Below are 144,179 nucleotides of genomic sequence, written 5' to 3'. Positions count from 1 at the left end.
GAGAAGAGACGGGCACACGTCGGCCGGCCTTCCCAAGGATGCTTCCTTAAAGAGGACCAGAACTAACACAGAAAACCCAGCTCCAAACGTTAATTTCATTTTATTTTTCTGCTACATCTTCATACATTTCTATATAAATGAATAGGAGGAAAGAACATCTCCTAGGTGAGTAAGCGAGAAAATCCCAGAGCAGTCTCCCGCCACCTCCAGGTTACCACTGTGCCCTAGTCAGTCAGCATCTCTTCAGATCATCAAATTATGCTGTTTCCTTATTTTCTTTCACCTGATAATGAGATTGGAATGAACGGTCAACTTATCATTTTCATCATCCAGACAACAAGTTTAATTCAACAAGTGTCATTCATTAAACTATACAACAGAGGATGAAAGAAATAAATTCTCATGCCCACGAAAAAAAAACCCTAAATTAACCATATTTAGCCCAACTGACTCTTAAATTACAGCCTACTAACTAAAAGCTCATCAATCCTAGAAATCCTGGAAATCGAAAGATAGATAGATAGATGTTAGATATAAAAGATATATACATATATACACACATGTTACATAAAATAAACATACAGGTGTGTGTGTGTGTGTGTATCTCATTGGTAGCTTTTTTTTTTTAAACATCTTTATTAGAGTATAATTGCTTTACAATGATGTGTTAGTTTCTGCTGTATAACAAAGTGAATCAGTTATACGTATACATATATCCCCATATCTCCTCCCTCTTGTGTCTCCCTCCCACCCTCTCTATCCCACCCCTCTAGGTGGACACAAAGCACCGAGCTGATCTCCCTGTGCTATGCGGCTGCTTTGCACTAGCTATCTATTTTACATTTGGTAGTGTATATATGTCATCGGTAGCTTTTTATCTTGGAGGGAGCTCAAAATAGTCCGTGAAGGAGAAGAAAATATTTCCTGTCTAGCACCATTAACAACTGCATTAGCATAAAAATGCCTGGGGTGACACATTTTATAGATGCATAAGAAGTGGGAAACGATGGTGTTTAGAAGGTCAAGAGACAGAGAAATGTTATGGGTTCTGACAATGAAATAACTAGGGAGCGCGTGCATCCCCGCGGGGCACTCTTAGATGCCTCATGAAATGAAACAGTCTGGAGGGACCAGGAGAGACAAGCTAGTGTGGCCACGCCACCAGGTACAGGACAACCACATGAGCATCACTCCTTCCTGCCACCCTCTGGCCAGAGGGACAGACAGCCCTGTCCCTCTCTGTGCCTAATAATTGCAAATCTGTTGCATACCCATTCCAACGTTCCATTCTCTGACAAGAGGAAGGTTTTATCCCCATCAAAATCTCTTTTGCTCTAATTAAATCCCACTTCTCTGGGCTCATTTTCCTTTGGAAACACCCTCGAAGTCTGTCTCCTCCTCAGAGCATTCCAGTGCTGTCAAACGCAGCACAGCCCCAAAGGACCAGTTCCTCCTTGGCTCTCCTTGTCCAGCCCCTGGAGAGACAGTGACACACAGGACACAATTGCTGACCACAGGGACATCGTCATCCACAAGGAGGTGGCAAATTTCTCACTTGTCCAGAATTCCCTGGTTTCTTGAACAACTAGAGGGTGGCTTCTAAACGTTTAAGGGAAAACCTGCCTCGATAAAATAAAAAGAGCATTTATAAGAATTCATGTCTTCTCTATTCCTTCCCCTCCCTTTGTTTTTCTCCAGCAAACCCAATTAAAGGAGAATTATTTGGACTGGTATAACTCTATTAAACTATAAAATAGCTGAGAGAGTTTATTTTTTTCCAAATTATTTTTTTCAAGTGGAGTCCCTATCACTTGATAGGATAGAAATACAGAAGTTGAGGGCACGGTTCTGATTTTGGCAGGCCAAATGGGTTTGGGGTGACACAAATGTCCCAGACTCATCCCCCTCAATTTTTGAGGGGCCATTTAAATGTGTGAACCACACACTGCACTTATGCTTTATCCAGATCATTAAATCCTCTGAAAATATTTTTCATGAATTAAGAATCTAATTAGCAAAGATTCAGCTATAGAGTTCTTCAAATAGCTGAGTAAATATTACCCAGTGTCATTGTAATAATTCCCTATTATGCCTTCTCATACATGGTTAGTGCTATGGAGTTACTTCACAGACCAGAGCACATTCTGTTCAAAACAAAGAGCATCTTTTCTTTAAATACTGTTTCTAGATGCTAGGCTGTTGGGAGGTGTGTCCGCCTCTTCCTACACCAATCTCCACTTGAACTGTTCCTATTATTACATACACTTGTTGAAAATCTAAGATTCTAAGTCACTATGCATCTTTTTGAAGGTTTATGTCCTTCCAAAAAGGATTGGTGGTCAAATGTCCGTTGCTTTCCTATATCCCAGTAAATCCACTCTTAGTTAAATGCCTTGGAGAAATTCATATAAGAATGTTTGGGGCTTCCCTGGTGGCACAGTGGTTGAGAGTCTGCCTGCCAATGCAGGGAACACGGGTTCGAGCCCTGGTCTGGGAAGATCCCACATGCCGTGGAGCAACTAGGCCCGTGAGCCACAACTACTGAGCCTGCGCGTCTGGAGCCTGTGCTCCGCAACAAGATAGGCCACGATAGTGAGACGCTCGTGCACCGCGATGAAGAGTGGCCTCCGCTTGCCACAACTAGAGAAAGCCCTAGCACAGAAACAAAGACCCAACATAGCAATCAATCAATCAATTAATCAATAAAATAAAATCTTTAAAAAAAAAATGTTTGCCATGGCATTAATAATAATAGTGAAAAAATATGGAAACCCAAATGTCCACGGAACAGAGAATGGATAATAAATTGAAGTAAATTCATACAATGTAACAGTATACAGCAGTGAAAATAAACCACAGAGAGATGCATCAGTGTGGGTGAATTTGAGAAACACCACTTTGTGTTAAAGAATCACTTATAGAAGAATATATATGCATGAGTCCATTTAGATAAAGTTAAAAATAGCACAGAAGTAAGCAATAGATGAGCTGCATTTCCTGTACACTCCGCATGGGGGGCGGTGGGGACGGTGGCAGAGCAGGGTCTCTAAAGCATGGCTGATATTCTGTTTCCTTTCCTGTGTGCTAGATGCATAGGACTCAGTTTTATTATTACACTTTCAATTATACATATCCATCACATTCATTCTTTTATATATATGGCATCTTTGGAAACAAACCAAAAAGGATAAAAGGAAGCCCTTCTATTTTCCTGCTGGATTAGATCCAAAGAGGAACCTAGCTGATAACATCTTACTATCTTAGCCAGGCTGGAAGGGGACAGACATGGAGGAGAGACAGCTAAAAGAGACAGAGGGATTGGGGACATGTGGGAGGAGGGCCCCCAATGTTCTGGTGACTTTATTTCTGTTTCTGAATCAAGTCCTTCCCAGAGCCAGATCCACCTTCATGGCCATTTCACCCGAGCCATTAACCAAAATTTGAGGAGAAAGTTGCTTACACACACACACACACACACACACACACACACATACACACCCCTAATTGATCCAGAACATCATTTTTTTTTTTAAAGCCTGCAGGGTTTTTTGTTGTTGTTGTTAAAATTTATTTATTTATTTATTTTTGGCTGTGTTGGGTCTTCGTTTCTGTGCGAGGGCTTTCTCTAGTTGCGGCAAGTGGGGGCCACTCTTCATCGCAGTGCGCGGGCCTCTCACTATCGTGGCCTGTCTTGTTGCGGAGCACAGGCTCCAGACGTGCAGGCTCAGTAGTTGTGGCTCACGGGCCCAGTCGCTCCGCGGCATGTGGGATCTTCCCAGACCAGGGCTCGAACCCGTGTCCCCCGCATTGGCAGGCAGATTCTCAACCACTGCGCCACCAGGGAAGCCCCAGAACATCATTTTTCCTGTTATTAACCTTGGTGATACCAAAAATTATTTGGGAAGCTTTAAAAATCCCAGTGTTCGGACCAGGAGCCAGGCCAATAAAATCAGAAGCTCCAGCGTGGGGCTAAGCAAGAGCAAGTTCAAAGTTGAGCAGTTGGTACCAGGATGTAGCCAAGGTGAGCAAGCAGGGTCCAGGCACTGCTGTATCACAGGGACCTGCAGGAAGCACACAGCCTGTGAGATGGAAATCCCCGAGGGATCCGTTCACAGCGCCCACCCAGGCTGCTGTGACCCACTGGCACCAAGACCGCTACTGTCCACAGTGCCGTTTGCCCTTCTTCCACAGTGGTGGAACTGTGACAGTTTTTTTTTTTTTTTTTTTAATGCCAGCCACCTTATTCTTTTTCTTTTTTTTAACGATTTTTTTTGAAGTTTTTTTTTTTTTTTAATGTGGACAATTTTTTAATTCTTTATTGAATTTGTTACAATATTGCTTCTGTTTTATGTTTTGGTATTTTGGCCACGAGGCATGTGGGATCTTAGCTCCCCAACCAGGGATTGAACCCACACCCCCTGCATTGGAAGGCAAAGTCTTAACCACTGGACCGCCAGGGAAGTCCCTTTTTTTTTTTCCTAGCGAAGCAAACTTTCTTGTGGGTCTGAGGTCGGGGCTCTTCCCTCCAGGTCCTGCTGCAACCAAGAGTTGGGGTGAGGGGCTTTTGTGTTGCCCCCAACACGTCCATCGCATTCAGACTCAGCACGGTGGTCTCACGGGCCCCCCCTCGGTCACTGCAGCCAGGCCACTCCTGGCTCCTCATTTCTTGAATCACAGCAGCTACACGTGGCCGCGTGACTCAGCGCCCTGAGCGGAAGGGGACGGAGGAGTGATGAGCGTGGTGCTGGGTCTGATTCTCAGGCTGCACCCTCTGCACTCCCCTTCCCCACTGTTGAAACCTGACCAGAGCAGTAGTGGAGCTTTGACCATGCAGCTCTCAACCATGACCTTGGGATGACACAGGAACAAGACAGAGAGAACCCGGGCCCTACCACACAGGCTAATCCCATAAAGACAGTTATATGAGAGAGAAATGCACTTCTGGTCAGCTCTTACGGTTCACTAAGCTACCCTAACAAATACACCAAGGGAACCCTGCAGGGTGCTGCCCAGTCCAAGGTCACGGTCATCCCCAGGGAGACCCAGTGACTGATGGTCATAGGGGTACAAAGGCGCAGCCATCTTGATCCTGACCAACCTGAATGGCCACTCTGGCCCCTCGGTCTCCCTGGGGTTGGCCGAGCCTGCATCGACCTCAGCTCCTCCCTCTGTCTGCCCCATCCTCCTCCTTCCAGAGGTGGTCCATCCTGAGGCTTCTCCTTCATCAGCATCATATATGATAAACTCTGTCTCAGATCTGTTTCCTGAGAAAACCAATCTACGACCCACAGCAGGTTCTCAAAAAATACCCGTCCAGTGAAAAACCATATAAATAAGTCAATGAGGCAGGCCTAGGATTTACACTGTGCCAAAGAGAAAGCTGAATATACAGGAGTGAAAATGCTGATTACTTATTTCTAACAACAGGAACTATCCTAAGGAAATTTTAGGGCTTTAGATCTCTTTACAGCTTGGTGTATGACAAATAAAATTCCAACTTATTAATGCTCCAAATTAAGTATTAAATATCCCACACGGGGAAAGCTAAATTAATGCTAATAAACATCAAAGACTATTTGTACGTTCCTTTTATTTTGGCAAAATGATTTCCAAGAACTTTTTTTCTTGCCATTCTGAGGGGACAAAGAGAAAGGGGAGCTCATCACTGCCCAAGTTCTCATGCATCCGACTTGGCCCTCACGTCCCCAGCCTAGAGCTCCTGGCATCCTCTCCACTCCCTGGGGGGCCTCTCACACCGTGAGTATTAAAATACTGAGACATGGAGCTGGAGCACCCCTACCCCTGACTGTTGTGTGAGTGGAGGATAGAAAAATAAATGCCGACTGATTAGAATGAAGTCTTGGAATTTTCTAGCAATTTCAATCAACAATGATTCTTAAATCTGATTTTCTGGCAGGGACCAGATTGTCCTTCCTCCTTCTCCCCCATTCCTGGCTGCCTAGAATGACAAAGGGGTACCATCCTGGGTCCTGAGGACAGAGAAACTTGGGTCCTGGAAGACTTTACAAAGTTTCCACTCCAGCCCTGAGCTGTCTGGATCCAGGTGGTGTTTTACATGAGAAACTCACAACGTTGACTTCTAGGCCACTCTTTTAGGACTCTTGGCTACTCTCAGTTCATGGCAATTACTAACCTCAGAACACCAGGAAAACAATATTCTTTATGTGAAAACGAATGACAACTTGTTTTTTTGTGTGTTACTTAGAAAAGTAACACAAAAAGAAACAAAAGTAATGTATGCATCTCATGAAATGAAATCAACTTCTATTTTGCCATTTCATAATTTGTCATAAAACTGAATTCTTTTTCAACATGACACTTGAATATTGTTCAGTTAATACCAGTGTTTCTTGAAGCCCAGCATTAGAAATGTAATGCGTATTCTATCCACATTATATGTGGGTAAACACAGAAGTTCAAAGGGCTGTCAGAAATTTGACCATTTGCTTCATGTTGCAACATGTACATAAAATAGTTTTATTTTGAATAATACAGTCTTAGTTACACCAAGAAACACACACAGAGAAAGAATGGATGTAGTGGAAATTCATCAAAATGAAAATGGATGTCATCCTTGGGCTACGTGATCATTGGAGACACAATTTTTTTTCTTTTTGCCTGGTTCAATTGTCTAATTTTTGGGCAATCGTATTTCCTGTGTCATTTGAAAAGTGTCCCAACATATATTCCTTCCCCCAGAGGCCGGCCCTTTCCTGTTATCCCGTGAAAGATGCAGGGCTTTGAGGATTTGGGCCAAAGTCCACCGTCCACTCATGGGGCGGGTGGACAGGCTCTCAGAAAGCCGCCTCCTCCTTTTCTTGGGTTAAAACGTCAAGTTAACTTACTTGCCAGTTTGCTCTTTTTCATTTCTGTGCATCCTGTGCTTCCTGCTTTTAACTACGTGGGCAGCTTAGGCAGCTGGAACCCCAGAGAGGATATTTGTGGCTTGTCAGACACAGACAGAATGTGCAGGGGAGAAATCTCCAAGTGTGTATGGAGACAGGTCTGCTACAACCCTAAGTAAACATGAGCCAATAAAAGCCGATGAATGAGAACGAGGCAAGGGGTGCAGCCCAGGGAGGGGAGCGGAGGCAGCAGGCGGCTGTGTGTGCTCTGGGCCTGCAGCCCCAGAGGTGATTCTGGTGTGTGGTGAGGACGGCGCTGGCGGGGGCTTGACAGTGATTTAATGCACAGCTCTACACACTAAGAGACTTCAATAAATGTTGTTGACTGACTTCCGAACTGGCTTTGACCTCGCCTGAAAGGGCGCAGGGCGCTAAATAAACTCAAGGTATTATCATAATAATACCTGCTGACCAAGAATGCTGTCAAGATGACTGAACACCTTTGGAAGGGCAGGATGGGCTTCTCTGAAGAGTGACACTGGGCAGATGCTAAACCCAACCTCCTTCAAGAGGACTTTCTGTTGCTTCAGCTCTGTCCCGATTACAACACCAGCTAGACGCCTCCTGGAAATGCAAACACTGTCTTGTTGAGATGACCCACAAAGATGTCACTTATCTGGGCACCAGAAGTTTGCTCTGTCTTTGTGAGGTTGTAACCCTAGGATGGAGTGGATCATGGAAGATGGAATGCTTTGTCATTCACTCAAGGCCAAGACTGCACCAAAATAATCATCTAGAGGCAAGTCTTCCTCTCTCTACCCCCTCCTCTGCCCCCAAGCTTGGCCCCAGGAAGAGAAATTCCCCAACTCTCCTGGGTAACCGTCCCTAGTGTTTGCACCATATCCACGGTCAGGATGACCCTTTGCCATGAACCCTAATCCTTTGAGAAATGATTTGTCAATTCCTTACTGTTTTGCCTTTAGTGGAAATAAAGAAAACCTGATATCCCGCTTCTGTTGAGATCCAGGCAGACTTACACACACACACACACACACACACACACACACACACACACACATACTCCTTAATTCAGCAATTAGGGGCTTTAAAAGCTTGATTTTGTCATTAATTCAGGATCAACTCCAGCTCCTCTGTGTGCCTTTGTCTTTTTCCTCATCTCCCTTGTGCCCCTGCTACCTACTTACGCATTTTCAACCCAAGCCAGAACTTGGCATTTATTGCAAACATCTAACACATAAAAAGTTACACACACCCAAGAACTAATGCCTTTGATGCAGCACTTGGGTCTCTTTCCATTTATGTTTGGGAGGCGGGGCAGCCCTGGGGGTGGTGGACGTGAGGGTCACTCTCCTGCCCTGTGATAGGGTTATTTGCCCAGTGAGTAATGGCTCCATGTGTCACCTTTGGTGCAAAGCCCGTGACTTTGTGGCTCAGCTCCAGGAAAACAGCTAAAAAGTGAAATTTATGTTTGTCCATTACTTGATATAACTGGGGAGCCTAATATTGGTCACTGAATAAAAAATTTCTTTTGTTTCAAAATCATTCAGCCTGAATGGACGTTGGTCATTCACCCAAACACCAGTGATTTTCTGTTGGTTTATTGAGGCTATACCTACCCGATCTGTCCTGTGTGTCACTGGTATGTTATATATGTGACAGAATCGACCAGCTGACAGACACTATCTCTTGTAAGTCCTTAAAATCTAAGCTGGAAAGAACGATTGAATACCTGGTCAACAGACAAAGACTGTGATGATTTAAAGAGATTTAGACAAAACAGAGTGTGCCCCTCTATTTTTGGGGAGAGGGGACTGGCTTCCTGCAAAAAGCTTGCCTTGAGGTATGTGAGCAAGATTATGCTACATTACAGGAAGCTGATTCCATCTGTATGATGGATACATTTGGAATTATGTCAAGGAAAGAGACGTTTTTTGAACATCCTGATTTATAGCTGCCAAACATTGACATGTGTGGGTGACGGACAAGAGGGCCTTTTCTTCTCTCAGCCTGTGTGACACCGAGCAGAGGTTCCCTGGGAAATTTTAATGACTAGGTTACAGGAGTGAAAACAAAAACATATGAACAACTCAATGGCTTCCCTTACTTGCAAGGGACTCCATGGAGAGTCAAAAGTAATCATTTATGTGATATTTTCTATATTGTGCTCTTAAGCCTTTCTGGAACTTTTCTATTAGTGTCCCCTGCTTTCTGTGCTTTTAATAGTCTTTACAGAGGAAGCAGTTGACATGTTTCTTTTACAGTCTGGCTGGTACATTCAGGTTCTTCATTGAAATGCATCTTCTCAAATGGGGATTGAGACACGGCTGCCAATATCAGCTCCTATAGCATCTCTCTGGAAACCAGGAATTCAGATCATTTGTGCCGCCTAAATGCATTCTAAACTAAAAAAGAAACAGAAGGATAAAATATGTCAGTAACTTTGCTACATTCTCTGAGAATAATAAGCATTATTTTTTATCATATATTATGTAAACTATCTCTAGCAAACTATAACGGTAAAGACAGGGTAGATTATAATAGTTACTTAAGACATCCTCAGGTATTTTTTCACTTGGGGAAAGTATAACGATGTTAAATAATTTAGACTTAACTTGAAAAAATACTGAAATAGTTACATCTTGGAAGAAAGGTGGAGATGAAAATTTAGATATCATATTATTTTATTTAATCTATAGATACATACTAAGATGATCTGGATAGTGAGCACATGTTTTCATTTAACTGATGTCTGTACTTTTTCTGTAAACTTGATAAACTGCAGTTATGAAACATTTTAAAAATAAAGAAGATAAAGTAACAAAACCAGTAAATTTTAAAAAAAATTTAAATCATAAAAAAAGTGAAAAAGGGGAGGACGAAGAAAAGACCTACATGAACAATGAAAATGTGAGTTATTGGCACATAACCATAATGTGTGTTTTTTGGAGACATTGCAGCCACCCTGGTCATGAGTGAAGTCTCACAGGAGAGACTGCCTGGAGTCAAATCCCAGCCAACCAGCCACTAACTGTGTGGCCTTGGGTAAGTGATCCACCCTCTCTGAGTCTCATCTGTCAAATGAGGGTAATAATAACAGTGAAGAGAATGAAATGAGTTACTGAATGCAGTGCCCCAAGAACAATGCCTGGACCAGGGAATGAGCCATCAGGGGTTCATGGCCTATAGAGAATTTAAAAGCAACAATACCTAAAATTATTGTATGCATTGGTAATTCTAAACATTGTTTGGGATAAAATATTCCTCTCTGAAAAAAATATTGCTGGTCTAAAAACGTTTTTAACAATTGCTGTGGGGCTTCCCTGGTGGTGCAGTGGTTAAGAATCCACCTGCCAATGCAGGGGACACAGGTTAAATCCCTGGTCCAGGAAGATCCCACATGCCGTGGAGCAACTAAGCCTTTGTACCACAACTACTGAGCCCACTCACCACAACTACTGAAGCCAGCGCGAGCCTAGAACCCATGGTCCACAAAAAGAGAAGCCACCACAATGAGAAGCCCACGCACCGAAACGAAGAGTAGCCCCCGCTCACCGCAACTAGAGAAAGCCCATGCCCAGCAACGAAGGCCCAATGCAGCCAAAAATAGATAAATAAAAATAAATAAATTTATAAAAAAAAAATTGCTGTGGTTACTGTTGAGTTTTAACAGAATCATATGTATGTAAGCTTCAATTTAGAACATTTTAGTTTTCCATTCTTTAGTAAACATTTGATTTTACATGGCAGTTATATGGTCAGCCAGTTGTACAGCTGACCCTGTACATACATGGACTCAGCTACACACACAGGTTTCTGGAGGAGGATTGTTTGTGTTCAGAATTGTTTGAGGTCCCTTCGAGCAGAACTGGAATCTCCGCCCCTTGCATTTAAACAGTGGATTGAGGGGGAGGGGACTGATAGGAAAGAGATTCTAAAGCTAAAAAAAAAGAACTAGACTTACTTCAATTTATGCACAAATCATTCTGTGAAGTTTGCAGAATTTATTTTTTTTCTTTTTCCCCACACTACATTCATGTAACTAAAAGTATTAATGCATTCCTTATTTCCTTTTTTGCATTGTATTGTTGTTACTTTGGCTGGCATGATTATATATACGAAGTTCAATCAAAAGTTTTCAATGAGGGACTTCCCTGGTGGTGCAGTGGTTAAGAATCTGCCTGCCAATGCAGGGGTCACGGGTTCAAGCCCTGGTCCAGGAAGATCCCACATGCCGCAGAGCAACTAAGCCCATGCGCCACAACTACTGAGCCTGCGCTCTAGAGCCCATGAGCCACAACTACTGAGCCCATATGCCACAACTACTGAAGTCTGCGTGCCTAGAGCCGAGCTCCAAAACAAGAGAAGCCACCACAATGAGAAGCCCGTGCACCACAAGGAAGAGCAGCCCCCGCTCGCCGCAACTAGAGAAAGCCAGCACACGGCAACGAAGACCCAACAAAGCAGACCCAACGCAGCCAAAAAAATAAATAAATAAATTTATAAAAAAATATATTAAAAATTTTTTTCAATGAAATAATCTGAAAAAGAAAAAATATATGTATATATATATATATAGTTGAATCACTTTGCTGTATACCTGAAACTAACACAATATTGCAAATCAACTCTACTTCAATAAAAGAAAAGTTTTCAAGGTTCACGTTTATTTTATGACCACTAATATTCCTTGTTTTATTTCAAGATTATACTGAAAATAATTGTATCAGGAGTTGGGTTGTTAAAAAACGACCTGCCTGTGGTGTCAAATCCACCAGGCATCCCACTGTCTGGAACAGAATAAGCTCTCAATAAATGCTGGTTATTACTGTGATTAATCTTGCTGGTGCTTGGCACTGCACGATATCCAGGAAAGACTGCGTTCGTAAGAGCCCAAGTTGGGTATCAGAAACGTGTCGCCATCCTCCTCCTTATCAACGCCTCACCTCTGGCTCAAACAAGATACCATTCAGCACGCCATGTTTGTCAAGTACTTTATCATCAGCTATGAGCTCCACCAAGAAGCAGCCCTGGGAAGGAAGGCCAACTCCTTGGTGCTTGTTGTAGAGATCAGGAAGCAGGACTCTGTGGGGAATAGGCTCAGCCACCCAGCCAGGCATCAGCCCAGCAGCCCAGGAGCCGACTTCAGCTTCCTGGTACAAATTGTTTGTGCGCACTTAGCACCTGATACCTACAGAAGAGGTCATTCCCAAGTTCACCCCTAGGGAAACAGAGACACCAAAGGATTCACGAATTTAACCTAAAGCCAAAGGAACAGTGCAACAACGAAGAACCAGTCAACGATAGTAATTATTGGGCTGACATTTTCCTTAACCAGCTGTTACTTAGTGCAGACTTGGAGTAATTGCCTTTCAGCTATTATCTCGTTTTTGTCCTCACAACAAGCCTACAAGGTGAATCCTAACAGGGCTGGCCCCATGAGACAAGGGGAGGATAGTCTGCTGGGAAGCGAGGGAACTGGGGTTTACCCTGGTTTGTCCAGCTGCAACGTGCGCCTTCAGTACCACTCGCTAATACCAGAGAGCCTTTGGCGTGTGAAAGCTGGCTTGTTGAACATGGATTCCCATGCTGTTGATGGACCAGCACACTGTGCCTCTAAGCAAGGCTTTTCTACAAGACTTGGAGGAAATAAGCCAATTTTGATGCCCTCCCTCTGTGCCAGGGAATGTGTGCACCCCCTTCAGTTCTGGGTGTGTGTGTCTGTGGACTTCTTTTGTCTAATCCATCCTCCAGGTGAATGCATGTGAGGAACCTCTGTCACCAGTATTCCATAATCTCCAAATGTTTATACTTAACCGGTGTTTCAGTTCAAACTCGTTTTGCATCTTCTTTTCTCCTTGGTGACATTCCCCTGCCTTCAGATCACCTGTTCAAATCCAGGACGATCAATTAAGGAGCTTATAATATGCACAAAGCATCGTGATGGGCATGGGGATTACAAAAGATGAGCATGGCCCCTGCCCTGACAGTTCGCAAATGGGAAGATGGGTCATCAACACAGGTTCCACTGCAACCACATAACGTAGTTAATAATATGAAATGTCACAGAAATTGAGAGAGAGACAGAGAGAGAGAGAGAGAGATCCTTGTTTGAACTGGGTCTAAAAAGAAGGGAAGCTAAACAGAGAAAAGAATGAAGCAGGACAATAAGAAAGGCAATAAGAAGGCATTCTAGGTGGCGGACAGTGGAAACAATCACAGTTTCAAATCCTAGTGTTTTATTCCTGTTGGAACATGCAACACATAACAATGTTACTTATCACATCTCGAACTATGTAACTTGCTTTGTTTTTTTAAATCACCTATTCTTTTAAGGTTTTTTAGGAACAAAACGTATGATCACTTTAAAAATTCTGAATTTTTAAAATTCAGAGCAGCACAAAGAAGGTAAGAGAAATCCACCAAACTCAAACAAGCGGGGCTATAGATTGGTAAACACTACCCAAAACATCCATCTCTGCATATAGACAGACAGACAGAAAGATTGACAGCAAGATCGATAGATAGACAAATAGGCAGATAGACAAATAGATAGGTAGACAGAAAAACAGATAGATAGCCAGACAAAGAGAAACAGATGACTTTAGAAACACTGCCTCATAATATTTATGACATTTTAATTGGATTAAAGTATTTTCACTTTAACCAAAGAAAAAGAGGATGAAGTAAAATTTGAGGAATTGCTAGAATTCACATAGTATTTTCCCACTGGAAGAACTGATCATTTCTATACAATTCTTCTAAAGTTAAAATAAAATGAATACAAAAATCTTTATGAGTTATGGTTATTATTTTTATAATCATACTTCAACTTTGTACAATATCTGACTCCAGCTTTAAAAGATGAGGAAATTAGCAAAGTCTTTATATGTAAATTTTTGTCCTCTATATCTAAAATATTTCCACTAATTTTTAATTATAGTTTATTGTGATTATAGCCAACTTTTTTCTATCACCACTTAGTTTATAGTCCTGTCAGTTCCATTCTTTGTCATTCCTATTTTGTTTATAAGTTACAAATAAGAGTATTTTATCAATTTATGTTCTTAGCTAAAACCAGCAAACACCTCTCCATCTCATACTATTCTTTTCATTTTCTTGGTTTTGAAAATTTGTTTATTTTATTTTTTTTTAAAGGATTTTCTTATTTATTTATTTATTTATTTATTTATTTTTGGCTGTGTTGGGTCTTCGGTTCGTGCGAGGGCTTTCTCCAGTTGCGGCAAGCGGGGGCCACTCTTCATCGCGGTGCGGGGACCGCTCTTCATCGCGGTGCGCGGGCCTTTCTCTATCGCGGCCCCTCCCGTCGCGGGGCACAGGCTCCAGACGCGCAGGCTCAGCAATTGTGGCTCACGGGCCCAGCTGCTCCGTGGCATGTGGGATCCTCCCAGACCAGGGCTCGAACCCGTGTCCCCTGCATTAGCAGGCAGACTCTCAACCACTGCGCCACCAGGGAAGCCCTGAAAATTTGTATTTTTCAATTTTCATTTTGAAATAATTTTAGACTTACTGAAAAGTGACAAAAATAGTACAAAGAATTTCTATAGACCACACACCCTGCTTCCCCAGATGTTAATGTCTTACATAATCACAGTACAATGATCAAAATCAGGAAATTAATATTAACACAATATTATTACCATTTTTTCTAACTAATACCCTTTGTCTAGCTTAGGAGCCAACCTAGGACTTGACACTGCATTTGGTTATTGCGTGTTTCTTTCTCTTTGTCGTAATTCATGTTCTGAATCAGTCCTTCTATAACATGAAGCATTCCCTTGTGGGGAATTTTCTTCTTTTAGAATTATGCCTTCTTCCACACTGGATTCTGCATCTCCCTTTTTGGCATGTTATGCAGACATGGTTGCTGCCCTCCCGTTTGGGCAGTACCCTCTTTTTTCTTGGATTTCTTACAAAACCTCAACTTTATTCATTTCCTGAGCAGAGATTCTTAATCTTGGACATGATGTGACAAACCAGCAGGTTGGAGTGGTTTTATGATACAGTCCCGACCAAAGAGACTTAGGGTAAAGTCTGGACTGTGCTGGGGAAATTCTAGGAAGGAATGAGTCTCCGTAACAAGAGGATGGTCATTGAGGAGAAGAGTCTGTCCTGCATTGCCCTGTGTCCCCTGACTGTACTGGGAGGTCAAGAAGCTTGAGCTCCTGTTGTTGTTTTGCTGTCACAAGGGAAAGGCTGAGAGAATCGCAGAGCCCTGAAGTCAATGAGCCCAAAACCAAGCCAAGCAACCACCCACCTCCCGACTTGTGACTTGAGGGAGGAATTCCCTATTTGTCTAAGGCATCACTAGGCAAACGTCCTGAGAGTTGCAGCTAGATATACTCTAACAGACAGAACATGCTGTATCTCTTTAGTTTTTCTTCTTTGTTCAAGTTCATTGCATAGTTGCTTTGCCACTGTTCATCTTGTTCGTTCAAGTGAGCTGTTCTGTCCAGACTTTCTACTTCCTCTGATGGCATGTGACTATATTGTCCTTGACGTCTTCCCCACTTTTATTTAAATCCTGACTGTCCTCCCCTTTGAGATATAATTTAGGGGCTGAGGACTGCAGTCCATCTCCATTTCTGCAGAGATTTTATTCTAAAGTCAATGAAGAGTTACTGGAGGGCTTCAAGGAGGGAAGACAGAGGATCAGGTTTACACATTTAAAGAACTGCCATGTCTGCTGCGGGTTGGAGGCAAGCACAGAAGGAGAAAGCCCACCTTGCAGGTCCTGAAGTGGTCCAGGGAAATCGTGGTGGTTTGGGTGATGAAGGCAACAGTGGAGATGATGGGAGGTGCTCGGAGGTTAGGCCAACGGGTCTTGCTTGTAGATCGGACACGGAGTGTGTGGGAAAGTGAAAGAGAGAGGTTGAGAGTCTGAGCATCTGCACGAATGGAGGTGACATTTAGTAAAAATGAAACTTGAGGAAGAAGGGAGATTGCATATATAAAACAGACAACTAATAAGGACCTACTGTATAGCTCAGGGAACTCTACTCAATACTCTGTAATGACCTATATGGGAAAAGAATCTAAAAAAGAGTGGACATATGTATATGTATAACTGAGTCACTTTGCTGTACTGAAGAAACTAACACAACATTGTAAAGCAACTATACTCCCATAAAATTTTTTAAAAATAGGAAGATTGGACATGGGATGGACAGAATAGGAAAGCAAGAGTCCCCTTAAGTCCAAATGAGAAGGAAGCATGACATCAAGGACTCACTTTGGGGAATTCTCTTCTCCTCCTTGGATGAGGCTTTCTCCCAAGATGATCATCATCTTCCTTTTGTTCACATGTTGAGGAGATGCTGGGGTTGCCTACACAATGGGCAACAGCCCCAGCCCCTTCCCTCACCACCAGAACCCCACCTTTACTCGAGTCATAGGAAGGTGCCCTGGTCTATGTTAGAAATCGGTAGTAGGACAGAAAGGACCACAACTTCACTGCTTACTTTGTGCCAAGGAATGGTATTACGTATGAATTTGTTCTTCAAACACTAAGTCTTCAAAAACCTCGAGAAGATGCCATCTCCCTTTACTTTTATTCATAGGCAATGACACTGGCATTCAAAGAAGCTAAGAAAGCAGCCCTTCGTTACATGGCCCAGAAGGACAAGCCCGTCTCATCTCACTCCAGCGTCCAGGCACATCACTCACTGCCTCTAAGACCCCACCAAGCCCTTGGGAACGCTTCCGTTAAGTCACCTGAGACAGAGCCTAATTACCAACCTACAGAATCATGGAGGATGTCCCCGTCCAGTGACAAAAATTTCCCGGCTGTGTACTCTCTGTGCCTGTCCCCTGGAGCTTTGGGTCAAGTCTCTTTGGGAATGGCATTGGGCAGGGACATTCTCCTCTTCATTAGAAGGACTTCTAAGCCTGCCCCCACCCCTGCACTTTCTCTGCTTTCACCTCCCTGCCTACAGTCCAGAACAGGGACACACATACTGAAAGATAGCATTGGTTTTGAGAGACAGACTCTCGAGAGGAGGCCAAGGACAAGATTATAATACAAAAACAGGCCTTAAAAGTGGATGTAGGACTTCCCTGGTGGCGCAGTGGTTAAGAATCTGCCTGCCAATGCAGGGGACACGGGTTCGAGCCCTGGTCCGGGAAGATCCCACGTGCCGCAGAGCCACTAAGCCCGCATGCCACAACTACTGAGCCCACGTGCCACAACTACTGAAGCCCACGTGCCTAGAGCCTGTGCTCTGCAACAAGAGAAGCCACCACAATGAGAAGCCCGTGCATTGCAACGAAGAGTAGCCCCCGCTCGCTGCAACTAGAGAAAACCCACGCACAGCAACGAAGACCCAATGCAGCCAAATAATAATAATAATAATAATAATAATAATAATAATAATAATAATAAATAAAACCTTATTTTACCAAAAAAAAAAAAGTGAATGTAAAATGTCCTTTCCTACCAATAGGAAAGAGGCTGCCCCTGACCAAGAGCAGAAAGCACTGACCAGCTCCTGTAGGTGTGGACCTTTAGTCACCCTGAGCACTCTGAGACGCCTTTGTTTGAACGTGTCTTCCTGTTACAGTAATGAGAAAAGTGTAGCCTTAATGACTCATATAATGCAAATTTTAATGGTAAAATTAAATTTTGAATAAACACTATGAAAAGTCAAATATTAGAAATCCATTTCTTAAAAGCTTACAGTAGTGACTTGTCAATGTACTAGCTGAGCTTAAGTAAGATCAGTTCAGATTATGTATACAGTGCTGAACTATTTCAGTCTAATTATGGCAAAAGTGTGTTTCCATTAAGGCTTCTTCCTAATGCAAGAACGCCATTAAAATTATTTTCATTGACATCTTCCTGATAAGCTGGCTCAGAAACTGTACTTACATTGGATCAGGTAGTTGTTTTTAGAAGTGGGGATGGCTCAGCAGGAAGGAATCTTATTTCCCATTCTTTTTTTTTTTTTAATAAATTTATTTTTTATTTTTGGGTGTGTTGGGTCTTCGTTTCTGTGCGAGGGCTTTCTCTAGTTGCGGCAAGCGGGGGCCACTCTTCATCGCGGTGCGCGGGCCTCTTACTGTAGCGGCCTCTCTTGTTGCGGAGCACAGGCTCCAGATGCGCAGGCTCAGTAATTGTGGCTCACGGGCCCAGTTGCTCCGCGGCATGTGGGATCTTCCCAGACCAGGGCTCAAACCCGTGTCCCCTGCATTGGCAGGCAGATTCTCAACCACGGCGCCACCAGGGAAGCCCTTATTTCCCACTCTTGATGGTGCTGCAGTGAGGGTTGAAGGAGACACTACTACAGATAAAGCCCACGGCTGAGAGCCTGACACATCAAGCACTTTAAAGACAATAATAACTCTTTTTTTCCCATTTTTAAATAATTTTATTGAAGTATAGTTGATTTACAATGTTGTGTTAATTTCTTCTGTATAGCAAGGTGACAGTTATACATATATATACTTTTTTTTCTTTTTTCTTTACTTATTTTTAACATCTTTATTGGAGTATAATTGTTTTACAATCTTGGGTTAGTTTCTGCTGTATAACAAAGTGAATCAGATATATGCATACATATATCCCCATGTCCCCTCCCTCTTGTGCCTCCCTCCCACGCTCCCTATCCCACCCCTCTAGGTGGTTACAAAGCACCGAGCTGATCTCCCTGTGCTACGCAGCTGCTTCCCACTAGCTATCTATTTTACATTTGGTAGTGTATATATGTCCATGCCACTCTCTCACTTCATCCCAGCTTACCCTTCCCCCTCCCTGTATCCTTAAGTCCATTCTCTATGTCTGTGTCTTTATTCCTGCCCTGCCCCTAGGTTCATCCGAATCTTTTTTTTTTTTTTTTAGATTCCATATGTATGTGTTAGCATACGGTATTTGTTTTTCTCTTTCTGACTTACTTCACTCTGTATGACAGACGCTAGGTCCATCCGCCTCACTACAAATAACTCAATTTTGTTTCTTTTTATGGCTGAGTAATATTCCATTGTATATATGTGCCACATTTTCTTTATCCATTCATCTGTCGATGGACGCTTAGGTTGCTTCCATGTCCTGGCTATTGTAAATAGTGCTGCAATGAGCATTGTGGTACATGATTCTTTTTGAATTATGGTTTTCTCAGGGTGTATGCCCAGTAGTAGGATTGTTTTCATATTCTTTTCCATTACGGTTTGTCACAGCATATTGAATATAGTTCCCTGTGCTCTACAGTAGGACCTTGTTCTTTATCCATTCTATATATAATAGTTTGCCTCTGCTAATCCTAAACTCCAGTTCTTTCCCTACCCTACGCCCCACCCCCCTTGGCAACCACAAGTCTGTTCTCTATATCTGTGAGTCTGTTTTTGTTTTGTAGATATGTTGATTCATATCATATTTTAGATTGCACATATAAGTGATATCATATGGTATTTGTCTTTCTCTTTCTGACCTACTTCGCTTAGTATGATCATTCTAGGCCCATCCATGTTGTTGCAAATGGCATTATTTCATTCTTTTTGATGGCTGAATAATATTCCATTGTAATAACTCATTATTACTGCCACTACCTTCTATAATTAGGTCATCTATGCCAACAAATATTCAGGTAAAAGGGGGTGGTTGTCAGGCTGAAAATGTTGCAGCTATTTCATAGCTATAGACTGTTTTGGGGCAGCCAATGACCAACACAGAGACTGGAAGCAACTTCTAGATGCCATGGGCTGAGTCACCAGAGCACGTTGTAATATGGGGAGACAGTGAAGGGTGGGGAATGCTTAGATCTCACCAAGGCCAAAATCAGTAACACTAGGATGGGGAGGTTCAGGTTCACAGACATCAGACACCTAGGAAATCACTGTGAGAAATGACCATCAGCGCCAAGGCAGCAATGGTGCTTCCTCCATATAAAGGATTCACAGGGCACATTGATTATGCACTGATGAATCCAATTATTATTCTCACACATACTTGTTAAATGTTTAGCACATGCCAGGTCCTGGAGATACCACAGTGAACAAGACAAAACAAGACCCCTGCACCCTTGCTTCTTACCCTCTAGGAGGGAAGCAGATACTAGGCAAGGAAACAGATAATCAACCAGAGAGCTTCAGGCAGTGATCTCTCTTATGAAGAAAACCAAGGAGAAATGTGACATGGAGTGAGCAGCACAGCAGGGGTGCAGCAGGCTCACCATGACTGGGTGGCCGGAACCAGAGCCCAGAGGAGCCAGGATCACTCACTAGTTGCTACATATCCCGATCCCCACTGATCCCAAGTCACTTTCCTCCAACCCTCGGGACTAGAGATGGGGACACAAATGAGGAAAGAGGGGAATTGATCTTTCAATACAGTCTGACATCATTGGGTAAAGACAGACAAAAAGGAAATACGGGGATGAGCACGAGCACAGGTGGGGTGGAAAGTGGTCTAGAAAGACCCTGGGAAGTTGTAAGTAACTGGAAAGGTTAGGAGACTGTAAGGAAAAATCATCTGTGGTTATAAGACATTTCTGATGGAGCGCCTTCTGGCTACCTGAACGTCACTCATACAAGTTCACAACGGGAGGGGACTTTACGGTGGTCCCCAATGGCCCCACCTCCTGGTGTTCGTGCCCTTGCCTAATTCCTCTCCCCCTGAGTGTGGGCAGCACCTGTGACTTGCTTCTGACCAACAGATGAGCAGTGAGTCATTGCAGCCATGACTTCCTAATGAGAGTGGCATGGGCAACCTTATCTCCCTCACTGGCTTTGGTGAAGCAAGGGACCCAAGACAGCCTCCAGCCAACCACCAGCCAGAAACCGAGGCCCCCAGACCAATAGGTGGCAAAGAACCAAATCCTGTCAACAACCTCGTGAGCTTAGAAGGGGAGTCTTCCCAGGTTGATCCTTGAGATAAGATCACAGCCTCAGTCAACACCTTGAACTCAGCCTTGTGGGAACTCAGCCGAAGTACGGGGTCAGCTGAGCTGTGCTGGAATCCTGACCACAGAAACAGTGAGATAATAAGTGGGCATCATGTTGGGCTACTATGTTTGTGGTCATTTATTATGGAAATGAATACCATGGCATTCATGGAGGTTGTCAGGACCTGGGTTGAGAGAACCCAGGGGAACATCACTTGGGAATAAAGAAGTCAGGGGCTCAACCAGCCCCTAGGCATTTCCCGGAGCATTTACTGCACTCCTATATTCGGACAGGGAAGAGCTGAGTACAGACGTGGCCACAAAGAGGCTGGCAGAGAAACTGGGATGAGGGTGGGAGCATCAGTGATGGTAAACAGAAAATGGTCTGGATTGATGCAGGAGATGTAGACTCAAAGCCACAGCTGGATTTATGTGCTTATTTTAAAAACTAAACAAGCTTAATTAAAACAATGCAGACATCATGATTTTTTTAAGTAATACAAAAGGATATAAAACAAAAGGTAAATTCTCCCTCTTCTCCTCTCAGGCCCCCAGTTCCATGCCTAAGAGAGTATCAGTCATTACAATTCTTTTCTGTCCCTTCAGAAATTTTCTGCACATGTATAATGCACATGTACACTTTTCTTATACAAAAGGGATTAAACTATACATACTGTTCTGCCCCTTGCTTTTTTTCAAGCACTATGTCTTGGAGAGCTCTCAGTGACTCCATGATCCAATTAACTTATCCTTTTACACAGCTGCATAATATTCCTTGGTGTGACTATACCTTAGTTTATGTGATGGGTCCCCTGTTGATTAGCACAGAAGTTGTTGCTATCAAAACAAATGCAATCTGTAAACCTCTGCTCATTTCTATTGCTGGAGAATAAAGAACTAGAAGACAAATCGTGGGGTAGAAGGTGATGCCAATCCGTCCTCAAAGGCTGCACCCATTTTACTCTCATACCCAATCTAAAAATACCCATCTTTAGCTACACCTTGGCCAATGCTACACATTAACAAATTAAAAACCTTTGCCAACTTAATAGTAAAAATGGTATCTAGGATTTTTGTCTTTTGGGGTTTTTTTGTTTTTTGTTTTTGTTTTTTTGCATTGCATAGATCTGAACATTTACAAACTCCTCACAGGTTGAATCTACTTAAAGGATCCAGAATCCTGGATCCAGAATAGAGGTTAGACATTAGGAATGAAACCCTTAGGGAGGGAGGGAAAGAAGAGAGAAGTGTGGCCATGTAAGATTTACTAAAGAGCAGCATACCAAACACCCACAAGGGGTCATGATCTTGGCAGCCGCCCCATCAAAGTTTAGAAATGTTTTTTTTTTTTTCCCTCTAAATTGCCACATACTTTGTTTAGGGTAAGACTGGGATGTGATCAGAGAAGCACTGTGCATCAGGCACAATGAAAACGCATTTTGAGCCCTTGATGAGTGTCAGACAACTATCCTTCTTCAGAAGTCTCAGAAAGGAGACTGACGTTTGTTGGGTAATCAGTGTCCTCAATATGGTCATGTTTGAAGGTTCAAAGAGCCCAAACACTTTCTCTCTACTCCCTAGTTCTTTAAATCTAAAGAAAATCACTTAACAGGACCCTCCCTGTAAACCAAGAGACGTTATTAAGAGAATCAACCTCACAGGCTCGGTTAACATGTATTAATATTCTCTTTCAACTGTGTTCAACAGCTTTGAAGCAGCTCATGAGCTCACAAATCTGCGGGCTCAGGGCAGCAGCAATAGCCAATGCACAGGGGCTGTCAGGTCTCCCCGTCTTGGAAGAGACCTGACCAAAGACTGGATTATTTTTTAAATCTATTTTTGCAGCGAAAGGAAGCCACAAACATCTGAATTACTGGCTCCCCTGCCCGACACCTAGTTTCTGCCAGGGCATGAAGAAGACCTTCTGGACAGGCACCTTGGGAATCTGGGTGGGTTCAAGACAAGATTGGAGTATGTGGGTGGCTTTTGTGTTTGTTTCCTACCCAGCTCTCCTTCATCCTGGGATTTCTATCCTCCAAAGGACACTATGTACTCACCACACTTACTCCCTGATCATCCATAAACACAGATCCAGGTTCATTTTTTAAAGACTAATGACTGAGGACTTGTCCTGTATTTTTGTTTTCCCCCAGCTATAGTCTACCTGTGCCAACAAAAATGAGTGTATTCATTTATTTTTTAAAAAACCCTCCTATAAATTTTCAGTGACTCTTTGAGTATAAAATATTCATACCTTGACTCCAAATTACAGTTGGGGGCATAACCACTCAACAAGTACTTTTAGTTCAGATTCATTTTAGATTCATACAAGCAGAGGAAGCAGACATGGAAAACACAAGCATCTTTTGAAGGAAAGAAATCCTGAATGAAGAAACGGGTGGGAAAGTACTGCCATTTCAAACCAGCCCAAATCCAATGCCACAGGTTCGGAGTTATTTAGGGTGGAGAAGCCAACTTTGCCAACTACAGAAGGTGGCCGCAGGACAGGACAACTGAATTAAGGAGCTTCTGGGGCAAAAAAACAAAAAAAAACAAAAAAAAAAGCTGATTGATTTAGAGAATTAAGTTAATTCAGTAGGACTGCATCCCAGTTGCATATACTTTTATCACAATTACTCAGCTGCATCTGCTGTTAATCACAATTACTTAGCATTTGAAGGAGAGCTAACCTGATAATTTAGTCCCATTGAGTCTAGACAGCTAGAAAGTTGATTTTACTTTGGATTTGGTTGCTGGGAAGAAAATGACCTAGATATTCAAAACCTAACTTGTTGATTTTCATGAAGTGCTACCTGGCTGGTCTGGCTGCAAATCATTTTGCAAATGCAAAACCCAATCCCCAAAGTTTTGGGACTTTTTCTTTTTAGTAATCCTTATAATTATTGTAATCCTGGTGTAGATAGTTTTAGGAGAAAAAATGCTTCTTTGCCATAAGCCTCCCAGACTGTTAGAATAGAGACATTTTGCAAATTGGAAACAAACATTTTTATTTGACAATAGTTTGAGGGAAATTTACCAGCATTGGTGAGGTCTGCTGGGCTATGAGTTCTTTGAACGGTGCAAACAGGGCAAAAAGCCATCCATTCTACCAGTAAGGTTCTACTTTGCTAGCAGTTTAGCAAACCTAACTAAGCCCTTACTGAGAAAGGCCACCCCCAAGCAGAACCCCTCTGGCTCACACCGGAATGGGCTGCAGGGATCACATCCCTCGAGGTCCAGAGGGAGAAAAGCTTCCAATTTGTGTGATTCAGGGGTACAGTAAGAACGAAAAGACCATGGGTTCATTCTGCTTTTCTTGTCTTACACTGAGTGGGCAGTTTCTTGCAGGGCTGCCAACAGCTCCCAGAAATTCTCACAATGACAATTCTTCCCCTGTATCCACGAGAGAGGGCGGGGATCGCTTCTCAGAAGAGCAAAGCATCGCTTTTTCCAGATTCTCTCAGCACGTGTCTCCTGAGGCTCACATGGGGTGCAGAGCCCACCCCTGGACTGGTGTCTGTGGGGTATAGTGGAGCTGATTAGCTCGGGCCTGAGCCCAAAGACACTCCCCAGAGCCTAAGGCAGGCATTAGCAGCCCCAAATGTAAGGACCACATGGAAAAGGTGTGGACATCCAACTACAGAGTTACCAAGAATTGACCAGGAAGTGGATGCTGTGGGCCCTGCTTATCTAGAAAGAACAGGCCTGAGGAGTCCCCGGGTGGGTCCGGACTTCTAATATCCCACAGACCTCCCAAAACCGGGCAGGTCCCGGCCTCACCAGCTGACCTCCGGGGCTGCTGCGAAGGTTCAGAAGGAGGCCTCCCCAAAGTCTCCCACTCACCCCGTCCACCCTGGACCAACTCTAGAACCATCCCAGCCGCCCCACCTCCAGCTTAGACCACAGCTGCCCCCAGGAACCGCAGGCCCTTGGCACGTGGCCCTTTCCATAGGCGGGCTCAGAAATGGCAACTTACTTCCCCAAACCAGCAAGGGAGAGCCTCTGCCCCCAGGATTAAGTGCTCCCCCAGGGACTTTCCTGGTGGTGCACTGGTTAAGAATCCGCCTGCCCATGCAGGGGACACGGGTTCGAGCCCTGGTCTGGGAAGATCCCACATGCCGCTGAGCAACTAAGCCCGTGCGCCACAACTACTGAGCTTGCGCTCTAGAGCCCGTGAGCCACAACTACTGAAGCCCGCATGCCTAGAGCCCGTGCTCCACAACAAGAGAAGCCACCGCAGTGAAAAGCCCGCGCACCGCAATGAAGAGCAGCCCCCGCTCGCCGCAACTAGAGAAAGCCTGCCCGTGGCAACGAAGACCCAACACAGCCAAAAATAAACAAATAAACAAACAAACAAACAAACAAATAAATAAATCAAGAGCGAGCTCCCCTCTCGGTCTGACTGATCCCAGGTGAAAGATACTCTGCTTCTTTGGTGCCATTGCCCCGCGCTGGCCTTGCCTGGCTCTCGGGGGAGCTGTGCTGGGGGGCCTGCACAGCACGCACCTGGTCCACACACAGCAGACTCTCACCTTTGGGGGGGCTGCACAGCCTCTGAGTCCCGGCCACGCTCACCTTCAGCGTCAGCTTGACCTTCCCCACCAAACACTTTGCGGTCACCTGGCAGCCCGGCAGGCACGATGGATCCGTCCCTGGGTGACTCTGGGCCCCTGCACCTCCACAGCCTGCAGGAGGGCCTGGCCCCCCTCCCCCGACGGAGGGAGGTGAGAAGGACTCAGAACACCACGTCAGGCCTCTCCACCCCTAACCTGCTTCCTTCCTTCCAGCTCTACTGCTGCCCTCCCAGGCTGGAAAAGGGTACGCGATCCCTGATGCCTTCAGAGTCTCAGAGAAACCCCTTCCAGCTGTTTCCATACCCTTCCCTCATCCAGGGACTCTGCTTCAGGAGGAACAGCTGGGCCCTGCCCAGCACTCCTCTCCCTCTGAGCCTCCTGGGGATGGGGCGGGCGGGCGAGGGGCTCGTTCTTCGCTGGGCAGAAGTTTTACAGTGTATCCTGCAACCTCCCTTGGCCACGGCTCATGATAGAGCTTTTAGGGTCTGAATCTGTCCATCCTCACTCCTGACATGTAAAGGAAGATTCTAGGGTTTCAAATATCTTTTTGTCTTTCCCCCAGACTTGGTTTTCAAAATTATTTCCTTGCTATGGACTCAAGAAAGAGAACTTTGAGCCTTAGAGCAGGTCAATGACCATTTTATTCTCAAAGACCGGTTCTGGGATGGTGCATTGGCTTTACCTGGGAGCTTGTCAGAAGCACAGAACTTCAGGCCCCCGGGGACCTTCTGAAGCAGAATCCGCCTCTCCCCCACCCCCCTACGCCCACCCCGTGACTTTTGTGCATAGTAAAGTTTAAGCAGCAGGGGTCTAGAAAACACTCCTAACCCTTCTCTCATGGGTTCACTTTCATAGCAGATGGAACAAAAGGAGCATGATTGGCAAGGGGCCAAAGAAGGCATTGGTTCTGTATTTTCAATAATGAGGGTTTGTCCTAGACGTCATGAGTAGATGTGAACACTTGTAAATAAGAAACAAGCCCTTAGGAGGAGCCAAACCCACTCCATGTCCCCCCAAACCAGTAACTGGTTTATGAGAGGAGTCCTCAGACCCTTTCAGCTTGCACCTCCCTGTATCCCTGGGCACCAGGTCATGGGGCAGAGCCTTCACCCCTCCCCCACCCCCCCACGATCTCGGGTCACCTTCATAGTCTCTGATCACATGCATGCCCTCACCCCGTTTTAAAGGTTAAGCTCTTGGGGCTTAACCAGCTCACTCAGGGTCGCCCAGCTTCCAAGAGACAGAGCTGTGGGCAAAGCTAGGTCATTTGAGTCTATGCCCACTGTCTTCCCCAAGCTGTTGGGAAGGACAGTGCTGGTAAACGCTTATTTTCCTGGTTTTAGAAATAACCAGGAAAAAAATTAGAAATTCTTGCCTTGGGTTAGACCAGTCTTCTATGTCACCCTCTGTGAGAGAATAGGATGCCCTCTAAGATATCAGCCTCAAACATGAGAATTTTCTCCTATAATGATGAGGAGGAGGAGGAAGAGGCAGAGGATCAGGGCATCATAACAACTGGTTGCGAGTTCAGTTTTCCTGGAGGAAGCATCAACCTTGTCTCTCTTTGCTACACCTGGAACAGACACCTGGCTGAACAGGTGGGCAGTGTGGGAGATGCAAGGCAGGGCTGCAGCTGCCCTGGGTAACATCACCTCCCAGAGCTCCCCAAAGGGAGGTCCTCAGGCACCATGCAGTGCTGGAAGTCAGACCACTTCCAAATTCAGTGAAAACCCATTTAGCTGTTCCCACAGCAAGCAGTAGCCACCGTGGAGAGAACTCGTACTGTATTTTCATAGGTCATGAATAATACCTCCCTGTGAGTCACCACTGGGTGACAGGCATGGTCCCCACCACGCTGAGAGGAAGGAGCACCCATTACCTGCTTTCAGAGATAAAGAAACAGACTTACAGAGGTTCAGTATCCTCACCAAGGTTACCCAGCTCTGAAGGGACTGAATCAGAGACTCAAGTCAAGGTCTTGAGTCTAAAGGTCATGCTCTTATCAAATACTATCATCCATTTCTCTCTCATCCCATGAAAACCTTTGGTCTAGACCATCTGTTAGACTGGATGGTAAGTCCCAGGGAAGGAGCAGCCCCTGGCAGAGCCCGGGGCGGGGGTGGGTGTGTGTGCGTGTGTGTGTGTGTGTGTGTGTGTGTGTGATGAGGACAGAGAGGAGGGATCTCCAGACTTCAAAGGTGGTGACTGTCAGAAGTCCTGCCCCCATGTTAACACAGTTGCAGAGAAAAGGTGATGAGTAAGACTGAGCTAAAGCAAAACTGAGGTTTTTCCCGGCCACCATTCCGGCTCCTTCTCACACAACCCTTTCAGAAACAGTGGTTTCAATGTGCCCTGGTGGTGTGCCTTCGCCTTTTCTTGTAAAATTTTAAATAACCTCAACCGTAGCTATTCCAGGTCCTGAGGATCCACCGCAGTTTTAGCACAGACCGTGGAACATTTTAATGAAGTTCCTACCAATCTGACAGCTAAAGGTACCTTCTCAGTCCATTTTCCAGCACATTCTCCCACCAGAAAAAGAGATGAACCGTGCAATTGCCTACATCAACTCAAGAAAGGATGCCTCTAGGTTTTCAAACCCTAGGAAAGAGGGGGCTTCCTGATCAAGAGATTGTTTAGGAGAAGGAACCAACCCCCCCCACACATGCCTCGACTCCTGCGCACACACACCCTGCCCACGTTCGTGGACCCTCTGGCCATTCAACTCATCCCTCCCGGCCCTCCCAAGTCCAAGTCCTGCGGAGATGTAGGCCTCCCTCCGACGCCTTATGATTGGCTGCTGCTGGGCACTGGTGCCCAATCAGCGCGCGCGGAGAACACAGACCCCGCGGCAGACAAGGCAGACACTGAGGCGATGGGGCTGAATACCAATTCCTTCGCCAAGACCCCCGGAGAATTCATTATGTGGGTTGTTCTTCTGCACACTGCTTTAAACATGCAAATCCCTCCAGCAGTGGTGTACCCGTGGTTGAATAGAATATGAATCAAAGGCTCAGCCCTTTCTTTTTATGCTCAGATCATAAAGTCTGAAACATCTCAAGTTTGTGTGTATGTGTCGATTTTTTTTTTTTTTTTAAATCAGAGGCAGTGAAGGCTCTATTCGGTACTGCTTAAAACAAGATTAGGAAATGGGAAGTTGTCCCATTGCCATCTAGATTTAAAAATTAAAATGATTAATGTCTAGAACATAAAACTCAATTATAGGAAGGACCATTGGGACAGTGATAAAAACAAAGAGAGGTGGAATTTGCAGATAAATTTAGAAGGGTCTTGTCACTGATTTAAGGTCCCATTAACTTCATGGGGATCTAATCAAAGGCTTTCTGTTAAAAGTAAATCCGAGGCTCAGGGAGTGAGAGTTCTTACAAGGATGGGAGAAATTCCATCAGTACTCTGTAGAAATAACCCCGAAAATGGGATGTCCCTTCTCACACATGGTGGGAATCATCACTGTCCTGGGTTTTTTGCACAAAAGTGCTTAGGGTCGAATTATAAGGGCTTTCCTTTGTGACCTCTGCTCTGTTTGAGCCCAGTGTATTGTACTTTCTGGTCTCTGGGGCTTAAGGAGCAGCTAGAGATCCGGCCTTTACGGTGAGGATTTTCCATGATGATATAATGTTATCATGAGTCCCCATTCACTGCAAGTGAATCATCTCACCAGGAAACTAGGAGCAAGGCAACAGTTTACCTTCTACTTAATAGGGAACAAAGTTCACCTTTACTCAATACTTCAGCTGACTCTTTCACCACTGAGCATTGGAAATGCACAGTTTTAGAAGGTTTCTGCTCAAACTGGGCATTTCTATCTGCCTTCCTTGTGGTGCAGCAAGCGCTGCCGTGGACACAGGAGGACCCTCAACCCCCTTCACCCCTGTCCTCAGATGTTGGCCCTAAAAAGTGTGGAAATAGCATGCCTGGATTCTGAGACACTTTTCTGAGTGGCCCCTTTGATAGTTCTAGAGGGAGTTGGCAGAGCATAACTTTCAGTGGGTGAATGTAGGGGGCTAACTACACGTGACTCTGAAAATTCACATTTGGAAGGTGGATTCCATCTTGAAGACCCTGGAGGGGACTTGTGGCCTCCCCACACTTGGGAAGGCGGTGCTGGGCCCAGGGCATGAGATGACAACTATTAATAGCATTACATGGCCATCTCCCCGCCATGTAATGTCACTCATTCTTAACGATATCATTTGAGAACTAAAGCAAAGTCACACTTAAAGTTCACATGATTGTGAAGCCTTTATTATCATTATCTTAGTTTGATGACTGAGAGGCTGAGGCTCAGGGGGACTGAGCCATTAGGAAATGGAGACGCTGGAACTTACAGGGATGATGTCAGGACACTCAATATTCCCCCTAAACCCTCCTTGCATTTGCCAGGATCCGCAGGCAGCTTTCTGGCAGCAGGATTCCACCTTCCCCGTGCAGGACAGGAAGTGCTTGGAGGGTTAAGACCCCAGCAGCAGCCGTCAATCAACAGCTGCAGGAGTTGGGGCACAGACCCCTCTGCTCCCTCCCACTCCCAGGGAGGCGTCTGAGGTACAGGTTCTCCTCTGGCTTTGGGGCTGCTGCAGGTGAAGCCCCAGTTGCCCACAGTAGGAACTGGCTTCACCACAGGCCCCTTATCGGCTGCCTTCCCTTCCTGGTCTCATGACCCCAATCCTTTTCCAGTATTTCCTGAGCCAAGGGCCAGCTTGCTCTTGAATCCTTGGCTCTACTTCTGGGGGGAATGGAGACTAAGACAGAGATATTTTGACCCCCAGTTCTGTAGTTTCATGTCATCTGATGCTTTCCTGTCTGTGTCAGTTAGGAGTTTTCTAGAGACATCATCAGAGGCCAGAGGTAGCGCTAGGCCATCTCCATCACTGGGCAGTCTCCCCACCCGGATGGGTGCTGCCAGATTCTAAGTGGTTGTTCATCCAGGTTCCCCGAGGCAGCTTCTAGGTCGAGTTTACCCTGTGCCACGTTCATGGGGAATCGGTGGGCTCAATGCCTGGCAGAGTGGGAGGAGGTGGATATGGGCTGGGGGACAAGTTAAGCTTCCACGTGGCCCCAAAGCAGACTTGCTGGACCCCATGGGGACCCCGGGAGCTGGTGCGGCCCTCAGAACTCTCTGGAGTGGGGCTGAGATCTCATCCTTCAGGATGGAATGTGGGCCAACCCAGCAAGGGCCGTGAGCTCTGAAGCCCAGGAAACCCGAGGGGCTGAAGTGGCCTGTGGTTGTCACTCCCAGCGGCCAACCAGCCCTCCCTGGACCAGGGCCAGCTGAGTGGTGGTCCTGGGTCCAGCCTCACTTCCCTCCACACTGTCAGGAGAACTGCCACTCCAAGCCCTCGGTGACACCCATCCTCTGTCCCCCTGCAGCTCACGGCCTCCCCCAGGCTGTGGCTTCCCCAGCCTGGCAGCTGGATCAGGTCCACGCCCTTGCACTGGCATTTCCCTCCACTAGGGGAGCCCTGGGTCCCTTTCAGCCTGGAGAGTTTGTCCTCTTCCTTCAGGTAGGACCTAATATCGCCCTCTGGGCAGGAGGCACGGACCTTCCCATCCCAGGAAAAGCGGATTGCTGCTCTCTGGGGTGCACTAACACACTGCATTGTGTTGATTTGTGGTCCACTCCCGACCCTGGGAACTCCTTGAAGATATCCGTGATGCCCCATGAGCCCTGAGCCCATGGGGCAGGTGGGGGAATTCATTAAGTGTTTATTGGATGCATATTGGCTGAGCTGCTCCAGGAACAGGGAAATGTGCCTTTAAATGAGAGCTAAGACCAAGTTTGATTTACACATCCTGTCACGAGTGTGGCAGGAATTGAGAAGAATGAAGGTCACATTGGGAGCTTCGGGAACACAGAATTCCTAATCCCTGAGGTCACTTGCAAGGGAGGATCAGTCCCATCACTGCGACCATTGGCTGCACCCCAGCGGGAAGAGGCTCAGAGCAAGGGGGTGCTTGACTAACCTCTTGATGACAACTGCTAGTGTTGGAATTTGTTGGTGCTCTTGGAAATATTTTAGCGTAACTTAAATATAAAAATAACACGTGGGGACTTCCCTGGTGGCGCAGTGGTTGAGAATCTGCCTGCCAAGGCAGGGGACACGGGTTCGAGCCCTGGCCCGGGAAGATCCCACATGCTGCGGAGCAACTAAGCCCCTGCTCCACAACTGCTGAGCAACCCCCGCTCTCCACAACTAGAGAAAGCCCGCACAGAGCAACAAAGACCCAGTGCAGCCAAAAATAAATAAATAAAAATAAATTTAAAAAAATAAAAATAAAAAACACGTGGATGCATTCTCTTTGCAAAAAAAATTGAAACATGACAGATAAAGTCCACTTTAACATGCCCTCACTCCAGCACACCCCCTTTCCTCCCCAGAAATGACCTCTGTAGGGTATGGTGTGGATCTCTCCAGACCCCCCAGGCACTAAAGAAACATGGGCACTCTCACGCGCAGACATGAACAAGAAGATTCACTGCAGTACTCATTATAATAGCAAAGTTTGCAAACTCACCATGTCCCACGGAAAAGGGGGGAATTGCCCATCACTAAGAGCAAGGTTTCCATTTTCTTATGGAACAGGTGGCTACATTGGTCCACTTAAGAGAATGAAACTTTCCAAGTTACCTGAAATAAGTCCAAGTGGAGGGAGGGTTTTGTTTTGTTTTTTAATCTAATGGGTGACACTTAGCAAACATTCCACCCCAGAGCAGGTACCCCAGGTTGGTCTGAAGCACCCAGCGGGAGAAGGATTGCAGGCTGGTTCTGGCAGCTGAAGGACCTTCTGGAAAGATGAAGGAGGTTTCTGCCAGCTTTGGGTCACCAGGAGAACATCACTGAGTGTAAGACGGCTTTGTGGGTGGGAAAGAAGAGGAGTAAGGAGAATGTTAAGGGAACAGAAAGGGAATCAGAAAGAGGAGTGGTGAGCTGGGAAGGGTGAAGAGGGGAGTTGCAGAAACATTTGGATGCTGGGGTTTTCTGGACCAAATCACTTCAGGAAGAGGATGGGGTGGGAAAGGGGAGGAGGGATGGTTTTAGCATGTGGTAGAAGGTTTAGAAAGAATTGGAAATAGGGAGGGGTTGGGAGTTACCGTCAGCACAAAAATAAAATGCTGAGTTTAACCTTCAAAGGGAGGGAAAGCCATGGAATTGAAGCTAAGGTCCAGCTCTTTCCTAAGAAGAGTAGCAAGTGGGTAGAACAGTTTTGCTAATTCTGGAGCGGTCCTTGACCCAGAGCTCAGCACAGCTCTGACCTCATCCAGAGAGATGAGAATGATCTTTTCAAATATGTGGTGTCATTTTGAGCAGGTTTAGCTGTCTTTTAAGAGGGTTGATTTGGTTAGAGTTGAGAGGACAAACTGTAAAACGTAGCATCACGCAGTTCTCTAGGTGGTGTTGGGATTTCCTCCGGTGTGATGCTGAGGGTGCAGGGAGGGAAAGTAACACTGACCAGACATTCTCAATACACCAGGCACCCAGCTAAGCCACCATCAAGTGCCTCAACACATTTAATCCTCACCCAGTCCATGGCGTTTGCTGTTGTCTCCATTTCAGATGGGAAATCTGAAGCTTTTTTGCTAAGGAGTCCTCAGTCCCAGTGTACCCTGTCTTTCAGGCTTTTTGGAGAGAACCCACAGTAGGGAATACATTTTCCATCCTGCTGCAGATACACACACGTTTTTCACAAAAACAGAGGTTTTTCAGAACCACACATGACTTTTCTAGGTGAGATGCACAGAGAGATTCTGTTCTATTCCTTTCCTTTATTTAATGATAATTTCAATGAAATAAATTGCTGTCACAACACATTGAAGAGCCATCAATTGGAGTTTGAAAAGCACTCACCCAGAATTTGTCATAACCTGATTTTATCCCTCCAACACCAGTCTTCAAGGGTAAACTATGAGTTTTTCAATCAGAGTTGCATAGCATCTGTCTTTTTGTTCTTCCATCCATCCAAGTATCCATCCATCCATCCAGTAAACATTTGTCAGTATGTAGAAGTTGAACCAACTTTCGGATTCCCCATTAGGGGAAACTGTGCTATCTCATCAACTCTCAGCTCCCAAGATAGAAAAACTCAAATCATCAAACCATGGAAAGAATCAATAAGTGGCAGATACACACCCCAGAAATGCCCAGAGGGGCCACTGTAGACGGTTCCAGAGCTAACATCCTTGGACATAATCCCCATCCCTCCAAGAAAGAAAATATTCCTTCAGATAATCAGTCACAATGACAAAACATGCAAAAAAGATAAGTGAACCAGGTAGTAGCATTCCAAGATGTCAGTACTGGAGGTCCCTGCAGCATAAAAAAATGGGTCAGGTTGCAGGGGGACATGGAGCGAAAGAAAACTGAAATCACACACCATTCCCGCAGCACTCTCTCTTCTCGCGGCTGAATCTGTTGTGAGTCCTGCTAACCGTGACCACAGGCTGTTTAAAATTACACCGTTTGCCTTATTTAATTTTCTTCTGCAGTCATAAATATTAATTAAGCTAAACCACAGAGAGCTCCATTTCAATCCTTTCCCTTCCTGAGGACCATAAGCAATTAAGACCCATAGCTTTAAGTCCTAACCGGTTCTTTAAGTCTGCCCTGGGACGTCCACGTTTTCATTTTTTAAATTAGGACAGATTTATTAAATCTTAGTGGTTTATTTTTCCTACCTAACTCTCCTGGGCTGTGGGTGTTCTCAGTTTGATTCTCTGCTTGCAAATACAATCTTTGCTTTTCCAGCAGACTGGCTCATCTTCTCCAAACCAAGATGCAGAAAAGTGCATGTTCAATTCATGAGGAGCAGAGATATTTGTGTGCAGCCCGTCGGCTATCTAGTGGCAAAGACCACACTTTTCAATGTTTGGTAATTTAATATTATTTAATGACAAAAACAGAAGAAATAATTGTAAAAAAATGAGGAAAATATAAAGTAGAAAGTGCAAGTCTTCTCCCAAGCCTTCCAAGTCCCAATTTCTGGGGGTGTAATTGTTAACAGCCTTGTGTGCAACCTTCAAAACTTTTCTGCACATAGAGTCAGGATTACCTTTACAAAAATTAAATCAAATTACCCATATCCAGTGACTGTTTAGCCCTTCATCATAAAGTATATATACTTTCTATATGATTTCAGAGAGATTTATATCAGCTTTATAACAGCTTTATAACAGCTCCATAATATTCCACAGCTAAGTTGGGTTATTGTTTATTTAATCTTATTCTTTAAGAGTTACGATCTTGGGTATATTGTAGATCAACCACACACACACACACACACACACACACACTTGGTACCAGTAACTGAAAACTCTACCTGTGAGCATTTTCCTTTTTCCCATGCTTCTCATGACTTCTCCATCAGAGAACATTATAATGTGGAAACAGGTCAAGGTTTGGGTCAGGGGGCCTGGATTGGGATGGAAGGGCTGGGTGGTCTGAGACAAGCCCTCAACATCTCACTCCCATTCTCAAGGGACAAAGGGAACTCCCACCTGAGAGAGGTTTTGGAGAACCATGAAGTCTGATGCAAATATTACCCCTCCCACCACAAAGATCCTGGTCACTTGGGGGGCAGTAAACCCGAGGAATTAACATAAAAAAAAATTCTGTACCTGTATTTCTAAATTCAACATAAAAAGGAGAAAAGAATAAAGGAAACAGGGAAGGAGAAAAAAGCCTTCTTTCAATTTCTATGTAACTACAAAGACTGGCGAGCAGGGCTCAGGTCTGAGACACAGAACTCCCACTAGGACCAGATGGTCCTCATCGTTAACATCTACTTAGCACTTTATTCTGAAGACTTACAGGAATGAATTTGCCAGGTTTCCTCTTAAAGAGAAAAACTAAACTCTCAGGATTTTGCAAGGTATACATCTACTTATGTAGACTCCTCTGGAGAATATTAAACACCACTGATCATTTGTTATATGATGTAAAACAATACATCCAAAATCAGCATCGCGTATTTCCATGCCTTAGAATGACAGAGGCAAACTATGGGGTGATGTAGCCGCTGGGCATGAAAGAAACTACAAAATAAGTTTGTATTTTATATCCAGTTCCATCCAGGGATCTCAAAGCAGCTGAATACAATGTCCTCCCCAGCTTTTTCACCCCCCAGTCCTCATTGCTTTAAAATCAAACATAGATTAAGGACTTGGTCTAAAATTCTTACTGTGTTTACATTGATTTTTCCATGTGCTTTTATAAATATGGTAGAAATAAGAAGAATTTGCCCTCTTTACTCCTGTTTAGCAGTTCTTACCTGGAAAGAAGGAGCCCTTTTCAGAACGAATGACATTTAAATTCCCACAAGGGAAAGATGATCTGAGCGCTAATTATGGGTGCATATTGCAAATAGAATAAGCATTAAGGAAACATCTTGAGCTTTTAAATGCTTCTCATCTTTGAGACTCAAATTTTAGTTTCCAAACGTTTCCTATTATACATGTTGGAAAATATTTGGGTGGCAAAGCAAGAGAAACAGTGTGTTTCCTAGCGTGGGAGTGGGGGTAATTTTGGTGTGTCTGCGGGTTCAGCTTGCATTTCTCCTGGTCTTGTTCTTTTTCTTGGGCATCGGCAGGCAGTGCCAGTTCAGCATCGGGTCAGCGTCCTGTGGAAGAAAATTCCCAATCACTTTCCCAGGAGGCCCAGGTCTTTTCCAGGAGGAGGACATACAAACCCCATTTGAAACTCAATAAACAGGAATGTCCTTGTCACTTTCTCTTCTTTTGGATCTATTTTGCTTCTTAAAAATGCACACTGGGATCAGTGAAGAGGTCGGGGATGTTTAGGAAAGGTCAGCAAGTCCAGCGCGCCAGGTTCCTCGGGAGGTAGGATCAGCCCGTGTCGTCCGGGCTCTCTCCCTTAAGGAGGAGAGTTAAGGGGCCTTGGAGAGCGTTTGTGATGCAGTGTGATTGCAGCTGAAACTTTGCTTAGGCCGTTTCTCCTTGCTTGGAAAATGACAGCTTCCAAGTCACCAACTGATCATTGCTGTAGGTTCCCTGTCCTGCCCGGTCAACCAGGGAGGTCCCAGGAGAGGCGCTGTGGGAGGTGCGGGAAGCTGACAAGGCCAGGTGGGGGCTGGGAGGGGGGCGCTGCTGAGAGCACGTTCTCCACGCCCCAAGCTGCGGACACGTTCTGAACCCTGGGAAGATGCATTCTGGCTGTGGGGAGGGTCGGTGTGGCCAGGAGCGAGTGGGAGGGGAGAACCCACAGGAGGTGAAGGTGGACTTGCTTTACATTTCATCAAGGCCTGTCTCACCACTGAGCTCAGGACAGACTGCAAGATGAGTTAGGGAAGCGGGGCTATTTCACCTGTGGTCAGCGGACCAGCAGCCTCACCACCACCTGGAAGCCTGTTAGAATGCCAACTCTCAAGCCCCTCCCCCCTCCCAGAATCTGCATTTTAACAAGATCCCCAGGGGCGGTTTTATGCACATAAAAATTTGCTGGGCGGGTCCCGATCCGGCCCGGTAATTACCCCAGCCCCAGTGGGCCACTGTTGCTGTAATATGCTAACCCTCCCTGTCAAACGAAGCTCCCACTTTTCAGGAAGCTCCACAATCCTTCCTCTGGAAAGACTTTTGGAAGCAAAGCAGGCAAAGAGTGAATACAGACACGTGTATTACACACACTTGCCGCGGTTCTCACACACACGGGGCACGCTCTCAAGCCAGCAGGAGCACCTCGCTGCCGACTTCTGTCTCCTTCCCAGAGCTGGAAGCCCCCCCTAGTACCTGTAGGATGGAAAACTGATACTCTAGAGAGTTTACAAATGGCAGTGGGACTGGAGTGGCCTGCCATTCTGCTGGCATCCTGCCCACTGCTTCAGAGGACCCAACCCTTGGCTCTCCCATCAATGCTGGGTCAACACAGGCAGTGCACTTCACCTTGGGTTTGCGTCCATCCCTGCCAGCAGGTTGGTTAATTCTGAATGGTGAGATGTAGACTGCCCTTTGGAATGGGGTTTTTGGCCCTTGGAAATTCCTGGGTCATCTTTGAAAGGTGACTTGAAGACATAGGCAAAATAAGTTCTGCTGGAACCCATAGCAGAAGAAGGCAGGAAGAGGAGCAAGTAGAAGGAAACACTGCAGAGCAACCTCTGCAAGCACATGGCTTTGCCTACCATGGTCAGGGCAGTATCTCCGCCATCTGGAATATAGTAAGTATTCATGAAAATAGTTGCTAAATGGACCAAAAATCTGTAAACTACTCTTCACTGTCACTGCTTAATATGAGAGCAAGTTATGTCTAATTCTTTTCTGCTTACACAGAGCCCCTGTATCACTTTGAGATGGAAGCAAGAAGAAAACATGTGCTTCACAAGCCTAAGACTCAAACTCCAGGACTTGCTAACCTCCTCTGATCTCCACATCTGTCTATGCTTCATCCTTTCATACTTATTGAAAGTATATTTGTTCATCCAAGTAACTAATCAGTAACTTGTAGATCTAATGGGGCCACTTCTTATTTATCTTCCTGGGTTCCTAAGAATGAATGTCCGGGTCCGATTCTTCAGGTCTGTGACAGACTCTCCATGACTCCTGTCCTCAGTGAGGTTTACTGCTGGCCCTTTTGGCACGGATAACAGTTCCCTTCCAAGAATAACATCCAAATGTATGAAATAGCTCGCAGAGCCACCAATGCAGATACATCTAATTTAGGCATCCCTCAAAGAGGAGTTTATTCTCACTCACGTTGACATGTTATTATTTCCACTCAAAGTCGTCGTTTATTTTTATCCCTTCCACTTAATTTAATTACCTGCTCTAAGAGTCCCACTTACCAGAAGCGTGCTAAAAAGTCAAGAATGACAGACAGGATGCCAAGTATATGCCAGAAGTATTTGTCAGACCCTGGACCCGAATGGGCAGATCATCGACCTTCTCCACAGACCCACACAGATGGGAGTGGAGTCGACAACTGCTCAGCCTGACCACCGAGGAAGCCCACAAAAGATGCACAATCCATAACCACAACCAACCTTCCAAACAGCCATCAAATTCTACGTACACAGAAAAAGACAGCTGAGGGCCAAATTCATCCAACAGGACCTGAGGACAGAGCCTCATCTGCTCCCGACACCGACACCCGGGCTATCCTAACCACCACTTGGGGTTGACATGCATATCACTTCTCTTCCTCCCTTAACTCAAGGGAGGGCACAGTCGTCTTTCTTATGCGGGTCAGAGAACATAGTACTGGTTTGTTTTCAGAACTCAAACCCTTGCTCCCTTGAAGTGGTGGCTTCCCTGATCGCCTTGCATGTGTGAGAACTGAATGAACATGGTATGAGTCATTTTGCTAAAGCTTCCATGACGTCTGATCTAATATTCTTATTCTATATTTCACCCTACAATAATAAAAATAATGTAATCATAAAATAATAATCATATAAAATGACACAAATATACTGCAGGGAAAAAAATGTAGACTGAAGAGATCATTCTACCACCAAACACAACCAGGGTTACTAACATCGTATTTATCTCATCTTATCATTATTTATTATGACTTATTTCCCATCTTTTCCTGTGAATCTTGCCCAGGAGTGGTAGATTGTATGCATGTGTATAAACTTACTGTGTATAAACCTACAATGCCGTATCTTGCTTTCCTCTCAATTTTAACAGCACATTCAACATCACTTTCTTGTGGGTTTTTTAATGTTTTTCACATAAATCTCCTTTGAAAGATATTCTTCACTAATTATCTTTTCAATTGCCTTCCCCATAAACAACTAGGGTTTTGGCCACAAAGAACTATGGAAGCCAGCAAAAAAAGTATCTGAGTGCTCAGTGCCAAGTAGTTTGATTTTTTTTTTAAACATAATTTCAGAAATAACAACCCATGGAAAGTGAAATGTTAATTGCAACCTTGGATACAACTGTATGCCTCTTCTTTAGTAAGACTTGGGATGCACCCTGAAAATTCCACCTTGTGAATAATGGAGGTGTGGGTGTCTGATTTCTGCCAACCCAAAGGTTATTTGAAGGTAAAATGTGTATTTTCACAAGACTTTGCTAAATCACCTTTCTCTGTCTCCTCTGTTTTAACCTCACCTGCAGACCTGCCTAGTAATGCCCTAAAGCAAGGCCTGTCCTGAGTATTTATTCTCGAAAGGCCTTCGGGAACTGGAGTATTGATCAGCCCAAAGCGCACCCACCCTTTGGTATTTTGTGGGTCATCGGTTAGGGAAGTTGAGTACTGTTTATTGCTGTCCCTTTCCTCAAGGGCTAGTTTCACATGACGGAGAGCCCCGGGGAAGGAGTTTTGCTGGAGATTGCAGGGAGACCGAAGGAGGCCCAGATTTGGGCCGAGTCAGTCCGCTGGGCCAGCGACGGGAATAAAACCAACGCGCTAAATCCAACCACAGTCATCGGTCATAAGGCGGCTTTAAATGCAAACCCGGCAGCACCGAACGACAAGGCCGGGAAAGAGAGGGGGCACGGGCAAAGGAAATCTCTGTAGGTCTCAGCCCTAGGTGGGGCTTCAAATAAGGGGGGATCAGGGGAAACATCTGTTTTCAGCCCGAGTTACCCGCGAACTTTTTCCTGGAGAGAAGCTCCCGGAGCAATTTACAGCATTCCAGCCTGAGGCTCTCGTGCCAGACGCTCTGAAGCAACCTTTAGAAACCAGAGCTGCCGGGAAGGGAAGGAGCGCCGTGTGCAGGGGCGGGGGCGCCTCGGCGGGCCTCCGCGCAGGGAAGGGCGGCGGGCCGGGGGCGTGGGCTCGCGCTCCCCGCAGCATCCGCCGGCCGCGCTCCCCTTCACGGGGAGGGTCCCAGCGGCCGCTCCGCCCGAGCCCGCGGCGCCTCCGCAGGCGGCGGAGGCCAACCTGGGTTTGCGCAGAACGTCGGGGACCCCGAAGAAGCCCCAGCCCCCGGGAGGCGTTTTCGGGGAGACTCGGAGAGGCCGGCGGACGGCGCGGGCGTCCAGATAGCGGGGTTAGGGGCTCGGGGGTCCGTGAGGGCTCCGGTCTATCCCGGGGCCGCGCTGCCGACAGGGGGCGCCCTGTCACTGCGGAAGCCGGTGACCAGGGGCCGGGCCAACGAGGGGCACGCCCTCCTACCCCGGGCCGCTCTCTCTCCTGCTCGTGGCGAGATTTCTAGAACCACATTTTCCACCAGGAGCGAAAATACGGGAGTGGACACTCACATACACACACAGACTAGGTTAACCTGGACACTCCTGAGCTTTCAATCCCACGCACACCAGAAAGCTGTCTGTCGTTGTTTCTCGGGTTTGTCTGTCTGACCTACTGAATGTGAGAAGCGCCCCGCGGGGGGGAAGAAGGGTGTGTCTGTGTGTATGTCTGTGCGTGCGCGCGCGTGCGCGCGCGCGCGTGTATGTGTTTCTGCCCTCGGCCTGCGCAGAAAGCTTTGGAAAATAGGCCAGGGCGGACCCTCTCTCCCTAGCCCTCGGGAGAGCGATCAAGTAGTTTCCACCCACGCTGGGGGACCCGGCGAGAGATGCCCGGGGATCTGGTCCCTCGGCTCCCCTGCGCACACCGACACTACGTGTGCATACACCCAGCACACCTCCCGGCTGCACCAGGCCGGCCTGCCCCTCCTGGGAGGACTCTGCGCTGCGCACGGCTTTTGGGGAGAAGCAGACCTTGGCTGTGGGGGACCCTGCCCCGGCCCTCGCTCAGCGGGTTCATTAACGCTCTCACTAAGAATTGGTCAAACCAGCCGCGTCTGCATCTTCAGTTCAAAGCGTTGCAGGCCCTAGAGCCCTGGAGTAGAGGGAAGGGGTGGGAGTACCCCTGCACCTACTGCTCTGCCCCCTGCCCTCTGGCCTGACCCTCACCCGGCCTTCCGTTCCCCTTGCTCTGCTCCGTGCATGCCACCTCGCTTCTGTCTTCTGCCACCATTACCCATAACTCTGGACAGGTGGGCCAGATACCCACTATTTCCTACTTTTTCTCTTTGGGGTTGAGGGCGCAGGGCCGCATCCTCACGGCCCAGCCGGGGTTTAGAACCAAGAAAGGGCGTCCACCTCCAAACACCTGTAGTATTCCGCCTCCCCGCCCCCTCCCCAGTCTGGCTCACTGAGGTCTTGGTACCTGGCCCAGGACAGGTGATCATTTGAACTCAGAAGCTGGAACGAAAATAAAAAGGACGAATATGGTTGCTGGGGTTTCTAATTCTTATAAAACAGGAAAGCAGAGAGGTCAGAGACACCCCCGCCCACAGCCAGGCGGACTCCATATGCCCCATTATTGATTCCTTAATTCCCCTCTCTCCTCCCGCCTCGTCCCCCACCTCCTGCCCTGTTTGTTTTAGTTACGAAATGCTGTGGGCACCTCAGTTGTGACTGAAAAGTAACCTTGAAACACGCCGTCCTGACTGTCAGAGACAAATAGTCTCCCAACCGTCGCAGCAGCTGGCGGGGCCGCGCGCGCCCTGCGCCCGGCACCCGGACCGTGGGACGGGGCTCCTCCCCTCCAGCCGCCCCATCGGGCGCTGGAGGCCTGGCTTTGAGGAGGCAAAAAGCCGGGGAGGCGGGACCCGGCGCCCCGCACGCCTCCCGAAGCCGCTCCGGGTCTTAACTGTAACGGGAGGGGCCTCCCAGCAGCCGCAACAGGCGAGTTAAAGGTGTGTACACAGTTTTTCTAAATACGACAGCGCTTTGCAGATTGGCTCCGTCACCGGCTGGTTGTTTTGACAGGGAATGAGCACTGAGAACTAAGAAATCCAGGATAAATAAATGCGGCTTTGATAAGGCTCTGCAGAGGGGAGACCGGGCGCGGAAGCCGGACGCGCCCTCGGACAGGCGCGCCAGGCGCCCGGCTCTATGGGACGGGGACGGGGCCAGAGCCCTGGGCCTCTCCACTGGGTGGCCTCGTCCCGGGTCCCTCCTCCCGTGGGGACTCCCCGCAGACGAAAGGGGGCTGGACCCGGGGGCCCACGCGCCCACCCGCCCCGCTCGCCAGTCCGGGCTCCGCGTGCGCGGCGCAGGGCAGCTGGGCGGGCGCCGAGGGCAGGTGCTGGGCGCCGGCCGGGGCTCCCTCTCGCCCAGGTGTGAGCTGATTATTCAAATGGGCTGCCCCGGGTCTGGGGATTGGAGGCCCGCGCCCGCGCGCCGCGCTATATCACCAGCAGCCCACGTCACTGCGGCACTTGTCCGCTGCGCGGTCCACACCTCCTCCTCCTCCTCCTCCCTCCCCCTCCTCCTCCTCCTCCACCACCTCCACCTCCTCCTCTTCCTCCTCCTCCTCCTCTTCTCCACCCCCCCCCCACCCGCCCCCGCGCCGCGCGCTTCCCGCCGCCTCCCGGCAGCTCGGCACTGCCAGCCTCGGCCTCCACCGGGCAGCCCGCGAGCGCGGCGGCGGCGGCGGCGGGCGGCGGGCGCTCCGGCAGCGGGGATCGGCTCCGGGCCTCCTCCTACCCTCGGCCCCCTCCTCCCGCGACTCACCCCTCCCGCCCACTTCCAACCACTGCCTCCGGCCGGCCGAGGGAGAGAGGGAGTGGAGCCGAGAGAGAGGGAGCGCGAGAGGGAGGGAGGGGACGGTGCCTTGGCTGACTTTTTTTAGAAAGGAGGGTGGGGGTGGGGGGGTGATTGCCGGTCGTTTGCTGGGGCTGTTAAATTTTAAACTGCCATGCACTCGGCTTCCAGTATGCTGGGAGCAGTGAAGATGGAAGGGCACGAGCCGTCCGACTGGAGCAGCTACTATGCCGAGCCCGAGGTAGGCACTCGCCTTTGCCGGGGGAAGCGGGGTGGCGGCGTCCGCTCTCGGCCCCAACCTCTGGACCGCTGCCCTGGCCGGCCCCCGGCCCCCACCCCAGCCGCTCCGGGCAGCCGCCTTTTCCACCCTCCTTCGACTCAAATGGGTCTCTTTTTTATACGACACACTGTTAGCCTTGAGATAATATTAACTTTGTGATCAAATATTGACTTGCGGCGCCTCCAAATCCTCTTCGTGGCCGAGCCACGCACTATCCTAACAGAGTTGTGTTTGGCAGCGCGCGGCTGGGGAGGGGTGGGAGGTCGGCCGGCGAGGGGGTGGGGAGCTGGAGTGGAGAAGGTGGGTAGGAGTTGGGGGCTGAGGTAGAGAAAAAAGGTCCAGGACTAGGCGACAAAGAGAAAGAAAGTTTGTGGCTGCAGAGCCCAGCCGCGTGTAGTTCTGTTCGCGGTCCCCTCCCTGTTCCTCCACTCAATGCCTCCGGCTGGCCCCAGACTGCGCGCAGGTACCGCGTTTCGGTTCCCTTGGGGCCCAGAATGGGGTCCCGGGAGGAAGGCTGAATGGCGAGGACCCTGGGATCGTCTCCGCGGGAGGCCGCCGGGCGCCCTGCGCCTTGTCCCACAGGTCGCTGGCCAGGGTCGGAGGTGGCGTCCGGGGCCGCGGCGCCTGCTCGGTATGCTGGCGTGAGAGTCGGGGGTACTCTGCGGAGGGAAGATGCATTTGGGATGCCTGGCTTGGGGCGCTCCCGGGGACCTCTGTTTTAGAGTCTGAGCGAGGCGCAGGAGGGCGAGGAGGCGGCCACGGGCGCAGAGCGGCGGCCCCCGCGCCACCTCCCCGAGGGCGATCGCGGCGCGCTCCGGGTGAAACGGACGCGGGGCCGGGGCCGGGCGAGGGCAGGACTCCCCGGAGGCCTCCCTGGAGGCGGGGGCCTGGGTTGGCCCGGTGGGCGGGGTGGGGGGGTCAGGCCGGGCACGCTTCGGCCGCGGTGCTAACGCTGTGCGCCTCCCTCCGGGCTCTGTCCTCAGGGCTACTCCTCGGTGAGCAACATGAACGCCGGCCTGGGGATGAACGGCATGAACACGTACATGAGCATGTCGGCGGCCGCCATGGGCAGCGGCTCGGGCAACATGAGCGCCGGCTCCATGAACATGTCGTCGTACGTGGGCGCTGGCATGAGCCCGTCCCTGGCCGGCATGTCCCCCGGGGCGGGCGCCATGGCCGGCATGGGCGGCTCGGCCGGGGCGGCCGGCGTGGCTGGCATGGGGCCGCACCTGAGCCCGAGCCTGAGCCCGCTCGGGGGGCAGGCGGCCGGGGCCATGGGCGGCCTGGCACCCTACGCGAACATGAACTCCATGAGCCCCATGTACGGGCAGGCGGGCCTGAGCCGCGCGCGCGACCCCAAGACTTACCGGCGCAGCTATACGCACGCCAAGCCACCCTACTCGTACATTTCGCTCATCACCATGGCCATTCAGCAGAGCCCCAACAAGATGCTGACGCTGAGCGAGATCTACCAGTGGATCATGGACCTCTTCCCCTTCTACCGGCAGAACCAGCAGCGCTGGCAGAACTCCATCCGCCACTCGCTCTCCTTCAACGACTGCTTCCTCAAGGTGCCCCGCTCGCCCGACAAGCCCGGCAAGGGCTCCTTCTGGACCCTGCACCCCGACTCGGGCAACATGTTCGAGAATGGCTGCTACCTGCGCCGCCAGAAGCGCTTCAAGTGCGAGAAGCAGCTGGCCCTGAAGGAGGCCGCGGGCGCCGCGGGCGGCGGTAAGAAGGCGGCCGCCGGGGCCCAGGCCTCGCAGGGTCAGCTCGGGGAGGCCGCCGGGCCGGTCTCCGAGACTCCGGCGGGCACCGAATCGCCCCACTCGAGCGCCTCCCCGTGCCAGGAGCACAAGCGAGGGGGCCTCGGGGAGCTGAAGGGGACGCCGGCCGCGGCGTTGAGCCCCGCGGAGCCGGCGCCCTCGCCAGGGCAGCAGCAGCAGGCCGCGGCCCACTTGCTGGGCCCGCCGCATCACCCGGGCCTGCCGCCAGAGGCCCACCTGAAGCCGGAGCACCACTACGCCTTCAACCACCCCTTCTCCATCAACAACCTCATGTCCTCGGAGCAGCAGCACCACCACAGTCATCACCACCACCAGCCCCACAAAATGGACCTCAAGGCCTACGAACAGGTGATGCACTACCCCGGCTACGGGTCCCCCATGCCGGGAAGCCTGGCCATGGGCCCGATCACGAACAAAGCGGGCCTGGACGCCTCGACCCTGGCCCCAGACACCTCCTACTACCAGGGGGTGTACTCCAGGCCCATTATGAACTCCTCTTAAGAAGACGGCGTGACCTGGCTAGCCCGGACCCAGACGGGAGAGACAGGAAATGGGGTAGAGACTCTGAGAAAGGGGTGCTGGAAAGATACGAGGAAGAAGGACCCGTCACACCCCCGCCCCCGGAACAGAGGTCTCCCCTCACCCTCTGCAGCCCTTCCCTCCCTCACATGGGCCACGCTGATGTCTATCATGATATATAAGGAGGGAAAGGGAAAAAAAGATAAACAGTCAAAAAAAAGAGAAAAAGGAAAGCCTCAGTTTCCACTACTGTGTAGACGCCTGCTTCTTTAAGCACCTGCGAATTCTGACTTTTTGTTGTTGTGGTTTCTCTCCGTTGCTGTCATTGCAGGGAAGTCTTACTTTATTAAAAAAAACAAAAAACAAAAAAAGCAACAAAAAACAAAAAACAAAAAAGAAAAAAACAAACTTTTGTGAGTGACTCAGTGTAAAACTGTAGTTTTAACAGAAAACAGAGTTGTACTATTGTTTAAAAAAGAGAAAAAATGATGTAAGGGTCTGTTGTAAATGATCAAGAAAAAGAAAAAAAAAAGTATTCCCATTCTTGATACGGTGAAATTCAGGTCTCGAGTCTGATTAATTTATGGTTTCCGCGTGCTTTATTTATGGCTTATAAATGTGTGTTCTGACTACAAGAACCAGAGTTCCACAAATCTATATTAAAGTGTTATTGCCAGTTTTTTTGCTTTGAATCTTCAAGATTTTTTTTTCCTTTGCTTGATTTAAAAAATAAACAGACCTGGGAATTATTTAAAAATTGAGGGAGGGAGATCCTGGCTGGTTGCAGGTTTTATTTTATTCTGGGGGAGGTAGTTGTTGTTTTATCAACTATTTATTATTAACATTTTCAGACAAAGTAAAGTTGAATGAATTTTACAGTAAACAGACACATACCCATTGCCCAGATCCTACAGTTCTCATTTCACTATACTTGTTATGCAGCATATCTGTCCATCTATCCACACGTCCATAGGCCCACTTATCTTACTTTCCTAGATGCATTTCAAAGTAAATTTCAGACTTCAGTACACTTCCCCCTAAACACTTCAGCAAGGACATCGTTAATGGAACTCAACATTGTTCAAGGTTACTTCTTTGAATTTTGGGTTTAACTTTACACACAGTGAAACTCACAGATCCCAGGTGAACCATTCTGGGGATTGTGGGGATGATGCAGGTTTATCTCCGAAGCCTGGAGAAAACCACACATCCTATCTGTATTTTCCAGCTGGGCCATGTGAAGGTGCAATGTTGTTGACGTCTCTTGGACCCTGGGGCTGGCTTCTCTGGAAAGAAGCCTGGATTTTCCATGTTTTTTCCTGTATGCCCAATCCTAGGCCTCCCTTCAAGGCAGGGAGCCCCAATTGGACTTGCAAATTCTTGGTGCAGCTCTTTTCCTTTTCATCACTGCCTCTCTGCACCCATTCACCCTTCCGTGGAATTGGAACTCCGCCTGGATTGACAGCCTCAGGCCTCTGTCTACACTCCACCCTCCATCCCACCCTCCACCTTCACTGAGGTGTTCTGCACAACCTTGGTAGAACTTGCTGCAGCCCAGGAGTAGTGAGGCTTCTGGAACCATGCATTTGAGCATCTGGTCTGGAGAAACAAAAGACTTTCTCCTGGAAGTGATTTTAAAGGGAACTCAGGGTCCTGATGGAAATCTTTTAAAATATGTATATTGGGGGATGAGGCAGAGGTAATGGGGTGTCCTGCATGGCTGGCCAGGTGCCCCTTGTCAGGGGTGGGATCCCAGGGTCTGCAGGTTTTCTCCCTCCCCTCTCCCCCCAAACTCCGAGGCCTTGGCCAAGCGGCCTCTTAGCCCGGGTTGGCAATCTAAGATTACAGCACCAAGGAGGTGAGTGGGTATGTTGTGATTCTTCAAGGAAAACCGAAAAGTATAAAGAAAGACCCAGAATAAATTATTACAAATCGTACTGCCTCTCTCCACAGACAGCCTAGTTCCCCTAAATCCTCGGCCAACCGAAGTGGAAACCTCGGAGGCCAAGCGGGGCCCGGCTTCACAAAGTGGGCTCCGCTTTGGCTTTGCCCTGGGCATCTGCTGGCAGGCAAGCTGGCCGAGTGAGGGCAGGAGCCATCCAGGGCGCAGCTAGCTTGCGATGGGTGAGAATCTCCGCAGAGTCGGAGGCCAAAACTTTCGGACTCAGGTTTCTAAGCTCAGGCTCCCGTGTCCCGGACTAGACCTTTGGGCTTCTCGACCATCCAAACTTGGAGTGTCCCAGCTTCGCCCCAAGCCTGGATACCACCTCTGCGAGAGCCCTCCCCACCTTGCGGGGTCTCTCTGCCCCTCAAACCCTGGCCTTCCCACGCGCCTGAGGGGGGTTGGTCCTCGCCTCCGCCTCCCGCCTCCAAATCCCTTTTTAACATGCCACATTGTCCCGAAGAACACAAGGAAGAGAAATTGGGGAGGGGGGTGGTGGGAGGGATCCGGAGGTCGCAGCCAGCAATCAGGGCCGTCTCTCCCCCTGGCAAGGACACACACGTCGTGAGCCCAGCCTGAAATGTGTTTCATTATCACATAAAAGGCTCCCGTGGCGAAGGAGCCGAGAGGCAGGGCCGGGGGCCGAGTGCGGGACAATGAAGGCTGAAAGCGCTGCCCTAACCTGCTATGTTTCCTATCGCACGCCCATTGTGCGAGGGTCGTTTTAAACTACTTAGCGCGCCCCCCTCCACTGATCCCGGCCAGATAAGATATAGTTCTGTCCGAATACATAAAAAGGATGTCGGGGAGCCGGCCGCTCCGGAGGCTTTTCTGCGCGTCCTGCGTCTTTCACACCCCCCATCCTCCCGCCCCAGCCCCTCCCCCCGCAGGGCCCCCAGCTTACTGGCGCTCAGACCGCCCGCCGCCCGCGTCCCCCAACTCTGCGTGGTAGGGTGCAGCGTTTGTTTTTCCCTCTCTCTCCCTCTTTTTCTTCCTTTTCCCCGCGCCATCCGCGCGCGGGTTTAAGCATCCGTGATCTGTGAATAAACAGTCAGTAAACAACCGAAAAAAACATTCTAGATCCGAATTCCAGGAGGGTAAACTTTCCATGCCACGTCACACTTCAGCAAATTTGCACAGATATTATATTGCCTCTCCCTCCTTTATTATTTTTTTTTTCTTTTTTGCCAGGATCCCATTGTACTTAACTGAATTTTATAACGCTGATCGATATCTTGGTAAAATATTCATTTTTAAACTAGCGGGCAGTGAAATCTTTGCTTTGTGTGCTAAAGTCAACAGTCGCTGGGTTTGAGCTCAAATAAATGCGGGGATGCCTCGGCTCGGAGCAGTCGGCCGCCTCCCTCCGCGCGCTGGACGCTCCGCTGCCGCCGCCGCCCGCCTGCCCGCCGCACCGCAGGTAGGGAGCGCGCCCACTCAGGGGCCGCGCCCGGGTCCCCGCCGAGCGTGCGCCCCCCACTCCCGTCCGCGCGCCTCCCCTCCCCCAGCCAGCCCCTGGCGCTTCGACGCCTGGGGGACGGGGAGTGAGAAGCTAAGTCGCGGAGACCCCGGGGCTGGGGAGGTGGCCTCTTTGCGGGGGATTCTGAGGATGCTTGGCGTGGGAGGATGAGGGGTCGAGGAGCTACACACTCAGACTGAATCTGGGCCCTGAGCACAACTGGAAAGTTTGGTGGGACCCCGAAGCGACGGGAAGCCACCACAGGCCCCTGCAGCCGCTCCGGGCTGCTGATTCGATCCGAGGGCCGCCTGTCGCCCTAGGACAGTGGGAAGGTGGAGGTGGGGGCCGGCCTTGGCCTCAGAGCCTGGGATGGGGACGGTGGAAGACGGCGCACTGATACTGGGAGGCTGCAGAGAGAGGCCCGAGCGTGGACGCGCATGGGTTCCAGTCCCGTCTCGGGGATTCCAGGAAGCCCCGAGGCCGAGGCGGCGGTGGGGTTCCCGCCGTCCGGGAGCCGAGGAGGCGCAAAGCCTTTCCGAGCGGCCGGGGAACCCTGCGCTCTCGCCGCGAGCGCGCACGACCGCAGGCAGGTCAGGGAGCCTCCGGGCCACTAGCCCAGTCCGGGAGGGAAAGGCCGAACCCGGCCGCGGGGCCATTCCTCACCCACTTCCCCCGCGCTGGCCCGGGGCACCGGGTTTGGAGGATCGGACAGACCGATTGCATCTGTCTGCCGTCTGCGGGAAGACGACGGCTCGGAAAACTAGTGATTCCGAGGCTGCCAGTTGACACCGCAGGACCCTCGGCTGTCGAGGGCAGCGTAGGAAAAGGTGTCTTTCCTCTGGGGTCTACCAGGTGCCCCCCATCAATCTGCATTACCCCTGAGAGTTTGCTTTCTACGGCGGGGTGTCTGGCTCGTGATAGGCCCACGCCGGCTCGGTCAGTTTGGTATTTCGCCACGACATACGTAGGTCGCGCTAGGTCCCGGGTCACCGCAGTTGCCCGCCACCCCAACTGGAAAGTTCTTCCAGTCCGCGCCGCAGTCACCCAGATCTCGGACCCAAAAGGGCAGAAATCGGTGCCGGTGATTGGCAGGGTCAGTTTTGTGGACACCTCCATGCGTGGGGACCCTGGGCGCCCGGTCCCCTCCTTCCCCGGCGCCCGGGGCCGCGCGCGCCTTTGTCCACCACGCCCGAGGCCGACCGGGGAGCGCACCCGCCTCCCTCCAAGTCCGGCTCCGGCTCGCGTGGCTGGCTATCTTCCCTGAAAGAGATGGCCCGCCTGCGGGACACACGCGAGGCTAATCGTTTTTTAATAATTAATGCCTCCCCGTTCCGCTGGTAATGTGCGGTCTCGAATCCGTCAATTACTTGTCATTAGACGGTGTCGCCCCACGGCCTTTCCTCGGGCCTTTGATGGCGCCGGGACACCGCGCCCGGCCCCACTCCACGGCCGAATGAAAAGGTGCCCGGCCTTTGAGAGCCGGTGCGGAGTAGCCGCGGCCCTTAATTCAGTGCGAGTTTTGAAAGAAAGACCCTCGCTGAAGAGATGTAATCTTCCAAATGGCCAATTTAAACGCCTGATGTTTATCGCCCGCCTCTCCCGGCTTTATACAGAGAAGCAGGTCTTCAGGGCTTTGGGGGAATTTTAATGTGCGGGTGACGCAGGGAGAAGCGAGAGATACCGCTTAATAGTGCACGGGGAAGGGGGGGGTGTTTGCTCAAGAAGGCACCTGGAGGTACCTCGGGGTAACTGGTTTTCTCTGGGGCAGCGCACTCTTCTGAGTATCGGGGGTCTGGAGGTCCTCCCGGCTTGGGGCTGGAGTCACCAAGGCAGAATCTTCTGAATTGCATAGACCAGAACTGTCCGGAGAAAGCAGCAGGGCCACTGGGGCCGGGAATCTTCACCCTGCGCCAGGGGGTCGGAAGGAAATGTTCTCTGAGTCCCCCATCCCCACCGTGGACCTAACCTCGCGGGCTAGCGTCCACAGACTTACGGGCACCCTGTCCGGCCACAGAGGAGACCCCCCCAACACCCACCCCTTTGCGCCACCATCCCCAATGTGCTGTCACCACTGCAGCAGAAGAGCAAGATTTCAGACCCCAAATGTCTCTACTGGGTCAGGGACACAGTGGACAGCAGCCCCGGCCACAGCACCATGGCAACCCAGGCCGCCCAACAGTTGGTGGCGTGAAATTATAAAAACAAAACCAAAAATGCAAGAATAAACTCTCCAAGAGATTGCTGCTCAATTTAATTATCTGCTGCTCTCTTCTCCCGTCAAACATTCTTTATACCGTAAACAGATATCTGAGGGTCTCAGAGCCTTATATGCCCCTTTTGGAGTGAAAACAATACACTGCATCTACAGCGCCCCTTGACTGCAAAGCCAGCTCGTGCTAGGCTTTACAGACGTCCGACTACACGTTTCTTATAGCTTCTAACCCCAGGACTGGCTTTCCTCTGAGAAGAGGAAAAAAGAGAATGTAGGGTGGAGGAAAAGATCATGAGGAATGTGGGAGAAACTATTTTTAAATGGATGGGGAAAGGCCAGCTGGCACAGGCCTGTGTGCCCGTGTGCCCGGTGGGGGGGGGGTAATCCTGGGTTGCTCCTGAGGCTACATCCTTTCTCAGGCAGCCACAATAATTGGGATTTTTTGAGAAATTCCTTTTTGATGAGATGCACCGGATATGGGCAGGATGTTACAGGCACCTCCAGAGACAAGCAAACAAAAATTGCATGGTATAGACGGTGTCCCCAGTGGCGCTCAGCGGGGTCCCCAGCTCCTGGCAGGCTGCTTCTCCCTTAGACAAAACTCCCAGGGAGCGCACTACCCCCAGCCCTCCAGGGGTTGCCTCGGAAGCCTAAATCCTGGGGCATCTTCCCCATTCTGTCCACAGCCTTCCTGCCCACTCTCTCATCCTTTCTCTCCTTTCTTCTTTAAAACAATCGTGTGTATCCCCCCTCACCCCCTCCCGCCATTGTATTTGTTGATGACCTAACACGCTCACACCAAAAGCCACACACAGAAAACCAACAACGTGGGATGGGAGGGGAGACCAATTATGAGTGAGGCTAACAAGCGGGGAACACCCAAGTTGAGGCCGGCTGTCTCCTGGGAGACTGATGGAGGCTTATTTTACAAGCTGTCATTCCGCCCTGGTCCCTATTGCCAGACTGGAGGTGATTCCTACTCTCCCCTCCCCCAACCCCTGCACCCTTGGGGCTTGTTCCAGATTCTTTGTATATCCTCTGCATAAGGTACAGAAGACAGGGTGGTTTCACAAGCACATCTTCACAACAGTGTCCTTAGTTTTTACATTAGTGGCTGTTCCTCAGAGCTCCAACCTCACTACCAACAAAACATGGACTGGTCAGATGTCGCTGTCATACATGTCCCCCCTCTCCGCCAGGCTCCCATGAGAAGGCATTGACTTACCCTTCACACACAACTCTCTCTCTCTTTCTGAAAAGAAGGTGGGGAATTTTACTAGCAGATAATACAACGGATAGCCGAGACGCTGAAAAGAGCCACACAAATGAAGTTGCATTCATTCATGCAAAGCTAGAGGTTCTCAGGTCTCATTAGGGCAAGTGCCTGGGGTTGAACTCTCTCTTGAAGCTAATTGGAGGCACTGATATTCCTGCAATGCCAGGATACCATGCCAGCAAGGCCACGTTGATTTAACTTAAACACATCAAATGAACTGAGAGGGAAATTTTCCACATCACAAACATAGATGCGTGAGGGAAAAATACTGGGGTGTGATGCAGGTGAAAACTTTGGAATCAGAATAGTTTGCTGGTTTTTAGTTCTACTTGCTTAAGTGGCTCCACTTCTGCTCGCTTAAAAGGTTGAGGACTAGACTTGCTTCCTAGGTAAAGCAGCTTTTCCATGGTTTCACTTTTTTGGAAAAAAAGTAAAACACAGGGTTCAAGAATAAGCAGGAACGTTTTTGGACCAAGGTTGGTCACAACCCCAGCAAATCAAAATAAGGTTGCATGCGTGTGAATTTTGACTTATTTCATTAGAAATAGGACCTCAATTCATTATTTTTTCTCTCTTCACAAAGCAGATGTAGTTATATAATGGATTTTGTTGAACTTTTTGCTCACATTAAAGAAAAGCATACGGTTCTTAAGTTGAAGACTTGGGTGTTCAAAGTGCATTACTTAAAAATAGAAAACAATCTTAGGAAGTGTTTGGCGGAGAGGGCTTGGGAGGAGCTAAGGCGTGAAGTGGGAGCTGGGGGACGGGGGAGGGCAGATGACGATGCAATGACATCTTCTGTGAAGACACGGGTGGAATGTCAGCCAGGATAGGACCTGGGCTCTCTGTATGGGGGCCAGAGGCATCTTTAGCAGAGAAATCAGGATGCCAGCGTGTGTACACTCTGCTCTAAAAGATACAACCCTCTGCTAGAGCTTCCTGCTTGCCTTACCTTCTAAGACCCAATCTAAGAAATTTAAAATAAACGAGACCAATTTAACTATATACCTTCTAGTCAGTCCTCAATTCTGAGCTACATTAAACGGAGCAGTTTACACACAGAAAGAAGTTGCAACTTCAACAACTCTCTGGGGGAAAAAATTTACCCTCTACCCAGAAAAATGAGTCCATTTTGGGACAAAACTTTTGCCCTTCTTTCTACCATCTTACTGTTTCTCCCACCCCCGCCCCAGCCCCTCCTCCTCTTTTATTGATCACAACTGTATTCCATCCACCACCACTCAGTGGGGTCCCCTCTGTGCCAGACACCACACCAGGTGTCTTCATGAACATGACCTCATTTAAGACCACTCCCCTCCCTAGTAGCTGTCAGAATTTATGGGTGATGGTCCCGGGCAGAGAGAAGTTAGAGAAAAAGCTTCAATTTCAGAGCTCAGCGTTGAATTCAAATCTTTCACCTCTGAGTTCTTTCAACTTTTCCTGGTTTCATATGGCCTGGGCACAGACCTCCCTGATTCCAATGCAGTAGGGAGCCTGCCTTCGCCAGGACCCCCAAGTTTTCAAAGTGAGTCGCTGATGGTAAGCGGAGGTGATGGGGCGGTGGGGGGGACGGCAGTGTTAGAAGAAGGCTAGAAGGAAACAAGAAGGTCTCAAGAAGAACAGGCTTGGGCACTTCTTGGAAGGATGGCAGAGACCCTGCCCACTGTCCTAGAAGGGGTCAGGGTGGGTTATGTCTGGGGTCAGGCTGGCTTCTTTTTCCCTCTTGGAGTTAGAATTCCCATGCAACCATGGCCCCAAAGCCAGCCAGAGGATCAGTCAGGCCTGGACCACGACTCCTCCCCATTTAAGCTTCCGGGACCAGCTGGCTAGGGCTGGAAGGGAGGAGACTGGTAGAGAATCAGCAGGTAGATGGCTCTTGCATTGTGATTAGAAAGAGAAAATGCCAGAGAAGAGGAAAATGTCAGGGGCAGAAACAATAGCCTGACATACGGGCTTAAAATAACCCACGTCCGAGGTGCCACCTGTCAGCTTTACTCCTTACGGGGAATTTTGGATCAGGGGCCAGGAATTCCTGAGAGCCTCTCGCCTCTGACCTCCCCCTGACCTGCACCTGGTGGCCCGACAGCCCAGGTGACAGCACAGCTGGAGCGCACACACCGATCACAGCTGGGCCCCTGCATGCCCCCGCTCCAACACAGCTGCAAGAGCACCAAGGCCCCCGTCCCTACAGCCGCCTCCCCCCACGCACATACAGATGCAGATCTGGATAAACACCTGCCTCCAGGTTTGGCCCTGAAAGGGATGCCGGCCCAGGTGGACGGGCCTACTTCCATCACAGAGGATGGCTGAGGCCCAGCACTCAGTAGGCCTGCAATCTGGGGGAAGGGCGCCACCCCGGCCGAGCTGCACACGGGCACAGGGGTGTGCAAGCCAAGGATGGCTCACGCCTGCTTATGCCAGGCCCTCCTGGCGTGGAGGTCTCCTTTTCTTTTTGACTTACTGCAAGTTAAGTTCCCCGGACTGTCCGTTTTTAGTGGGGTGGGGATTTCCTGCAGACTGAGCCCCTCCCCTTTTGGGATTTCAGGGGAGGCTCTGGACAACTGGGTCCTAAGGCCAGCTCTGCACACAATGATGTCTCAGGCATAGGGATGACCAAGTCTTGGAAGTGAATGGAGTTCTGGATTAAACCAGACTCCCCACTCCAAACTGATAATGGAGACGTTAGACTGAGGTGGGGAGAGAGACACAGTTACCACAGTCAGACTAGGCGCGGAGCCTTCCAGAGTCCGAAAGAGGGGGGGAGAATGCGATCTTGGGACCTGTCTGGGGGCAAGCTGGGGACAGGAATCCGATCTGCATTTTATCCTCTCTCCACTTTAATTGCCACTCCCCTCCAACCAGCAGAGTTTGCCAATTAAAGGCCAATCTCTCTTGATTTCTTTGCTTTCGAAGGACATTTCGATTCACCCAGGCAGACAATTAAATCTCCTTGTCGCCTCTCCCTTCCCAGAGCCCAGAACAAGATGCCTCCGTATCTCTTGCCAGCATCCAGCAGTGGGAAGGGGTTGATCTCAGGTGCTAACCTGCAGTTATCAGGATGCCAGACTCATTTAGGGGGCTCAGCTCTGGAACCTAAGGCCATCCTTTCATTGATCCTGGAAAGCGCTGTTTAGATTTTGCCCTTGCTCAGTAAACAACTAAAAGTAACTGTGGGATTTCTCCCTTGTATTCAGCGGAATCTCTCTCTCTCTCTCTCTCTCTCTCTCTCTCTCTCTCTCTCTCTCACACACACACACACACACTCACACTCCTCCCCTCCCTCAGGCTCCTATTAGTCATGAAGGGACAGTCAGACCACAGTCGTTCCATAGCACCCTCAGCTAACCTCACCGCCCCCCCCCACAGCAGCTGTGTCTTCTGGGGGTGCTACTCTTTCCTCTGAGGACTAACATCTCTCCCAAAGGACATGGCCTCCCAAGTTCCTAAGTCTGTAGGGAAAGTTTCCTACTGGGACTTGGGCCCCCTGTTCTGCTAGCCCCCACCTGCTGAGACACACTCCAGGGACCTCCTTGGCCCATTCCTCCCTCCCTCCCCTCCCCCACCCCAGGCCTGCCAAGCGCCCTCCATCTTTGGTCAGCCAGTGGCCTCTTGGACCCAGCTGAACACAGTTGGGGGTTGGGAGAGCAATCGCTGTCTGCATCGCCTGAGCACAGCTTCTGGATCGGCTGCCACAGTCTTGGACACAGACCTCTTTGGGGATAAAAGTGAAAGAAATTGGCAAACTTACTCTGATGATCAGTGCTTTTAGGTTCTTAACAAGAGCCCCATTTACTCCTCCATTAGAATAGAGAAAGAGAAAGAGGTTCCTATTGCCCGAAGTTTGCCATCCTCTGAGTAGACCTTGTGTTTTAGTCGAGTCCCTGTCATGAGCTCTTCTCCAGGAAGAGGTTTGCTCTGCTGTCATCTGTGGACATCACATTCTGTCATCTATGTGTGTAAGATAAACAGAAAGACATAATTGCCAGTCATCCACAATAAGAAAGATTAGGACAGATGCTAAACAATGATTCTTTGAAATTCAATAATTGTAAAAAAAAAATTAAAAGTCAAATGATAAAGGTCAGTTTTCCTGAAGGTGTTCGGTGCAGTCAGCCTGCTACGACGGTGTTTTCAAAAAATGAAGTAACTTTCTTTTTCAAAGTTGGTACTGTTTCAAAAGAAATTCCTTTCTTGTTTGCTTAAACCCCTTTCGTACGATAAAAAAATATTTTGCAAATGAGATCGGCTCAATACCGTTTTCCCAAATCAGCCAACCTCAAGCAAAAAGGTTTTTGAAAGGCTCACCAATGTAATTTCTGGATCTATTCTTTCCAAAATGCCAAAACTCTAATATCTTTTAATTTCTGAAAGTCACTAACATTGTCCGTGAGCTCTCCAATTAAAAAAAAAAAATCCTATGAAATGAGACAAACATTCAAATCTGTAAATTTTTAGGATTTAAAATAGGAATAGCTTTCACGGTATTGAGTGTTTCACAGTAATGGACATTAAGCAGATATATATGTATATATCTATATTTTCTTTAAATGAGGTATCGTTCCTGAGAGTGCTATTTTATTATATGAGTACCTCTGGACAGGCCGATTAAGTATGCCATTTCTTTGCTCCTTTCCTCTTGTAGCACGATGTTGTGAAGTAATATAAAATGCATTCGGGGTTTTGATAGATTTATTATGTGCCAATCTATCTGTATATTTGATGAGGTTCAACTATCTCTTTGCGAGATGTATGGTGTATGGTGTATTCAAGGATTACCATCTACCCGTGTTAGTCTTTGGCATAGCTGCTCCCATGCATGCAGCTTCCAGCATCCTGGCTCCAGGGTCAGGGACCGTGGCATTTTGTTAAATATCAGCTTTGATATGACTAAAGCTAATTACCCAATTTCACTTCGTATTTTTCTCTAAATTTTTTTTTTATAAAATAGCTCAAGGGTGCTAATTAAACTTCTCCTTACAAAGCCTGTCTCTTTGTATTTCTCAATGTTTGTCTTTCTAGCGATGAAATTTACACTGAAAGCATTTCTGGGGGAAGTGAGTATATTGATCATTTTTGGAGTGCTTAAAACTACTAATAAAATATTTTTAAATGTTTCTGGGTAAAATTAGAATAGATTCTATGTAGAATAGGAATTTGTTTGCTTTGTCTCCTTCCTTTGGGTCATGTTTGTGGGGGTCCCCCTCACCCGTGCGGAGCAGTTCAGCTATTTTTAATAGGCCAGCCTTCTGGCGCCCAGGCGAAACCGCGCTACGTTTAGGAAAATAATTCAGGAGAAACCCGCAGACATTATTGGGACGGGGTGTAACCTCCCCTGGCACTCCAAGGCAAGCGACATTCTGTTTGGTGCAGGGGGCGAAAAACACGACCTAACAGTGTTTACCTGTGTATTCAGCCATGAAATTGAATATTATAGAAGTTGAATAAATGCAAATCAAATTAAAACCACGGAAAATTGTCTTTGGAATTACAGCGGCCCGGAGCCCCCAAGTGTTTGCTTAAAATTGAAGCGTTTAGAAAATGAAAAACCTCTAAATTGGCCCCCTCTGCTCCCTCGCTCCCCCCAGGAAGGAAACGTACTCCTTAATTCTACTTTTAATTCTACTACAAAGGTACTGAGGCTCAGACACCCATCATCCGCCCGAGGCAGCAATCACGCTGTAATATGACTTCTTCTTAAAAATGAAGTATCTCCCTTTACCTAAGCTTTACTAACGTCAGGCCCGCTTCAGAAACCGAGCGGCCCCAAGGTCTTCATTCTGAAAGGAGCCCCCAGCCGCTGGACCGGCTTCTCCTCCCCGCGAGGGTCCGGGACCCTCTGCCAAGGCCCGGCCGCCGGCCCCTCCTCGGGTCCGCGCCGACCCCACCCAGGGTCCGCGCCTCCTGGGGCGTGTGTCGGGCCGCGGTGTCACCAGATCCGGAGCCTGGCCTCCCCGCGCGGCCGAGCGCCGGCGGCAGAGATGCGCGCAGCGCCGACAAGATGCGCGCACCCCGCCCTGAGCTCACTTGGCCAATATAGGACTTCGCAGGGTCTTGGCGGAGGAGCCCGAAAAAGGGAAGCGCCAGATAGATATTATTTCTAAATAATAATAATAATAATAATAATAATAATAATAATAATAATAATAATAATAATAATAATAATAATAATAATAATAAAAAGCAACAGGCAGACGGGCGGTCATTCTTGACTTTTCCGAGTCCTGCATCGCAGGGGACCGACCCCATGCGGCCCACGCAACGGACTGGCCAACCCCACCCGCAGGCGCCCGGCGCCGCAGGCTTTACTCCTCCCCGCCCAACCAGCTCTCTCCAGCCTCGGGGAGACGCAGGAAGCAGAGCCGGGGCCCCGCAGGTGCCGAGGGCGCCGCGATGGGCGGGAGACCGCCGGGAGCGCGGCGGCGGCGGCGGCGGGAAGCGCGGGTGGAGCGGCCCAGCGCTCGGCGCGACACGCGGGCGGTCAAGGGTGGGAGCGGGTCCCGGACAGCCACGCCCACTGGCCTGAACTGGGACTTTGGGGGTCGTAGGGGACGTGTGTGGCGAGGATGTGCTGGCGCGGCCCGGGAACGGCTTTCGTCTCCGTCGGTGACCTCTGAGGATGTGCTGCCTCTGGTTCTACCCTATCCACCCGTCGAGGGCCGTGTGGCTTTCTCTCCCCTGGGGAGGGAGGACAGTTGGTGGACCCCGCGACGCTCGGTCCTCCTTCCTGGCCTCCTCCTCACACCTCACAGATTGAGGGGCAGCTCCTGTTCCAGAAACGTAGTAACTCCCGTGCAGACCACCCCCCAACCGGGGCGGGGTGGGGAGCCGCCGACGCCGCTTTTCACGTGGGACCTTCCCCTATATTTCATTTCCAGGGAACCCCTGGATCAAGACCCGCTCAACGACTGCTGAGAAAACAGACCCGTGTCCCCCGGAACTCTTAACCCGTCCTTAAGTTGTGGTCCTCTCTTGGAGACTCGGGACCCTATTTCCAAGGACAGTTGTGGGGGACAAGCTTATGTTTGTTATTTTCAAAACCAAGCGGAGGAAACAGCAGCCAATTAAAATGACATATTTTTATTTGCCTCGCACGTTGTCAGTGATTTGCCCCCGGGGATCCACAATTTTCCCAAGCCTGTTAACGGGTGACGATGAATGAGTGTCTCGTGTAATTTAATTTTCCTGTCACACTAAATAGAGCTACATTGTAAACCTTAGATCTGCTCTTACTGATAGGATCGCCTTGTTTTGCCATTTGCACCATAAAGACCCCCAAAAGGGACACTGTATTGTGACCTCTACTCTTGAATTATTCAAGAACTTAATGACATTTTCCATTTTAAAAAGGGAACTAATTGCCATTGATGTAAAGCATGTGACCTTCTCTGGGTGCCCAGTATGAGAATGTAACCATCTGTATGCGGACCCCGGAGCTGTGGAACTGCAGGACGCCGGCAAAAATAGGAGAAAGATGTGAACACAAATGAACCCCAAATGGACACTGGAATCAAGCATATTGTTTAATTTCACCCCAAGCCATGACATATAGTTCCACAAAATCCTTTAACCTGGCCTAAAATCTGTATAAAAAATCCTATCAACTCAGGCCTGTTTTTTGGGGGTGTGACATGACTTTTTAGCTAGGACAGGAATATTGAAAATTGTGAAATCTAGTATTCCTTCATTAATGTGAAATTACTTTGTGTGATATCAAGCAAAATACGTAATAACCTACACCCGCCCCTTTTAAATTATTATTGTTATTATTATTATTGCTTTTCATCATGTATTACTACTTTCTTACTCAAAAGAAAAAAGAAACTCACAACTGTAAAGAAATTGCACCGTGGTATTTGCTCTTTGAATCAGTCTCAAGTTTCCAGGAAAGCCGCATTGAAATTCTTCAGTATCAGAATTCTCACTCTTCAAATTACTTGAAAATGGAGGCTTATCTTTCTTCAAAATAAAAAGAGTTCTGGTGTATTCCCTACTGGTCTTTCACTCTTTCCCCGGCCTCCAGAGGAAAGCAAAATGAGAAAAAATGCACTTCTACCAATGTTCTTTGACTTCATAAATTCACAGATCAGTGTACGAAGATGAGCTGGTGCTTTTCCTGATTTATCGGAGTAAGTCCACTGCCAGCATTAACCATTTTAAAAGTCTGAGTGAATTGGGAAGTAAAACACTTTCCCATGCTGGGCTTCAGCTGTTTCTTTTGAACTTTTAAGTGATGCTTGAGACAAGGAACTGTCATTTCTGCATCAAGTAGGCAGTTCCTTTAAAAATGACACTGAATAAACACACCCGGGCTTCACTGAGACTAAACATCCTCTGTGTTAGGCTGCAAATCCACATCTTTCTCTTTTAGAATCTCTGGAAAAGAATATAAAGTGCATTTGAATATCCAACTTGGTTCTAATGGAGCCCACGTTATGTCAACAAACTGGACAGAATCACTGCTGGGGCAGCCAGGAGAGTCAGAACAGGATACCCGGCCCTCCATCTGTGCAGGGGGAGTAAGTGCTGCTTTGAAGGAGTTTGTCATAAAGCTGTTGTGGCCCAAATAATATAATGGAGCTACTGTTTTCCTATTTCTTTAAAAGAAACCTGTTTTCCTCTGTGGTGTCATGCCCTCTTTGTGGACAACATGGCAGAAAAAATTGAATAAGGATACATATCTCTTATTGTCAAATAGTAAGGACATACTTAAGAAATACATTTGAAAACATTTTCAAGTCAAGAAAAGTTGGAACACGTATGGCATGAGTGGCGATCCATCTTCTTGCATGGTTCCTGTGATAAAGGCAACACTTTCTGCGTCAAATGTTAATTTAATCATAGAGATTTTTCATTTGGTTCTCCACATTGAGAAATGTTTTGAACAACTTGATGTAGACTATGAGACACAGAAGAAATGATATGTGTCTCTCTAGCATTGTGTAGTATTAGAATCCAGTAATTTTTCCATGGTGACACATAGGCACTCAAAATGAAAATTTCACCTTTCAAACTGTCATCATGGATAAGTTACAGTTATTTTTCTTTTCATTTTGAAAAGCAACTCTCTTGCTCTAGGACCACTTGAAGCACATTTTAAGTGCTGTGGAAAGTTTGTGGCATCTTTAGGGCTGGCAGAGCCCTCTCCTGGCCTCATTCCTGGGTCTCACCGTCTTCTGAATGGATTTCTGTGTTGATAATTCAGAGAGCCGGGAGAAAGGGTTTTATCTTTACTGCGGTAGAGTGGAAGGTGCTAGAGGGGTGTGCAAGAGATTCTGATTTAGGGCCATGTTTCATCCAGTTCCATTGCCAGCTCCCGCCGTCCTCCAAAAAAAAAAAAAAAAAAAAGAGAGAGGAAAGGATGGAAGGATGGAAGGAAGGAAGGAGGGAGGGAGGAAGGAAAGAAGGGGGAGAAAAGAGAAAAGAAAAACAAAAAACAACGTTGAAAACCATTCTCATTTGACCTTTCTGAATGGGTAAGTACCTCACCCACAGGGCAGGATGACACTGTAGTTCTTCATCTGGAAAATGGGTTCCTTATTTCTCTATCAAGCCTGGTATGAAGGGACGCACTGGGGCTTTGCAGTTGTGTCTCTTGGTTTTGGTGGCGATCAAGAGAGCTTTGCACTTTGGTTATTTGTGAAGATGCTGTACACTCACTAGAAGGGAAGAATGAGGCAATTACTGAGAGGGAAAGTGAGTTAGCTTAGGATACCTAGACAGATAAATATGATCAGGCCAGCTTGTGCTTATTCCTATATAATATAATGTCTTCAGTTTCCCAGGTTCCAGAGGGGGTTGAGCAGCAGCTGGGGGGCTGGGGCTTGTCCTCATCTGTTAATTGACCCCCAGCCAGAAAGACCAAGAGGGGCATGTGTTCACCCTCAGCCTGAATTTGGTTACATCCTTCATCTTCTTTACGTATTTTAACTGCTGATATATGTTTTTTTTTAAATGTCAGTGGTAGCAACAGTCGACACTAACTTTCCATCTGGTTCTGTTTATCTGAATGTGTACACCTTCATACATTTACTGGACTTCTGACTCTCCATTTTTCTTCCCTGGGAAATGACATCAAGACAGGACATCTCTGACATGATTACTAAAAATACCTTTGGAAGAACTCAGTTTCTTCTGTTTAGCAAATTCTTATTTTATAAACAGGGACTACAGCCTGACTCTGGGTCAGGACCTTGCTTATGCATGGAGACAGTTATGCAGGATCAGTAAATGTGTCTGTGGATGTAGAAACACCCTATTCTGGCATGTTCTCTTTCTTCAGGGAGCTCGGGGGTACAAAATTCCTACAGGATTTTCCGCCTGGTGGGTGAGGCTCATGTGCTACCTACCATACTGGGTTCTCCAGGACACAGGTTAGGTGTTTGGATAATGGAGTAATTAAACCTTGGACAAAATATGCCTTGAGTTCATGGAGGCTGAATGCTCTAGGCATAAAAGACATCAATTTTGTAATGAAAATATAGGGACTTTTCAAAGTGTACCGTCAGGATGTAGTTCAATTTTCAAACGAAATTCTAACGACTGCCTAACTCTCTTTGACTGCATTCTTAGTTTTCTCTAGCTTTGCTTATTCACAGATACTGGAACAAAAAGATGGGACGAAGGGAGGATGCTTGTTTTCCTAAGAGACACACGTGACTGAAAGCACACAAGCTTCTCCCCATACTGAACTTTGACCATTACAGGAGTGTCCCTAAAAGTCTATAACTCTGCTGTCAGACTGCTCCTGGGGGCTTTCCCCATAGTTTTCCATGAGTGTCTGAGGAATGAGGTGGGTGCTGGGCTTGAATATGAGCTCTCAGCATAAGGGAAGAGGGTGCATGAAAATCGCGATTTGCAGACTTGGACCAAACCATCCAACCAACAACCACCAAAACTAGTCAACACAAAGATATTAAACCATAAAAGAGTTGATTTGTCCTGCTGTACAAATTAAAGTTGCCCAAGTAGACATTGAACCTCCCCTGAAGTTACTAAAGCTTCTAATGGATGAATAATGACGAGCAGGCACGTTTCCTGTCCTTGGCCTAAGACATCATTACTTTTCAATGATCGGAAAAAGTCCATGAACTCAAAGTGATTGTTTGGGGCTAAAGGTGGTCCAGGACCCATCCCTCATGGGCTTTTTTTGCTGGCCAATAAGGCATGGGCAATTAGTCCCTGCCTCACAGAAGGGACAAGAGTGGCCAGCCTGGAAACAGGCCCAGTAAGCCCCCCAGGCAGGTGCACATTCCCCAAGGGGTTCAGAACCCGATGGGCACACCCATGGATGCTTCTGCCATCTGCCCACCATGGCACACACATGCAGTGCTGACGGGGACACATCCCCAAAGGAAGGGAGTGACCAGGACCTGGGCGTGGCCCGTGTGGACAGAGCTGTACTGTCCTTAGTATCATTTCTAGGTATTGGGGTGAAGAAGGGCACCGGAAAAAGGGATGGAACTCAACTTGTTTAAAGGAAAAAAGTCACCTCCAAGGGGCGCAGGGCACCTCTCCTTCTTTTTTGAAGACTGAGGGTCCCTCACAGCTGGCCCTTTGCTGCAGAGGAGATTTCTAACATAATGTGATTTTTCAGTGTGCTTTGTCTCCGTGGAGAGGCTTCAGAAGGCCCTTGAAGTCCTCAGCCTTAAATCCATGTTAATAGGGCAAGTGTCTTTTTTTTTTTTTTTTGGCGGTGGGGAGGTTTGGCTGGGAGAAGTGTTGACCCAGCCTGCGCTCTGGGTAGACCCAATATCGTCGGCAGGGCACTTATTAACCAGTGCTCATTTGCAGGATCAATATTTCCAGCAAAGGAGTCCACACTCCAGATACACAACTGTGTCTCGTTGTTTTTCCTTGACACACCATTTATTTTATAAATACATCTGCTGGAGAAGAAAAGGCTGTCCGAAGGACTGTGTCTTTTATCTCCGGGATATGCAAAGCACATTTATTTTCAGCTTTTATCTCCGGAATTGTATGTTGATCCCATACATATAGATTGATTTTGTTCAGGTAGATAATGAAAAGTCAAGTGGAAAATTACACAATGGCACTCACGATCCTGGTCTTATATCGGTATATAAATTGGTTTATTATTTCATTCTATTAAAGAGGCTTTTTTTTGGTACCAGGAAAACTTCAAAATACATCAGGTTGTCAGCCTCACTGAATTTTCTTTTGGGGGAGGAAGTGGGGAGGGGGAGTAGGAGGAGGGAATTTCTCCGGCTGCCTCTGCTAATTGCACGGGCTAAATGAGCTTGCACAGGGCAGGGTCTGCAGCTACCTCCCTGGCCCACGTCGAAGTTACTCACGCAGTTTCTGTGACTCTGGGACCTTTCTGGGGGCAGGACAAAGATGACCATCACCCATGTCCTGATACACAGGTGGGTATTTTTTCACTGAAGGCAATTTGAAATTTTGTCACGATGGCTGGATAGGCAAGCCCTCCCACCCCCAGCACCAAGAGCCCAGGGGTGAGAAGGTGGCAGCCAGATAAAGGCCACCACCAAGGGACAGCTTGGAGCCAGAATCCTGGAGGAATCGTTATTAATAAACATCTTCTGGACATTTGGTAGCCCGTGGAGCCTGCTTCAGCTTAAAGCAATTAATTCAGGACACTGACATAAACTCTCCAGGTCTTTGACAGCTTGGAGCCGAAATAAAAATGCTAGTTCTCCGGGGAAGAGAAGAGGATGGTTAGCTCTTTTCTGGACTGTTTGCTTATAGGCCCAGAGAGCAACCTTCCTTGCAGAATGAAATGCAAGGGCACAAACAATGTACCAGGGAGAGAATAGGAGATGGGAATGAGCAGTTTGAACTATTTGCTCAGCAGAAGGGCACCACAATGCTGGGCTGCTGGCTTTCCCATGCAGCCATCGTCCCTTCTTTGGGGTCTTTTGTTGTCCCCTGGTTCCTTTGGCCAGATAAGAGCACAGCTGCAGCGTTGCAGCTAAGTAAGGCCGCACTTATCCCCCTAAATCTCGGGGTGTCTTTACTGTTAAGGGTGAGGCTTGGCTCTCTGGTTTTTTCCTAGGGGACAGTGAGGGAGAGAATGGCAGAATGGGGGGTGGGGCACTGTGACATCTCCTGTGTCCAAATTCCTGATTTTTCTTTCTTTCTGAAATCCAAGCTGTGATCAAACAGGATCTTTGTGGGGCATTTAAATGGAAGGGTTCAGAGATTTGTACTGGTTGCCAAGCCAAAATATTGCCTTTGGGGGAAAGGAAGGGAAGGAGGTGAGTGTGTAATGCAGGAAAGGGGAGGGTGAGGCAGAATTTTTGGTTTAAACACTCAGATTTCATGGCTGTTAAAAAGAAGAAGTTTCGAATTGGCCATTTTGAAACTGTTCAGTGATGATTTTGTCACTTCTGAAAATCATCGTGGACTCCTCCTTCCCACACTGATGTCGTTCAGAGTCTAAATGAATAGAGGTTGCCAGAATCAGAGTAAAAACAGGATGATCTGGCGATGGGACATAAAAGGTACTTTTGTAATTGCTGTAAATTACACCTTTAATCAGAGTAAATGTCACCGAAAATATAATCAAAATGTTCTTTCACATTTGCTCTTTTAAAGTCAAAGCCTATTTTAAATGCCATAAGAGAAAGTAGACGTGATAATAATATAAAAATAAGCACAAAGTATGGTTTACATTAGGTCGATTTTAAAGTCAAAATCTTACACAGATTTGTACCGTCTGTGTGTTCGGACTCAGTGGGTTTTACCATGGATGTTGGATTGAGAGCCAGGCAACAAGGCTGCATTCTATTCTAATGAGGTTTATTTAGCCTGAATGGTTTTCTAAGGTGAAAAGGCAAAAAGTTTACCACCAAAGAAAATTAATGGTTTACTAAGATTGCACGAAACGTTCGCAGGCCAGAAGTCCACCTGCAGGAAATTTGAAGTTTCAATGCTGTTTGTGTGTTTTTTTCACACTGACAAAACTCACCGAAAAAAACCCTTCCGTAGATTTTTCCTGCTGGGTGGTCAGAAGGGAAGGCCATGAAGCCAAAGGCCTCCCATTGAGACGCGGCTCCTGAAGAGCTGACCTCACGGGGCGGCACCGCGGGAGACAGAGCACCTGTGTCTGCTCTGGGTGGCCTCGTGCCTGCCCACGGCCACGGCCATGCGGCACAGGGCAGCCCTGCCTGCCCACATGCCTACTGACTGCCCAGCCCACTCAGGACGTCCCGTGGGATGCCCCTGTCCAGGAGAGCTGCTAAGTAGTTTTAACGTCAGGGAGATCAAATTTGGTGAAAAGGGTTTGTGTGTGTGTGAGTGTGTGTGTTCTGGCCTGTGTGCGATGCAGGGAAAGGGGATGGAACATAGGGAAGGTTTCTTTTAGACATTTGCACATGTTTGATGGCCCCGTAAAAGACCGGAAAAAGGATCTTGTAACATTTTCGTTGTGTCATTTTTGTTACGATTTTGTATAAACACGTATGTAAGAATGATAACCTTTTTTTTTTTTTTTTTCTGTAGGGACTATAATAAAAATATCAAGTTTGGGTTGTTCTGCGCAAGTACAAAATTTTAATATTTTGTATTTAGGACAGAAATCATATCCCATAATAAAGGAACAAACATATTGTCCTCTCCTGGTTAGGTGCTCAGGCTAAATGTATACTATCCTTCTGAAAACTGAGGCCAGGGTGGAAACTGCAGTCTCCCTGGGAGAATGTGTTTCTTTTCTCTAACTCTTGCCATAAAGAAAAACTAGTCCAGGGAAAAATTTTCCAGCGTGGCATTTTAAGAGTGATCTGAAAATCATGTTGAATCTTGGTAGATAACTCAGGGAAACGACTTTTCTCCTTTTGAGATCATGGGTTTCCACGAGAGGGGAAATGGTTTTTTAATTGCCGATTTTTGCAAAGAATGCTCGGGAACTGGTCTATGGTGCAAAGCTACACGTGTTGGGAGGCCTCTGAGGGCAGAGGATAACACAGGGAGGGTGGACGCACAAATCATTAGAATCAGGTTTAAAAGACTGTGGTCAGAAGCAAGGAGCAAGTGATACCAATCTTGTATGAGATGGGCTTGGACATCACACCAACTGCCACGGGGTTTGATTAATGAGGCATTAAGGAGATCGAGTGACACTTACAGCTAGTTACTTACGGTGCTAATTTCAAAACACTTTGCAATAGACAAAGAGAGTCTGCTCATAATGCAAAGTAATTTGTGGTGTGTTCCTGGTGAATGCATTTAGTGAAGCAAATATAGTTATGCAGAATTTAAATTAAGGTTGACACTAATGTAAACAGAGCCCAAGAACCACTGTCCAATAATTTGATGAGGACACAGGTTTTAATCAAGCCTCTTCCACTAAAATAGCAATTTAAATCCCCGTCGTTTAAACTGGATAAATGCTTAAGCCGTGAATGTTGGGGGGAAAAATAAAAATTTACTAGAAAAGAAACAAGACATACAGTATCTCTGGGGAAACTGTGATTATACTTTGACACAAAAGAGGGATAGCCATGCCGATTTAAATATCAGGTTGCTTTCAAGGCCAGATTCTGGGAATTTGTAGGCATTTGCCTTGTATCTTTTGTGTTGGGAAGTGATGGTTTAGGGGTAGTACCGATCTCAGAATAAAGGTGATCCTGGTATGAGAAAATGGAGACTCTAAGCTGATTCAGAGGAATTATTTACTTTATTTATTAAAAGGAGAAATATTGCCCCCCCCCCACAACTGATTTCTACTTGAAGTGAAAACTTCCAAATTGACTGGGGGTGCTGGGAGGGGGGCAGGCCGGTTAGAGAGCTCGGGGCACCGTCCTGAGGGCTGGCGTTTCCCTTTCCAAGAGGTAACACACTGACCATAGCCTTGCCGGGGTTTGCTGGTTTATTTCCCTTCCTGAAAATCACTGGGGAAGGGGTGGGGGTCACCCAGGCTTTCAGGTTAGTTAAAATGCCGGCAGCCCAAGTTCCAAGGCTTGGATAGCCTGTATATGGGAAATAACACAAAACAAAATAAAACAGCAACTTATCCTGTTACTGCTCTTGGAAGGAAACATGGGGGAAGGTCTGTCCACATCTCCTAGGGTGTCCTGACATGACTCTTAGCAAAGGAGTCAGAAGGTGAGGGAGCCCTAAATCCTCTGAATTGTGATCTGACTGCTCCAAGTCACGTTAATGACGCATCTTCTGGGGAAAGAACTTTGTGCAAAAAGAGGTGTGTTTTAATACCTATCCTGAAGAAAGGGCCAAACACTATTTGAAAAAAAAAATTCTTTAAACGTAAAGGGCTGTGGAGATGCTCCCGGCGATGACATTCACGCTCACCCCCCCGGGGAGCTGAGGGGAAAACTGGAGACTGTCACCTCTGGGGGACGGACGAGCGACAGTTTACCTCGATCCCGGCCCCACCTTCACAGTCACAGGCTCATAAACGAAGAAACTGAACCCACTCGGCTCCATCACGTTCCCAAGGCCTCGTGGGCAGCAAGGGCAGGACCCGTATCCTCCTCCCTCTGCCCAGAGGAAAGCCCTGCTCCTCGCTCCACACCCTTCCTGTGTGGTGCTCAGGGGCTCTCGGCGCTGATCTGGGGAGATTCCCCTTTGGGGGGTGTTTCCCGAGGGAAACTGACAGCTCAGACTCCCTTCCAAGGAACCTGTCTGAGAGGGGAGGGGAGAGGTGATGACCCCCCCCCCCCCGGAGTCAGAGAAAACGACCTGAAACTGCATCTGTGTGAATCAACTCTGAAAACACTGAGTCCGCACTGCTCTCTGTGTCCAAGAAGGACAGACTCTCGGCGTCCTCACGTCGGGGCCCCTCACGTCAGGGCCCCTCACGTCGGGCCTGGCGGCTGGGAAGGTGCCACAGGCCCCTCGGGCAGAGGCTCCCAACCTGGACACCGGCTCCCAGGCTCTCCTTCCTGCTGGATGAGGTCCAGCATACGGCACAGTGGCCGGCAGGACACAGAGGGCTGGGGTAGGAGACAGGGCACGGGCCACTGTGGACCATCAGTGGCTTCCAGAATCAGGTAAGAAAGGAGAGCATTTTGTCAGGTTTCGGAGGCCTGGGGCTTCTCTGGGGCTAGCCTCTTCACCTTCCCTCTGACCCCTGCTGTGGCCGTGGAGGGCAGTCCCCAAGGGCCGCACTGCACCTGCCATTGACACAGGATTTCTGCCCTTGGGAGGGCCGCCCACCCAGCCCGGCCAGCGAGCACAGGTTGGAGGGTGACCACGTCTCTGCTCATGGTTGTTCCCCAGTCCCAGGGGTCGGGTGATCATGGTGCTGCTCCAGCACAGCCCCCCAGGCCCCCACCCAGCTCTGTGCGGCATCCTGGTGGGCCGGAGCCCCTGCTGCCCATGGCCATGACCAGCCCAGGGCCATTCCTCCTCCTGCCTCATTTTCCCCGCCCTCACTCTGCCCCCTTCCCGGGATCTACACACACACGCCTCCCACTCCCAGTGGAGAGAGTGGTCCTCACGCCCCTCCCTGGACTCATCTGCACCCTCCAGTTGGTCCGGGTTCAAGGGATAACACAGACCATTCGCCACTGCCTTCATTTCACCCTTTAATCATAATCCCAGAGTCCTCATCCCTCGGAGGTGGCCTGTCATGTGCTCTCTAAACAGCAGGACTGACCCCAGCAGCTCCCATTTCCACCCTCGCTGCCCCAATGTCAGCCTGGAAATGCCAACTCCTGTCTTTTGGCATCAGTCTCTCTCTCTCTGTCAGAGGATAAAACAAAAATGATTTTACAGACAATTGTTCAAAAGACAAGTTTCCTGGAAATGAGTGAGGCCGGTGATGTGTTTTGGATCCATTTCTTGTTCTAGAAACAGGGGCAGAATAGGGTGGGCGCAGTTAGCTCTTGAGATCCACTGGGCAGCCCTCACGTCCTTTCGCCTCCTCTGTGAAAGAGATCAGAAGCTGTTTCTCTGCCCCACCTCTCAGTTTGGGACCTCAGCACAAATCCCAACATCAACAAGGTTGCTATGGTTTTTACGATTATCTTAAGAATTTGTCTCGAATGAGGCTCCAGGACCAGCAGGGACAGGTGCTGGGATCCCTGTCGACCAGCCGGTCACCCGGCATCGCCGGCACCGTAGTCTGCCCTGCACAGCTGCTTTCCCACAAGGACCTTCTGCCACCCGCTCTGGGCCCAGAGGCCTCCACCGCTTCCTCCCAAACAGAGAAGAATGTCTGTGTTTTTCTCATCACCTTTGCAGCATCCCCTGGACCGAGCCTGGGCCCCTCAACAGCAGACTGGCCACTGAGAGGGCCAGGTCGTCTGGGGCAGGCTCTTCCCAGGGGTCAGCTCTCCCTCGCAGCTGTCCCAGTGGACGCCTGCTTCTGCCTGCCCGCGAGGGCTGTCCTTTGTCAGTGCCGGTGTCTGTGGTTGGGTCTTATCTTAGGGAGGTGTCTGGGAGGGGTGAGACCCTTGACCTGCATCAAGGGCAATTTTGCATCTTGATGGGTAGAAACGGTTGGCCAATAGGTTTTTTTTTTCTGTGGTCTGGGAATGTCCACTGATAAATAGTTTTAGTGACAGGCTGGGGGGATTCTTCTTTGAAATCCTAAACGAATCTGCTGACATCTGCCTGTTTTCTTCTGATGTGCTGCTTCTAATAAGCATTTTGGGGGCCAGTTCCAGGACTGAGTGGTTTCTCTCGGACCTTCATTTTCTACGTTTCACCATCTCCTCTCCCTCCCTTCTTCCTCACCTCTGGGGCACAGATGTGGATTCCTGGGTGTCCCCCCCCCCCCCACAACCTTTTGTCAGTCCTCATGCCTCAGCCCTGCAGGCTCTGCCATTGCTAAATCATTAATAGCATTGATTACATAGAAGAGCCCACAGTTTTTACTTATTCTACAGAACTCTTTATATGTGCAGGCGTGTCAGCAGCTCCTCCACCCCCTGTATATTTCCTTAACCACTCATTACTCAGGATCTGAAGCATTTGGGTATTTTTCAGATAAAAATGTTAATACATACTTCAATAAAGATGTTTTTTTAAAAAAAGTTAATACTTTATTCCCTTAAAATGCTGTCTGGCACATGGCTCAGCATTTTAGAATATCCCCTAGCTGATGGATCTCCTTGTTATGCATGATCAGTTTTCTAAGAAGTATCTAGAGATGAAAGGGTGGATTCTGATGGCCTGGGGACATTTCTGGGGTTATCTGAGCACCTGTTATCCGCAAAGTCAGAGCCATACCAGCTGAGACATCTGTTGGCTTAAACCAGAGGACAGTTTTCCTGTTCTTGTGAAATTTCCAATTCACATTCTTTTGTTACTTAAGATTCCATTGGTCAAGGTATTAGCAATACCTCAACTCTCTCTTTCTTCAATTATTTACCAAATCCTGTTAGTTCTTCTTTCTTAAGGTCGCATTTATCACAACTTTTCCATTCTCTCTGCCAGCACCCTTGTCTAGGTCCTGTATGACGAGGAAAATCTTTTTTTTTTTTTAATTGGGGTAGAGTTGTTTTACGATGTTGTGTTAGTTTCTACTGTACAGAGAAGTGAAGTAGAGTTCCCTGTGCTATACAGCAGGTTCTTATTAGTTATCTATTTTATACATATTAGTGTATATATGTCAATCCCAATCTCCCAATTCATCCCACCCCCCCCTCCCCACTTTCCCCCCTTGGTGTCCATACATTTGTTCTCTACATCTGCGTCTCTATTTCTGCCTTGCAAACTGGTTCATCTGCACCAGACAAGGAAAATCCTGATGAAGAGGAAAACCAGCTTCCAGTACCAGCTGGTTGGTTTCTAGAATTTGTGTCACTGTCCACAGAGGGGGGCATTTTGCACAAGATGCCTCCCTCCCTGGTTGTCACTGTATATATTTTTTGGCCATGTCATACGGCATGTGGGATCCCAGTTCCCCGACCAGGGATCAAACCCGTGCCCCCTGCAGTGGAAGCGCAGAGTCTTAACCACTGGACCACCAAGGAAGTCCCATCATTGTACTTTTTATGAGGCATTTCATACGTATCATTTCAATGTCAGTGACAGACCACATTCCGAACATTGCTCTTATTTTAGAAAAATCTGTAATTTGTCATGGACATGAACACAATTTTTATATTTAAGAGATATTGATGTTTTATATGTATTGATCTGCTGTATCCAGAGTCTTTAATTTTTCTGCTGATCAAAATAGATGAGATTTTCTCTAGGAAAGTAAGAACTTGTATTTTCCTGCTAATGTGGTGAAAAGTACCAAGGATTTATAATGGATGGAGGAGGTGGACTGCCTTTGAGCCCACACAGCAATCGGAGCATCACAAAGAGGCCACAAGACATTGGACACTGATGTCACGCAAGAGGAACCAAATCTAACGTGAGCCACATGGAGCCTCTGGGTCTAACTTCTAGGCGACGGGAAACAGGGGACAGAGAACCTCTTACATAGCACCAAGTGGGTGCTGTCAGTGACATCCAGATGGTGGAAAACAGGACACATTACCTCATTTCTTCAAAAACTAATCATCAAGAAGAAAAAAAGAGGGAGAACTTGCCATTTAAAAGAGACGGAAAACATAGGTTAGTGAAATGCCAAATGTGGATCTTGTTTAGATCTTGATTTCAGTAAAGCAACTCCTCCCCCACCAAATCCTATGAGATAACTGGGGAAATTTAAACACTTCTGGGCTATTCAGGAAATACTGTTAACTGTTTAGATGTAGCAATGGTACATGGCTATACTTTTTAAAGTCTTTATCTTTTAGAGTGGCATTCAAGGAGTTAATGAAGGAAGGAGTGATTTAATATCCAGACTTAACTTCCGAATGAACCAGCTGGTCAAGAAAGTGGGTGGAGTAAGGGTAGATCAGGATTGGTCATGGGTCAGTGATTGTAGGAGCAGAGTGATGGGATATACTATTCTTTCTAATGTGTTTGAAAATTTCCAAAATAAAAAGTGAAAAGATTGGGGCTCACTTTCATTAAGCTATTCACCCCAAATCTCTCAGCAGTTTAATGTCAGAGGAGGACTGGGCCTGGGGGGCTATATTCTCATCCACTGTGGCCCCATGCTCTCCTGGATTTTCATCCACCTCCCTCCTTGTGGTGACTGCTGACCTAGCTGAGGTCCTTGGTAGGCGATGCAGTGACCGCCTTGCTTCTCATGCTTCTCCCATCTCCCCGCTGTTCTGTTTGCTAACAGAGCAGCCTCAAGGGATGACCCCTGAACACAAGCCCAATGACCGCCCCCTGTGACTGTGACAGAGGCGGACACCATTCACCAGCTCTCCCTTCCTAAGACTGTCTTTCCCCGGCTTCCATGATGATGCAGATACTGAATTTCTTCTGGTTTTGTAACCACGTCCTTAACTAATGGGTCATCCTCCTCCTCTTCATCCGAGCATTACCTCCCGTTCAAGGACCCTCCTCTCAGCATCCAGCTGGCCTCCCTCCTGAGCTCTGTAGTCTCAGCTTTTCAGCTGCCAGCCGGACAGCCCTAAGCAGAGGTTCCGTCATCACCTCACACCCACGGTTCCCATATTTCCTGAGGCACCGTGTTTCCTGCCTGCTCTCCTTTCATGAAACCTCATCTCTCATTGATAACGCTTTTCCATCCTCACCTCCAACACGTGCACCCAGGGCCTCCTGTCTCACCTTCGGGCTGGCATTCCCAGCATCTTCTGACTTGTGCAAAGTACCACCGAGCCTTCCCGCGGCTGTGCTCAGCCCTCCTGCTTCTTACAAGATGAAATTCTACACTACTTGTCCACCAGCTCCATCTGGTCTCAGATGACTCTTTCAGCCTCATTTCCCCCCATGCAAACTCCACGCTAACCTGCTTACTGACAGCATTCTTCCCCTTGAGTTCTGAATCTTCCCGGTCCTTCCTCCAGGGGGTAAGGCGGGTCCTTCCTCATAGAAGCCAGGATCCAGCTGCTGGAAGCCACAGATGGGGACTGAGTTGTCTGGCATCGTCAGTGTGCCCCAGTGAAGGGCACGTGGTGGGAACCTGCCTCTGGGCTGGCCATTCCTCCAGGTGTGAGGGTTCACCTCTCCTGCCCATTTTTAAATTATTTATTTATTTATTGAAGTATAGTTGATCTACAATATTGTGTTAATTTCTGCTATACAGCAAAGTGATGCAGTTATACATACATATACACATTCTTTTTAAACTATTCTTTTCCATTATGGTTTATCACAGGACATTGTATATAGTCCTCTGTGCTATACAGTAGGAACTTGTTGTTTATCCTGCCCATTGTAGAATGGAGATAAACCCAACTCAGGTGCCCACCCTGGCTGGGTAAACCTGGGGGCACGGTGCTGGGTGGTTGGAGCTCGTAACAACTACTGTGTTAACTGCATGTGTAGGTTTTTTCTCTCTTGCATGAGAATATGAGCATCTTAAGGTTGAGGCTGTCTTCCTTCCACACGGCTCGCAGTCCTCAACATATAGTTGTGAACAGAAAGTGTCCACTAAGGATTGTTGAGTAAAGTAATCGCCTGTGACCTCCTCCCCCACCCCGCCCCGCCCGCAGCCTTAAACCCAACCCAATCCTGTCAGTCATGGGCTGTGTGCCCATCGGCAGATTTCTGAGAATTGCCCACTTTCATATGCTCTCCCATTTTCCCCCAGTAAGTGTACTTGTATTTCTTGGTTTTAAAAATACTGCTGACTGCGGCATGCCTTTGGTTTACATAGACTGGAACTTTCTAGATGGTGTCCCTCGCTGGCCTAAGTAACTTGGGCTGGGTATGGGGGGTCACAGGGAGGGCTGGGTGGGTGGTGCAGGAAGATGTGTGGGTCATCACACACAATCACCCCCCATTTCCCCAACACAGCTCACTTAAGCTGCCTTTTCCCTTTGCAGATATGCTCTGAAAGGTAATTGCTAAACTTGCTTGGTATGTGTTTTACACATTAAAATTCAAAGCAAAATTTCACTACTCAAAAGATTTTTTTCACTTATAAAACATATTTGTACACTTGCCTTGTGTCACCCACTGTTCTATGAGCAGGGAGCACAAGGGTAAACGTGATATATACATTTTAAATTTTTTTAAAATTTAAATTAAAAATTTTTTAAATTTTACTAAAGTATAGTTGATTTACAATGTTGTGTTAGTTTCAGGTGTACAGCAAAGTGGTTCAGTTAGATATATACATGTGTGTATATACTCTTTTTCAGATTCTTTTCCCATATAGGTTATTACAAGATATTGCATATAGTCCCCTGTGCTGTACAGTAGGTCCTTGTTGGTTATCTAAGTTATATTTAGTAATGTGTATCTGTTAATCCCAAACTCCTAATGTATCCCTCCTCCTGGTAAACGTGATGTTATTCCCTAGGAATAACTCGGTCAAGAGACAGACATGCCCATGGGATGTGAATTCAGCCCCACGTGTCACCACATTGTGTTGGGCCAGGTGTAATAGATGGGTAAGAACAACGTCTTTGGAAGCAGAGTGGACTAATTTCCTAGGGCTGCTGAGACAATGTACTATGTACCAGATGGCTTAAAGGAGCATCTGTTTATCGTGTCACAGTCTGGAGGCTGGAAGTCTGAGATCAAGGCTCCTTCCGAGGCTGTGGGTGAGAATCTGCTCCGTGCCTCCCTCCTGGCTTCCCATGGTTTGCCCGCAGTCTCTGGCTTGTAGACCCATCACTCCAGTCTTCGTGGGGTTCTCTCCTTGTGTCTCCATCCCTTTCCACTGTGCCCCCTCTGTGCATGTCTGTCTCTGTGTCCTAATTCCCCCTTTCCAGAAGGACACCAATCTTATGCATCAGGGCTCACCCTAATGACCTCATTTTAACTTATCTTTGTAAAGACCCAATTTCCAAGTAAAGTCACATTCTGTGGTTCTGGTGCTTAGGATTTCAACATATCTTTTTCCGGGGAACACAGTTCAACCCATAACATGGAGGAAAGAAAACAAAAAAACCAACTAATTTCAAGTTCTGTACCATGCTGTGTGACCTTGAGCATTTCCTTAACATCTCTGAATCGATTTCATATAGTATACAATCAGGATATCAACATATCCCTTGTAAGGGTGCTGGGATGACTCACTTAGTCTCACTTAGCTAAAAAGATGGTGCCCTTAGCATCTTGTCTGGCACACGGTTGAGGTTCAGTAAAAATTAATACTCTTGCTATAAAAGCTACATAATATATATACATATTCACACATTATGTCAGTTCAGTTATCTGTCTTAATTTATCTTTATTCAAATTCATAGCTAAGGTGGCAGTATGATTTATTTGAAACAAATTAAATGTGTACATTTTATTTATCTGTATATCATGTATCTATATATTTTACTTATCTATATATCTATGTATCTCTTGTCCTTTAAGTGGAAAAGCCTCAATTCCAGCTTGAGTCAGCTTGACTTCAAAGGCCGGGCCCTGGACCCACCTGGACCCACCTGCTGCCTTAGGAGGACTGGAGGCCAAGCCTGGCCCTGGCAGCCCAGGGACTGCATGCGGGTCATTTAGCAGCGTCACACACCCCCTGGATGCATGGGGTGGGGTGGGGTAAGGATGCAGGGGGTGGGCAGGGCACGTGTGCAGAGTCCTCTTTGTTTCCAAACTGTCAGGACCAATAATAACTTGCTGCTATTTTACTGATTTTGACTTACCGATGCAGCATTGCTAATGGTTTGACCAAATAGTTTTAACACAACTTCCAAGAGACCTTTCACAATCTGTTGTAATTATAAATGCTTTTCTTAAACCCTTGAAATCCTAGTTGTCTGTGAAGGGAGATTTCAAAGGACTGAGAAAAGTACTGTGAAAGAATCAGAGACAGGTGTTTAAATTGTTGGGGAGTTCGAGGTGGTTTTGAAGGATGTATAGGAGTTTTCTAGGCAAAGGAGAGGAGAGGAGGGCTACTCTAGGCAGAGGAGAATCCGTACACCATCCTTAGTCCTGAATTTCCTGCTTGTGCCGATGGCACCACCTTCTCTTACTGAATCCAGATGAGAAGTGAGATGCATTACCCATCTGGTTTCCTGCTGTGTCCACAGTCAGGAGCAGTGCCTAGCACAGAGCAGTCACTCAATAAAAACGTGTGATGTTGAACCAGTGGCGATCCCCGTGCCAGCCGTGGAAGAACCACTGTTTACCCGCTCAGTTCTCACCCTGTCAGTGTGCTGCCACACCCTTTTCTTCCATTTCTGCTCCCGTTCCCACAGCAAGAGTCTCATTTCTGAAACAAGGGCAGCCCTGTAGGTAATCTCCCCACTTCGTGTATGTACTCACTCCATATATCTCCCCACTGCTGTAAACCAGGTTCTCCGGAAAGGTGGTTAGAATGTTTCTTCCTCTGTTCAAAAACCATCACTGACTCCCCAGTACCTGATGTGCTCAGTACAAGTGCTTCTTGGCTTTTAAGACTTATCCCAATAGGACCACTTCACTTTTTCAATTTTATAACTTACATCTTATCTAAGTTCCATGCTCCAGCAAAACGGAAGTATTTCCTGTTCCCAGAACACGTTATTTCCTCACCTTTAAATCTTTCCTTCATGTGGTTCCCAGGACATGGAAGCACTCTCCATTCCAAATACACCTGAGGAAATCTACCCCCTACTGAGGCCCAACCTTGGGCACCACCACCCTCATGAGTCTTCTCTGATCAATCCTTCCTAACACTTTGTGTCTCTCTCGTGATACTTAGCATATTCATCTTGGAACATTACTCTCTGTACCTGTGATTCTAGCTGAGATCCTTCAGTAGAGTGGACATGCTAGGTATTTGTGGGATTGAACTAAGCACCAGTTATGTACAATGCCCTCTGCTAGATGCAGGGGATAATGCAAGGGTGACCTTCTGAGGATGATACAAGAGAAAGTATGAGGACTTATTTTGTAAATCCAGAAGTAGTATGCACATTTGAGGTACTATAGAGATGATGATGAAGATGAAGATGGTGGTGATGATGATGATGGTGGTGGTGAGGATGGTGGTGATGGTGGTGCTGATGGGGGTGATGATGGGGGTGGTGATGGTGGTGATGATGAAGATGAAGATGAAGATGAAGATGGTGGTGATGGGGGTGATGATGGGGGTGATGATGGTGGTGATGATGGTGTATGCACCGGACATTTGCATTTCCCCCTCCAGATCTACTCTCTAACTTTATCATCCTCTTCTGTCCCATGGGAGGCCGACCCTATAGACTGTTCAGCCAGCCTCCTTGTCCTTTGGTTTTCTGTTGGTTTCACCCAGTAGAAATATCAATGAAAAATCAAAGTGAGAGGAGAGAGAGCTTGGGTGTTTGTTCCCCCAGCTCTCTCTCTTTGCTGGGCCTCCATTGACAGTGGCTGCATTCTGAAAGTCTCAATCCCTCCCAGCTGATCTGTCCTCTATAGTTAGATGTCCTACCAGATTCCAGTAACTTGTCCCCATGTTGTCCCTTCAGGACTAGGAGGGTAATACTACCCCCACCACGTGGTTGTCAGTCCTAGGGTGTGTCACTAATAAGTTCCCTCATCCTTGCCCTAACCGCCTTTTCAAAACTCTCCACAGTTTCCTTTTTTCAGTGCGACATCTGCATTTCTTACCAAGACCCTGACGGACACAATAGCGATGGTGGTTGTGGTGACAGTGGTTGTGGTGATTTTTCTCTCAGCTGGTAGTCAGGGGATCCATATGTGTAACCATGCAGAGAAGCCAGAGAATCATGGTAGAGGCTAGCGAGATGCTCACTGTGTTAGTTACCTACAGCTGTGTGACAAGTCACCCCCAAACTTAGTAGCTTTAAACAATAATGAAAAGGTACTATTTCTTATTGTTTTTGCAGGTCAGTAATTCAGCAAGGGAGAGTGGATGGCTCGTTCACTGACAGGTCTAGCAGTTGATCCCAGCTGGTGGCTGGGGAACTGTTCAGCTGGCACGTACACATGGGGCCTCTCCATGTCACCTGGGCTTCCTCCCAACATGGCGACTAGAGTCTAAGGTGAGTCCCAGAGACACAGAGAGTGAACCAAGCCAAAGCTGTGTTGCCTTTATCACCTGGTCTTGGAAATCACTCACGGTCACTTGTCACTAGCATGCCCACCATGTTAGTTATAAAGGTCCACCCAGGTTCTAGAGGAGGGAAAGAGACCCCACCTCTCAGTGGAGGAGTGTGGACATCTATGATTGCTTGTCGATTGTGTGAAGTGGACTAAAGTGATGTAAGTTACTGGACTCACTCATAAATCTCCCCGCACCCCTCCCTCCCTCCTCCTTCCCCAGCAGGGCACCTGTGTGTGATACATGGTGGAGATGACAATGACAAAAACGTCAGGGAGCCTGGATCCCTGAGTCACCACCTGGAGGAGAACCATCCAATCCATAATGACTTTGTAAGCATGAGAATTACACTTTTAGTGTGTTAATCCTCTCAGAGTTGGCAGTTGCTGTAAGGGTTTTATCCATATCCCCAAACTTGGAGCCAATGTCCCCCTCTTCTCCTATTAACAGTACATGTATCAGGACCACAAATGCATGATGAAAGCAAAGGACTGGGGTTCATTTCTTTTTCCTCCTTATAACCTATGTGCCTCCCCGCCCCAAGGAGCAGCAATACAATGACTGAGAGAAGGAGACGGAGGACCTCATGGGACTGCCTGGGTCACTGACCAGCAGGACCACTGATGCAGCCAAAAATGTCTCGGCCAAGCCAAACAGTGGAAAAGGGAAAATGTTAACATGAAGGCTGTAAATATTCAGTCCTTCTTTGAAGGATTTAGGGGAAAATGGAGATTGTTGTGTTGGAAATGATTGGCAGGCGGGTATCTGCAGAGGCCTCCCCACACCACCCAAGACACTGTCTGAAGGAGACAGCATGCCTGATGTCTGTCCCAATAAAAAGCCTGGGAAAAGCATCTGTCAAGTGATATTTAGAACTGACATTTTCATAAGGATTCGGTCTACGGAGGGTTTTCTCAGGGCTCGGAAAATCACATTTCTCATCCTTCCTCCCCCCACCTTCTGCAATTAACCAAGCTTGCAGTGTTAAACGTACATTCAAAACAACTTGCGTTAGGGGCTACATTTTTATTTATTTATTTATTTATAAATTAATTAATTAATTTTATTTTGGCTGCATTGGGTCCTCGTTGCTGTGTGCGGGCTTTCTCTAGTTGCGGCGAGCGGGGGCTACTCTTCGTTGTGGTGCGCGGGCTTCTCATTGCAGTGGCTTCTCTTGTTACGGAGCACAGGCTCTAGGCACGCGGGCTTCAGTAGTTGTGGCACACGGGCTCAGTAGTTGTGGCTCACAGGCTCCAGAGTGCAGGCTCAGTAATTGTGGCGCACGGGCTTGATGGCTCCACGGCATGTGGGATCTTCCCGGACCAGGGCTCAAACTCATGTCCCCTGCATTGGCAGGCGGATTCTTAACCCCTGCACCACCAGGGAAGTCCCGGGCCTACATTTTTAAAAGCTTTTTTTTTGGCCTGGCTCACCCTGCCCCTAAAAGCTTTTTATTAATAATTTTGACAGTAATAATCATTCCAATTGTAATAATAATAATAATGCAAATAATTTCAATAATTGTTTCTTTCCTAAACCATTTAAGTTGCACACACCATGACTCTTCACTCCTAAATATTTCAGTGTGTATTTTCTATGAAATGGGAATTTTTTTGCATAACCATAGCACAGTTGTCGACCTCAGTAAATTTAACATTGACAATATTTTTTTTCTAATCTACCAATAGTGTTCTGATTTTATCAATAATTCGACTCAAGATTGTAGGGTTTGGCTTTTTTTCCCCTTAGCACATGATGTCATGTGTCTGCGATGTCCTTTTTCTGAAATATTTCTTCAACCTTTTTTTATACTTTATGATATTGACAGCTTTGAATAATACAGTTCCTTATTTTCATTTTCCCTTGTTTCCTCATAATTAGATTCAGGTTGTGCTCAGCTGCCAGGTACCCACAGGTGATGCCATATTCTGCCCAGGGCATCCCTTCAGGCACACAGTGGTCTATCTCCCCTTGTTGGTATTGATTTTAATCACAAAGGGTAATGACTTCCGTGAAACTCTTCAAAAGGAAGAGGCCTCTGAAGGTATAATTTCCTGGAATCTATTTTCTAAGTATAAGTCTGTGGACTTTCTAAGAATGAAACACGGGGTGTGAATGTTTTCTTGGTGGAAGGAAGCCAGGCAGATACATCCTAGCGCAGCAGCTGTACTTTTGTGCAGCTGGATTAGGGGGTGAGGCTGGGTCTCTGTGCCCGCAGGGAGAGAAGACGGGGCCAGGACATGTGCACAGGCAATGTCCACTGAAGCTGGGGTCTCAGATGTCGAGGGAGGCCTTCCATCTGGCACTAAGCTTTGGGAAATGGAAGCCCAGACCCTGTGCTCATTCTCCATCAATTGGGAAATTCCTGAAGGAGGATGCTGGCCGCTAGCCATCCACGTAGATGGACGTCCCTGCTCTCTCACCAGGCGCACTGTCCTTCTGATATTTCCACATTCTGCTCGGGAGAGAAATAGGAGGGATGCTCACCCCACTTCCAGAGCCACTGATTGGAGAGGGGTGACTAACATAGTCTCAAGTCAGAAAAGGTCTGGATAAACTGGCCTTCACGAAGTTAAATATAAAGTGTACATTATATAATCACAAAATGACCTACTGTATTTCCTTGGTTCTAAGAGGCTGGCCTCTACCTTCTATTGTTTGTGAACTTTAGATGCCTCCTAAAATCTGTGACAAGGGCAACAAATTATTTAACAGGTAAAGTAGTTGCCGATAGAAGATTTACCTGGGTGCAGATAAAGGTTCAACTCATTGTCACCCGGCTTCTCCTCCACCACTGGTTACACTGAACAGGAATGCATTTTTTTTTAATCGAGTTACCATTTACATACACTAAAGTGCATCCTTTTTTTTTTTTTATTAATTAATTAATTAATTAATTTATGGCTATGTTGGGTCTTCGTTTCTGTGCGAGGGCTTTCTCCAGTTGCGGCAAGTGGGGGCCACTCTTCATCGCGATGCACGGGCCTCTCACTATCGCGGCCTCTCTCGTTGGGGAGCACAGGCTCCAGACGTGCAGGCTCAGTAATTGTGGCTCACGGGCCCAGTTGCTCCGCGGCATGTGGGATCTTCCCAGACCAGGGCTCGAACCCGTGTCCCCTGCATTGGCAGGCAGATTCTCAACCACTGCGCCACCAGGGAAGCCCAAGTGCATCCTTCTTATTGTACAGTTCCCGGAGTTTTGACAAATGCATACTGTCATGTAACCAACACCAAAATCAAGATACAGGGCAGTTCCACAAAAAAAGTCCCCTTGTGCCTCTTTGTAGTCAAACCCTTCCCTCCTGGTCCCTGGCATCACTGATCTGTTCTCTATCCTTAGAGTTTTGCCTTTCCCAGAATATCATAGAGGTGTAATTAGATCTGTGTAGCCTTTCTATGTCTGGCTTCTTCTGCTCCTTGAATGCCTTTGAAATGAATCCTCTTTGTCATAAGTGTTAGTCGTCAGTTCCTTTCTCCAGCTGAGTGGTACCCATGGCAGGGATGCCCCAGAGCATGTTTACCTAGTCATCATTTAAAGGACATTTGTGTTGTTTTCAGTTGGGGCTATTATGAATAAAGCCATTATAAACATTCATGTCCAGGTTTTTGTGTGGACATAAGTGTTCATTTCTCGTGGGTAAATAGTTAGGAGTAAGATTTCTGGGTCATATGGTAAGTGTATGTTTAACATTTTAGGAAGCTGCCCAACTGTTTTCCAAAGTTGTTTTATCAGTTTGCACAGCAATGCATGTGTGTCGCATATCCTGGTATTGTCAGCATTTTGTAGAAATTCTAATATAGGCTTATTGGTATCTTATGGTGGTTTAAATGTGCATTTCTCTAATGACAAACGATGATGAATATCTTTCGATATGATGATTTGACCATATAACTTCTTTGGCAAAGAATTTGGTCAAATTTTTAAAATTGCACTATTTTCTTTTTCTTGAATTTGAAGGTTTTTTTTTTTTACATATTCTGGGCAAGTCCTTTATCTGATATGTGTTTTGCAAACATTGTCCCCTAGTCTGGGGCTTGTCTTTCTGTTTTCTTAACAGTGTCTTTTTAAGAATAGTTTTTCATTTTGGTGAAGTCCAATTTATCATTTTTTCTTTCATGTGTTGTGTTTTTGATGTCGTATTTAAGAAATATTTGTCTAATTCAAGATCCCCAAAATTTTCTGACTTGTTTTCTTCTGGAAGCATTATAATCTTACAGTTAGGTCTATCACCCACTTTGAGTTTGTTTTTCTATATGGCATGAAGTAGGGATTAACACTGTGTACATATACAATGTGAGTTTTTATTTGTCTTCCTGCAAAGATGATACTAAGTCAAGGCTATATCTCACAAATGATAAAGTCTTCAGCTGAGAGAAGTAGAAGAGATGCCAGACTTGTGCAGCCTGGCTTAGTTTTTGTGAGAAAGATCTAGAAGCTAAGGTGGGTGACATGTTCACTGAATATCGACAGTGTGCCTCAGCTGTTGAATAGGTTGAAATCGTGGCATCCATATCAAAGGAGGTACTAATCTTACTGTTTTCCATAATAGACAAGTGATGCTTGAATTGCTGTTAAATTTTTATGTGATTTTTTTTAAAGAGAGATACTGACAAAAGAAAGCAGTATGAAAATGATCTTGGTGGGTTTGGCCCGGGGTGGGGGTAGGAAGGAGGGAGGTGGGGGACTGAACAGCATTTCTGAGGAGCAGAAAAGAGTCTTCATTCTCTGGAAATGCAGCCCAAGGTTAAGACCTCAAACTCTGACATCAGCCAAACTAGTTTAAAATCTCAGTCCTTTATCGCTGTAGCTGTGGGTCTTTAAGTGACTTACGTAACCTCTCTGATTTTTTGTTTCCACATCAATAAACTGTAGATAAGAAAACTACCTATCTCATAGTTTCTATCGTGAGCAATTAAAATAAGATAATCCGTGCCAAATACCTAGCTCGATGGCTGGTGTCTTGTAGGTTCTCAAAAAAAGGTTAGCTGTTTTTCTGGCTATTCATTATTTACCCCCTCAAGTTTCATTCATGTATCAGGCATCGGGGGTATCCAAATGGGATAAAATTCCTCCAGAGGCTTGGCCTAGTAACACTGGGAATTGGACCAAGGCAGACAGGCTCCCAGAGGTTGACTTAGTTTGCATGGGAGTTTTTGGTGTGTATGTGTGTGTGTGTGTACAGTGTGAGATAGGCTTGAGGATGTGTACATTTCCCATGGTTCGAGTTTTGTCTTCCTGAAGAGATAATATTAAGCCCAGGATGCATCATACGAATGATGGGATACTCACTTTAAAGCAGTATGATAAATAAAAGTCTTCTGAGCCACTCAAGCCAGCCTGGGGGCCAGAGATCCACCTTGGCTTTCCAGAGGGTCGAGCCTTGCACTCAGATGGGAAGGAATCAGCCCTGGGGAGGGCTGGGGGAGGACACACAAGGTGGTCCACACCGGGCAGTTAGCCAGTTTCCTAGAGCCTGGTGGCAAAGAGCATGGGTCTTGGAGCTACTGACACCTGGTTTTGGACAAATCAGTTTCTGGGCAAGTGACTTAAACTCTTTGAACCCCGGTTGCCTAGCTTGGGAGGCATGAATAATTTCTCCATCTCAGGTGGATGTAAGGAGGAAGAGAGACACTTGTGCAGCCCCTGCTGAGCACCCAGCGGTTTATGCTGTTTTTGTAATTATCCTGATAACTCAAGCAATCCTGTTTGTCTGGGACAGAGGGTGGAGGAGGAGGCTTGAGAGGCAGGGGGAGGGGTGAGAAGGGGGCTGGGATCGCGTGAGGAGGAATGTGGATGTTATCTTGAAGGTAATGGTTAACCAGGGAAGGGGCTTAAGCAAAGAGTGCAGAATTTTAGAAAAAGCACCTGGACACCTGGCAGGACGACAAATCGCAGGAGGTCCGACAGGGGCAGGGAGAGTAGTTAGGAGACATGGAGAAATCCAGGCAAGAAACAAAGGCTGCAGAACCTAGGCGATGGCGTAGGGGATGGAGAGGAGGGGCAGACATGGGGAGCACTCAGGAGGCAGCACAGAGGCTGGGCTGGGGTTAGATGGGAGCGGGATGTGGAGATGCGGGCATCGGGGGCTGTCGCACTCGGGCGACGTGGGAGAAGACGGGGTGGACGGGTTTGGAGGGAGAGAAAATGAGTTCACATTCATCCTGATGTGGCCGCGGACCATGGAGGGCAGATGTCCTGCACGCAGTTCACATTTAGACCTAGAGCTGCAAGGAAGGGTCCTCCCTGGAGACGCCCATCAGGCAGACGTCAACAAATAGCTCGACGAAACTTCAGTGGGGAGAAAATTGCTCAGAGACGGACTGGTTAGGAGACGCCAGATAACCTGCGTGTCCAGGCCTATTCTGCTGGTTGACCTTGGGCAGGTTACTCAACCACTCTGAGCACCACCCAGTTTCGTCATCCGTAGAGGGAGAGTCAGAGTCCTTGTGGCCTTATTCAGGAATGAAATGGGTACAGACATGCCGAGGGCTCAGATCAGGCAGAGCAAGCGCTCCAGAACCTTCCTTGCTGCCAAGAAGGGCAGAGGGCTGAGGGGAGGGGCTGGGAGCAGCCCCAGGTGAGGAAAGAAGAACTGAGGAAGGGTCTTCAGAAGGGAGGGAGTCTTCAGAACACAGGGTCGGAGGACCCAAGTGAGGGGCCTCCGAAGGAGGGCCCTGGACCATTTCACGAGATCCGGGGAGGAACCGAGGAGGGTCTCCCAGATGAGACAACAGGAGGTTGTCGGCATCGTTGGTGGGTGGGAGGCTGCAGTGGGAAGGAAAGCAGAAGGAACAGAGTGAGATGAACGCTTAGCTAGAAGAGAAACAGAAGAAGCTCTCTGTCCCGAGAACAGTTAAAGCAGTTGTACAGGCAGAAACCCTTCGTCTCATGTGATACGATACATCCCGGGGAGTCGTGTGCTCATTGTACAGCTGGGCAAAGCAAGCTGAGTCTCAGAGAGGTTGGAAGACTTGCTCAAGGTCACACAGCTGGTGAGAATGGAGTCTGATTTCAGATGGACTTGGCCTTCAATTCTAAAGCCAAGAGGTGAGGGTAGACAGGAGGAGACATGGGCTCAAAATTAGAAAGAATGTTTTAGCAATCACGAACACCTGATGACGGACTAAACAAAAGTAAGGAGACCCCTGTCCTGGGAATGCGCCCTCGTAGCCCAGACAAGCAGCCTCCAGGAGGAACCATCTTTTCATCTTCTGTACACAAGTTTACATAGTGGGTAGTGAGTTTCTTGAAGTTTTATTTATTTTTGAATCTCCTGATTTACTACAGTGCCTGTGATACCGTGGGAATTTAAGAAGGTGTGCTGGCTGGCTGGCTGGCCTTCGAGGGGATCTTTGTACTAAGGAATTAGACACGTTATCTGTGCTCTAAGGCCCTTCCCTGGTCTGAGTCTGAAATCTCTGAGCCACAGCTCGGAAATCTCCAATGGGAGTGAGCTCTGAGCATCAGGGGCTGAAAACAAGCCAGGCAGATACCAGCACGCCAAGAAGGAGCAGGGTGGGGACCCAGGCCAGGAGTCAGTTCATCAGGGACCAGAACCAGGCCTGGACCCAAGAAACAGAGATCCGGCACACAAAGGGCTTCTAGAAACATTAACCTCTAACAGCAGGTGCCAAGAGAGAACTGAGGTCCAGGACACGGGGTGGTGGACACGAGCCAGTCAAGTCCTCAGGCCCTGCTTTGTGGGGCGAGCTGGCCAGGAGCTTGCGCTCCAGGAGGCTGGGCCATGTGGGCAGTTCCCCCACGAATCCTGAGTGAGCCAGAAAGTTGGTCTCCTGGGGATGCTGGGAAGGAAGTGAAAAGGGCAGCCTTGGTAGTTCTGAGCCCTTCCTTCTCTGACTGGGCGAGGTAAGACAGGAGTGCCTTTCATAATCCTTGCAGAGATGCTTCAGTAATGAAGGGCCAACCACAAGGCACTTCATATACTTTACAGGACTCAGCGCTCAAAGCAAAGCAGCCGCGTTTGTGATACTGAAGCCCAGAGAGGGCAAGCACCTAGTCTAGGCCACACAGCTAGGAAACAGGGAACTTGGAGGAAAGCCCAGACTTCCAGGGTTAGGAAAAGAGGAGCGAGCTTCTCAGGTCCAAAAACTTCTCCGTCATTCTTTTCTTCTTGAAGATACCAAGACCAGAGAAAAGACATTGATTTAGAATCAAGGCAGGCTTTTTAGAGCTGGGGAACTCACTTGGAAGGGAAGAAAGATTTTGTCTGTTGGATCGTGTTCCTTGATTCCGGATGCAGGGCTCACCCCGCCGTGCCCCTGGGCGCGTGGAGACCTTGAGGGGAACAGGCTTGAATGCAGCACGGTGTGAGGACAGGATGCGAGCGGTGCACATGGGCATGCACTTGTCGTGTTCTTCTTAGAGAATGCTGCGGGGAACCCATCATGTGAGGGTACAGCAGGCACCTGGGAGCTGGACCCCAGTTCTGCAGGCTGCACGCCCCTCTGGTTCGCTTTCCCAGCATCAGGCCTGGAGTGTGACCTCCAGTCCCTGGGAAGGGCTTTGTTCTTCACTCCCTGCCCCACCGTCTTTGTTCCTGGTAGAGCTAATTTGGCCCAGTGGTGGCTAATTAGCCCCAAAGGTGAGGAGAACAATGGCAGAAGTCCTGGACTTTTCCTCAGCTGGTGTCTCAGTTTTTTTATGAGGTGGGGAAGGGGGACAGGGGATCCTGACTTCTTAGCCCCCCTTCCAAGCTCTTTCCTTGGTCACGTGAGATGCTGAGTTCTGTCTCTTTTTAAACTCACCTGCCAGCACTATGACAGCCTTACAATATCCACGGTTGGCCCTGTCACCACCGGGACCCAATTGTGAGAAAGCTGGAGTTTTTTCTTTTCTCTTGGGAGGTAAACTACTGCTTTGCTCTGTAAGGGAGGAAAAAGCAAGGGGACCACTCGAGTATATCAGATGCCCCGAGGTAACATTCTCCCAGAATGGCCCCCAAAGCTGGCATGCTGCGGCCCTGGCTTGCCCAAGCTCAGAACATGCACTCGTGTTGTCAGGTTTCCAAGCTTTGTGCTGCACTTACACAGACCATCCATCTGTGAAGAGGGCCATTGTGGTCTCTACAGACTGGGGCCCAAATCTACCTCTGAAGGTCATCCAGGCCCGCTTGTTTGTGGGCTCTTGATCATAGGAAAGGCAATTTTTAGACTTCTCTTTTTTTAGTGTAAGTATATTATTTTTACCTCGGGGTTCAGAAAGGGGAAGAAATTCATCTGAGTTCCCAGGGGGTAACTAGGACCCTGATGCCTTACAACTTTCAGCAGGAACCCAGATAGTCTTGGTCAACGGGCATCCACAGATAGGCAGAATGGGGGGCAGGGACCTTGGCAAAGTGCCACAGGAGTAAATCTGTCTGGTGCCCTCCGCCCGCCCCTCCATTCTCCCTGCCTCAAATCTCTAGAGTCTTTCTGGAGCCTGGTTTCTGGTTTCTCCTTATTAACTGAGTGACCAGAGACCACACACACACCCCTACTCTTAAAAGGTTACACAGTGTAGTGGTTGAGATGGAGGTGTGCGGTCACACAGAGGGTCGGGATCCGCTTACCACTCACTAGTGACAAGATGCTCAGCCCCATCCTGTGATTTTTTTTTTTTGTGCTTCATTTTTCTCATCTGTAAATGGGGATAATAGAACCTAATTCGCAAGGTTGTTCTGAAGATTAAATGAGCTCCTATGTGTAAAATCCTAAAAACAATGAATTATCATTATTTTTGCTTTCCAAAAATAGATGGCTAGTGGTGTAATTCCAAGACCTTTGGTCCCTGAGACTGAAAAATATGGACAGTGGCTTTCTGGATCCTTCCTAGGCTAGGAACATTTCAAGGTGTTAAGCACGGCAGTCAGCCACTGATAAATCTTCTGTTTTTGTGTTTCTCATTTTTTTTTTCCTTTTCCCACTGGCATGCTTTCTAGATACTTTGTTTCTCTCTAAGATGATAATCAGCTGATATTACTGACTAATCAATTTCAACAGGAATGTTTTAAACAGAGTAAGCATAACCAATGCTTAACCAACAGGAATGATATAAATATAAATAAATAGGGACAATACAACAATGCATCTCTCTATGTGGCACGAAGTCTCCAAGACCCAGTGCCTCCACTTCCTGGATCCACGGCCTCGTGTCATCCCCTCCCCTTGAGTAACTTGCTTCTGCCTAATAGAATATGAGCCCAGTGAGGGGGCATCTCTTCCATGATTAAGTTACGGAAGATTGTGACCCCATCTCGCTGGCAGTCTTGCCGCTTTCCATCCTGGACGACATCTCAACTGAAGCCCAGACTCCAGCTAAACCTTCCTGGTTTCCTACCAGCAGAAACTGTGAGATAGTAAATGTGTTGATTAAGCCACTGAGTTTGGGGTAAACTGAGCTGCAGGAGGAAACAACTAGTAGCACACACTGGGTTATCTGAATTCTTGCCTTGCATTGTTTCTCAGAGTGGTTACGCAACTCCTGCCAGATCACACAGCCAGGAAGTTGTAAACCTGGCCCTTGAACCCACATCCTAGCTGTTTCTCAGTAGAGCCTGCAGGATGTAGTGTCCTGGACTATCTCCTGAGATTTCCTTTATGCATTTTAGCTTCAGTTTTTACAATGATTCCCTTGCTTTCATCATCTGATGTGGGGAAAGAATCAATGCTCACTGGCCCCCAGCTCTGCCAGGGACTCTGCACACATTGTCACACCTGGTCCCCCTAGCTTGGTTACGTGGGCACCGCTGTACTCAATGCGCTGGCTTCCCCAAAGTGGGTTTTGCAGACACTGAGCCCTCAAAGTACTCTGTGGAAAGTGTCCCATGGCCACAATATTTGGGCAACACCAAGTCCCTCTCTTGGTGACTCACTATGCACGTGAGTCCAGTAAAGTCCGGAAGAGTCACAGCGAGGACCGCTGCCTAATGTTTTGTACCGTGTATCCTAATCCTAAAGACTCTCATCCAGCTCACATCCCAAGGAACATTCCACAAGATACACTTCTGGGAATGCTGGCTTACAGGCAATTTTCACACTTGTATTTTTTTTGGCTATGTCTCACAAAAAACTTTGTAATGACAGCAAACATTTTGCATTTTACAGATGAGAAAACCGAGAGTCAGGGAGTAGTCAAATCATCACAGATCATGTCTGTCATCAGGCTGGTGGCCAGTCTCTGCAATATTTGCTGTGGTTACCCTACCCTCCCTCCCTCACTCCTTCCTTTCTTTTCTAAATTTCTCCTATGGCTCTACCATGTCACCTTCTCTTCCCATTTTCACACTGCTCCTTATCCTATCCCCTCACTTCCAAATCCTCAGCACCTATCTTGTCCCCGAATGTCGGGATTTGGAGTAGCAAACTTACAGAACATCTGGAAAGGTGCCCTTGCCTCCCTGCCCGCCCCCCACAAGCTGAGGCCTCCTGACAATTGTCACTGCATGGGGTGGGAGGGCGTGGGAGAGGTCAGGACCCCAGGCTCTGGAGCCAGAGTGCCTTTGCTTGCTTCTCTGTGCCTCAGTTTCCTTCTCTATAAAATGCATATAAAAATAGTATCCATGTCATAGAGCTGTGGTGGGCTTAAAGGAGCTTCTCCAGGGAAAGCCCATGGAATAGGGCTTGGCAAGTAGCGAGGCCCGGCAGGTATTAGTTATTATTACTGCACGGCCTATGCCTCTGTGAATTCCGTGGGGGTCAGAGCATATTTATATTTACCACCTTAGTTTTTTTTTTTTTCTTCAATGAGTATTTATTAAGCACCTAATATGTGCCAGACATTGTATTAGGTTCTGGGCATACAACAGTGAACAGTCACTATCTCTTCTGAAAGAAGAATGAAATAAACAAGTAAAAATAAATAAATGAGCAGGACAATTAAGGACTGATAAATAAAACCAGTTATTACAGACAGAAAGTGGGCTGGGTGGTGGTGGCTACTTTAGATTGGGTGATCAAAGACGCTACTGATTTTTCACTGTTAAGCAAAATGTTTGTTATGGTTTATGGTAAACAACCACTATTAAAATATGAAATTTCCAATTACTAACTTATTAAAAAAGAAGAGCATTAAAATTTTATTAAATGCTTTTTAGGCATCTATTTAAATGTTTATGTTTTATTTTGATTTGTTTTTGTTACATTAATTCATAATGAATTACATTAATAGTATTCTAATTTTGAAACATTATAAAAACTCCATTATAAAAATTCTAATAATCGAATTATGTATTATTACTTTAATCCATGGATGGATTCAGTGTCCTAATATTTGGCTGAATCTGGCCCACCACTTGTTTTTGTACAGCCAGCAAGCTAAGAATTATTTTAACATTTTTAAATGGTTGAAAAAATCAAAAGAATAATAATGATGCTGATGGTGACATGTGAAACTTATCTGAAATTGAACTTTTGGTGTCCACAAATAACATTCTGCATTACTTTCTTATTGCTGCTGTGACAAACTATCACAAATTTAGTGGTTTAAAACAACACAAGTTTATTTTCTTATAGTTCTGGATTTTAGAGTCTGAAATCAGTGTTTCTGGGATAATGTCAAGGTGTTCATGGGGCTGGGTCCCTCCTGAGGCTGAGGACAGAATGCCTTTTCTGACTTCTAGGGGTGCAATTCTTTCTTTTTTTTTAAATTTAATTTTATTTATTTATTTTTTTATCCAGCAAGTTCTTATTAGTTATCTATTTTATACATATTACTGTATACATGTCAATCCCAATCTCCCAGTTCATCCCACCACCACCAACCGCCCCCCACCCCGCTTTCCCCCCTTGGTGTCCATACATTTGTTCTCTACATCTGTGTCTCTATATCTGCCTTGCAAACGGGTTCATCTGTACCATTTTTATAGATTCCACATATATGTGTTAATATACAATATTTGTTTTTCTCTTTATGACTTAACGTCACTCTGTATGGCAGTCTCTAGGTCCATCCACGTCTCTACAAATGACCCAATTTCATTCCTTTTTATGGCTGAATAATATTCCATTGTATATATGTACCACAGCTTCTTTATCCATTCATCTGCTGATGGACACTTAGGTTGCTTCCATGACCTGGCTATTGTAAAAAGTGCTGCAATGAACATTGGGGTGCATGTGTCTTTTTGAATTATGGTTTTCTCTGGGTCTATGCCCGGTAGTGGGATTGCTGGATCATATGGTAATTCTATTTTTAGTTTTTTAAGGAACCGCCATACTGTTCTCCATAGTGGCTGTATCAATTTACATTCCCGCCAACAGTGCAAGAGGGTTCCCTTTTCTCCACACCCTCTCCAGCATTTGTTGTTTGTACATTTTCTGATGATGCCCATTCTAACTGGTGTGAGGTGATACCTCATTGTAGTTTTGATTTGCATTTCTCTAATAATTAGTGATGTTGAGTAGCTTTTCATGTGCTTCTTGGCCATCTCTATGTCTTCTTTGGAGAAATGTCTCTTTAGGTCTTCTGCCCATTTTTGGATTGGGTTGTTTGTTTTTTTAATATTGAGCTGCATGAGCTGTTTATATATTTTGGAGATTAATCCTTTGTCCGTCGATTCGTTTGCAAATATTTTCTCCCATTCTGAGGGTTGTCTTTTCATCTTGTTTATAGTTTCCTTCGTTGCGCAAAAGCTTTTAAGTTTCATTAGGTCCCATTTGTTTATTTTTGTTTTTATTTCCTTTACTCTAGGAGGTGGGTCAAAAAAGATCTTGCTGTGATTTATGTCAAAGAGTGTTCTTCCTATGTTTTCCTCTAAGAGTTTTATAGTGTCTGGTCTTACATTTAGGTCTTTAATCCATTTTGAGTTTCTTTTTGTGTATGGTGTAAGGAGTGTTCTAATTCCATTCTTTTACATGTAGCTGTCCAGTTTTCCCAGCACCACTTATTGAAGAGACTGTCTTTTCTCCATTGTATATCCTTGCCTCCTTTGTCATAGATTAGTTGACCATAACTGCGTGGGTTTATCTCTGAGTTTTATATCCTGTTCTGTTGATCTATATTTCTGTTTTTGTGCCAGTAGCACATTGTCTTGATTTTTGTAGCTTTGTAATATAGTCTGAAGTCAGGGAGTCTGATTCTTCCAGCTCTGTTTTTTTCCCTCAAGATTGCTTTGGCTATTTGGGGTCTTTTGTGTCTCCATACATATTTTAAGATTTTTTTTTCTAGTTCTGTAAAAAAATGCCATTGGTAATTTGATAGAGATTGTGTTGAGTCTGTAGATTGCTTTGGGTAGAATAGTCATTTTCATAATATTGATTCTTGCAATCCAAGAACATGGTATATCTCTCCATCTGTTTGTGTCATCTTTGATTTCTTTCATCAAGGTCTTACAGTTTTCTGAGTACAGGTCTTTTACCTCCTTAGGTAGGTTTATTCCTAGGTATTTTATTCTTTTTGTTGCAGTGATGAATGGGATTGTTTCCTTAATTTCCCTTTCTGATCTTTCATTGTTAGTGTATAGGAATGCAAGTGATTTCTGTGCATTAATTTTGTATCCTGCAAATTTATCAAATTCATTGATTAGCTCTAGTAGTTTTCTGGTGGCACCTTTAGGATTGTCTATGTATAGTATCATGTCATCTGCAAACAGTGATGGTTTTACTTCTTTTCCAATTTGGATTCCTTTTATTTCTTTTTCTTCTCTGATTGCCGTGGCTAGGACTTCCAAAACTATGTTGAATAATAGTGGCAAGAGTGGGCATCCTTGTCTTGTTCCTGACCTTAGAGGAAATGCTTTCCATTTTTCACCATTAGAATGATATTTGCTGTGGGTTTGTCATATATGGCCTATATTATGTTGAGGTAGTTTCCCTCTATGTCCACTTTCTGAAGAGTTTTTATCATAAATGGGTGTTGAATGTCGTCAAAAGCTTTTTCTGCATCTATTGAGATGATCATATGGTTTTTATTCTTCAATTTGTCAATATGGTGTATCACATTGATTGATTTGTGTATATTGAAGAATCCTTGCATCCCTGGGGTAAATCCCACTTGATCATGGTGTATGATCATTTTAATGTGTTGTTGGATTCTGTTTGCTAGTATTTTGTTGAGGATTTTTGCATCTATATTCATCAGTAATATTGGTCTGTAATTTTCTTTTTTGGTAGTATATTTGTCTGGTTTTGGTATCAGGGTGATGGTGGCCTCATAGAATGAGTTTGGGAGTGTTCTTTCCTCTGTAATTTTTTCGAAGAGTTTTAGAAGAGTGGATGTTAGCTCTTCTCTAAATGTTTGATAGAATTCACCTGTGAAGCCATCTGGTCCTGGACTTTTGTTTGTTGGAAGATTTTTAATCACAGTTTCAATTTCATTACTTGTGATTGGTCTGTTCATATTTTCTATTTCTTCCCGGTTCAGTCTTGGAAGGTTATACATTTCTAAGAATTTGTCCGTTTCTTCCAGGTTGTCCATTTTATTGGCATAGAGTTGCTTGTAGTAGTCTCTTATGATGCTTTGTATTTCTGTGGTGTCTGTTGTAACTTCTCCTTTTTCATGTCTAATTTTATTGATTTGAGTCCTCTCCCTCTTTTTCTTGATGAGTATGACTAAAGGTTTATTAATTTTGTTTATCTTCTCAAAGAACCAGCCTTTAGTTTTATTGATCTTTGCTATTGTTTTCTTTGTTTCTATTTCATTTGTTTCTGCTCTGATCTTTATGGTTTCTTTCCTTCTGCTAACTTTGGGTTTTGTTTGTTCTTTCTCTAGTTCCTTTAGGTGTAAGGTTAGATTGTTTATTTGAGATTTTTCTTGTTTCTTGAGGTAGGATTGTATTGCTATAAACTTCCCTCTTAGAACTGCTTTTGCCGCATCTTATAGGTTTTGGAACATCGTGTTTTCATTGTCATTTGTCTGTAAGGTATTTTTTGATTTTCTCTTTGATTTCATCAGTGATCTCTTGGTTATTTAGTAATGTATTGTTTAGCCTCCATGTGTCTGTGTTTTTCGCATTTTTTTCTCTGTAATTGATTTCTAGTCTCATAGAATTGTGGTCTGAAAAGACGCTTGATATGATTTCAATTTTCTTAAATTTACCGAGGCTTGATCTGTGACCCAAGATGTGATCTATCCTGGAGAATGTTCCGTGTGCACTTGAGAAGAAAGTGTAATCTTCTGTTTTTGGATGGAATGTCCTATACATATCAATTAAATCTATCTGGTCTATTGTGTCATTTAAAGCTTTTGTTTCCTTATTAATTTTCTGTCTGGATGATCTGTCCATTGGTGTAAGCGAGGTGTGATAAAGTCCCCCACTATTATTGTGTTACTCTCGATTTCCTCTTTTATAGCTGTTAGCAGTTGCCTTATGTATTGAAATGTTCTTATGTTGGGTGCATATATATTTATAATTGTTATATCTTCTTCTTGGATTGATCCCTTGATCATTATGTAGTATCCTTCTTTGTCGCTTTTAACATTCTTTATTTTAAAGTCTATTTTATCTGATATGAGTATTGCTACTCCAGCTTTCTTTTGATTTCTATTGGCATGGAATATCCTTTTCCATCCCCTCACTTTCAGTCTGTATGTGTCCCTAGGTCTGAAGTGGGTCTCTTGTAGACAGCATATATATGGATCTTGTTTTTGTATCCATTCAGCGAGCCTGTGTCTTTTGGTTGGAGCATTGAATCCATTCACATTTAAGGTAATTATCAATATGTATGTTCCTATTGCCATTTTCTTAATTGTTTTGGGTTTGTTTTTGTAGGTCCTTTTCTTCTCTTGTGTTTCCCACTTAGAATAGTTCCTTTAGCATTTGTTGTAAAGCTGGTTTGGTGGTGCTGAACTCTCTTAGTTTTTGCTGGTCTGTAAAGCTTTGATTTCTCCATCGAATCTGAATGAGATCCTTGCCAGATAGAGTAATCTTGGTTGTAGGTTCTTCCTTTTCATCACCTTAAATATATCATGCCACTCTGTTCTGGCTTGTAGAGTTTCTGCTGAGAAACCAGCTGTTAACCTTATGGGAGTTCCTTTGTATATTATTTGTCTTTTTTCCCTTGTTGCTTTCAATAATTTTTCTTTTCTTTAATTTTTGTTATTTGATTACTATGTGTCTCAGCGTGTTTCTTCTTGGGTTTATCCTGCCTGGGACTCTCTGCACTTCCTGGACTTGGGTGGCTATTTCCTTTCCCATGTTAGGGAATTTTTTGATAATAATCTCTTCAAATATTTTCTTGGTTCCTTTCTATCTCTCTTCTCCTTCTGGGACCCCTATAATGCGAATGTTGTTGCGTTTAATGTTGTCCCATAGATCTCTTAGGCTGTCTTCATTTCTTTTCATTCTTTTTTCTTTATTCTGTTCCATGGCAGTGAATTCCACCATTCTGTCTTCCAGGTCACTTATCCTTTCTTCTGCCTCAGTTATTCTGCTACTGATTCCTTCTAGTGTAATTTTCATTTCAGTTATTGTATTGTTAATCCCTGTTTGTTTGTTCTTTAATCCTTCTAGGTGTTTGTTCTTTAATTCTTCTGGGTCTTTGTTAAACATTTCTTGCATCTTCTCGATCTTTGGCTCCATTCTTTTTCCGAGGTCCTGGATCATCTTCACTATCATAATTTTGAATTTTTTTTCTAGAAGGTTGCTAGCTCCACTTCATTTAGTTGTTTTTCTGGGGTTTTATCTTGTTCCTTCATCTGGTACATAGTCCTCTGCCTTTTCATTTTGTCTGTCTTTCTGTGAATGTGGTTTTCTTTCCACAGGCTGCAGGATTGGAGTTCTTCTTGCTTCTGCTGTCTGCCCTCTGGTGCATGAGGCTATCTAAGAGGCTTGTGCAAGCTTCCTGATGGGAGGGACTTCTGGTGGGTAGAGCTGGGTGTTGCTCTGGTGAGCAGAGCTCAGTCAAACTTTAATATGCTTGTCTGCTGATTGGTGGGGCTGAGTTCCCTCCCTGTTGGTTGTTTGGACTGAGGCAACCCAGCACTGGAGGCTACAGGCTCTTTGGTGGGGCTAATGGCAGATTCTGGGAAGGCTCACACCAAGGACTACTTCCCAGAACTTCTGCTGCAAGTCTCCCCATCCCTGTGGTGAGCCACAGCCACTCCCTGCCTCCACAGGAGACCCTCCAACTCTAGCTGGTAGATCTGGTTCAGTCTCCTATGGGGTCACTGCTCCTTTCCCCTGGGTCCTGATGTGCACACTATTTTGTGGGTGCCCTCCAAGAGTGGACTCTCTGTTTCCCCCAGACCTGTCAAAGTCCTGCAATCAAATCCCACTGGTCTTCAAAGCCTGATTCTCTGCAAATTCCTCCTTCCATTGCCAGACCCCCAGGTTGGGAAGGCTGATGTGGGGTTCAGAACCTTCATTCCAGTAGGTGGACTTCTGTGGTATAATTGTTCTCCAGTTTGTGAGTCACCCACCCAGCAGTTATGGGATTTGATTTTACTGTGAATGCGCCCCTCCTGCCATCTCATTGTGGCTTCTCCTTTGTCTTTGGATGTGGGGTATTTTTTTGTTGAGTTCCAATGTCTTCCTGTTGATAATTGTTCAGCAGTTAGTTGTGATTCTGGTGCTCTCTCAAGAGGGAGTGAGCACATGCCCTTCTACTCCACCATCTTGAACCAATCTTAACCTTAGCTCTTTACACATAGAAGGCCTTCAAAAAATACTGCTGCTAACTCACTGAACTTACTGTCCTGGAAAGAATCTCAGGTTCTCCAAAGCAAAAGGGGCAATGAGGACCTCTCCCCAGGGTGGCAAGGGACTGGAGTGGAGACTTTGGGGACTGAGGTCACTGGCAACCCAGGAGCAGGACAGAGGCAGGAGCCCAAGCCTACAGCCTTGACCCAGTGCCCAGCACCCTGCTGCCCTTGAATTAGAGCCTCTCGGCCTTGCCCAGCCCTGGTTGGAAAACCAGGAGCTTTAGATGTGATCTTCTGAGGTGTGACCCTGCCTCTTGCTGCCTGAGAACAAAGGCCGATTAGGGCTCTTTTGTGAGAGGCAGCTGAGTGGAAGCTGAGGGCTGCTTCCCCAAAGGGTGGCCTGACCACTGGCTGGATTTCTGAAATAAATGCCCCACCTGTGCCCACTTTTCTAATCGGTAACATCCCAACCTTTAGCAGGGGTTCTTCAGCTCTCCCTGACCCATGTGGGGACCGTCTTGATCTTTGGGATCATTTTGGAACATCTCCCCCCCGCGACACCTCCAAGTGCTCTCCGACATAAACTTCACCCTCTGAGGAAACAGGCTCTGGGAACCCGACTTCAAAGCTTGGCGATGTGGGCTCCTCGCAGAAGTACTTGAAGCAACAATGAGCTTGAACCAGGTCTGGGTCGGGCTCCGAGCGGGCACGCCTGAACCTGGCAACTATTGTGTCCAAAGTCATGGGGCAGCCACAGATGAACAATGCACCTGGCAGCCCACAAGGGTCTCTTTCAAAGCTAAGTTGCTCTTGCCAGCTGTGCCAAGCAGAGGGCCTGCGTACACAAACTGCCATTTATTTTTTTCAATATCAAAGAATTACACTAAATGAAAATCATAACATTTTTTCTTTTTTTATAATAAATGGAGTGTAGCGACATCAAAGGAAAAATTTACACAAAAGAAAGAACAAGTCCTCCTGTGATCCTAGGCCTCTCAAGCACCATGATCTTTTGGATGCCTCTATCTCTAGTGTTTCTGTTTTCTTTTTTATTTAACACCACTGTCATAAGTATATAAAAATTTGCCTCTCTGTTGCTTGTTTAACTGAGAATCATTACAGGCACAGAGGTGCTGTATCATCTTTTTACGTATTGTTTTCATGGGTATAGAGCTTTCCCTCAAAGTGATGTGCTGTGACAAACTCAAACATTTTTCTTCTTTGGAGAATGATGTGCTATTATAAATAAGACTGGGGGATATCCCTGAACTATAACATGCCAGAATTTATGACTTGTTTTTTTTTGCATTTTGATAATGCTGCCATTTTTCTTTTTCTCTTTGTCCAAAATGGAGACTCCAAATTCATTGCCTCTAGACATGTGTGAGACTGCAGTGTTCAGGTAAGGTGATTTTTTTTTTCATATCCCAACATTTTATTAGGAAAATTTTCAAACATACTGAAAAGTTGGAAGAATTTTGTAGTAGACACCCATAGACTGATTCAGGGTGACCTTTGAGCACAAACATAATCTTTGAAGATGCTGAGCAGCAATTAACCAGTAGATACAGAAATGTCTGTTGTTTTCCACCTGGTGCTCCTTGAATGTAATAACCATGGCAATTTATTGTTATAAGATTTTATAGCCTTTACTGTTTTTCAAAATGCCTTCAGGCCTATTTTCTTACTGTATCCTCAACATCCTCAAGGTTTAGCCAAGGCAGGTGTTACCAGGTGTTCTCTGTACGTTTACGGATGAGGAAATGCATGATCCGAGAGGTTAAGGGCACTGCCTAGGGCCACACAGTAAGACAGGTGCCATTGCAATACCAGGGCTGAGCTCTCAGCTGAGCCACGCTCCTACAGAAATGTCTCCCCTTAATTTATTAACTTATGAATTAATGACAGGTTTTCTACAGTCCTTTCAGCTCCCTGATTCTGCTTGTCTGTGACTTTGGATCTTTTCAGGATACGAAGGCAGGGGCATGTGTCACTGTAGTCCAGACACCATAAATGCCAACGTGAGGATTAAAGACCAGCTGCAAGGGGATTTCAAAAGCTCCATCGAATCCCAACACTTTTCTCAAGACACAATTTATCTTTGTCTGTGAAAGGAGGGCTATTTTGACAACAATTAGACCCCAAAAGTAACTGTGCACATGAGCTGGGTTGTCTCCCTTGGAGAAGAATCTGGGAAGATTCTGGATGGTTCTGGATGCAGGGGGTTCACTCTGGAATAGTAACCACCAACACCACCCTCTCCACGTCTCCTGCCTGAAACTAGCAGCAAGAGTCCCTGCCCACGGCTCGAATGTGGATTGTCACCAGGAACGGTGGCTTCTCCAGAATGGCCAATGCTCCAGAGTCCATGTCCCACCTGGGGAAGCAGACTTCGATGCTCAAGAAGTCACCGTGGTGGGACCTGGGGCCACATCCACCATGCAAAGTGTCCCTGGGATCTGGGGCACAAGGAATCCTCACTGGATCTCACAGGCTGTCCTTCCCCAACTTCCTTTTTTTTATTCCTCCATCAGAGCAAGTCAACTGTCTCCACACTTGCTCTAAAAACATGTTTAACGTGCACTGACAGCCCACTCTGACACGGGCATTGTTATTCCATTTTACAGATGAAGAAACTGAGCCTGGGAAGTTATCGAGAGCCATGACCATCTTGGAAGAGACCAGCTCATCTCAGAAGTGATCTCGCTGGGAAAGGCCGTTATTTTCCACCAGGCCACGGGGCCCACTTTGCATCCACAAGGAGAAGCTTGTGTAGTTGGGCTCCCCTCCTGCCTTGTGTTGTCTGGACCCTGGGGCCAGTCTTATTTTGCATGAACAGAGTTGTCCTGGTCCCAGCGATCCTTTGCTGGTGTGGAGACTGGAAGTCAGAGCCCAAGGTCCACCAGGCACGGGAGCTCGTGGAGACGGTTGTGCTCAGGGCATGGGGTCTGGGGATGGCGCAGCTTTTTCTATAGAAAAGTGCATTCTGTCTTCTGCATGGTCTATGGTAACCAACCTTAGCTTTGTCTTGCTTTGTTTTTTTCTCTTCAGCCTCCGGAAGAGTGTCTGTTCAACATAAAGAATAAAGCATGAGTGAGTTCTGAAAGCCACTGGGGAGACCTCCTTTTACTGGGGACATCTGCTTGTCCTTGCCCTTTGGAGAAATCAATGAATTTGATTTCTGGACAGGTGAAAATATTCATTGGAACACCATGGGTGAGCAAAGTCCACCCTCGCAGCCCTCATTGATTTCTCTGAAGTTGGCCAGATGTTGTCACAATTTTCCTGTAACAGGTCCTGGGGAAATTCTGTGCTGAAAATAGCACCCGGGAGCTGGTGGCTGCAAATGGGACAGTTATTCCAGGACTCTTCTCAGAAACAAATACAAACCTTATAACAAAACCCATTGCACCAGTAGAAATCCCACCTTCATATTAGGAGATGCCTTCATAATTTGGAACTTCATGACTCGCAACTTCATACCTTCAGCTAAAAGATGGAAAAGTTCCCACATGGAATCAGTTATGAAATCCACAGCCAAAATCAACCTCCTCCTGGGGCTGGTGGGGCTGGTGGGCTGGGAACTGCAGTCAGTTTTGATGGAATAGAGGACCCGCAGCAAATGAACCTGGAACGCTGGAGACTGGGGATAGTTTTGTCCAAAGCACGTGTCTTGAGAGCTCCTAGAGGTCCAGTGCTGTCACGTGCAATTTTACTCTTCATGGAGAAGGATTTTACTCTTCATGGAGAAGGATTCAGGCTCCCCCAGGACCTCTCTCTCTCTCTCTCTCTCTCTCTCTCTCTCTCTGCCTCTCTCTCTGCACACTGTGACTTGCTAACCTCTTTCCTTTAGCCAATAGCCTCAACTTTATTTTCACCACATCATTATTTCTGTGGCCCGGACATGCCAATGGGATGTCAACATTATTCTGATGAGAATTTTATTTTATCATGAGGATTACAGGCAAATGACATAACAGCTTTCTGTTCACCAAGGAATCTCCGGCAAAGGGGAAAAAAGCAGATAATCCAGGGGAGGGGGAAGGGCACTCACTTTTATTGCACTCCTCCTAAATCCAGGTGCTTTACATAGATTATCTCAGATCAGTTCATCCTAGGCAACAGCCTTGTGAGGATGTCATTCAACAGACAAAGAAAGGGAGACTTAGGGGGGTTGAACAAGTTACCCAAGACCTCAAGATCTGAGCTTAAAAGCAGGCAGATGCAGGGGCCAAAGTCTAGAATCTTTCCACTGACAAAGCACCATCTCTACATGCAGAATACCTTGAACTCTTAGACTAACTCCCGAGGCTGCAGACCAGCAGGAGAGAAGTGAGGGCAGCTACCTGGTGTCTTCGGGCTGAGAAGAGGTCCACTGGGGAGCCTTGGACAAACCAGAACCACAGCAGCTCGGGGCCCGTCTTCCTTCTCCAGACGCAGCTCTCCCCTTGCTCGGTGAGAAAGGACAGATGGACAGCCTGAGCCTTGCCTTTGTTAGGCCGCAGCCTTCCCACTTTGAATGATCCAGGCCCTCCCCTAGCTATCAAGGTATGTAAGGCTGACCTGTCACCTTCAGCCTGCACCAGGGTACAGCAGATGGCGTTCAGGCTGATTCTGCGCCTCTGGCTGACTAATCTCCCGGGCACAAGAGTAAACAGAGAGCTCGGGACACCATATGTCCCTGACTCACCGTGCTGGCCGGAATCACCGCTGTTCTCCATGGCATATGACTTCCTGGGCCCAGGTGGAAGGTGGGTCAGAGGAAACCTGCCTGAAAGTTACAGGCGGAAAGATTATAGACGTAAAGACACACATAGGGAGTGGGCATCGGTTAGTCATATCCTAAATGACGTTTATTTTTAAAACCTGCTTTGTTTTCCTAGACAGCGTTCGACTTTGGCCATTCCTTCCAGGGGCCAGCACGGCACTGACCACCGCAGGCCCTCAGGGGATGTGACTGGAATCAAAGGATTGCCTGCCTAATCCATTTCCTTTGTTTATCACTCTGGAATTTCACCCACAAGTTGAAAATGAAGCTGACTGTAGTTCAGTTGAAAGATGTCCTCTTGAGATGGGGAAGTGGCATACAGGTAGGATATCTGTTTCTTCTGACCTCTTCAGAGCCCCTTAAGCAGGAAAACCAAAAGGGCAAGGTTGGAGTGAGGGTCTTAGAGTGGGCTGCTCAGGGCCTGAGATAACTGGAGTTCTTCTGGGGACGCACACTTAGCGCTCATTAGGAAGATAATGGCTCATGAAACTTCTCTCACTCTTTTCTTGGTCAACCAGAATACTGCGAGTATAGGTCAGTCAAGGCCAGAATTCTCAGGTGTAGGATCTCAGGAGTATTGAGCTGGAAGGGTTGGACCTGTCTAATTCATTCCTTTCCCGCATACAGAGGGTGGGGTGCAGTAACCCACCTAGGTTCATATGGTTGGGAGAGGTCAACATGGATCTAGACGTCTCTCAAGGGTCCAGTGCTTTTTTCGAAAGAAAGAATCCAGTGGGGCCTCTAGCATTTGAGTCATTCTGAGCCCCTGCCCTGGGACCCCAGGGGTGGATGTCTGCCTTTCACACTGCAGGCTTTCGGGCCATAGCCTATACTTGGTAACTGGAGCCACAGGAAGGTTAAGAATGATCCAGAGCAGCAATAACAGTCAAAGCCATTCTAGACCAAATCTTTAACGCTATCAAGAGCTGTTCATGGCAGTTTCTCAGTCCCTAGCCCTTCCAACCCTGAAAAATTTGCGAGGTGGTTCTTATCGCCGCTACACAGATGAGGAAGTTGAGACTTTGAAAGGCCAAATGAGCCATCCAAAGGTCCACCATTAACTGGACAAGGATGGAATTTGAACTGAGCCCAGAGTCTAAGATAGTTCCGAGGCTCTATTTATAATCTTTAGAAGATAGTTCTCAGACAAAAGGGATCTTATGGACACAGAAGACAGACTGGAGATTTAATGTGGGTGCTTAAGATACTTTGAAAGGTTCCTCTTGCAGGGCAGCAGCTGACAGGTGGGTCCAGATAGAGACACCCATAGGAGAACTCACCTGCACTCAATACTCTTCCCAGCCTCCTGTCCTGTTGGTCCCTGCCAGGAAGGACATGGGAGTTTCCCAACTTTCTTTATTCTTTGTGGTTTTTTTTCTGTACCTTTTCTTCTAAAGCTAAAATTCTAACTCAAATTCAGGAACGCTGGTAACATGGGTCCACGATGGAGATTTCTGTTTACTCTTTAAGAAGCTGGACTCCATCACTGGGGCACCCACTTGTCCAAGAGAGTGAGTTTGCCTTTAAGAAACAAAATCCTGGGCTTCTCTGGTGGCGCAGTGGTTGAGAATCTGCCTGCCAATGCAGGGGACACGGGTTCGAGCTCTGGTCTGGGAAGATCCCACATGCCACGGAGGAACTAGGCCCATGAGCCACAACTACTGAGCCTGCGCGTCTGGAGCCTGTGCTCCGCAACAAGAGAGGCCGCGATAGTGAGAGGCCCGCACACCGCGATGAAGAGTGGCCCCCGCTCGCTGCAACTAGAGAAAGCCCTTGCACAGAAACGAAGACCCAACACAGCCATAAATAAATAAATAAATAAATAAATAAATAAAATTAAAAAAAAAAAAGAAACAAAATCCTAGAAAAATATCCCTCTCAGAGGATGTAGGAATAAAATCCCATGGCTTCTGGTCCAATAGAGTAGACGTTTATTGAGGAAGGAGAGCTGGTGCCCAAGTTCAATCGAGCCTCACCCAGGTCACTGCTGCTGGGGACAGGCAGACAGGGCACAAGCCAGTAACGCTCACACGCAGAAGTGTCTTCACCGCATGGGGTTACCTGGAAAAGAAACCACTTTGAAAAGGCTTATGCTAGTATTAGCCAAGTATGTTGGATTCCCCAAATCACTGTCTTCTGCTTGACTTCTCATCGGAGCTTTGTATTCTCCAAGGCCTATGTTGCATCCCCACGGGCAGAGCCCTCTCAGCTGGCACCTTTTACGGGATGCTACCAGCGCCCCATGTCCCACATGTAGCCCCTTGGCACTTGCCTCTCCACTCCCAGGCACAAGGTACCCAGAACTTCGTCCTGGGAGCACCTTCCTTTCTGCCTGAGGGCTTTCTCAGGCCCCCCAGCTCAGAGGAAATCAGGAATCAAAGCATCCCACAGAGTAAATACCCCAGTCCCCACTCCCTGAAGTGGAGCGATTCTGATGCACACTCTTGGTTTTTCCCAGAGGTCCCCGCAGGGCTGAGCCCCACGGACACAGCAGTAACCATGCAATTGTGCTTTAGTGCTTTCTCGCCCCTGTCTTACTCCCCACCTTCCCTACCATTGCTCACAAGGTCACCTTCCAAGGACACTGCTTACAACTGAATCCTGCTTCTGGGGGAACCCAAACTAATATATGCCTCAAACTCAGCATGTCTGGGACATGTTTCTCTCCCTCTGCTTTTCCCAGTTAATAACAACACCCAAAAGCTCCCAAACAAGAGAGTTGGGGGATCATTTTTTATTCTTTTTCTTTCATGTTAGAAAGCCCATCTTTCAACTGGTCACTGATTCCTAAGAATAAACCTCCAAAAAAATCTCTCCAATCAGTCCCTCCTTTACTTCCAGCCCTCTCTAGATACACCCTCCACAAAACTTTGGGCAACTTTTATAGCTTTCTAAGTCCTCTATGTATCTTTAAGTTATCCTCTCTTCAATCTTTTCTTCATAGCGTCACACGACTTATCTTTAGAAAACACAACTTTGACCACATACTGTCCTGCCCGGAAGCTTCTGATCACTGCCTGTGGGACATCCAAGCCCCTAGCCCTGCACACACCGTCGTGAGCAGGCCCGGATGCAGCCCTCTCTTCTCAAGCTGAGCCTCCTCCCACAGGCAGCCCACCAGACACCCTCGACTTGCAGGTCTCCAAATCATCCACCTTCTTTGTCAACACTGGGCTCTGCGCGTGCTATTTCTTGACCTTGGAATGTCTTTTCACGTCTTTTTTTGGTCTGATGAATTTTTATACATCCCCAAATAGCCTAACTGAAACCTGACTTCCTGCCCCCAGCAGCGAGGCCGAGCTCATCTCCCTTCCCTTTCCGCTTGTACATCACGTTGGGTGCAGTACAGTCTCACATGCTCGCGTCTTTCTTGCCTCTTTGCTGTGGGCTCCTCAGGGCAGGGAGCTTTGGGGTTTCTGTATTTCCTGCTCGAGGCAGTTTAAGCCCCGCCCCACCTCATGCCCACCAATGTCATCCCCGCTTTCCTGCACGCTCCGCCCCACCCCTGACATCATCGCTTCCTCTCCTCCAGCTCATCTGCTCCAATCCCTCTGGCCTCTGGCCTCCAGCCCACCTGGAGAGTCTCCTCCTCTGTGGTTATCACTTCCAATATCACTCTCTTTAGGAAAACACCAAATTTTTGGAATTTGGTGGGAATCTATGCACCCACACCTCCCTCATACTCTCTCCTTCTCTTTATTTTTTCCATAGCACCCACTGGCTTAGAGCATGCACTAAAATTCAGTTATTTCCTATTTTTATTGCTTACTGGCTGCCTCTGCTTCTGAGGTGATAACCTCACAGTGGCAGGGAACCCGTGAGTGCCAGTCCCAGTGCCCAGGTGCAGAATTCCCAGGTGAATAAATCAATGAAAAGACACATGCACCCCAATGGTTATAGAGCACTCTTCACAATAGCCAAGACATGGAAGCAACCTAAGTGTCCATCAACAGATGAATTGACAAAGATGTGGTACATGTATACAATGGAATATTACTCAGCCATAGAAAAGAATGAAATAATGCCATTTGCAGCAACATGCATGGACCTAGAGATTATCATACTAAGTGCAGGAAGTCAGAGAAAGACAAATATATGATATCACTTATATGTGGGATCTAAAAATGTGACACGAATGAACTTATTTACAAAACAGAAATAGACTCACGGACATAGAAAACAAACTTATGGTTACCAAAGGGGAAAGGTGTGTGGGGGGATAAATTAGGAGTTTAGAATTAACAGATACACAAGACTTTATATAAAATAGATAACCAACAAGGACCTACTGTATAGTACAGGGAACTATATTCGATGTCTTGTAATAACCTATAAAGGAAAAGAATCTTAAAAAGGATATATATATATATCTGAATCACTTTGCTGTACACCTGAACCTAGCACAGCATTGTAAATCAACTATATTTCAATAAAAACTAAAGTAAATAAATGAATGGGTACAATTTCTTAATTGTATAACTTGTGTATCACCTTAGGTGTCTAAGAACGCTTTGCAAACTACTTGCCTCAAATACACAGTCTCTTGTTAAAATCCTGGTTAAAATGGCCTTTTAGTTGAATAAATAATATCTATTACTAATATTATTAACAAGTAATATCTGGTAAGTATAGAATGAATTACACAATTCTAGAAATATAATTAACCCTGAAAAATAAAAAGAAACAGGAAAAAATTAATGTGAATATTTTGTTTAATATATCCAAACATTATGTCAGCATATAATCAATATAAAAATATTAATGAGATTTTTAAACTTTTTTTGCATATTAAGTAATCAAAATCTAACGTGTATTTTACACTCACAGCACATTTCAGTTTGGACCAGCCACCTTTCCAGAGCTTAGTGGCCCCATGTGGCTCACAGCTACCATACTGGACATGGCACTACTAAACAATTCCCAATTTAGGAAATGGACTCTTCTGAAAGACTGATTTTGTTTGCTTGTCCTTGTAATAAATGCATGACTGGAAATGTACCCTAAATTCTAGTGCTGCAAACAAGTTACCTTTTAGGGCAGCCCACCTAAATCCTATCAATGACTCACAAATCTGACTGTTACTTTTCAATCACACCTAAGCCCTGATATAAACTTGATGCCTATGGGATCTCTCACTAGAGTCCAGGCCTGCAGCAGGCCCGCGGCAGCAAGTTGAGGCTCCTTCTTTATTTTTGCATAAGAGCTCATGTGTCGAGGTCATACACCCCGCTCCTTGGGCACCATGATTTTATGAAGGGATGTGTGAGGAGAAGGGTTTCCCCCCAGCTCCCCTCCCACTGACTTGTAGGTGTGCATAGCTCATCCATTAAGGATGGCTGGTGTGAACATGGAGAAAATTGCTTGAAGGCCTTGGGCCAAACAATTACACCACTTTGCCCTGTTTGCTCCTTGTTGCCAAACTGTGACCAACAGAGCGTGGCCGTGAGAGGTCATGTGTTAGCCTGGCTTTAAGAACTTGATACATTGATTACCTGGGATTTTTTTCTGGGACCGTTTGAGCTGGACCTGATGCTAGGCATCTAATCCTCTCAACAAGTGTGGCCCCAGGAGGCTGAGGCCCAGAGAGCTGGGGGTGGACCCATTTTCCCCATTTAATGAGAACTTGCTGTGTGCTGGGCTCGATAGCGCGTTATTCTATTGACTGTCCCCAAACCCAAAGAGCGAGATTCCATTATTTTCCCTATTTCTCTGGTGAGGCTTGGGAAGGTTAAAAAAATTAGTAAGAGCTCTGATTCTGACTTAAGTTTCCAGAATCTGTTGAAATTCATGGTGAAAGAAAATACAGTGAAATGATACAGTAATACAAAGTTGGGCATTCTGGCCAGCTCTTTTATGTATTTTTTTTTTTTTTTTAAAGGATTTTCTTATTTATTTATTTATTTATTTATTTATTTATTTATTTTTGGCTGTGTTGGGTCTTCGGTTCGTGCGAGGGCTTTCTCCAGTTGCGGCAAGCGGGGGCCACTCTTCATCGCGGTGCGGGGACCGCTCTTCATCGCGGTGCGCGGGCCTTTCTCTATCGCGGCCCCTCCCGTCGCGGGGCACAGGCTCCAGACGCGCAGGCTCAGCAATTGTGGCTCACGGGCCCAGCTGCTCCGTGGCATGTGGGATCTTCCCAGACCAGGGCTCGAACCCGTGTCCCCTGCATTATCAGGCAGATTCTCAACCACTGCGCCACCAGGGAAGCCCTTATGTATATTTTTAAGTCACTTTCTGAGATTTGCTTCTTCTGGTCAGATGGAGAACTAATGAAATGGAGATGGATCATTTTATTAAACCCAAACATGGTGACCCACGGGAGGTAGATGGTTGCTGGTTCTCTCGAGTCAGGGAAATGCAACCTAGGGGTCAGAGGGTCAGGTACCAGAGAAAGGTTGGCTGGGGGTTCCCCTTACGTGCTTTTCTATCCCCACGTTTCCCTGGAGAGATCACCGCTTGCCCCATCACCGTGGCAGGGAACAATCCCACCAGCCTGGTGACAGCACAGGACCAGCCGGGGTGCAGAGGTGCTGAGCACACCCTCCGTTGCTGCATCACCTGCATCAGGTGGGTGATGATGTCAAAGGAGGTGGCTCTCCAGAGTGGCTCAGTCACCTGGCCTGGGGGCAGGTCACTGCAGGAGTGGTGCAGCCCACTGAAAGCATGGAAATCCTCCACCCTGACACCCGCCCCCCTCCATTCGTGTCCTCCCCAAGGGGCACGGAAGTCCTGGGCCTGGGCCTTTGCTTCTCCTTCCAGGGACACCTGCCCTGCCAGGGCAGCTGGTGTTCCCAAGTGCATGTGAGCTCACGAGGAAAAGAAAAAGATGATGGAACCATCTACACTGGCTGCCACAGCAGTGAGATGTTGAGACAGCACTAGTAGATCAGGCAGGGCAGGAATTAAAGGAAGCTGAATAAATATCCTCAGGGAGACCAGGAAACACAAAACAGGAACACACAGCCGCAGACAGACTTCAGTGGTTGAAATGAAGTGCTCAGTAGCGGGACAAAATAGCGGGAAGGATACAGTGCAAGGGCAAATGAGCGAGCCAAAGTCAGGTTAAGAACCTCTGAGGGGACTTCCCTGGTGGTGCAGTGGTTGAGAATCTGCCTGCCAATGCAGGGGACACGGGTTCGAGCCCTGGTCTGGGAAGATCCCACATGCCGCGGAGCAACCAAGCCTGTGCACCACAACTACTGAAACCTGTGCGCCTAGAGCCCGTGCTCTGCAACAAGAGAAGCCACTGCAATGAGAAGCCCACGCACCACAACCAAGAGTAGCGCCCGCTCGCTGCAACTACAGAAAGCCTGTGTGCAGCAACAAAGACCCAACGCAGCCAAAAATAAATAAATTAATTAAACAAATTAAAAAAAAAAAAGAACCTCTGAGGACCTCAGGAAGATAAAGATGGAAAATGCAAAAGAAAAGTAAGACTATGGAGGGTAGAAGTGTCATTATCCATATAACAGGAGCCCCAGAAAGAGAAAAATTCAATAGGGGTGAAAACACACACAACTTCTGAAAGCAGGGTCTCGTAGATAAGACAACTGAAGCAGGAGATAGCAATGAATCTTTAAAATAAAAGTTGTCTGATCAAGGACACAAAAGTGAGCAAGGATTTGGAATATTTGAGAAACAATTACAAGCACGATGGGATGCTGTGTTGTTGGTGGCCTGAAACTTCACATGGTCTTCACCACTTGGAATGTGTCCAAGGCAAGCGAGGAACGGAATTTTAATTTTCTTTAATTTTAAGAAATTTGAGTTTAAAAAACTAATACTTGATTCAGGTATTGGAAAACTTTTAAGTATGCTTGGAACAACTTGGGTTTGTGAATCCCCTCTTGCAGCTGTAAATTGAAACCTGAACACAGATCAACTATATCTGATGTGAATTTAGTAATTATACTGAGATGCACTCAAGGTGTAAAATTTCTAACATTAAATACAGAAAAGAGAGAGTAAAATGTCTCATTAATACTTTTATATTGATTATATGCTTAAATTATCCTATTTTGGATATATTGGGTTAAATTATGTAATTAAAATTAATTTCACCTGTGTGTTTTTTTTACCTTGTTACTATGGCTGCTAGAAAATGTATAAAATTATATATGTGGCTTGCATCATATTTCTATTGGATAGTGCTGATCTAATAGATGTACATAAACATATACCAATAGAGAATATTCATTTTAAGTTCTCACAGAACAAAAGAAGCTTTAACAAATACCAAACCATCAATATACACAGATTGTGCTCTCTGATCATAATGAAATAAAATAAAAAGTCAGTAACAACAAGAAAGCTTCAAACATCTCTTGAGCCCATAAAAACTATAATAAATACTACCTAGTCACTGGGATTCAGAGAAATTTTTTTAAAGATATTAACAAAATACCTATAAATGAACAAGAATGAAAGTGTCATATATCAGACTCTGTGGCTGATACCTAAGTTGCACTTAAATTTTGCATCATTTTGAGTACATTATAGTAAACAAGACTCATTGAAAACCAGAGACTAAGGGCATAATGAAACACACTAGGAAAAAGAAAAAGAGAATAGAATAAAACGAAAGCAACAAGAAAGAAGAACATAAAAAAGGTAAGAAGAGAAATCAAAGAAATAGCCCCAAATCCCCATGACAATCTGATTCTTCACAAAGTGAGTGAACAAAGGTGGATATGAAAGTCTGTACATAGATATATTTTAAAACCAGGTTAAATGGACAATGTCACAAGGGAAACTAGTGATTCTGACTAGAGGAATCAAAGAAAGTTGACCTAGAATCAAAGAAGACACCCCTTCCCAAATGGATGCCTGCAGCCCAGGAGGCCCCTCCGGTCTGGAGGATGTGCCCACGCCCCACAGGGCAGGGGGAACACGAGTGTGTGGTTTGGGAGCCAGAACACAGACAGGAGATGGAGGGGAAGTAATAAAACAGAATACATCTATTCTATTTATTAAGAGAGGAGCCCTGGGCGGATGTGACATTCCACGGCCGAGGCATTATTATTATTTCAATTCTTTGCACTTGAGGAGATGTATTGATAGAAAGCTCTTTTAAATGTTATAAAGAATTTGGGGTTGACCTTCCCAGCCCATGCTTTTCTCCTTTCTTGAATTCCAAACATACAGTAACACAAAATTTAACACGTCACTTCCCACTGGTTTCTCCTGTTCTGCAGATTCTAACTGGAAAATTCTTTAGAAGTGAGATGGCTTTCATTTCCTCAGGTACATCCTGAGCGCTTAGCTGTTCACAGAGGCTATTGATTAACTGTACCTGACAACACCTGATGCCACAGAGAGACACTGAGACTTAAGGATGTGTGTGTGTGTGTGTGTGTGTGTGTGTGTGAGAGAGAGAGAGAGAGAGAGAGAGAGAATGAGAGGGAGCAAGGAGAACATCAACTTTTTTGGTTCCTTCTTTGCTTCTGTAGATGTAGTCCAAAAGACTAATTTTAAAGCTTATCTGTTGGGCACAATTTCTTAACTTTATAGCTGGAAATGATCAATTTAGACAGAGGAGGCTGCCTAAAGTAAATACAGCTCTTACTCAATGAGGTGGGGTAGTCACACACCACCTATAGAAGAAGATGACATCTGAGCTGCCAAAAATACCTAATCGATCAAGGCATCACTTTTCCTAACATACCCAGATGATGCCCATAACTGGCTCTGCTCTGGGCCTGTGGGCACAGCCCCCTCTGCCGCAGACCCACACCCTCTGCCTTTGTCTGCAAACTGGGGAGAGGAGTCGCAGGTTGGGGGCCCCGCACCAGCTGAGAGGGCCAGGTGTGCTTCCATTGGCTGCAGGGCCAGGCTGAGCCCTATTTTATTCTGTACATAAAGATAAGAAGCCAAGGGCCCCCTTCCGAAAGCAAACACGTTTAATTTGAACCACCGCCTCCCTGTGATTCACCGGATGGAATTTACGATGGTGTTTACCCTTTTACACAAAAGTAGCAAATGAATCAGTCTTAATAGGAAATATAAATCCACAACAGATGCATTTTGGAGCCCACAGGGGAGATTTCCCTGCAAAGACCACAGTGACTCCAGACCATTTGGCCCAGAAGTCAGAAGAAAGAGTGGCCCAGATCTTCTAGGGAGAAGCAACTCCAAGGACGAGTTAAACAAGTCTTTGCATGTGCCAAGTTCTGCGGGGGCCCCTCTTAGCAGCGGGAATTCAGATGAAACTTCAGGAATGCTTTGCCGGGCAGCTGTGGTGCATTCAAAGTAGAGAAAGGGCCTTAATCTTTGCAAAACCAACAAAGATAAGCAAGAGCTTTAGCAGGGTTGAAATTAGCCAACTCGCTGCTACACAATGTCCTTGCGACCATTATCCAGGCTCTGACCGCGGAATGGCACTGCTCAAGTATGCTGGCAATGTTTAACCAGCCATCTGTCTTGTACCTGTTCCACTGAACAGCAGCCTTTGTTGGAACCCTGGCTCCGTCCAGCACGTGTGCTACCTGCTCACTGGCCAGGGACCCGCGGCTCTTCCCTGCCTTGTATGAATTTCACACCTCTCTCAATAATGCGTTGTAGCTGCTGCCTGAGAACTTCTGAAAGGGGCATATGGATTTTGTATCTGTCCGTCTGTCATTTTGCGTATCTCCATGTGTGTAAAAGCCTTGCTTGCTTATTTGATTTTTTCCACTTGTTCTTCCTTTCAGGGGAATTTCAATATTCACTCAAATATTACTAATTGCTGATTTTCTTTTCTTTCTTGGTGAATCATCCTTGAAATTAGAACCCCTTCCCCTCAGATATATTTTTTATACCCCAGGAAAAGATTTTCTGCTTAAATATCACATTTTCAGGAGCTTACAGGTTATGTTACAGAAGAATTGGGTTGAACCATGTGAACATAACATTTTCCTAGGTCTAAAACAGTCAGATCTTAGCATCTTCATATGGCTCAACAGCTCTATTTGCTTGTAAAACTGCCCACATTAAGAGTAGAGATGTGAGACAATAATGAAATCAATTCATGGATTTCATTTTGTAAAAAAACATTTGCTTTGTCATGCAAACTTCTCTTTTCAAATTTATTTCTCCTGCTCTGCCTGGCCCTGCTCAGAAGTAAGATGTCCCCATCTTTGTTTTCCAGACGTCATGATGTCGCTAGAATGATGGTTATCTCAGGCATGTCTTCACATTAGCAGCCTCAGGAATCAGCTCCCTCAAAGCCACCCTTGAAGCTTGCCCTTCCAGCCCGGAGACCTGAGGCCGGGATGCCCGTCACTGACCAGCTGTGTTATCTTTGGGTCTCACTTGGACTCTTATCTAGTCAAGGGACTGGATTTGATTAGAGGCAAACAGCAGGTTAGATGCATGCTGCAGGGGGGTGTCCCAAGAGCATCAAGTATAAAGTGGAAACAGCTCTGTGTTTGGAGACCCTCAAATATATGTGCCCACGCTGGTGTCCTGACACCAGAGCCTCTGGGTGATGGTCCAGCCTTGTGACATCATCCTCACGGGCTTGTCCCAAACACACTTCTGCCTTCAGGGCAAACAGAGCCACTGGAAGGGATTCACATACCCACGCTGTCTTTCCAGAGGAAATTTGGAAAACAAAGCAGACTTTAAAAACAGCAGCACAATGACCTTTATCCTTAAATCTAAATTTTCGTGGAAGCCAGGAAGGAGAGCAGAGTTGGACGGGGGTCGGGGGTGGGGGGGACCATTTCAGATTTGAACTCTTGGTATATCAAGGAGAAGGGAAACAATTTTGGGTGCTTTCCAGCGATGGGTGGTCACCGCTGGGAGCTCGAGGAAAGAGGAATTCCTTCATAGTTTTAATCTCATCCTTCAGTTTCAATTTTGATTACATCACCTGTTTTGTAACATCAGCTACCATTAAATGCCTGTTGTATTAATACATTTTGTTATGTGTATTGTTCATTGAATGATATATATTTATACAATACATAATTATTTGTACAATTATACGTTGTGTGTGTGTGTGTGTGTGTGTGTGTGTGTGTATAATTTATTCATGAATGTATCCATTTATCTGACGTCCGGGCTGTTCCCACCTTTCGGTTGTGGCGAATAGCGCTGCTATGGACACATGTGTACGTGTATCTGAGCCGCTGCTTTCAGTTCCTTGGGTATGCGCCTTGCAGTGAAATTGCTGAGTTATGGGACAATTCTATGTAAGTTTTTTGAGGAACTGGCCTCCAAAGTGGCTATATACCATTTTACTTTCCCACCAGCTACATACAAGAGTTCCCATTTCTCCACATCCTTGACAATACTTACATTCCTTTTTCTAAATGAAGCTCGCCCTCCCGAGTGGGTGGGAAGTAGGACTTCCTCGTGGTTTTGATTTGCATATTCCTGGAGTCTTCTTTGTCTGCATGTCCTTGGGAATGAATTTCAAGGACATGGGTGTGGGCATGCATCTCTGCTGTCAGGAAGGCTTTGGGACCCCTTCACAGGCCCTCCTGGCATCTCCTGAAGCCCCCGTATGGCCGTGAGTGCTGATACCTCCACAGGGTCCCCCTTCCTGAAGGACATGTTGCCACCAGGAGGGGGAGTGGCGTGTACCTGATAGTGAGGGCAGTAGTAAAGAGGGGGGTGAGGTCCTGGAGTCCAGAGGGTGGAAGCCAAAAGAAAGAGAAAGATGCACCATGCTGGGCCAGAGTCCTGAGCCTTACCTGGCCTGGAGGTGACAGCAGCGTGTTCTGAGTCCCGGGCAGAGGAGGGCATCCTGACGCAAGAGTGGGTGGAAAGGCACAGTGATCTTGGGTTCAGGGAGCTGGTGGGAAGCATGGGCTCAGGACAGAGAGAGTCAGGATTTGGGGGCCCCCCCATACACAGGCAGGTGCACAGAGAAATCCGAGACCAGACCCCGCTCATGAGCCTGAGACTTTCGTCCCTCTGTCCTGTCTTTGAATGGTGCTTCTCAACTTGGCCACGCGTTCAAATCATCTGGGGGCTTTGAAGACTCCCAGTGCCCCGGCCAGTGAGGTCGTACTCACTGTGCGTGGGACCCCGCATCTATATTTGAGCATCCCCAAGGTGATTCAAGTGGTCCGCTACGGATGAGGAAAGTAGAAAGGTAGGTTTAAAATTGTGGGTTTAAAAACTCAACTTCATTAGATTGTTGTTTTCATTATGAAAGAAATACGGACCCGCTGTAGAAGTTCAGATGGAGTGAAGATGTGGATAGAAGAAGATGTACCCGTTGCCTCATTGTCTCACGGCTGCTGCAGACAGCAGAGCCTGTGCCCTGTTTGGTGCTCCTTTCCTGGAAGGGTGGACGGGAGGAGGGCTGGCAACCAGGGCAGGGCTGTGCCGCTGAAGACACCCAGGATGCAATGTATTCTCTGTGTCCCCAGAACTGTGGCAGGCTCAGTGAGGGCTGCACTCAATAAACGTTTGTAGGATCAGTGAATGGGAGCAGGAAGGCATGAATTCATGAAAGCAGCCCAAGACACGGTCCCTGCCCTCTAGGAACTTACAAAGGGGCCTTTGAATAGGCATTACAATGACAATAATCGGACGGTGATAATAGCTCCTGCATCAGTGGCTCTGTATGTCTGCGCACGCAGGCCGGCAGCCAGGGAAACCAGGGAGGGTTTTTGAAAACTCTGTTTGGTAGCTACGGCCTCTCTTATCTTTATTAATGCCCAGCAAGGCACAGACACACTGCCCCCTTCTTGATGAAACAGGTAAACAGGAGCAGAGCAAAAACCAAGGAGGCAGGTTGCCAGTGGTACCCAGAGCCACCTGGGTGGTCACAGAAAGTCCAGTGCGAGTGGAGAAAACCCTGCCTCTCAGAGGTGGAGTTATTCTGCGGATTGTTTGCGTCTTTGCTTGTTTGACGTAAGTTTCCCAAGCTCTCCAGCCTACAGATAAATCAACTTGATCAGCCCCGAGCTCCTTGTCAATTAGAGCGTCCTCCTCTGGTAGTTGTGATGGAAAGAGCAGGACAGGGGAGAGCTGGGGGCTTGATTTATTGTCAACTACCCGTCCAACCTTAGGAAAGTTCCATAACTTTGACCTGCAAAGCAGGCAGCAGTTTCTGTTCTGTTTCCCTTGTCTGGTGGTTGCACAAATTCAGGAACATAGAATTACTGATCTAAAGGCACCTTTTAATCCTTAGGTGTTTTCAGCCTCCATCACTTATAGGGCTGGGGGGGGGGGTCACAGGACCCTCAGTCACAGAGCAGCCCATGGGCCAGGTGTACTGACCTCGGCTGGGCTGTGGTCTCACAAGCTGTGGAGGCAGGCAGCCGCCAGTAGACAGTAGGTCTTAGAGGCGTACAAGGATCTCAAACAGCCTTTTATACCTGCAGCTTTATCACTGTGCCATTTTAATTCCTCCTCTTATTTCCCTCTGTCACTCCCAGGCACCCTCCTCGCCTGTGCAGAGAGAAAATGGCCTTTTCCCTCATGGCCATTTCTTTCTTTCTTTCTTTCTTTCTTTCTTTCTTTCTTTCTTTCTTTCTTTCTTTCTTTCTTTCTCTTTCTTTCTCTCTCTCTCTTCCTTCCTTCCTTCCTTCCTTCCTTCCTTCCTCCCCTTTCTTTTATTTTTTTATCCAGATCAAATGTGTTTGGGTGGCCTTAGGTAGTTAACGAGTAGGTGATGAAGCTGGAGTGAAGACACTGACCCCCTGCCTACTGGCCTAGATCCCTGCCATCAAGAACACAGATGAACTGTGCTCTCTGAGCCTGCAGGGTGTCTGTCCCCACGGTGGCTCATGTTTGCTGTAGAAGCTTGGGTCTGGCTGCTTGTCTACATGCTATTTGAAGAATTGTATCTCAATTAGCCTTTACAATTTTAAAAATTATTTTATTTTATTTTATGTTAAGATTTTATTTATTTGTGGTTAAGCATACCACAGAGCTTCTCTGTGTACTTTTATTTCAGAAGTGAATTGGAAATCCCAGCTCATTTCTGAGCTTCTAGGGGAGAGAAGCAGTTGGTTAAAACAGAAGAAGTCTTATTGGACTCAGAGAGAGAAGACACCACACTTGTCTTAGCTCTGCTGATAAGTTGGTCTACGACTCACTAATTCTTCTCTTTGGTCCTCATTTTTCTCATCTGTAAAATGGGGAGACTGGACTATTCCTCCAGTTCGCAAGTTTTCTTTTTGTTTTAAGTAACTGGTGCTATTTTCAAATAAATTCTTATATAGAGACCTCAATCTATAAAACTGGAAAAGGAGATATTTTATGACTTTAATAACAAACTGGTATACTAGTTTAAATTGATAACACTTACTTATCCTAAAGTCAATATGATGAGTTGATGATTAATATATAAACATATTGCTTTTATTATATAAAAAGTTACATCATGTTAAATTCAGCATACTATTTTTAAAAAGTTTTATTGGTTGCACAGTCTGTATAAAATTTTGATTTGCAGCCCTGAGCAGTTTCAAGTGATACTTTTTAACGAACAATCCATCTGAAATCTCCAAGTCTTCCTCGGTGACAAGTAAGGGCAGGTAAGGCTGTATTCTGAGGCTGATGCCAACACACCTTCATGTGGTGGGGTTGCCAGTGTGCTCCAGCTCAGTGGGGTGTGTGTGCTACTTGCAATCCCAATCTCAAAATCATTTCTAGACTATAAATACAAGAATATAAAAAAAAACTCCAAGCACATGTTTTCTGGCCTCCAAAACACATAGTACGAAAGCAAGGCAAACAGAAAAATATTAAGCCCCTAGCTGTCCTCAATCACTGATCGGGACAGAAAATATCTGGATGGAAATATAGAAGTGTTTTCATATTGGCACTTAATCTTCATATGAAGTGTGAAGTGTTAAGGCAGTGAACAGTTGTTTTTTTTTTTAATCCTACAGTGATTAGGATCATGTAATGTGGCTCTGTAGATCCACTTCTGACGAGAGACCCCCAGTGTCTGCAACAAATCAGTGCAGAAACAATCCCGTTCTCCATCACCTTCCTGTGGACACTCACTCTCCTCCCTCATGCTACGGGAACAAAACAAAACAAAATACAACTTTGAATCACATAGCTTGGCGGGGCATTCTCACCTAGAACCCTGGACCTGACCCCTGAACAGCCGGCTTGGTGCCCTTGCCTTTTTACTTACTCCCTGCAATGTTGACTTGGTACCACTTCTCTTTTCAGGTACTTGGAACAAAGGACTCATCTCCTCTTGAGACTGAGAGTGGCATCGCCTGCTTTGTCACAGGGAGATACTCTCTCCACCTGGTGAGGGGCGGGCCTGGTGCAGGAAGGACTTTGGGGCAGGCTCTACCTCTGTGGTGCCGACGTTGCCCACGTGGATGCCCGGCAACCCGGACTCTGGAGACCCAGCCCAGCGGCCAGGCAGGAGTTTGGCTCTGGGAGGCAGGGGGGTGTGATGTGAGGGTGACTGTGCTTCTGCGTGGGCGGCTGGCACGGTGGCAGCACCGTGATGACACGTCACGTGTGCCCTCGGCGTCTCTGAGTCCTGCGCCCTAGGTTGAGGTCCCTGCCTTGCCTTGACTGCTGTCCTGCTGGGTGAGTGGGTCTTCCTGCAGCCTTGCTGCTCCCTTGGTTGGGGTCCCCACCTGTTTCTCCAGGAAGGAGCTGCTTCACCAACTATTAGGATTCTTGTGTTTCGGGCAAATGGATCCCGGACCTCCAGCCCATCCTTCCCCAGCTGCCGGGTGAAGAGGTGACCATTTTCTGGTGCTGGAGGAGGAACAGGTGGAGGTGTACATAGCGAGACTCAATGTAACATCACCTTCCAGGGTCATCTCAGAGATTTTCCATGGGTTACTTTGAGCCATACTTGTGCCCTGCACCCCTGCTTTAGAATCCCCAAGCTGCAACTCTACTGTGTTCAGAACCGAAAAGAGACAAGGTCTGGAGAGGTCCTAGGAGGATTGCCAGCATATTCAACACTACGCGCTGCCTGGGCAGTGAGCTAGTTCAGCCTCCTCACTGGAAACTATGAGAAATTTTTCAGCTTGTTTAAAGGAAATGGTTTAGTTCGGCCTCGGGTGAAGCATGAAAGAGAACCCTGCTTTATTGTGTGAGTACACACACATGTAGATACACACGCACATGTAAGACATGTATGGAACGTGAACACACCTATATGAAGGTAAGAACACACCTTCTTATGAAGGTAAGAAAAGGAGATTGGGCTCCTGGACATCAAACAGGCCAATTATAAGAGGGTCCCCGGATACCAGAATTTTTCTAGAATTCCCTGTTTGTTGAAAAACAACAGGCGACGTGGGGTGTGGGGAGATGATTTCAAACATGTGTGTGTTTTGTATCACTTGTGGTGTGAGAGGTCAGTGTCCAGGGCGGCTCCGTCCTGTAGGACCTCCTGGGACGGCAGAGATGATCTGCATCTGCCCTGTGCAGATGAAGGGCCTCGGCTCCAGGAGACCCTGCAAGTGGGCTTTTATGTCTTCGATTACTGAGATTTCCTCCCTCTTCACCCAAGCTGAGTTCTGGACAAGCTCTGGCTCCCCTGGGGCTCTGACTCAGGCCAGTGGTCCTGTGTTGCTTCCCCTTTGGAACCTCCCTCTATAGCTTGGGCCGGGGGCGCCCAGCCCCTCTGCTCTGCCAGACCTCTCAGTGAGACACATTCCATAAATCTGGACTGCACCAGAGAACTGGACCTCTGCTAACAAGCTAATTCCAAAGAGGAATGACACTTGGAGCCTCAAGATTTTTGGGTACAATTTAAAAACTCAGGGGTGAGATAGTAGTGGTATTATTTCTGAGCAAATCTGGCCTCCCAAAACAGGCCCGATCACATAAAGGATGCCAACGGTCGGTGGATGAAACCCAGAGCCCCCAGGACCAAGTCTGCCCTCCTTACAGGACCTGTGAGTCCCTCACCATGTGACCCCTCCTTCTAAATCCGTCTCATCTCCCTCCACTCTCCTGGATGCGCTGCGCAACCCAAACTCCTGTGGCCTCAGAATGTCCCGCTTTACATCCGTGCCTCTGCCGGTGTCATCCCCGGGGCCGGGGCTCCCCACGTGGCATCCGCTCTCGGCATCCCTCATCTGCGCCATGCGGGGCGGCTTGTGGCTCTGTCCCATTGGCCACCTTGGGGTTTCTGGGTGTCCCCGGCGTCACCGAGCAGGTACAAATGTTGGTGGTTAAATTCCAACTGAATTTCAAAGGCTGCCTTAGTTTCCTGAAAGCTCTGAGTAGAAGTTTTCTCCCTCTGCCTCCACCGCCACCCCACCATGTAACAGAGGGATAGAATGACTGCTTTGTTCTTCTGAGACAAACTTTTAAAAAACAGTCTTGCTCAGCCTGCCCCTATAAAAGGTTTATCTCCGGGGCTGGTAGGAGACATTTTAATTCTTTCCTGTTTGCTGACCCTTCTCCTCAAGGCCCCTCAGCGCCGGCCCCTCCCCTTGCACCAGGTAAGTCACCCAGGAGTGTGGGAGCCCATCTGTCACCTGACACACTCTCTTTACAGCCACTGCAGGTGGGGTGCTGGCCACCTAGACCCTGGGCGTTGCTTCTAGAACACTTCAAAAGGGTCCACCGTCTCCTCTCATAACCCACCTCCCTGCCTCTCGGGGGAGGTGTCTTCTGTCTCACTTGACTTTGTAACTCCTCTTTCTTCATTTCCCATCGGCCCTTTCTTTTCCCAGCCCTTGATGTTGAGAATGAATTTAGGTAATTATCATTTTAGAATTTTGCGACATCGTTTGACATTTATGGAGAGACGCACGTGTCAGGAATCATTAATCTCTGCAGGGAAAGTTCCTGATTTAGGCTTTAGCTCTCAGGTCTATTTTGTCCTGACGGATCACCCCGAAGGTTTCAGAAAGTAAGGCACTGAGAAATGTTTCTGCTGGTCTCATGAAGGGATTTCTGCATTTTGAAGAATGCAGTGACAAGAATAACCCAAGATGGAGCTTTCTGTTATAAAAGCAGTTCAGTAAAATAAATTCTCTTTTGTACCCAGGGTATCTCGTGATGTTCTTTACTCTTCCTGTGTGGTGGTCCTAGGAAGCCTTGGGGGTGTTGCATAGACAGGAAGCAGGGCTATAGTGGATGTTAACGGGAGAGGATTGGACTTACCATGCGTCTGGGAGCAGCTGGGGGAGTGAAGATTTGGAAGGGGGATGGGAAGATCAGAGAAGCATCACCAGCCGGTCCATCAGAAAAGACAAGCATGACTGGCCACAGAAGAGGGATTGTGGTGGAGGAGTTTGGGGAAAGATCTCGGGGAAGCTGTTTCTCTGTGTAGCTACCACTCTAGGCACCCAAGCTGGTTCTTGGTCAGCAGAGTTGAGAGTCTGGAAGCTGAGCCGGACACAGAGCGGAACCAGGACAAGCTGAGCCCCACCAGGCAGCTCTGTCCATCGTCGTGTCTGTTTTATCCAACCCCTTGGTAACGTTCAGTGCTTTGCTTCTGCAGCTCAGACCTTGTGCAAAGTTCTCGTTGGACTAACTCTACCCCAGAGCAATACAGGGGAAGGGATTCTGTAAATAATTCCCAGGTAAATTGAACTGACACAGCACAAACCACCACAGATGTGTTGAACCAGGAGAAGCGCTTACTTGAAATAGCAGAGCCTGGGTGGAGACCAGGGCCTTTGTTGAGAGGAGCCTTCAGAAAAGACAAGAATGTGGAGCAGAGCTGGGTCTGAGGCAGCAGCGCAAAGCCAAAGCCATGGGTGTGTGTCTCCCCCTTTGCTGAGTGGAGCACATTGAGGGCTGCCGTCGAGGCTGACAGCTGGAAGGCAAGCGCCTCTGGTTGACCGCTGGTGGTTTCTATTGTGAGACTGATCAGTGCTTTCCTGGGGTGTGGTTACAGAAGGACCTCTGGGAATGGCAGATCCCTAAGTATCCCGTCCCCTACTGCCCCACCGTGTGCCCTTGGTTTTTCACACCTGAACCCTAGACACCTACCTCCCAACTTGTGAAGATTAACTGAGACGCACAGGTGACGTTAGTGGTGGCTATTATGATTATGTCTATTATTTTTGAGGTACTTAAAGAGAAAGGTCGGTGACTTCCCCAAAACACTGGCCACTGGCAAAGCTGGAACTCAAACCCACATGTCCTTATTCAAAGCCCGTGTTTTGTCCATTTCACCAGGTCCAAGAGTGACAGATGTTGTCATGTTCTGTCTGTTGTATCCCAAAGCAACAATAGAGTCACTCCATTTATAGAACAGGGTTTAAAGCTGGTTTTCCAGTGTTGAGAATGGATGACTCTGATCTTATCCATATTTTTCTTTTTATGTCCTTTGCAAATAGGCCAATGACAGCATCCATGAGAGAAAAAGAAAGCTTCCTTGGACTGAATAAGATGTCAAGCCCAAGCCTATAGCTCAGCCTCCAGGGCCGATTGACCCTAAGAGGGGAGGGTCAAGGCCCAGGGTCAGAGTGTGATGAGTAGTGGTGGAGAGAAGGAATGAGAGCTCCAAAGCAGGAGTGGATGGGAAGGCTTGTCCACGGCACAGGGGAAGATGGCGGCCATTTCAAGGTTGGCGTAAGAATTATGGCTTTGGGCCTCTCAACATCATCTCCACACACCTTCCTGGCCTCTTTACAGTCCTCCTTCTCTGAAATATTCCCTGTCTGGGCATCCTGGGCTTTACTGACATCTCTGATCACAGAGGAAACACTTTCACACCCAGGTCTTAGAGTCAGGAAGAAAAGACAACTACAGGTATAGGACAGAGAGGCTACACTCAGGTGATTCAAGTTTCCTAGAATTTCTCTTGGGTTTTTTCAATGGCAAGAATGACCCTTTTAGGCACCAGGGTCACCACGTGGTGGGGAAGACAGAGGCCCCCCATGTTGGGTGAGCCGGGGCTTCACAAAGGTCCCTGTTGAGTTTCAAGAGGCTGCAGAACTTGGTAAAAAAATGCATCTTCAGCTTCAGTTTCTCTGGCATTCTCCTGAGGACATCTTTGGCAAGAGGCCGGGGGTGGGGCGCCGAGGAGGGGATCAGGTCTGAGGACAGCTGCAGATGAAACTGTTGTTTGCAGAGGGAATGTGTTCTTAGCAGCATGCAGCCAATTGGACAGCTGTTTGGGGGTTCTTGGTACCAAAAAAGGGAAAGAAAAAAGCTTTGCCTGTGAACCTGTGAAGACAGCACGGGCAAAACACCTACTGAGCACGCAGAAGGCTCCTGGTGCCCAGCACGGGGGGTGGGGGGGGAGGTGCGGGGACGAGGAGATCTGTAAACAAGGATGGAGCAGGTGGCCCCAAGCAGCCTGGGGGTCTCTTGTCCCTCCTCACCACCCATGTTCTAAGTGAGGACAGGGGGCCATGTTGGAAAGGCAGCTGCCACGGTCAAGAGGGCGAGGCGCCCACCGAAGAGCCAGCGCAGCACCGCACCCTCGCACTGAAGATGGATGAGGTTGTCAAGCCCCATCTGGGCGCTTCAGGCTGCCGAGGGGGCAATTGTGGAAGATGAGCATCCGGGGCCTCCCTGGCAGGCAGGTGTTCTTGTAGATCCTCTCAGCATTTCACTGCCAGTGTCACCTGCCTGCAAAGCCATGACTCATGCCAGCGAGCATCTGAGGCTTCACCTCCACTTGTGTGACCAGCGGCCACTAGTGCCCTTTGGTTTAGAGAAGCTTCCACGGCGCCACACCTGGGATGCTCTACCAGCTGATGAAAGAGTAACCTCTCTTCAATAGAAGAGATGAGAACAACTATCACAGTTTCCGATGTGTGGAGAGATCTTCATTTTCCAAAACACTTTCACGCTCTTCACCCCATCCCGTTGAATCCCCCAGCCCCCTCTTGGGTAGCCATCATGAGCCCCACTGACCACAGGGGAAGCCGAGGGTCAGGGCTGTATGGTGGGCTCACATGGGGGGACCGGGAGGTCCAGCCCCAGTCAGGGTCCCCTCCACCCACATGGCAGTGCGTGACACTGAGCCCTGCTCATCTCTGTGAGTCTCCGTTTCCTGGTCTGTTAGATGGAGGTGATAAATTCTATTTCATAGATTTTTTTGTGAGCTCTAAGAATTAAGTGTGAAGTTTGTAGAGTCATTCTGGGCACCAATAAGAGCTCAGTAAATATTAGCAGTTTTTACTGTCAGTATCCCCTTCACCCTTCCCTGTCAAGCTTTCCAAGGACACAGGTTCTCCACCGTGTGCCCTCCTCTCCTTCTGACCTCTGTAAACCTGTGTCTAAGGCAGTAGCAGCTCTGGCTTCCTCCCCACTCACATGCTGCATCCTTTGGAAGTTCCTCCAACCAACCAACATCCCCTCCAGGACATTAGACCTGGGTCCTTTTGTCCATCCCACCCCTTTTCTCCTGGACACTCCCCTGTCCGTGGTGGATATGCCCTGGGACACGTGTCCTCACCACTACCTTGTAGAACCAGGAACGAAGATGTCATGTAACATACCAATGGGTAAAACAATGAAACATCTTAAGGCCATTTAGTGAAGCCTGGTCTTTAGAATGAGCCTGAATCTAACACTTGGCTCAGAACAATGATGTCTTAGTCTGCTTGGGCTGCTATAACAAAATGCCATAGACTTGGTTGTTTAAACAATAGACATATATTTCTCACAGTTCCAGAGGCTTGAAAGTCCAAGATCAAAGTGTTGGCAGACTCTGTGCCTGTGAAATCTCTCTTCCTGGCTTTCAGTATCATCACGTGGGAGGGACACAGAGAGAGGACAGAGAGAGAGAAAGTAAGGTCTCTGATCTCTTCCTACAGGGACACTAATCCCATCATGGAGACCCCACCCTCATGACCTCATCTAAACCTAATTATCCCCCCAAAACCCTCCCTCTAAATATCATCACCTTGGGGGTTAGGGCTCCAACAGGTGAATTTTAGGGGAACATGAATATTCAGTCCATAACAAGTGAGAATTATTTTACTTCAAGACACGAAACATAGCCCATGAGTTTACTCCACTAGGCTTTCTCATCACTGGATGCAGAGATGCACACTCTGTACATGTCCAGAGATGATGGAAGAACCTCCCTGTTTGTGCTGGTCTCAAGATGATCCAGCTGCAGGGAGTGACCCAACACCTTCTAAACAGATGCACAGCTTGGTTCCGGCCCACACCAAGCAGTGCCTTTAATTACGTCCTTCCAAAGTGTTCATGAAATTCTCCCCCCACCAGTGTAAAAGCCTCTCAAGAGTCTTGTGCAGAAGAAAAGGGTTTTGCCATCATGGCTCAGGGATTGCAATGATCAAGTAGGATGGGTAAGTTCAGGAATGGGAGAGAGGTAAACTTATTTTTAATGATTTTCCCCCCAGGATTATATAATGAACATTTTCAAATGCAAGGAAGAGTGGGATGAGCTTTTCCATGAACACCCATGCACCCACCACCCAGATCCCACGACTACTGGCATTCCCCTTTACTTTCTCACACACCGTCTCCCTATCCACCATCGTTCTTGATGCATTTTGAAATAAGTTTTACATACCCGTGCATTTCACCCCTGAACATGTTAGCATGCATTTTATTATGACTAGAGTTCAATATTTGCAGTTTTTTAAGGTAAAAATTTACCTGTGGTGGGAGGCACTAACCTTGCATTTACCATTCACTGAATTTGGATAAATGTAGGCATCTGTGTAAGCCAAGTCCCTGTCAAGGTGGAACATTTCTAGCAACCCAGAGAGTTCTTTCCTGCCCCTTCCCAGTCTATCTTGTTGTGAGTCATTTCCCAAGGCTACTACTATTTTTACCAGAGGTAAGTTTTTTCTGCTTTAGAACTTCATATAATTGGAATCACACTGTATGTAGTCTTTTGAGCCAGATTTCTTTCATTCTGTGTAATGTTTGTGAGTTATTCATGTTGCTACGTGTATCAACAGTCCCTTCTTTCTCTTGCTGTGTAGCATTCCAAGGCTTGGATGTACCATGTTTATCCCTTCACCGCTGATGGGCACTTGAGCTATCTCAGTCTGCTGTTATGAACGGGTTAATGGCTTTAGGTTTATCTTAAGGATCTTAAATGGTTGACAAACACCTCTTAAACCCATCACAGGTAAACTTTCAAATCTGGATGTGGCACGAAAATATCCAGAATGTATGTTTATGTTTGAAATGTTTCTCTGGGGACTAATAGAGACAGAGAATAAGAAATTATCCTCCACGTGACTATTTTTTTTTTGGCCGTGCCACGTGGCTTGTAGGATCCTAGTTCCCTGACCAGGGATTGAACCCAGGCCCCCTGCAGAGGAAGCACAGAGTCCTAACCACTGGACCACCAGGGAATTCCCTCCACTTGACTATTAAGGGAGAAAATTAGGAAATAAGTCCTAAGAAATAAGAATAAGGACTTATTTCCTAAGAAATAAGTCCTTCTGTGGGGGAGGTAATTGCTGCAACAAAAGGCACAAGAGTATACTTTCTTTGTGCTTCTTTTAAAACTAGGGAAAATGAAGTCTTACTTTTTAGCTGATTTTTTTTTTTTTGCAATAAGAATAAAACATTAGATGATTTTCCAAAAGCTTGTCTAAAATCGTGAGTGGAGATCAGAATGATGCAGGGTCCCTCTGCTGTGAGGGTCCGTCCTTAAGTCAACAGACAAGGCAAACTCCACCGTGCTGCTGGACCTGGGATGCATCCCAGAGGGTTCCTTCCAGGGCAGGCCTTATCTGCGGCCCCTGCCCCTTCCCAAGGGCATCTCCCACCCAGAGTCTAATCAACACTGAGGTGCAGGCTGGCCTCCTTGTCCCCGTGGGAACCACTTGGAAGGCCAACCCATGGGGACAGCTAAGGCTTTGGCGGGCTCCCTCTGCCCAGGTGTAGAGCTCACTCCCTAATAAACACCCTGCTAGTCTCCATCTCAGTGTCTGCTTCCCAGGGAGCCCAACCTGCGATGTCTGTATAACCAAACGTATCATTAAAAATCCCATCAGAAGAGGTCCCCCTTGAGATTGACATTGTTCCTTTCAGTGGCTGCAAGGGGCCAGTCTTCCTGCCATTGGGATAGATAATGGGTATTCAGCTGACCTGGAGTACCGGGCGATGCATCAGTTTGCATTTCAGGGCTATTGTGTATTCAGGGCGTCTTCCCAAAACCCAGGGTGAGACACACATCCTGAGAGGCACACAGACCTCAGGGGAGGGGGAATGAGAAAACGCAGGTTCCCCCCCACCACTCACAGAGGGTGTGGTCCGGGGGATAGAAGGGGGGTCGGTGCTGCAGTTTTGACCTCGTCTCCCTCCTCACTGCCCTGAACACACATCCCTGAATCTGCTTGAATTCCACGCTGCTCCATGTGGAGAAGGACTTTTTTGACTCTTCTTGTGCTCAAGATTGGTCCAGAGAGGACATGGGGAAGAAAATACTCTCCCAGGACAAAGAGACCGCCTTCGGGCTGTTAGAGTCGGATGGAGGGCAGGGGGCATCCCAAACAACTGTGTTTCCCAGGATTTCATGTTTCCAAGTGGTTTTTGGGTTTGGTTTGCTTAGTTTTTAATGGGGGATGTGTACACTACCATCAGGGTAATCTCTCCTTTTGGAAAGCTGTTAGTAACTTGATATTGTAACTTTGAACATACTTTAAAACTGAAGACTATGCAGGAAAAAATATATAAAACTGAGAATAGTGGGGGACAGGAGTGGGGGCAGAGGTTGTCAAAGCAGAGCCCCACTGGTGGTTCTCCTGCCACCCGCCTTAGGGTCTCCCGGTAGGCTGGTTAAGACACAGATGCCTGGGCCCCAGCAAGAGTTTCTGAATGAGTAGGTCTTGGGTGGAGTCTGGGGATTTGCATTTCTGAGAAGTTTCTAGGTGATGCTCATGCTGCTGGTCCAGGGACCACACTCAGACTCACTGCCCGGAGGCTTGAGTTGCTGCAAGGGGCTTGGCTGCATTGAACAGAACGCAGAAAAGTGACCATGCAAAGAGAGGTATCAGGACTCTAGACACACTATGAACACAAATAAATAAAGGCATTTACTCCACTTCTGGGCTCTTCATTCCAAAACAACCACAGCCAAGCGAAGCGAGCTCCCCAGGCTCTGGGCAAATGAGCTCCAAGGGGGAAGCATACGGCCCAAGTAGGCACAAGCAAACCCTTTGCAGGGGACCCTTCCAGAGCTGACCATGGCTTTCTTGCAGTTTTAAAGTAAACTCCTTGGACATCTGGGTCTCTTGGAGCCTGACTCTCCATGTTCGAATGTGCCTGCATTGCAAACGGAAGGCACCAAAGAGAACTGCGTCTCCTCTGAGAAGCGGCATTTGATTATCCTGTGTTTAATGGTGTCCATGACTAGGGCTCTGTTGATAAGCCGTGTGGACCTCAGTCGGCCTCAAGTGCCAGCCTCCCTTCTCTCCCTCCACTTCTGCTTCAGTGAAGTCTGTCCTGGCTGCACACCCCTGCCCATCGCCCTTTGGCTCCTCAGAGGTCACTTGCAGACAGCTCTCCTACAAAGTGAATGCTTCCTCTGGGGTGTGGGGGGGTGTTCTCTGAACAGGGGGATGTGTACCCCCGTTCGTGGGGTGTTCAGACTGCCAGACGGTTTGTACCCCCAGGAGCCCATGGAGGGCAGGAGTTGGTGGGCAAATAATCCAGGTGCCTCCCAGGTAAGCACCAGGCTTCACAGCAGTAACCTGATCATGAACACACCCTCCCTTCCCTTTTTCACTTCTCTTCCCCTCACCCTGCTTCCTGGAATCACATTCCAAATAAACCACCTGTACTCAAATTCTTTTTTTTTAAACTTATTTTTTTTAATTTAAAATTTTATTTTATTTTATTTCATTTTTATTTATTTATTTTTGGTTGCATTGGGTCTTTGCTGCTGTGCGCGGGCTTTCTCTAGTTGCATCGAGTGGGGGCTACTCTTCGTTGTGGTGCGCGGCTTCTCACTGCAGTGGCTTCTCTTGTTGCGGGGCACGGGCTCTAGGCGCGTGGGTTTCAGTAGTTGTGGCATGAGGGCTCAGTAGTTGTGGCACACGTGCTTAGTTGCTCCGTGGCATGTGAGATCTTCCCAGACCAGGGATCAAACCCGTGTCCCTTGCATCAGCAGGCGGGTTCTTAACCACTGTGCCACCAGGGAAGTCCCTGTACTCAAGTTCTTGATTTAAGCGTTGCATTTGGGGTGAACTAAGACTTCTGTCTTCCCCCCAGGAGATGGGATGAAGCACACCACAGATCCATCTTTCTCTATGGATTGAATCCACTTCAACAATGACAGGAGAATGTCAATATCAGTTAATATCAATACATCAGCATCAGTGCATCATTCGACCTCCATCATTTTCCCCAAATGACCATTAATTTCTGGTTAAATCTTAAGTCAGATCATTCTGCCTCCAAAATAACAGAATATTTTTCTCTTATGCTCCCTGCATACGTTGAAGTATATTTGGTTGAATGCATGCTTAGCCAACAGCTTTGCCCCTTGCAAAGACGAAGACCATGTTCTACACCAAATGCACATAGTAGAGGAAGAAAGATGGATTTTTATAGCAGTGTCGACTCTAACTTTACCCACAAATCGGTGGTTGATGAGACTGTGATGAAATGGACAATGTAGGGTGTAAAATTTGGTCATGCTCCCTGGACAGAGAGCATTTTAAAAAGCGAAGGCTGATTATATCACAGGCCCTGCTCATTATGTTAAAACTGATAACACTATTTGAATTGGATGCTCTCCACATTCTAACGTCCAGGCGTTCTGAAATCACCCACTTTTCCTCTCTGTGGAGGGTTCTCAGATCTGGGGCAAAGCTCTACCAGGATGCCAGGACTTGGGCATTTCATCCTGTGGCAGTTAAGTGCTGCCCTCATTTTCCTCTGGTGCTGGATTTATTTGCACTGTGTGACTTTTCTCCTGAGCTGGTTCTTGGTGGCTGGAACCATATTGTCTCTACTTACATTCCCTCCAGAGCTAAATGCTCTGTAGTGCATAGTAGGTGACCAAGAAACTTGAGAGGGATTTAAACAATTTCCTTAAGAGTAAAGCCAGGCTGCAAGACGCAGGGTGCAACGTGGAAAAGAAACAAAAAAACAAGCAGTGAGCCTGCCTAAGACATGGGTCGCACAGTCTAATCCTTCTGGGATTCTAATCATCCCAATCATACATCGGTAGTTACAGTTCGAAGATGAGGAAGCAAAAGCCGGTCAACTTTCACTTCCTCATCTGTTAAAAAAAAAAGGATGGCAATAAAATGTGTCATTCTCCAGTATGCCCTAGATGTTGTAAAGACCAATTGGATAAAATCTTCAAAGGTATTTTGACTCTGCCCAGGGAAGACATGGGCACATATGGCAGGACCATGTTTTGAGGCTAATATCGTTACTGACAATGTCTTCATATTCGATCAACTGCCATCAGTAAGATTGTCATGTGCTCAACTCCTAGAAAAAAGCTCTGCTTTTTAATGACCCCAAACTTAAAAATCTCTGTTCCTTTGTAAGCCAGGCTTCAAAGATGGACTTTTGATTTGCTTATTTTCAATTGTTCTTAAAGGACAATGGGACATTCATGGTTTATATCATGTTTTCAAGGGGGCTGTCAGTGATTTGACTGCACGAATCCAAAAGGCATTTTCAGCAGGTTGGAGGCAAAAGCAGGGATGTGGGGGGCTTGATATCTTGTTCCTGGGAAGGAGCAACTTCACAGAATCAGAAGCCAGAGAGTCTTAACCTGGTTTGCATTTACTCTAACTCCAGTCTTTCGACATCTGAGCTACTTACTTTTAAGGCTGTTAAGATGGGATTTTCCGTTAAAAAAAAAAAAAGCTGTCGGGGACACTTGTATTTTAGTTGCTGAGACGGAAATATCACAATATACCCATGGGTGAATCTCTCAGCTAAGTTTTGGGAATATCATGCTGCTTGCTGTTATACCAAAGTAGTTCATCCCTGGCCCGCGTTAAAAGAAACCAAAAACATATTCAGTTTTAGCTTTTTTGTTTTGTTTTGTTTTTCTGGTTGGGGGAAAGATAACACATGGGGTCGGGAGGGTGACAGGCTTTCCTTACCACACCTCTCCCAGCCTGGCTAGCGGGGATCCCACGGGCTTCAAGGTGGGAGTCCGGGAACAAGCCCAAGGGGTGTTGGGGTGGAGGGCAGCGTGCAGGTCGGGCTCAGGCCCGTGGGCCCGCTGAGGGGAGCTGGGCTCTTTAGTACCTGGCTGCGCCCAGCACCCCCCATGGCAAACACGGCTATCAAAGCGCTGTCAGCACTCCGGGCCAGACAAAGAGAGGCGCATTAATGATTAACTCTGCTAAAAGCTCCGCTTTTGTATTCCCATGGTGCCGGGCCGATCTGGCTGCCATGTGACCGGCCGGGCCATTTTCTCGCAGATCGGGGAAAGCTGGTGTGCAAACACAGGTGGTGGCGTGTCGCCCGGCTGTCAGGGACAACGGCGGCCAGCAGCAGTTATGCTGCCCAACGAGCTGCTCTGTTTGCCTCCACGTTTGCTTCCTTGGTGCCCTTCCTCTCTAAGTCGAATGCCGTTTTGCACTCATTTTCAGTTCTTCACCAGAAGCGTGAAAAAGGGGGACAGGCCCCCAGGCAAAAATGGGCAAGTCAGCCACACAGCAACATGGCTCTGGAACCCCCAAGAAGGTTTGGTGACCAGATGCACGGCCCGGGAAACTCATTAAAACCTCCCAGGTCTTTAATTCCCGGCAAGAGCAAATCTATTCCGCGCAGAGGGAATGACTTGAGTGATCCTGAGTGAAGAGATGCCACCACGATGACGTCCCAGGACTGCCAGCGTGGCCCCTGGCTGGCCACCCTGTGTCATCTGGCCTGGAGCGACCCGGCTCTTTGGAATCGGCCGTGGCACTTGTATCCACCGGACAGATGGTACAAGGACAGGGTGACCTTGCTTGGTCCTGGTTTAGAGTCAAGGTCCCTCTAGCGGCACTATTTGTCGAAATGCATTTCTTCCTTGGCCCACATCAGGCTTTCTTTTTCCTGTTCAAATATTTATGTGTGTATTTTTGCACGCGGCTTCAACTGCTCCCAATCACACCAGCAGCCATAAAGCACAGATTATCAGTGCGAGGTGATAAAGGCCCTTTGAGTCAACATCAGAAATGAACAGAAAATGAAATAAAGTTATAAAAAGAGGACAGCATAAATGTCTACAAAGAGGATATCAGTTTGCAGATATTCAAGCAATTAGCTACCATAGGAAAGACATTTTATCCAAACTAACAGTACCGCTAAAACGATTACCAATGTTTGATATTTCAATATAGCACTCTGCCGGATTCCCAGTTAAAGGAAAAAAAAAAAAGAACCCTGTGAGGTCTTTCTACTTGAATGCTGTTCCGAGGTGGTGAATGCCAGCTCAAACACAGCTGCCGCGCTGGGGTGTGAAGTGGCGTGTGGGGTGGGTGTGTCGTGCCACTTTCCACAGAATGAATGGGAGCAGCCTCTGGCCCCAGATGGCTCCACCAGGCTACTGTAATCTGTTGGTGGTGTTTTTTGGGGGGCCGGGGGCGGGGTGGTTTATTCCGCATACTTCCCCATTGCTCCTAAACTTTGATTTGTTTTTCAGAACATGATATGGTTACAGGTCCCCACTCGGTACAAGCACCCAGTGTGGATTTCAGTGTCAGCAAACAATTTTAGGGAATGATTAATTTTTTTCAGGTGATAAGTAATTGGTTTTCCCTTGCAAAGGCTTGCAGAAGGCTGATATCACTGTTTCCTGAATTACTTAGGACGCAGAAATCAGAGTCAAACAAAAACCCTCCAGTAGCCAAACAAGAAATAAATGATTATGAAGAGCACATTGTAAAAGTGGCATAGAGGAAGTTTCTCATGGGAGCCGAACGGAAAAATCAGCTATTGGTATATTCCCAAAAGCTTTTCCTCTCTTTATGTTATTTAACGATCTAAAAAATATCATGGCATTCTTAAATTCTTTATAAAGTTAAGGGTGCAGATAAAGTATCCTATAGCATCCACAGATCAAATGCAAATAATAATTTCTGATAGATTTTTGTCCGAAAACTACCCTGTCACATGTCTACCGAAGTTTTCAAGTTATGCATTTTTTGAAAAATATGTAAATACGGCACAAATTTCCAAATGACAAACAGAAATGAAATGCATAGGAACAATGATAATAATGATAACACCTTTAGAAGATGCTTACCCCATCCCAAACACTGTTCTAAGCACTTGCCATGTGTTTGCTCCCATGACCCTCACAATAAACCCTAAGGTACGTGCTGTCATTATCTTATCCCCACTTTACAGAGATGTTAAGTAACTTGCTTAAGGTCACACAGCTAGCTGCAGAATTGAGCCTGAAATCCAGGTAACCGAGTTGCCAAAAAAAGATAAAAGTTAGTCTCCCTACCACCTCTGTGCCCCAACCCCTAAGGGCTCACCAGTATATTCTTCTAGTTCATAATATAGGCACGTATAAGTATGTAAATATTTAAAAACACAAATGGTGAGCAACTGTGTTTTAAAATATTTACAAATTTACGGTTCAAACCAACTGGGGAGTTTCTGAATGATTGTGTAAATCATGCCTCAGAATCCTCCTTCCAAGGGTGAGAAGCTGGGTATTGACCGACCAAATCCCTGCTCTGTTTGACTAGTGGCAACTTCTGTGGTGTTGGTACCTCTGAGCTTCCAGCCTGCCCCCAATGCACCAGAGAATCCTTTTAGGTAGAGAGAAGGTGAAGTCTTCTGCATGTTTAGATTCTTTGGCAGGTGACCCCTGGGATAGGGCCAAGGTACTGAGGGGTGTGCTACAAATTCCTAAACCATTGTAAACATTGAGAGAGGAAGAGTTTAGCCTTTCCAGGTGACTGTTCTAGAGGATTCTACACTCACTTCAATAGATGTGTTCTGGTTAGTTTTTAAAAAAATAAAAGACTCTCTTTTATTGTTATGCCCCAAATTCTAGCAACCTTACGCATACGGGGCCTGTGGCTGAGGAGTAAGTAATGTGTCAAGGGCAGGATGCCTGTGCTCCTGCGGCTGGTTCCTGACAAGTGTTCCCGTGGGACACTTGTGGACAATGAGCTTCTCAAGGTCAAGATTCAGGTTATTTCATGTGTCCTCACACACCAAGACCTGATTGTAGAGCCACTTCGTAAGTTTGGTTCAGTGAATGAGTGAGTGAACTTATCAATGAATGAATGTTTGTGTGAACAAATAAGCAATGTATGACCAGTAGGTACTGGGAAGAAAAGGGCAAGAGAAACATGGAAGATGTGGATGAGAAAGGAAACCCAAGACTGGGTAGAATGACACCTACATTCAGGAGACTTCACCATTCTTGAGGGAGGCTGCATTTAGAAGGCCAACCTCAGGAGCATGTAACAGAAATGGAACTTCCCTTCTTGCCACTCTAATTTTATTCAAATTTATAACTAATTTAAAAAAGCATGGACATGATTTATTTCTTGCTTCAGCAGTTAAAATGGACGCTTGACCTGCATATTTAGAGAAACCAGGCTGGAAGGGAGATATGAAATCTCAGGTCACAGGCTGAAACCTATGTGTATATAATCTTTTTTTTTCCTTAAAATATTGGCAAATATTGAAAATTGTCAGTGTTTGTCTATATTAAAAAAGGAGAAAGACCTCAAATCAATAACCTAAAGGATAACAAAGTCTAAAGCAATCAGAAGGAAGAAAATAATTAGGATTACAGTGAAGATAAATGAAATAGAGAATAGAGGAACAGTAGAGAAAAGAAACAAAATACAAATTTGGTTCTATGTAAAGATCAACAAAGTCAACAAACCTTCAGCTAGACTGAGCAAAAAAAAAAGAGAGACTGAACAACACCATCAATTCCTGGGATCGCTGACATTTACAGAACCCTCTACCAAATAACAACAGAATGCACATTATTTTCAACTGCTCATGAGACATATACTAATTTTGACAATATTCTGTGCCATAAAACAAACCTCAAAAATTGTATAAGATTTGATATCATACAGAGTGTGTTCTCTGGACATGGTCGAATAAAAGTAGAAATCAATAACAGAAAGATAACAGGAAAATCTTCAAACACTTGGAAACTAAACAACACACTCCTAAATAATGGGTCAAAGAGGAATTCTCAAGTCAAAATAAAAATGAACTGAGTAATGAAAATACAACATATCAACATTCGTTGTACACAGCTAAAGCAGTCCTGAGAGGGTAATTTATAGCATTAGTTGTACGCATTAGAGAAGAGTTAGTCTCAAATCAATAATATAAGCTTTTACCTCAAGGACTTAGAGAAAGAATAGAAAATAAATCCAAAGAAAACAAAAGAAAGAAAATAATAAAGATAAAAAATGAATGAAATTGAAAATAGAAAATAGAGAAAAATCAATGAAAAAAGAGTGTGTTCTTTGAAAAGATCAATGAAACTGATTAAACTCTAGCAATGCTGATAAAGAAAAAAAGAGAAGACACAAATTACTAATATCAGGAATGAAACAAGTGGTATCACTACAGATCATGCAGGCAACAAAAGAAGAGGAAGGAAATGCTACAAATAACTCAACACACATAAATTTAACAAATTAAACAAAATGAGCAAATTTCTTGAAAAACACAAACTACCACAATTCACTCAATATAAAATAAATTATTTGAAAAGCCCCGTAACTATGAAGGAAATTGAATTTGTAATTTAATAACTCCCCCACAAAAGAAATCTCCAGTCCAAGATGGTTTCGCTGGAGAATGCTACCAAATATGTAAAGAAAAATTAATACCAATTCTACTTAATCTCTTCTAGAAAATAGAAGAGAGGAAATACTTTCTAATTCATTTTACAAAGCTGGTACTACCCTGATACCAAAACCAGACAAAGACATTTCAGAAAGAAAACTACAAACCAATGTCCTTCGTGAATATAGACAAAAAATTTTTTAACAAAATATTAGCAAAGAGAATACAGTGATATATAAAAAGAATTGTGGACCATGACCAAATGGGATTTATTCCAGAAATGCAAGGCTGGTTCAAGATTTGAAAATCAATGTAATTCACCCCAATAACAGGTCAAAGAAGAAAAAAATCACATGATCATATAAATCTATGCAAAAAATGTACTTGACAAAATTCAATACCCATTCATGGTAAAAACTCTCAGAAAAATAGGCATAGACAAGCATATCCTCAACTTCATAAAGACCATTTACAGAAATCTACATCTATCATTATACTTAATGGTAAAAGACTGAAAGCTTTCCCCTAAGATTGAGAAGAAGGTAAGAATGTTCACTTTCACTGTTCTTATTCAACCTAGCACTGAAACTTCTAGCATGTGCAAGAAGTCAAGAAAAGTAAATAAAAGGCATACAGATCAGAAAGGAAGAAGTAAAACTACATCTATTTGCAAACAATGAGATTATCTACATAGAAAATCCCAAGAAATCTACAAAAATTCTCCTAGAACTAACAAGTGAATTCAGCAAGTCTGCAGGATGAAGATAAACACACAAAAATTAACTGTATTTTTACATACTAGCAATGAACACCTGGATGACAAAACTAAATTACAATACCACTTACAATTATCCAAAAAAGGAGAAATGCTTAGGTATAAATCTAACAAATCATATACAGGACTTCTGTGCTGGCAACTGCATAATACTGATTAAAGAAACCAATAAGATCTAAATAAATGGAGAATACATACTGTGTTCATGGATTGGAAGACCCAACATGGTAAAGATGTCAATTCTCCCCAAATTCACTTAGAGGTTTAATGAAATTCCTACCAAAATTTCAACAAGATTTTTTTATAGCTATAAGCAAGATTATTCTAAAATGCATATGAAAAAGCAAAGGAATTAAATGACTTTGAAAAAGAAGAATAAAGTGGGAGAGATCAGTTTATCAAATTTTAAGACATATTTGTAGCTACAGTAATCCAGACGCTGAGGAATTAGCAGAGGGATAGACACAAAGATCCAGAGAACAGAATAAAAAACCTGACATAAAGCCACACAAATATGCCCCAAAGAGTTTTGACAAAGCTGCAAAGTCATCCAACAGAGCAAAGAGAACCATTTCAACAAATGGTACTAAAGTAATTGGACATCCATAGGCGATATATGAACCTTGACCTGAGTCTCAAACCTTAGAGAAAAATTAACTCAAAATGGATTATGGGCTTAAATAAACATGTAAAACTATAAAACTTTTAGGAGAAAACATAAAATAAAATCTTAGGGATTTAGCATGAGGCAACGACTTCTTACACTTGATACCAAAAGCATAATTCATAAAAGGAAAAATTTATAAATTGAACTTTGTCAAAATTAAAACTTTTGCTCTGTGAAAGGCCCTGTTAAGAGGATGAAACCACAAGCTACAGCCTGGAGAAAATACTTGCAAACCACTTGTCCAAAGAGGACTAGTATTGTAGAATATGTAAAGAACTCTCAAAACTCAGCAGTTAAAAAACAAGCAATCCTATTAAAAATAAAATGGGCTTGAAGAGACATTTCCTAGAAGATAGAAGAGGATATACAGATTGCAAATAAGCATGTGAAAATTAATTGGGATTAGGGAAATCATTAGCCATTAGAGAAATGCAAATTGAAACCACAATGTGAAATAGTGACAATACTAAATACTGGTAAGGATGTGGAGAACAGGAATCACTTTTAGATTTCTGGTGGGAAGGTAATATGCTATAGTCACTAGGTAAGTAATATAGGTAATATAGTCATATAGGTAATATGACTATATGCTATAGTCACTCTGGAAAACAATGCAGCAGTTTCTTTGAAAGCTAAACATGCTACTGTCATATGACTCAGCAGTTTTATTCCTGGACATTTATCTCAGAGGAATGAAGACTTTTGTTCACACAAAAATCTCTGCACAAATATTTATGGCAGTTTTATTTACAACAGCCTAAAACCACAACAACCCAGATGTCCTTCAATAAGTGAACCGTTAAATAAAAAGTGGTACATCTGTACCATGGAATACTACTCAGCAATAAAAAGGAGCAAAATGTTGATACATGCAATGCTCTGCATGCATTTCAGAGAATTATGCTGAAGAGGAAAAATTCAATTTCCAGAGATTGCACACTATGTGATCCCATTTATATAACATTCTTTACATGATAAAATTATAGAGATGGAGAGCAAATTAGTGGTTCCCAGGGGTGAAGGAGAGGCTAGGATGGGAAAGACACGACTTTACCTATAAAAGTACAACAGGAGGGCTCCTCGTGGTGATGAAAATGTTTTATATCTTGACTCCATCCATGTAAATATCCTGTTGTAGTAGTTTATAATTTTACAAGACATTACCTTTGGCTAAAAGGTACATGGAATCTCTTCATATTATTTCTTACAACTGCATATGAATCTACAGTTATCTCAAAATTAAAGGTTGGAAAAAAGCACTTTTGCTCAGTTTTTTAAAAAGGATGACTTTTACATTTTTAAGCCAGAAAATAACTGCAGAAAAACACAAAGAAACAATTGCAGCCAGTGATCTTAATGTCACCCACTGGCTGTCTGTGGATTCACAGGTGTAGTAGCCCCAAAGCCATCCTTCCACATCAGTCCCCTGAAGGACAGACAACCAAGGTTCTCTCCAGAACCAAAACAGATGGCAAGTAAGAAAATATTAAATTTAATTGTCACAGCAATTTGTGTGGAAAACAGTAGGTTGGGTTAGTGCTATGTGTAAATAACCATGAACAGACCCCTTTAAACTATGTTTAATAAAAAAAAAATACTTTTCTCAAGATGCACGATTTTAAAATATAATTTAATTCACCAGTTGTATAGATTCAAACATCACATTATTAGCTACAGGAATGGTTATCAACCAAACAAAAGATCAGAGAAAGAGTTGGTGGTGAATAAATACCTATTTACCCACTTATTTCTCATTTATACCCTTCCCCCACTTCTAGATTGGAACTGAGGCAACCTCAAATATTAAAACTTTCACAGACCATAGTGACTCTTCAATATGCCTTTTGTAACTTGCAAATCAAGCCAATATGGTTGTTTTTTTTCTCTAGACCTGACTTCCCATCATTGGCAAAAAAAGAAAGAAAAGACAAAGCAAAACTTCAAAACATGGAAGGTTTGTTTGCAGCCTATTTCCCAGGGCAGGCATAATGTAGGCATCTGGAGTAGAGACCTGCACTTGGGCAAAGCCACTTTCTAGAGCCCTTAGGCAGCTGTGGTGGCCCCCGCATCTCACTTAGCAACCGTCTTGCTCCCTGATTGGCTCCCCTGGGCAGAGCATCTGCTAATCCTCAGATCTGCTCTGGAGGGTAGCGACTGGCCTCTCCTTGGCAGAGGGGGTCCCACACCTCCCTGCATCCCACAGTGCTTCATAACCACGGTAGCACTTGGGATCTCGAGCCCCACAAAGGTTTGAGTTCCCAAGGGGAGTCTGCTCCCTTTGTGAAAGTGTAAGGAGGGAAGTGATATGGTGTTAGTCAATACGCCCAGTGATAAATGTTTATCTTGAGCAGAAAGCAAATATAGGCAGGTTAGCCAGCCTTTTATTGCCTGCAGTGTGGTCAGATCCACTGTCAGCTGGTGGAGTCTTTTCCAGGTCATGTGGCTTAAAAGTTTAACAACCATTTTTCTTTCTTTACTTTCTTTCATTTTTTTTTTTTTTTTAGCTGAAGTGCTAAGGATGGGTAGGAAAAAATTTGCCAAGTCTAGCATTCATTTCCTTTAAAAATTTCATGAACGTGTTTTTTTTTTTTCCCCAAAGCGTACATAGGACCAATATCGGAAAACCTGTTTGTCTTAAGATAAGTTCCCAAACTCCCGTTTGCACATGGGGAGAGGGATTTAAGACTAGTGTAGATTTCCCCAAGGAAGCTCTCCTGTCTCTATCCTTTGGGGCCCCTCTTCACCATGACTCTCAAACTTTACAGGACTCCTCTGGAGGGCTGGTTATAATACAAATTGTTTAGTCCTGCCCTCAGAGTATCTGATTCAGTAAATCTGTTTCGGGGTCCAAGAATTCACATTTCTGACAAATTTGCAGCTGATGCTGACGCTGGGTCAAGGGACCCTACTTTGAGAACCACTGCTGCGACCTGCTGTTCTCATGTTATCCAGCTGAGCGGACTTTGTGGTTGGGTCTCGTATTCTGAGAATGAGCACATGAAATCTCCATGTTTTTCTGAGCTGAGGAAGAATTTCTGGGACCAGAGGAAAAGATGGGAGGAAGATCCAGGACGTGGCAGCCTCACAAAGTCAAAAACTAACGATCACAGACAGAAACTGGAGGCAGAGTGGCCGTCAGCAGAGGGGAAGGCTGGCACCTCCAGACAAATGAGGCCCCAGGGTGGTGAATATCCCTTTTGAGGAGCCCCTGAACTTGGCAAGGTTCAATAAGAAAGCCAACGCATGCCCTTGACCATGAAGGCAAGTAAATTCTACCTTAGCCCAGGGTATACAAGAAGTGAGCAGGACGGCATTAAAAAGTCAGGGAATTCCCTGGCGGTCCAGTGTTTAGGACTCAGTGCTTTCACTGCTGTGACCCCAGGTTCAATTCCTGGTCAGGGAACTAAGATCTCGCAAGCCATGTGGGGCGGCCAAAAAAAAAAAAAAACAACTGCTGGTTGAAACCATATTAGCTTATTTAGCCCAGAGCCCTCTGAAGCAGGGTTGTTACCCTTATGTTAGAGAGCAGGAAATCGACTCAGCCAGCTTCACCCTGCGTGGATATGGCAGAGCAGAGATGGAGTTAAGGTCACCGGATTCCCACTCTCCTCCATACCCTGAGAGGGCACATTCTCCCTAACGATTATGATCAGCCAAGGGGCATCTGCTGTCATAAACAGTGGCTTTGGTGTATCTGGAGGGATTCCTAGGATGGGAGAGGAGAGCTGAGCAGAGCCAGCTTCCATCAGAAAGCAGAGCTGCTCGTTGACTTGCCGTGGTGGGGGGAGACAGCTGACTCCATACAATTGTATGGAGACAGTTGACAAGTGTAAGGGATGTGACAGGAGAGTGACCCAGTATGGTCACTTGGCTGGTTCCTCTCCCCCGGAAGTAGCCTCAGAGTTGGAGACCCATGTGCAGGTTTATTGCAAAGCATTCTCCAAGGGGCAGGAGGGCGAGGAGGGGTCGGCATGAGTCCTGAGCTGAGATGCAGGTCCCAGAAAGCCTCAGTCGACCCCTGGCAAGTTCTGAAGGTGGACGACACTTCAACACTGACCCTGGGGAGGTGAGGAGGAAGGCCTTTTTGTCCCCACATGGATAAGTCACTGGATGTGGGGCTTCCAGGAAGAGAAGGTGTGGCCTTGGGTGAGGATGCTCTCTGATAATTTTTTTAATTAAAAAAATAAAAAGATCCATTACAGAATCTGGTCTTGATAAAGGGAGCTGGTGCTGCCAGATTGATTTTTCATGTTCCAAAAGGTCTTCATGCAACAGTACAATTAAAGTTGACCTCAGATTTTTGTTCACCCTGGAATCAGCAAGCCAAGGGCTAGAATAATTTCCCTCTGACTTAAAGAAACATGAATAGTCCTTACTGAAATTAGCCATATTGACATCTTTAGAAATTACCCTAGATGCTTGTGTCAGGGCTGTTCTTGTTCCTTGACATCCATCCACCTCTTGTTCACAGTCATATACCCCAGTTTTTAGCAAGGTGCTTGGCTACTCATGTAAAAGACTACATTTCCCAGCCTCCCCTGGGGCTGGGTGTTGCCATGTGACCAAGGTCAGACCAATAAGATACAAGCAGCCACGTTGTGTGGTCTGTTCCCACCTGAAAATGGATGTAGTTTGCCATCTTGCATCGTGAAGACCAGGGCTAAAGCTTAGACACAGTAGATTCATGCTGCAGCAAAGGACTGCAAGGAATTTATGGGGTAGAATCTGGATTTTACATCTGAGAGATATGAATGTCTTTCTTGTTTCAGTCCCTGTTACTTGTAGTCAAACCTTGACCTAAGTAATACAAATACATAAATGATTTTTGAACAATGATTTTTTTGTGTGTTTGTTTATTTGGGGGACATGAGCATGGCCCCTCCCAAACATACATAGGACACACATACACACACGAATACAAGAGAGGTTGGTGATTCCTATTTACCATTTGGAAGACCTATTTCTTCTTTCAGACTTTTTAATATCTATACTAAATACTTTTTTTTTTGCTATGTCTAGCACACAATTTGGAAACAGCAATCTATCATCATTTATGTGTTAATTTCATTCTACATAAATGACACTTCGAACAAAGTACATCCCTGCAGTATGTGGAAAACATATGGGTTTTGTCTGCAAGGGGTTATTAACTTTACACTTTCCATCTGGAGCCCATAAAGGATCTGTTCTCTGAGATAGTAAAGAGCCAAGGTCACACTAAAACATCACATTTGCAGTGAATAAGGAGGCCTTCTGATGTTTGAAATTAGGAGTTACCACTCCTGCTATAATTCTGAAAAGACACAACACTGCCTCCTAGTCTCCCATTTGCACAAAGGCATTGGCGTAATTACTACCTGTGTGTGTGTGGAAATTCCATGATGGGTTATGACGCCTAAAAGCCATTTGAAAAACCACTGAGATCCAGAAAGTGGTACTGAATCTTCATCATCTTATCAGTGACATGCTAATTAGGTCTCTGTTATTAGCAAGTGTCAGAAAGAAACAAGAGCAAATTACCAATGTGCCTCAATGCTCTCCTGCCTGTCCATTCTAATGGCAGCACACTTTGAGTTTTAATATTTGTGTGACACCAGGCCTGGTGGATAAGGAGTATTCTTGCAGAAGTAAAATTCAAAAAAAAGACAAAAAAAGTAAATCTTATGTTTTAGGAAAATTTGTAAGAATGTGAAAGCAGACAGAATGGAAGAGAGGTTTAGTAACGCAGCTTTGGAGCTTGCTAGGTTGGGTCCACCTTCTGCTTTACCACTTAGCGGCTAAAGTGGATGCTAGTTTCTGGGGAACTTGACCTAAGACAGTGGTTTTGTGATGTCAGGCCAGTTAGTTCTCTTTCTGTCTCCTCCTGCAAACTGCAGGTGATAACTGTCTTCATTTACTGAGGCTGTTTTAAGGTTTAAACAAAACAGTGTGTGTAACGATGAGACTGAATTTGGAGTGCAATGTTACCCAAAAGGGGGCTCCCAGGGGAAGGGGGGGGCACTGTTTTGTCCACCTCTGTTCCAGTCCCTTTCCTCTTTCCTTCAAAGCACGTACGGCAACTCATGAAGTCAGCTTCACTGCCATTTGTTCATGGCCCTCACGGGGTTATAAATTCCTCATGGCAGAGACCACGCCTGGGGTGACCAAGGATCCTAGCTTGCCTGGGACTGTTCCAGCCTCAGCAATGGGAGTCCTGCGCCTCGGGAAACCCCTGTGTTGAGCAAATCAGGATGGTGGTCGCACTCACCTCTCTTTCATGATTGGGTCTCACCATCTCAGCACACTGACTGACCGAGGGAAGATGGTCACTAATACCTGATGACTGAGTATTGACGAAGTATTGACGAAGTATTGACCAGTGAGCACCCATGACATTTCACAACATGCTTTTTGGTCTGTTTTCGGAGGATAGTGTTCGTGGGACCCCAATGTAATCACAAGAGTGGAGAGAGGCAGACAAGGAGCATTCAGAGGTGGATGTGACAGAAGACGGGCTCAGAGGAAGGACTCAACCCCCCTGCCACTCCCTTGTGGCTTTGACGAAGGA

General features: G+C 46.5%; 1 protein-coding gene and 1 long non-coding RNA gene across 5 annotated transcripts; both read left to right on the top strand.

Annotated features, from left to right (window-relative positions):
- Positions 1–42,953: 42,953 nt before the first annotated feature.
- Positions 42,954–46,076, top strand: FOXA2 (forkhead box A2). Its single transcript, XM_057529401.1, has 2 exons — positions 42,954–43,061; positions 44,084–46,076. Exons 1-2 carry the CDS (start codon positions 42,975–42,977, stop codon positions 45,386–45,388), a joined length of 1,392 nt encoding a protein of 463 aa, XP_057385384.1. The 5' UTR covers positions 42,954–42,974; the 3' UTR covers positions 45,389–46,076.
- A 2,616-nt stretch (positions 46,077–48,692) lies between these two features.
- Positions 48,693–104,387, top strand: LOC102999870 (uncharacterized). 4 transcript variants are annotated; one of them, XR_009005458.1, is made up of 9 exons: positions 48,693–48,768; positions 79,040–79,195; positions 79,477–79,586; positions 99,187–99,233; positions 99,800–100,728; positions 100,883–100,924; positions 102,111–102,286; positions 102,715–102,921; positions 104,020–104,387. It is a non-coding gene; the product is annotated as an uncharacterized LOC102999870 (long non-coding RNA). The 4 variants fall into 4 exon arrangements; XR_009005457.1 differs by having other exon boundaries at positions 79,480–79,586; positions 99,800–100,924; XR_009005455.1 differs by having other exon boundaries at positions 99,800–100,924.
- Positions 104,388–144,179: the final 39,792 nt, after the last annotated feature.

This window comes from Balaenoptera acutorostrata, chromosome 15 (assembly GCF_949987535.1).
Source record: "Balaenoptera acutorostrata chromosome 15, mBalAcu1.1, whole genome shotgun sequence".
NCBI classification, from domain to species: Eukaryota; Metazoa; Chordata; class Mammalia; order Artiodactyla; family Balaenopteridae; genus Balaenoptera; species Balaenoptera acutorostrata.
Note: the sequence above shows the minus strand (reverse complement) of the source record. Positions and strands in the feature narration are given on the sequence as shown.

Coding starts and splice junctions, on each gene's coding strand:
- FOXA2 (XM_057529401.1), top strand. CDS start 42,975: ATGCACTCGGCTTCCAGTATGCTGGGAGCAGTGAAGATGGAAGGGCAC. Junction 43,062..44,083: donor GCTACTATGCCGAGCCCGAG/GTAGGCACTCGC, acceptor CTCTGTCCTCAG/GGCTACTCCTCGGTGAGCAA.